This window comes from Pygocentrus nattereri, chromosome 11, assembly GCF_015220715.1.
Source record: "Pygocentrus nattereri isolate fPygNat1 chromosome 11, fPygNat1.pri, whole genome shotgun sequence".
NCBI classification, from domain to species: domain Eukaryota; kingdom Metazoa; phylum Chordata; class Actinopteri; order Characiformes; family Serrasalmidae; genus Pygocentrus; species Pygocentrus nattereri.
In genome coordinates this window covers 22,641,419-22,785,597 of record NC_051221.1, presented here as the reverse complement: position 1 = coordinate 22,785,597, position 144,179 = coordinate 22,641,419, and the positions used below count along the sequence as shown (strand labels likewise).

General features: G+C 38.5%; 1 protein-coding gene across 2 annotated transcripts; it reads left to right on the top strand.

Annotated features, from left to right (window-relative positions):
* Window positions 1-26,896: 26,896 nt before the first annotated feature.
* Window positions 26,897-112,391, top strand: lrrc4ca (leucine rich repeat containing 4C, genome duplicate a). Of its 2 annotated transcripts, XM_037543092.1 has the most exons (4): window positions 26,897-28,543; window positions 84,212-84,279; window positions 86,075-86,141; window positions 110,111-112,391. In XM_037543092.1, the coding sequence occupies exon 4, from the start codon at window positions 110,164-110,166 to the stop codon at window positions 112,105-112,107; it is 1,944 nt and encodes a 647-aa protein (XP_037398989.1). In that variant the 5' UTR covers window positions 26,897-28,543; window positions 84,212-84,279; window positions 86,075-86,141; window positions 110,111-110,163; the 3' UTR covers window positions 112,108-112,391. The 2 variants fall into 2 exon arrangements, with proteins under 2 accessions (XP_037398989.1, XP_017555583.1); XM_017700094.2 differs by lacking the exon at window positions 86,075-86,141 and having other exon boundaries at window positions 110,111-112,390.
* The last annotated feature ends 31,788 nt before the right edge of the window (window positions 112,392-144,179 follow it).

The window sequence follows — 144,179 nt, the reverse complement described above, 5'->3', positions numbered from 1 at the left end:
AAAATGTGTTGCATTTCAGAATCTAGGTAATATTGCAAATTTCCTGCTGTGAAGAATAGCTGTTTGTTTTGTCTTGGTGCCAAATGCCTTGGGTTCCTTTGGTGACAAGAAAATGTAACTTTGGAATGGAATTGAGTGGATAGCTCCCATCAACTCCAATCATATTTGACTCTTAATTCCCACCTAAAAGACCATCCATAGAGTCCTGCCCAACCCAGAGAGAGTGAGTTTCAATTACACTCTTGTGGACTCCTGGGCACAGATGGCTGTGGCTTCAGTAGGCACCACTCAGGGGCCTGAAGATAATCTTCTGTGACATCTTTAAGTAATAAAAGATTATATATATATATTTTTTTTTTTTAGCCAGTTGGATAATTAATCCTGGCACAACAAAAATCGTAAAAAAAAAATGAGGCCAAATACTTTTCAAAGCATAATATCTAAAGTAAATGGTATGGAGTTCTCCCTTTAAAAAATGAATAAATAACCTGGGGCATTTGAGAGAAATTTCTCAGTCCATCACAGATCAGCAACTTTTCTAAAGGGTGATGAAGCGTGTGGCATGGAAGATGATTTTAACTGGATGAGATGGTAGAGAGAGACTGTTCTTTTTAATCATTTTTGATATATATGAAAGTTTCTGTGGGACAGCCAGTCCCTACAAGACATCAGAACGTGTGGATGACCAAATTGAAGTCAGTGGCTTGGACATCAGATGCAGGTAATATTTTTTTTTTCATGTTTAATTTCATGCTTTTTTTATTCCTCCCATACCATCAACTTAAGGCTGAGCGAGGAAAAGTAGACATCAGAATATACTCACTGTGACATCCAGTCAAAACCTTGTTTTTTCAGCTTAAAATGGCAACTCTGCTGGTGGATTGCAGAGAGCACAGGGCTTGCAGGGCCTCAGGAATATTGCAAAGGCTTTACATAGCTTATAGTTTGCACTGCCAAGCAGATAACTTTGTTAAAGGAAAAAGAGTGATGCTGGGAGAGAAAGTCAGTCACTGCCAGCCAAGCCTCAAAAGAATGTGAAATTGTCTTTTAAGTTTACTGTCCTTGCAAACTAAGTTACTAGAAAAATAAATACATAAAATCCAAAATTGGTTTGAGTAGAACATGAAGGATTTGTATAAATTGTTCCGGTGCTCTTGACAAAAAGCATGCTTTGTGGTTGTTTTATATATACAGTGCTGTGTAAACATCAGAAACCATAGATTTTTTGACATTTTCAGTTAAAATAGTCATTAAATGCAAGTTATTCATTTTTTTCAAAGGACATTAGATATAATTCACTTGCATAAAGAAACGGAAAGTCAAAAGAAAATATGGATTTTCTAAGACTGAAGTTCAGGAAATGATTAAAAGATGGAGAGAAATGGCCCTCCTAACAACCATGCAAGACCCGGTAGACCACAACAACTGTCATCACAGTTCTGAAAGCTTTCATCTTTGAGCGAGGTATTTCTGTCTATCCTTGCAACGTAAGAAGACAAATCAACACTATGATTCTGAAAGCTGTCAGGAAGCTTTTACTGAGAAAACAAAAGAAGAATATTTGCAAATTAAACAAAGAAGCTGCTTATCTTCTCAGAATAGTGGATTGACCACCCCACAGTCCAGGCCTCAACATCACTGAACGTGTTTGGGGTTACTTGTATCATAAGAAGCAGAGTGCAAACCACCTTCTAAGACTGATCTTTGGAGGTTTTTACAAGAAGCATGAAAAACCAATAGATTGAAAAATCTATTTTGAGATCTCTCAAAAAATACAAACTAAATACTGACACTGTAAGGTGAATATCTTATACTTAATGGCTGTTTTGACTTGGATGTACAGTTCTATGAATGATCTTTGATTAGGATGAAACATTTACTTTATGTGAAAGTCCTTCACAATTGCACATGTTATCATCAACAACAACAAAAAAAGTTATTTAATGAAGCAAAAGTTCAAGTGTTTTTTCTCCAAATAAAACCACAACTGATAAAAACAAAAATGTGTTTATGCTACAAACAGATGGGCTTTAGATTTTTGAAGCCATAGTAATATAAAGCTGGATGTTCACTGTCCTGCTGAGTTCATATTGACTGGATAAATCTCATCTTAGCAGAAGCTGCTGATTCCCGCTGGGTGAGAGGATACTGCTGTGCATGTCACTGTAGGCTCTCAGGGAGGTGGGGTGGATTAGAGAAACCTAAGGGTTGGGGCTTAATCGCCAGGTGAGATGCTTTAGACCAGACTTAGCAGTAAAGCAGTGTAAATAAGGCTTATGAGGCTCTTTGTATTTTCAGGGAGTTCAGCTAACTGGTTTATGAAGTCTGTGTAAACAAAAGGCTGGTATACTAATCAAGGAAAACATTTCAGTCCTATATTACAACCTGTAATACTGCTCCCTTCTTTCTGAATGCAATAAGTGGCTGTTGTAGCACTGTATTGGATAACACTTTATTTTTTCATATGAAACAGCAGTGAAGTAGCAATAGCGAAGCATCCAAATACATTGAGTTTGCTATCTTAAACATGTACTGTTTATACATTACTTACCCTGCATATATGGTTGATATGTAACATGAAGTAGATTTTATATTGTACTTCCATCAAGCAAAACCTAACTCTAACCCTAACCTAAACCCAAAACTAATCCTAATCCTCACCTCAGCTCTTAATCTTAACTCTAACCTTAACCAAAACGTAATCCAGTTAAGATCCATTTAGAGAATGGTGTGAGCAGTGTGTCTATAACAGCTTGTTGAGGATGTTGAGGTGATCTGCATTATGCTTGTTAGTATGTTCAGTGACCTCTCAGGTTAACATCTACAGATATAATCTCGGATCCTCCAAATAAAGTGAAAAAACAACGGAATTAACTCCCAATTTTATTTACACAGTTAATTAAGAGCCTCCTGATAATCTGCTGAATATATTTACTGCTGCTATATCATTGATACATTGTTGATACAGTATGTTACTGAGAGTCTGTTGAGTACTTATTTAATCTAAAAAGGAACAAAATAAAGAGTCACCCTGTATTGGTTTTATGGCAATGGAATGTCTTGGAAATAACATGTAATCACATGCCAATCTTACTGGTCAGCGGTGTTTATATTTTCTGAAACACCTAGTGAACCAAAATCCTCAACTGAGAGGAGGTTTATATTCTGATAGCTCAATGAATGCCAGTGAGGTGGTGGCCACTTTCTGTGCTTGGTTCCATCTGGAGAAAAACAAAGGTGAATATAGTTAAAAGATTGCACGTTATAGTTTCTGACTTAAGGTAGCCAAAGAAAGGTCACTGGAGAAATAATCAGAGTAAACACACACTTGTTTAGTGGGTAAGTAAGACTTTGCAAATGTAAATTGACCATCCTTATACGAATAATAAGGTCTACTCTTTTTATGAGAATTTCTATGAACACAGGGCATATTGGAATATATCGGTCTCCTTCTTTCACTTCTTTTTCTTCTTCTTCTTATACTGTGCTTGGGTATCTCTGGTACACTGATACTAAACACCATTATCATTAACCTCATTAACATATGGATTCAACAAAAGGACTTATACTTGGCAATGCATGAGCATGGCTTACACAAATAAAAGGACTTGTACTTGACTAGGCATGAATATGGCTTACACAAATAAAAGGACTTGTACATGACAAAGCATGAATATGGCTTGCACAAATAAAAGGACTTGTACTTGACTAGGCATGAACATGGCTTACACAAATAAAAGGAATTATACATATACATGGTCATATTATACATGGTCAAAGCTTAAGAATACTTGGGTTTTTTTTTTGTTTTTTTTTACTTAATTCACACTGTTTCTGCCTGATAATGGTTGGCAGTTTTCTTGATGTATATATTCTGTTAATGTGTTTCATGAAAACCATACTTATCATTTAAATTAAGTTCCAATATTTTTTCTCTCTCTCTCATAAACTGCTTCAGTCTACTGCTGCTGCCACAACCTCCTGATCAGAAGTCCAATACAACACCAAAGCTAACACTAAGATTTATAACTACCTCATCACACTGATTTATCTGTCCACTCAGGCTTTAGCCATTATTCAAGGTCCTCTTTAGAATTTGGCTAACTAGCCTGTTTGGTACATGGCATGCACTGATTCAAAATAAAGTTAATAAACAAGCATTTGTTTCTTGTGAAGACTGCTTTATTTGTTGGTAAGTATTCTAAAAGTATTCTCCTAGAGTACTCTCCTATTGCCATTACAAAATGTACTTGGACTGAACACAGATACATGATTTCTGTATTCTGAATACATATTGCAAACACATGTATTCCATTAAATCCCAGTCCTGCCTGTATGTTATCATTGTAAGCATCATGCTGTATGTTTTTCTATTTTAAATTTCTGAAGCACTGCAGGGCCTTTACAGGGCACTGAAAGTTTTAAGAGACTATAGGGCTTCTGGGGCAGAACTGATTTTAAATCACGTTGGCCTCCAAGTGCACTAAATGGCTTGACGGCCTTGGGGAATTTTCCCCTGTACTTTTGTTCTTCTCCCACTCACTCTTCACACTCGTGCTCAATACGCTCTGACATAGTGTTTTGTTTATCTGACCTGGTCTTTCCCTGCACCAAAAAATGGGGGGTTTACTATCACATTTTATTTATACAGAGCAAAGCAGAGATCAAATGTCTTTTGCTAGCAGGTCCCTTCCCCCTTTCTTCCTCCAATGCTATTTATTTTTTCATAGTGAAATAGAAGAACCTCTTCAGCCGACTCAGATAGAGAATATGCCTTTAAGCTATTTTTTTTTTTTTTTCTTTCTGTATTTCCAGACCGGTTCTTATGATGAAAACATAAACATTGTTCCCATCCAGCCTCAGTGTTATAGCTGTATTCTGTATTCCACACTAGAAGCTATGTTCATTTGAATAAAGTTGCACTGCATTAATGAAGTGACATAAACTGATGTTTGGCAGCTTGATTAGGTTTGATGTTTTAACTTCAACTGGGCAATATCATGATAACAATTTCTTCTTCCCTTTGTAGCTGTTCCACAGAAGAATTTTAGGTGTAAAACGCCTTTGGCTATAAAGTTTATGACCCTGACTGTGGGACCAAATCAATACAAATCCTGCTCACGTTTTAACTGCAAGAGGACTTAGAAACAGTTGGAGTCCTTGACTTTGAGGGGAGACTAGAGGTTTCCATGGCATTTAAATGAGGACTATGAGATATGTATGGATTATATAAAAACAATCATAAAATATCTATTACATCTATTTTTGATAGTTTCTAGAAACTACATATAGTCAGGTCCATAAATAATTGAATGTCAACAAACCAATATAGAGTTAAATAATGTATATGAGCTCAACATGTAGACTTTTAGCTGCAATTTGAAGGTATTTCCATCCAAATCGGGTGAATAGTGTAGGAAATTATGAATAACCATTTGCATTATTAGGCCTCCCATTTTTAGGGGCTCAAAAGTAATTTGACAGACTAACAAAATCATAAATGAAACTGTTTTAATACTTACAAGTCCTTTGCAGTCAATGACTTCCTGAAGTCTAGATCCCATGGACTGAGTTTTGTCCCTGGTAATGCTCTGCCAGGCCTTTACTGCAGCAGCCATCAGTCCCTGCTTCTTCTTGGGGCATTTTATCTTTAATTTTGTCTTCAATAAATGAAACACACACTCGATTAGGTTTACATCAGATAAGTGACTTGGCCATTACATTCTTACAAAGACTAGAAATCTTATGGACAGATTACAATGCTATATACTACTCAGAAAAGTTTAATGACCTTTATTTTACAATAGAAATAAAACAGCTCTCAAAACAAGTTGTTTCAGTTTTTTGCAGATCTACAGTGCCACTCAGAAGGAACTGGTTGGAAAAAAATGGTACGCTGGTTGAAGAATCTTTAAATATTCTCTTTGTTGCTGAAGGGTGCGTTGAGCATAAACAAGTGAACTGAAGAAGTATTAGAGTTATGTTTGGAGGTTTACTGACAATGCCTTGCAATTTATGCTAAGTTTGATAATCTATATTTCCACATCAAACTTTGTATTGAGATACAATTGAGATGCAGCAACATGAAAATTTCATACTTGAAATCAACTAGATCTTCTATGTGCTCATTTGTAAGTAGAATAACGAAGGAATAACACACACCTGGCCATGCAACAGATGAACTTTCCAATGACTTTTGAACCACTAAAAATGTTCTCAAATTAGAGCTGAATGTCTGCACTTTGAGTTCACATTCATGTTTTTACTTCAACTTCAATATGTTGTGGCAGCCAAAAGAACAATAACTTTGTCCAAATATTTTGAACCTAAAATTGTAGCTGTAGTTCCTGCTACTTTACCCACTGTTATAAGGCTCTACAGCGAGTCTCCTTACTGCAGAGATGGTACTGACCTCCTGCTGTGCTGAATCACACCACTATATCACCTCTCTTGTTAACACACTGTGCAATATATCTTAACTGCTACTGTAATGACACTCTCAATGTGCACTTTTGAATGCTGATAATCCTAGTTATGTTTATACTCCCTGTGTTGTAACTAGCCCATTCCATTACCTGCTTGCATGTAAATACAACAAAGCTGCCTTATATGCTATGTAAATATGCAAATGAACATATTTTATTGCTACTCTCTCATACTTTCCTCCAACTTAGCAAAGCAAAAGGACATTTTAGGCATTGCATTTTACATCGACATGCTCTTGGGTAAGTGAAAGATTGAGAGTTACAAGAGGCCGCCTCTGATGGGCTATTATCCACTGCCCTAGAGATAACAGAATTATCTGTAATTTTCTTATTTTTTCAGTTTGGCTCTCATTAACACACATTATTAAATTGTTTTACCAGCAAAACAACTCCTAAAATACATACTTTTTCCTTTTTGATCAAATACATCACTGTTGCCTGTTCAGTTCTCTGCTCTACGAAAAATATCTAGTTATCCTTGCCACATTATTATTACTTATGTAACATTATTACTTGTGTGTCAGGGGCAGCTCACCTCTGCAACATAAGTACACTGTAAATATATATATATAATAAAGACACTGAAAAAAAATGTTCAAATGTTTGACAGCACAGGGCACCAGACACTGACCATAAATTAACAGACAAAACAGAATATCAGACAAAGTTCTGAAAAACAAAAGTCTGTTAGCAAATTTACCAGTAGAAGCTATTTCTGTAAATATAATTACAGTTAATTCTTCTCTTTTACTCTTTTTAACTCACTGATACTTGCCCTTTCAGGAACTTTATTTTTTTATGTTATTAATTATTGGTATAACAGGATTTGACAGATAATTTTTTGGAACTTTGTTTACAGTCATTAATTGAATATCCAAATTCACAAGGACATGTAGAATTTTTGTCATTTCTGCTAAACATTCTTGGAGTCATTTTAAAGTAAATCACCATATGTTAAACATATGCTTAATGTCCTTTCATTCTAACATTCTTTTGACTGTTTTTTTTTTCATGTTTCTTTTGAATCATATTTGTTTCCAAGTCAAAACGAGAATCTAGAATTTTCTCATCAGTCAAGAAATTTTGGGGATCGATTCTATAGATTCTGTATTCAAATGAGAGGATTGTTATTGGCCAGCCAGAACATGTTTTGGAGGTTGTCATTGTGCTGCTGTGTATAGTAAAATGGCTGCACTGAGACATCGTTGTGAGACTGTATAGGGACATGTAGCAGAGCCCTGTTACAGAAAAGGTTCAGGTTCATTTTTATGCTCTACTTGTTTCAATTTAATGTAAGAAAATTTTCAACATCATTTATCATGCTTAGAATCAGTTTACTACTTTTTCACAGCTCACTGTTCTCCAGCTCAAAGATACGAGGTGAAAAAAGGCTAGACTGGTAACATTAGCTGAGGTAACAGACCATTAGCATTTTTCTGTTTATCTTAAAGCCTGACTGCCTTTCTCCGAATACATTTCAAGCTGTATGTGATCTACTGTGACTTTCGGTGGTCTTGATATGGCTTTGATTTTATGTAGTAATGACTAAATGCTAAGTGGGGCACTGAGAAACTGAAAAGTGCTCAGAGGCCATTGCAGTGGTGCTGGTGCACAAGTTTTTGGATGCTGCACGATGCTGTATGGTGTGTGTTGGCCTTATTTGTTCAAACAGGAATCATGGAACATGAAGAGATGCCAAAAACTGACCAGGGTACAGCAGGATGTTTCAGAATGGTGAGGGTTTATAATCACGCATAGCCCCGTTTTGTTTTCTTGTTTTTGATGGTCGATGAGCTCTTATTGACTTAGCAAACACAAAGGAGTTACCATCTGAGACACATGAGCAAAGTCACATCAATAAACATCAGTTTAAACATCAGTAAACATCAGTCACATCAGTAAACATCAGTAAACATCAGTTTATCAGTTTTGTATGACTAGTCTCGTTGAAGTCAGGAAACTCAGTGCCCCAAAATGAAACTTCACCCATGTAGCCTACAAGTTGTATTATTTTAAGAGCTTAGTCAAGAACTGACATCTACAATCACAGAAAGGATGCTAACATTGGTCTGGAGAGCACATCAAGTTACCATGTTAAACTGAAATACCGAAACTAAGGTGTTTGCTTGCCTTTACAATCTAGGGCTTGGAAATGCTAAGAAACCTGGCATCCAACATTGGCACACTTATTCTTGTTCATGTCTGAAATGGTGTTGGCTGTGAAATCATGTTGGATGCGGCAGAGGCAGTGGTGAAGGCAAGGTTGGAGTTTGTGGTTATTGTAGCGGGGGATGAGACTCTAATTTACTATGCGAAAGAAATGAGAAGAAAATTGAAACAGCTCCGATATGGTATGTAAACACTAGTTTCATAATGCACCGTCCACTCCACAGTCCACGCAGTCCATACATGGAAAATCAATTTTTAATTAACTATTTTTGTGGTGTCACGAAAGCCAACACATTTACATAGATCCACCTACTCAGCAATTTAGCCTCACCCATTTGTGAGTTAGGAGCCCAGGATGCCTTTTGAATAGAGCTCATTTACAAACACAAGTATATATTTACTGAGCTCAATTAAATATCAGTCTTAAAGGCACAGCAACAATGCAGTTTTTTTTTATTCTAAAGAGAGAGAGGTTAAAACATTGGCATGCTAAAATACTGTACAACTGTTTTTGGCATATGCAACCATACAAATGCTAGAAGTAGACCTCATGGATGAAAAGTTCAATAAAATAAAAATGTTGGATTGAAATGTTTTAAGATACATACCTCTGTGATAATGGACTTTAGCATGTTAGCACAACTGCTAAAGATGCTGTAGATGCCATGCCCTCTCATGCTCTTTGCCAATGTTTTGTCCCTGCCTTAGCGATTAACACCCAAACATGATCCTTCACTTGTATGTGTGTGGTGGGGGAAGAGGAAAGGTCATGTTGTGTGAGATGTTTTCCCAGTAAAACATATGTGAGATGAAAAGTAAAAAACAGACATTCCATAACAAAATAAGTTCTAATTACGCCAGACATAACAAGTCATAACAAGATGAAAAATAAGAGATGTCTTGTGTACTTTATGAGGTTTTGCTTTCTCAGTTTTGCCCTTATGATGCAACCAGTGTGCTTGCATAGAGGACCACAGTCAGGTAATGGTGATTGCATGATTTACTATGCTTATTGTGCCTTAACTCAAGCAGCCCAGTATAATACAAATCTAATTAGAAATAATGAAAGCATTATCTGCCCTGTATTACTTACTTCCCATCACTTTTAACAGTTACTATAAATGTAATCCACATTTAACAACAGTACAATTACAGTCTCTGAAACACCCTTCATCAAATCATTGACCATAATGATTTTATGAACTTTTCCCCATTAACATATAATTGCCATGGCCCTGTTTAGGTGTTGAATTACTGCTCTGTTATGGGCAGTAATTATGGCTCTGTTTAGGTATGTTTGACACCTAAATGTGGTTAATAATAACGTCACCTCACATTTGGCAGCCACCCCATTTGTCATCTCCGTGCTAATATAGAAAAAAATATGATCCCAACAATGAACGTGGATGCCTTAGAGAATGTTATAATTTGCCAATTACTAGTCATTCACAAAATGCACTGATTTTCCCCCCTTTAAATTTGAGCTGCAAATCTATCCATCACTGAAAATTGCGTTTTAATTACATCAGTCTCTCAGCTTCAGTGCTCTGGGGCTAGTGTATGCCATGTAGATTGGATGTGCAGAAGTTAAACTCCAAGAAGTTTAAGTCCAAAATGTTTAAGTGTGGTAGCCCTTAAATATATAGGTTGTATAGAGGATGTAAAAAATACACACACATATATATATAATGTATAGAGGATGTGTTAACCCTTTTTCACTTAAACAAAACATGACAATTGACTAGGGGTGCCAAAACTTTTGCATTTGACTATATATCATATTAACAGCACAGCAACAAAAACAGCCTGATTAATTCTAAGGGAGGTAAGAAAATTGTCATGTAAAAATGAGTTGTTATTATTACAAAACCCACACAAATGTATAATAAATAAGTGGACCCAAGAGAAAAAATATTAGAAGAATGTAGAGCAGTTATTTTCTAATTATTTTGCTGAATGTAGGATTTCGTATTTATACAGAGTAAACATCTTACTTGATTCTGTGCAGCATTTACTGAGGTCTAAATCTTTTTCTCAGTTATCTAATGCTGGCTAAAATATTCCACTTTGGAAAGGGAAGCACGCTGAGTTCCTTTTGTCTGTGGGCAGCATTCACACAGATACATTCATACATCTTAAATTTAGGTTTATGAAAACAAAACCTGATGCTGAGTATTACCATGACCTTATGATCAGTTGCTTGTCCCCAATCTCAGCTTTCACCTGGCTCTCGCCTGATGTCTCCTCTCCAGTATAGGCTGGTCTACAGTGTCCAAAAGACGAATAACTCCATCTGCTTTATCCTCTGATAATCACCGCTCATTCTTTTTAAAATGATCTTTGATGGACAGTTTCGAACAGTGCCTGTAATTTGACATACATTTTTGCATACTTCTAAAAATATTCTGCATGCATTTCTCTCTATAGTGAGGGATTTCTCCTTAAATGTATTATTCAGTACATTGCAGGGGTAGGGCCAGTAGGACTGAAGAGCTCTCCAGAGCCATGCAGTGGGGCTGAACAGAGGGTTATGGGGTTGGGGGGGGTAGGGAGTGGAGCGTCTGCCATATCCAGATGCCAAAAATCTGTGCTCTCTCTCTCTCTCTCTCTCTCTCTCTCTCTCTCTCTCTCTCTCTCTCTCTCTCTCTCTCTCTCTCTCTCTTTCTTTCTTTCTTTCTTTCTTTCTTTCTTTCTTTCTTTCTCTCTCTCTCTTTCTCTCACTCTATTTCTCTCTCTCTTTCACTCTGTTTCTGCTTCACACAGATATATGTATCAGTATTCTGTTGTCTGCAGGCTGTAGCTGTCTCTTTAATAAGGAAACAAACACAAGCAGAACTCTCAACTTTCACTGTGATTTCCCCCTCCATTTCTCAATATCCAAGTGGATTGAGTCATTTAACGAATCAACTGCAATCCAGGCTGGTTTCACATATGAAATATGGCTCCCTAGTGTGATGAAGTGTTTGTGAAGATTCCACAGAATATATTTGTGGTTTACAACACTTAAAATGATGCATTACAGGCAAGGTTGGAGCTCATTTAAAATGATGCTAACATCAAGCTTTCACTTCGCAAGGCCAGGTACTCTGATACAGGAGCCTGTTTGATTTTATTTTGAAGATTACTTTTATACACAGTCATGGATTCTCCTTCTTCTTCTTTCAACATTGACTTGGTTTACACAGTACAATCCATAATCATGTGCGTCACCTTGAGTTAAACAAACAAACAAACAAAAAAAACAACCATTCGAATTTACGCTACATCTCAACAAAGGTGACATGAACACCCTGGCAGTGACTATAGTGCCGAAGATGGTTGCTTTTATGTGTTATTGTTCTTTGTGTTTTCCTGTGAAAGTCATTGATTTGATATTGACGTTGATTGTATCTATATTGTCAACTAGTACCATTATGAACAGTAATGGAATAATACAAATATAAAACCCAATTTAAATTAATCATTCTTACACTTCTCATGACATATTCCAATATGCATTTATTTATTTATTTTTATTATTCTGTATGTGGTACAAATAAGTATTTGAAATTGAAATGTGTTTGAAATGTAACCCTTTTAAGTGTTAACTCCATACACGTGTTATGCAGAATGGTAGTGGTGAGTAGAGAATATATTTGTTATGAAGAATGAGTTTTAGGCATGGCCCTTCTCCCCAACATTAGCGGTTACATAACATCATTTGTACTATTACAAAAGCTAACCTTAGTGTGAAGTGTGCCAACACTGTTCATTAAATTACACGATTAGCCAATTTAAACTGATTAGTTCACCTTAAAAAGGTTTTCTCATATTTGTGTGCTTCCCAGCTCATGCCCTCTCAATATTCCCTACTCACCGTTACCATTCAGAAGTTTTGGCACTCACTGCTGTTGCATCTGCATCACCTGCATTAATTACTATTGCCTGTCTATTGCATTTGTCAAATGGCTGCCATTGTCCTCCATATGAATCCTTCCATGGTAACCAGCACAGATTGGCAACAATCCCTTCCTCTATAGTAAGTACTGTCTCCTCTAGATATGTTTATACACCCCAGACTAGGTCCTGTCCTTGCTGGAGGACTTCAGCTTCTTCAGCCTTATGCCTTGGACTCCACTGAACTGAAATCTGGCTTGAAAAGCACCATGCCTCCAGTGACACCAGGTCCACTGCACTACATTCTCCCCCAAGTCCACTCTTCTCTGCATCTTCGACTACATTATGGCATATTTTCAGAACTGTTCCCTGTTAAGCAGCAGGAGTACCTTGCCTCAGTCCCCTGTCATAAACAGACAAGTGTTTTCCATGAAGGCACAATCCAGTGACATCACCACATCAGAATGTGATGCACTGTTGTCATCATAGCAGTAGAGATGCCCCCAATCAAACAAAGTCTCCGCTTGAAGCCCTGTTTCCAGACTTGCTCAGCTCAAGCTTGCCATGTTGGTTTGTGCCATGTTGGTTGTCTGTTTGAATTCCTTTCCTTGCTTCATCATTTTCTGTTTCTGCTCCCAATTTATCCCTTTACTCTGTAGGAGAATATCAGTTTTGCTGTCTGTCCCATGTCTTCTCTTTTTGTCTTCTGCTATTTGCCTCAGTGGTCACTGTGCCTAACCTGAGACCAGCAATGCTTCATAGATCTTTTAGTTTATCCGTGTCTCTCTCTTCACCTCCAGCTTTAACCTTCAGCCAAACATCTTTGCTCTTCACCTCAACCCCAACATCTCCATCGTCCTACTCATCCTCATCCTTGTCTTAACTCATCACTTTAACCTAATAGTCATTGTTTCATTTGGAACAATAGTCAACAGCCCTGCTCCAGGTGACCTACTTTCCTGAAGAGTACACTTCTAACCTAGATTGAGCACAACTGGTTCAGATCATCAGTCTCCTTAAGTAGTTGGATTAGGTGTGTTAGATTTGGGCTGGAGCTGAATTCTACAAGAAGGTACATCTCCAGGAGCAGGGATAGTGTCCACTGATTTATAATGTAATGTGCATGAGTTCACTGTTCAACGCAAGCCACTAAACCCAATATAATTTCTACCGCTGGCCAAATCATATTAACCACATAAATACTCATTTGGCCAGGAATGGCTTCAGTAGTGATCTCTGTGTTCCTCACGGCCCTACTTAATTCTGCCTTCTCTCTCATCAAACTGTAAAGTCATGTCCCTGGTTAGCAATGGGCAGCATATTTTGCCTTTACAAGTTTCTTTTTCATCTTGATCTGTTGCATCCATTTTGTCATTCACTCCACCTTCAGCTGCAAAAGTAGGCCAAGATTCAGTCTTCCCTAAATGCCCTCTCCTGGATCCTTCTAAACGAATATGAACTATCATTTTTTCTCCACCTCCTAAATAATTTCTGTTCCATCAGCTATCCATCTAGTCCATTTGCCCTTGTCTTCTCTCTCTCCTTGAACTTTCATCACTTTCCCATTTTCCCTTTCTTTGGAGATACTCAGGGCTCGTTCAACTATTCAGATTTCTGCAGCAACACCATGACCTTATCTACTTTTTTGGACTTTCACTTTTAAGTCCCAATTCTCTCCTTGTCCATCTCTATGCCATTTACATTATACAGCATCGGTGCCCCTCCATTGCTCATCTTCTCGACTTGACTTTCTCTGCATGACACCATCTCTCTGGATAACCTTGGTGACAGGACTTTACTTTGGCTCCTGCTTCTTCAGACTGTAATAGAATGGAATGGAATTTTACACTGTTCACCCCAAGGATTACAGCTTTTTGCAGATGCTGCCCCATTTATTGGTTTCTGTAGAGGTTCATTTCTTCGTGGTCTAGTCTCATGCTTTTTTGAGTCCACCAACATCTGTCCCATGACTTATTGCTGTTGCCACAATTTATTCAGGGCATGATCTGGCACATAACTCAATTATACCACTCAGCCATTGTCCACATCAAGAGACATCCTCCACAAGTATTTTGAGATCCTGCTCCCTGTGTTATCACAAGCCATGATTTTCACCTTTTTCAGCAGACAATTGATCAACATTTGTGGAACTTTTAGAAAAGCATTACAGGTGGGTGACTCATGAAGCTGGTTGAGATGATGCTAAGGGTTGGCTAGGCTTCATCAAGGCAAGTAGTGAGGGGACTATATACCAAGGAGACACTTCATTAAGTACACTGCCTTGTACCTCGCCACCCAAATAATACCTGCTCTGTGGTGATCATGTGGGGGTCCTGACCCTTATGGCCTACTGTATATACACACACACACACACACACACACACACACACACACACACACACACACACACACACACACACACACACACACAACTGACTACTGTGCCCTCGGCCTCGTTATCTGTATTCAAGCTGTTTGACTCACTGCTTCCAGTGCCTGCTTTGTAGAATGAATCCAGTGGGTGCTGATTCAATGCACCATGGACTAGCCTGGGGCAATTAACAAAAAGCACTAACTTCCTTCTCAAAATTCTGCCCAGTGCTGGTAAAATAAGCTCAAATTTTATCAAACTGCCCAAGGCAAATCCCACATCTTCATTAAAAAAATGCCAATTGGGTGGCAAACCATTTTATCTAGCAAAACTGGCCTGTATCCACTGCACCACTGCACTGGCATCAAATGTTCCCTTTTTGAATAGGATGAATTTTCATTTTCCAAATGGCATAGCTCAAAATGATTAAACATGTCATCTCTAATTTTCAATTTGTCAAGATTCAGGCAATTTTTGCTGAAAGCTCTGCTTACCTGATGAAAACCAGGGGCATGATTGTAGTACCATCAATTATTGATTAGTAATGTAATTTAGCATGTACCTGGTGTTTTCTGTCATTTTGTGACCAATACGGCCCTAAAAAGAAAGAATACCAGGGTAAGACGTTTGTTTTTGTTTTCTCTGGTTGCTTCAGAAGGATGAATAAAACAAGCAGCATTCGAGAGACAGCAAGAGTGCACACTTCAACACAGTTAACACTGGAGTGCAAGGTGCACAGACACTTCCTAACCTTTGAGAGAGTGGGGTGGATTTCTGCTGAAGTCAGTAGAGAATGCACTCACAGCCATTAGGAGGCTCACTTCCAATCTATCGTGCCTGAATGACAGCTCTTTGATGACAGTAGCAGAAAAGAGTGTCAGAAAGGAGAAAAATTACACCTTCTGCTGCTGGAAAAAAGCATGAAATGGGGCCAAAGAATGTTTTGTCACAGATGCATGCCTAGAACGATTTTGCATGGGTGAATAGTCTTGCAACTAAAGCAAGCATCATCTGCAAGATTTTAACATCTTGAACTCCAGACTTATTATTCATTTATTAACCCCTTAAGCCATCTGGGCCTATGTGGGATGACATTTCAGTTCCTCTCTATTATAACTATGCAGTTAAAGCATTAGTTTCATTGTTGGTACCCAATAATTTATAATAGTTACTGAATAATATGTTAGTGACTGTATAATAAACATTAAGGAGTTAATCATGCAACATATTATTCAGTAATGACTGTAAATTATTTGAAAACTACTATGATACTAATATATCATTGCTATCTTATCAAAACTTTGTAACTGACATTCTATCACAAAAAACGTACAGCCCCATTTCCAAAAAAGTAGGGACGCAGTACAAAGTGTAAATGAAAGCAAAATGCAATGATGTGCAAATGTTTTAAGGCCTATATTTATTTGAAAATACTACAAATACAACATATCAAATGCCAAAATTGAGAAATGTTATAGTTTTTTCAATAATATTGAATTATGAATTTGATGGCAGCAACACATTCCAAATAAGTTGGAACAGGGGCATTTTTACCACTGTGCAGCATCACCTGTCTTTTAACAACGCTCTGTCAGCATTTGGGAACTAAGCAGACCAATTGCTGTAGTTTTGAAAGTGAAAGGTTTTCCTGTTCTTACTTGATAAAGAATGTCAACTGTTCAACAGTTCAGGGTCTCTTGTCGTATTTACTGTCCCAAATGTTTTCAGTGGGCGACAGGTCTGGACCACAGGAAGGCCAATTTAGCACCTGGACTATTAATATAAAGCCATACTCCTGCAATATGTGCAGAATGTGGTCTGCCATTGTCTGGCTGAAATAGCAGGGACTTCCCTGAAAAAGATGTCTGAATGACAACATATGTTGCTAAAACCTGTTTATATCATTCAGCATTAATGGTGCCTTCAGAGATGTGCTAGTCAACCATGCCATGTGCACTAATGCACCCTTATTATACCATCATGAATACTGGCTTTTAAACTGTGTGTTGATAAGAAGCCTGGTGGTTTTCAACCCAGAGGACACGGTGTCCATGATTTCCAAATTGAATTTTAAATTATGATTCGGCAGTCCACACAACACTTCACCTCAGTCCATCTTAACTTAGCTCAGGCCCAGAGAATGTGGCGGCATTTCTGGGTCCTGTTTATATATGATCTCTTATTTGCATAGTACAGTTCTAACTTGCACAGACAGTGGTTTTCAGAAGTGTTCCTGAGCCCATACAGTTATTCTGTTCATACTGCAGTGCTGCCTGAGGGCAGAAAGGTCTTGGCTAGCCAATTCTGTTTTTTTTTTTGCCTTGTGTCTTGCATACAGAGATTCCTCCACATTCTCTGAAACTTTAAATGATGTTATGTACTGTACATGATGAAATCCCCAAGTTCTTTGCTATTTTATGTTCAGAAATGTTATTGTTGAATTATTCATTCTTGAAATGTTTATTTGCCCATGCAGTCTTCCAGAGAATGGTGAACACCTCCCTCTCTTTACTTCTGATAGGCTCAGCCTCTCTGGGATGCTCTTTTTCTACCCAGTGATGTTACTGATCTGTTGTCAATTAATCTTCAGGTGTTTTTTTATTTTTAGCATTACAGAACTTTACCATCCTTTTGTTGCCCCTGTCCCAGGTTTGCTGCCATCAAATTTAAACTGGGCATATAAAAAAAATCTCAGTTTGAACATATATTGAATATAATATATATAAATATAATATATTCTCTTTGTGCTATTTTCAAATAAATATAGGGTTTGAATTATTTGCACATCATTGCATTTTGTTTTTATTTACATTCTGCACAGCATCCCAACTTTTTTGGTAAAGGGTTGTACTATATATATATATATATATATATACAATATCAGGTGTTTATTTTGTCTTTATTTATTTAACCATCCTACTGCAATACGCATTGTGGTCCAGCCATTAGGCAAATGAAGAGATGCCCTGAAGCCTTTCAGTGTCTTCAAGGTTCTTTGTCAAGGCAAGATTCAACATGGCATGTTGTGTTGACTTTTCAGTTAGCTGCTGGGATTACTACTGTGCAGAGCCATATTGCTAATTAAAATGCAACTTATAATGTCACTGGCCCAGCAGGAGGGAATCTTCAGTGCTATTCTAGATGCTTACCTCACAGCATTTGTGCTTAAGTACACACTTTTGCCTTCCTGCTGTCCACGACACAGTGAGTATTCATTTTAGCAGCAGTTGTGTGCAGTTAAGGACTGTCTTCGGGACAAAACGATCAAAACTACATATCTTTTTTCTTTTTTTTTTTTTTTTAGGAAAGTATCAATATCATAATTATGATGATGATGATGATGATGATGGTCATTATGATTATGATGATGGTGAGAAAGACAATTAATTACTGATGTGTACAACCAAAATGATGATTCTGTACCACCAGTTAGCTGTTGTTTCTGAAGGTCTACAGCAGAGATGTGTTCAATCATATCCACAAAGGGCTGGTTTTCATTTCAGCAAGGCAAGAGGTCACCTGATCAGCAGTTTGAAGACTGAGACCAGCTGATTAAACAAGGGGAATCAGATGTGCTCCAGCTGGGAAAACCTGCAGCCACACTGGCCCTCTGTTGATAAGATTGGACACCCCTGGTCTACAGTATCAGGCCTCAGACATGACTATATTCTCAAAAATAAAGGTTCCTAAATGTCGTTGACATCTGTGTATTGTTTTGTGGAAAAATAAATTAATACAAATAAATAGATCCTACATTTATTACATTTCTAGGCAAAATGGCCATTAAGTTATTTATTTTACAGTGAAAAAAAGCACAACATATTAAAAATTTAATTTACACAGAAAATTACACAGAAGCTTCAATAATTTAATAAAATATAATTTTTTCAGTATTTAGTGTGTTTACCTTTTGCTTTTATTACAGCTCCATTCTTTTTATTTCTGCCCTGCGATGGACTGGCGACCTGTCCAGGGTGTATCCTGCCTTCAGCCCGAAGACTGCTGGGATAGGTTCCAGCACCCCTCCGTGACCCTGATGGAGAAGCGGCTTAGAAAATGGTTGGATGGATGGATGGATCTTCTTATTTATTAAAGCAATCCCAAACACATTCAGAGATACTGTGGTTTGGACGCTGGGGTTGTCAGTCCATTGTTCTGAGAACACCAGCAGCTTCTTCATTGCTTCATTTTTTTCTAATATTTCTTTTTCTGTCTTCTTCTCTCAGTCACAGTTTCTTGACAGCTACGTATCCTGTCAGACTCATAGCAGTGAACTGTCTTCTCACAGTGGAACCTGTGGATTTTTTCAGATTTGAAGAAAGAGTGGATCTTCATTTTCTCCTCTTCCTTAAAGATTAAAGCTTTAAGCATTGTTTATTGGATGGTGACAGTTGTGGTGTCTTGTTCTTGGACTGTTTTTGGGCATCCTATTTTGTTGTTGTAGACCATAAAAATATTTTTTATATTATTTTATGTCTCAAGCTCAAAATATTTTAGGAAAAATAAATTTAATTATATATATATATATATATATATATATATATATATATATATATATACACTGCTCAAAAAAATAAAGGGAACACTCAAATAACACATCCTAGATCTGAATGAATGAAATATTCTCATTGAATACTTTGTTCTGTACAAAGTTGAATGTGCTGACAACAAAATCACACAAAAATCATCAATGGAAATCAAATTTATTAACCAATGGAGACCTGGATTTGGAGTCACACACAGAATTAAAGTGGAAAAACACACGACAGGCTGATCCAACTTTGATGTGATGTCCTTAAAACAAGTCAAAATGAGGCTCAGTATTGTGTGTGGCCTCCACGTGCCTGTATGACCTACAACGCCTGGGCATGCTCCTGATGAGGTGGTGGATGGTCTCCTGAGGGATCTCCTCCCAGACCTGGAATAAAGCATCCACCAACTCCTGGACAGTCTGTGTTGCAACGTGACGTTGGTGGATGGAGCGAGACATGATGTCCCAGATGTGCTCAATTGGATTCAGGTCTGGGGAACGGGTGGGCCAGTCCATAGCTTCAATGCCTTCATCTTGCAGGAACTTAAAGAAAAGAAATGCCACCCCACACCATTACTGACCCACTGCCAAACCAGTCATGCTGAAGGATGTTGCAGGCAGCAGCTCGCTCTCCACGGCGTCTCCAGACTCTGTCACGTCTGTCACTTGCTCAGTGTGAACCTGCTTTCATCTGTGAAGAGCACAGGGCGCCAGTGGCGAATTTGCCAATCCTGGTGTTTTCTGGCAAATGCCAAGCGTCCTGCATGGTGTTGGGCTGCGAGCACAACCCCCATCTGTGGATGTCGGGCCCTCATACCATCCTCATGGAGTCTAATCGTTTCATGGTTTCTAATCGTTTGTGCAGACACATGCACATTTGTGGCCTGCTGGAGGTCATTTGGCAGTGCTCCTCCTGTTCTTCTCTAGTGGTCCTGCTGCTGGGTTTTTGCCCTCCTATGGCCTCCTCCACATCTTCTGGTGTACTGGCCTGTCTCCTGGTAGTGCCTCCAGCCTCTGGACACTACGCTGACAGACACAGCAAACCTTCTTGCCACAGCTCGCATTGATGTGCCATCCTGGATGAGCTGCACTACCTCGGCCACTTGTGTGGGTTGTAGAGTCCGTCTCATGCTACCACGAGTGTGAAAGCACCACCAACATTCAAAAGTGACCAAAACATCAGCCAGAAAGCAGAAAGGTACTGAGAAGTGGTCTGTGGTCCCCACCTGCAGAACCACTCCTTTATTGAGTGTGTCTTGCTAATTGCCAGTAATTTCCACCTGTTGTCTATTCCCTTTGCACAACAGCTGTGAAATTGATTGTCAATCAGTTTTGCTTCCTAAGTGGACAGTTTGATTTCACAGAAGTTTGATTTACTTGGAGTTATATTGTGTTGTTTAAGTGTTCCCTTTATTTTTTTGAGCAGTGTATATATATATCATGTGCTCCAAGCAATACCAGTGAATAAGAGTCTTCCAGGTCACAATGTGGACCACATCACTTCCTTTTGATGTATTAATAAAACATATTGGAAGTAAGTTCATTATAGATCATTACAAATACTTTGCTTTAAAAGTACCAAGTCATCACACAGTCAGAAAAAAAAGAGAACCTGTATAGAAAAAAGAAGCATGGAGATGCATCAATAATCGATTTATAATCGCATTGCAGCCCTCTGAATCGTAATTGAGTCACGAGGTGCCAAGATATACCTACCTCTAATATACATACACACTCACACACACACACACACACATATATATATATATATATATATATATATATATAGCACACCTTTTCAAGTGTACATAGCATTCAATTAATTTAGTCATGCTCTAAATTCATATTTACTCAGATGTAATAAAGAAGTCCAGACAACATATTGACTCTGCACTGAAAACGTGGATAGTACTCTTCGGTTGTAGAGCCTCTGGTCATTTGAATCAGTGAAAGATTAGACTGGATCAAAGAGGACATTAAACTCTACAGCAAACATGATGATGTATCTAATTAATAGGTTAGGTAAATTTGCTGAATTTAGCAAATATAGATGTTGAGGAGTCTTACATTCTCTCTCAGAATTGTTTCATCTTAACAAGCATTCATTTTTGTTTGAGGTCTGTCCAAGTCAATATGGGAAACAGAGCAGTGAGCTGATGGGGATCTGGCCCAGTATTTGTTCAGAGGCCTCCTAATGGCTGCCTAATTATCAGTAGCAAGTCTGTGTGAGTAACACATTTCTGGGAAGTAGTAACTGTCACTTGCACACGGTTTTACAGTTAAGGGTGAAATAATTTAACAGTATCACAGCATTCGTCTATTTTCCTTCACAGTGATATGATCTGAATTTCTAATTGTTCACATTATTATGGATGACAACAATCTGCACTCATTAGCTGCAAATAAGCTAGATTCTGCCAAATCGTCTTGTATTAGCTAGTAAAAGTGCAGTGTCTTACTGAAAGAGTCGTAGTAATAGAGCTTGTTGTATTCAAAATTTGAAAGAACAGTCATTCAAAAGGCAGGTATACTATCATCTAATCTGAGGTTAAAGCAATAGATAGATAGTTTCATTTAACCTTGTTTTCTATTTTAACCACATAATATTGCATTCAGGGAAGCTAATTTCCACCATCATATTCTTAACACAGTATGTTGTCAAAAATCTTCTCTTTTGTTTGATTTAGCTGTCAGAAAAATGTTCACATTTTTAAAATTTTAATTCAATAATAAATCCGGAGAATCCAGTTAGTTGAAATAGATTTAACTAATGGTAAAGCCATAAACTTCATAACAGACACAATGACCTGTTTTGTTTGGGTGTTTTGATGTGAGATTGTAGACAAACCAACTCAGATTTCTTCACAATGCTGGTGATGGGTGGTGTTAGCCACAACTGGTGAACCTACACATCTTAAGAGTATATAACTATATAACTATATATATATATATATATATATATATATATATATATATATATATATATATATATATATATATATATATAGTTGATCATGATAAAATAGTGGTAAATCTAACAAAAAACAACAAAAAAACAAATCTTCTTTGTTTACTCAAAAATCTCAAACAACAGTGTATCCTGTATTAGGCAGTGCATTCATAACAATTTCATATAATAACTTGTGAAGCAGCTTTTAGAGGCATTAGACTCTTCAAACTTTTCTTATCTCCACCACTGTAAACAAATCTGACTCTAGAATAGATAATTTCACATCAAACCACTGTGAATGACTTTGTTTACTTTGTAAAGTTTAGTAGAAATTTAAAAGATTAATGGAAATCCCCTTTAAACCAAAGCAAATTCATCCATGCAAACTGTTGCCTTTCAATTTTAAGGATGCTGAACCCTTCATTTTTGTGAAGTGTGGCACTTCATGCATATTATCCTCATTTTGGCATAATATTGCACCCAAAAATAATCGCAGTAGGTCTCCCTTTTCAAACATGCTATGGAACTTTGCTTCTCTACTCATAACACTGCCCAAATGCACTGGCAAAGACACTGAAGTCTGAGTCTGATGGTCAGATAATGACATTGTTAACTTTCCAGCAGAGCCTTTGATGTGGACTCCATACCGTGGCTTGACTGTGCTGAAGCTATTGTTTAGTGCGATGTTTGACCCTGTAAGCAGGTCCCAATACAGACTAAGGACAAAAGAACTGGAGGACAGAGAAGATTTATGTTCCCCCACGCAGAGTCTGCAGGACCCTGCTCAAGGACACAGGAACATTTTCCAGCACAGATGGAAGGTCATTTGTAAGCATCATTATTTAAGGTATGAGTGTGCTTTTTCGATATGTATCCAAGGGTTTAATGTTTTACCATCTTTACCTGCTTTACCTGAGGCCCTTTCCCAGTGGTGCTCCAGCTCCTATTGGGTTCTCATAATGTTTGCCTAAAGCCATTGTGCATTTGTAGCCTGAAGTCTCCTAAGAATTTCAATGCTCCAAGGTCTGCACTGTAGGTTTCCAAATAATGTTTGAAATACTGCAATGAAAGAAGGTACCACTGAGGAACAGGGCAATTTGAGTAATACAAAGAAAGCGCTTGATAAGGTTACATTAAAAGGGCATAATAGCAACTAAATTACACAGAGATGTTGTGGTAAAGGCATACTGCAGCATTCTATGCATCACTAGATGGTTCCCTTCCCTTAGGATTGAATTTGTTTATGTGAAAAAAAGTGTAATGCTTTGCGTCAATCACCAAAATCCCCTGTCTCCCCGCAGACAAATAAATGGCTGCATTAAGATAGATGTTATGGTCATTCAGAAGACTCCCAGAGAGCAAATCACAGCCTAAGTAAAATGGAGTGGTCACGGGAGAATCATTGGATGGTGATAAAATGAAAGCCTTCAATCCAGACAGCTGGGTAGGCTGTCAATAATAAACAGGCTGCTAGCTATCATAATGCAGTGGATACATAATTCATACTCAAGCTACATTGGCTGATGGTTTCACATGGATATGGCTGTGAAAAACACTGTAAAAAGCCGTGGCTTAAATAATGAAGCAGTCAATCTTTCTACATTTCAATTCTATCCCCAGGTTTCATGACACAAAGGCCAAGCATGCAGTACAATTAATATAAAAAAATTGGATTTAAGACTTTCAGTCATGTACTTTTTATATACCATAACTACACTGCTCCTCTGTGCAAACCATTCAGTAATGTATACTGAATGTCATATACTGTAAAAGACAGTCTAAACTGTGAAGCTATGTCCGGATTAGCAAGTAAAAAACATCCATATTTAACACAGCTGATAATGTATGTGCCTTAATGTACACATATATGTCTACATATGATTGGAATTTGCTTGGATTACTTTACAAACTGGGGAAATATTACACAAATGTGTTTTCTCACTTACCCTGTAAAAAAAGGGCCCTAAATAGCTCATGGCTTGAACATACAGTCCAGGGAAAAAAAAAACCTATATAACTTGTAGGGGCGAGCAAGAAAACGACTAAGAGAGATATTTTATGTAGATTCAAGTCTGTCACTGCTGTCAGAACAAAACCTTGAATCTCCATTTTTGTCGTTTTTCAGTTTTGGACATAATTTGAAAAAGTGCTTAGTGTCCTTTACATTGTGGGTGAAGTTCATGCTGAGTGGACCAACAGCAATCACCCAGAATGACTTGGAAAAACATCTGGTTCCACTGACTAACTTTAAAAATAAAGTATATTTGTCCTTTTCCTGTAAAATACACTGAAAACTGCTTTTTATGCCATTGAAGTAACTTTTCTCATCATAAGCGTTTTTCATTGCCTGAGCTTTATGCAAGTCACAAAATTCACACCTGCTGTATATTTAGTTAATCACACTTGATGTTTGTAATACAGCATACACGTCTTCTGATGCATATAAACAGCTCATAATGAGAGCTGTGAGTACAGCCTCTACATGGCGGGGTTAGTTTTAACTCAATCTTACAACTAGCCTCGCAAAGTAAGCACAGTTGTATTAAAAACATACTGTAGATGTAAATAAAATATATCTCCATTTTATCATGCTGGCATGATCTTGATCATGTTTTTCTTTGTGATCAGAATGAACTCAATACAGCCTTTTTTCACTAATTGCGTTTGCTTTGATGACCATATTTAAGCTGTTTATGTGTTTATTCAAACAATAAAGAACTGCTTTGAATTAACGGTGTTGTTTTTTTATTGTACCAGTCTATTAGCTACTCTTAAATGACATTCACTGGAACCTTTGCACTCACTTTGCTTTCTGCTGAATTGTGCATGAACAGTAGGTGCTGGAGACAAAGTCCATGTTTTTGTTGGTAGCAGTGATGTGTGGGTTGCTTGTGCAAAAATATTAATCTTCTTCAAATACTTTCAGCAAAACAAAGCAAGCAAAATGTATATAACGCATGTTACAACAGGTGTCGTCACAAAGCAGCTTTGCAGAAAAATCCAGGTCCAAGCCCCCATGAGCAAGCAAGTGGCGACGGTGGCAAGTAAAAGCTCCCTAAGAGCAAGAGGAAGGAGGAACCTTGACTCAGAAGGGGAACTCCTCCTCCTCTGGTTGACACCGGAGAGCAAACAGTGTTACTATAAAGAAAATTATTCATTTTATTATTTTAAAATTGTTTAGCAATAAATAAACTCATTAGGTTGTGCTTTGCTCTCAGCTGCATTCTGTGACTGTTCTTTAAACTTAATTCTTTGAAAGGTATTTCAATGTCACGCAACTCATCTACAGAAACATCCATTAAAACGTTCGGTAAGGGAGCTCTGTTTCTTCGATGTCGTCATGCTAAAGAACCCTTTTTTGCCAGCTTCATTTTTAAGAGTGCTGCCACATATCTTAAAACTAAAAGTCATGCGTTCAACAAGAGAAGGTGTGAGGAACATTTCTGCTGCTTTTGGCTTACATGATTCAGTTCACCAGCTGCCGAGCTTTTAAACACATAGACCTGCCCTTTAACGTCAAGCAATCAGAACGACCCAATCAGACAGCAGTAGAGGAGGAGCTGCATGTCCTCCATACTAAGCTGAGGCAGCCTATGCATGATAGGCAGCTGGACAGCTGCTCAGGCACATAAATGATGAGATGCCAGCAGCATGCGTGGAAATGAAGGAATGCTGACAAGCACGTTGTGCTTAAGGAATGAGAATGCACCCTACAAACGCTCGAGCACAAACAGCACCTCAGCGTGTGTAAGATCTCACTGCAGCACGTTCGCCTCTGGTCCTACTACGTTTGCACAACTGATAAACTAGTGTGTCAGAGACAGTAGCTTAATGACCATTTAATGACCATGTCCACTTTCTGGACCTGAAATCATTTTCATTATGCAAATCCACTCATTTACTTATTGACATTCCAGGTTATATTTCATCATTCCCAGGTGTCTTTTGCTGAGAAAGACGCTCATGTCTTTGGAGCAATGCCATAAAAGAACCACTTTTGGTTTCCCTAATGGACCTTCCAGTTCAAAGAACCAGTTGTGTAAATAAAAGCCAGTGGGAACAGCCCTGATATAATGGTGAATACTGGCTGGAAACACAACAATCTTCATTTCCAAACAAAGGTGCCATGAAAAGTTCTTTATAACGACTTACCACTCCCGGTTCCCTGAAGAAAATCAGTGGAAGAGCCGTTATGAGTAAATACTAGCACTGCACACCCAAGCCAAGAACCTTTTAGGAATCTTTATTTTTTATTTATTATTATTATTATTTTAGCAGAGTCATGAAATGAGCACAGAGGCTTGAATTGAAGCCTCTGGTATTGAAGAAATGTTTTCGTGTTAGAGTCCGTGGCCTTCTTTGACAGCCTGAGCGTGTCTGAGCCGTTCAGGTGGTCGTTGATTGAAGATGTCAAGATGGGCTCAAGGGAGTCAGTAGATGGCAGTCGTGTCCCTTTCGCAATAGACAAGAAAGCTGCGGACAGTCTCTCTCTCTCTCTCTCTCTCTCTCTCTCTCACTTCCACACACACTCTCACAAGAGCGCACATATACACACTCTACCAGGCACCGGCACCGCAAAACACGCGTTCACATTTCCACATGACTGCCCCTGGTCAGAAACGCTCCTGGCGTTCAGGGGTTATCGTCGCTGACCAATCAGTAGCAGGCTGATAGGAGGTCATTGGATAATTATATTTCACCTAACCGAGGCTCCAGCGAGAGAACTGTTATATAAGAAGAAGCCCAACAACTCAGGACTAAGCGCAGATCACTGCCTGCGAGTTCGTGAGCAGGAAAAACAGGGGGTGAAGTCGACGGCGGAGGGAGTCACGCTGCGCAGAGCAGATCCTCGTCCTCATACGTCGGAGAGGCAGGAGCAAGTGGACAAGTCCAGGGCGCGAGGAGGCTGGAACCAGGTCCGCAATCGTCTCGAGCAGGACGACTTCGGCGAGCGCTTGGCTTGATTTCGACCCCCCCCACTCTTGTCTTTCCCGCCCAGGGAAATTTCACCATAACCTGTAGCGTTGCTCTTCTTTCTCGGGCATCCAGCTTGATCCCGCACATGGAGCGACGCGTAGGGGCATCATGAACGTGTGGATGGTCGTGGCAGAGTCAGCTGTGGGCCAGCGGCGGATGGGCTGCGCCAGAGCGCCCTGGACGGAGCTGATCCTCTGAGGAGAAATGATGAGAGTCTGACAGGAGCGCCGGAGCGGTCCCTGATGGATGTACATCTCACCTCCGCAGCCTGCAAGTTCGCATCCATCTCTAGCGGAACTATACAGCATGACTTTTTTCCCTCCCGCGGTGGATGAGAAGCGCTTGAGCCGTTATTCCGAGGATGGGGAGTGTGTGTGCTTTTATCTGAGGGGGGAAGACGCTGCTTGGTCTCCATCACCCAGAGATCGCTCGGAATTCCTCGGGAGGCTTTGAGCTTTGAAGTGATTTGAAAATGAAAACGCACGTTTTTCTTTTCGCCGTCGTGCCGAAACGCGCCTAAAGCCCGGCCAGGCATTCCTGAGGACATCATGACATTTAGAGGAAATCTAAGCGTGTTGAGATCCGCACTGAGCTGTGAGTAGAAACCTAATCAGATCCTGCGCGTTTAGGGGCGAAGAGAGAGAAGAGAAGTGAAAAGAAAAAACAAAGTTGCACCCTGAACCTTGAGGATAGAAAAGAGAACAAGCCTAATTTGCCTTTTTTCCCTAAGAAACAGTGGAGAGCCTAGGATGCGGATGAGGATGGGGGCTTTGGCTTGTGAAGAAGGGGGGACAAATCAGATCTAATCGAGTTAAAGAATGGGACGCCACAGCAGAGGGGGAACTGCGTTCATCTGAGTCGGATGACCACAGACACGTCCGGTTGACACGGCAGGGACTCGCAGCAACAACAACATTTGTTGGCGTTTGGTCTTAATGGAGAACTGAACAGAATGTGGATATGCGCGATTCATCTTAAACGCACGAGCCGGTGAGGGATCTATAGCCACTGCCGGACATCGAATAGACTCGAGACGGGGGGCAGTGTGGAGGAACTGTGCGCAGAATTGCGTGAGGCTCGCGGATGGAGTTCCGCTGCGGCTGGCGCGGAGGAGCGCGCGCTCTGCTTTTCGCTCCGATTTGAACTGCGAAAAGATCCCAGCTTCCAGAGAGAGAGAGACAAAAGTAAGTACACCTTCTTTTCCCTTTGCGTCAATGGGCCACTTATACGGGCGTCGCGTGCGTCACGTTGCGATGGGGTAGAAACGGTAAGAAAATATCCTAGAAGGGAATTTTGCGTTGTTGCTTCACGTCCTGCTGCCTCGCTCAGCAACGACGGATGCTGGAGCTGAGATGCTGCTGCATGTGTGCACCAGAGGAGTCCAGTCCTTCATAGGCATGGGGTGAGTGCATTGCACTGTGCTGTGACCACCTGTACACTGTGGCCATTAGGCTAAGTCATATTTAATTTAAAGTCTGCTCTCTCTCTCTCTCTCTCTCGCTCTCTCTCTCTCTCTCTCTCTCTCTCTCTCTCTCTCTCTCTCTCTCTCTCTCTCTCTCTCTCTCTCTCCCTCTCTCTCTCTCTCTCTCTCTCCCCCCCCTCTCTGTATGTCTACCATTGCGGGTTCATGCGTGACATGAAGTTCAATCGATGTCTTCATTACAAAATTCATGTCCAGATTATCTGAATACGCTACACTGTCTTTCCTTTGCCATCATTCCCTTTCCTTCCTCCTGGCCACTTCAGTATAATGGTACTCTGCACTTAATGACTGTTAATCACACGGCATGGCGTCGAGCGACTCTGCCAGGATGGCTTAAAGAGGTGCAGAGGTGCTTTATGCTTGTTTGAGTGAGACTGTAGACGGTGTAAGGCACTTGTGTAAAATATGAAGGTGTTCATTCAGTCACTTTTGGCTGAATCCGCAGTTTGGTGACATTGCCATGCCTAGACCAAGAATCAGTGACATACTGCTTGTTGAATTAGTTCAGTCTTATCTTAAACTGCTATCCTTACGCGAAGAGTTCTGCAAGCCTTCGATTTCTGCACGCTTTAGTGCGCTAGAGTGGTCGTTTTTTCAGCGACGAAGGCTTGAAGAGCAGGGCCCCACTCCGGGCTCCGGGAGCTGTCCAAAAGCCCGTGGTGCTGAAATTCCTGCCAAGCTCGAATCGATAGAGCGCGCTTTCCCCCAGTGACAAAACGAACCAAAAATGGATTGCTTATAATTTTATTCTAATTAATTTCACTACGCACCATGGAAACATGCAGGTGAATGGTGATTTTATTTGGTGGCCGTATTTATTTTGTTGTTATTTCCATTCATGAGCACACTCAATATCAAACTGCCACTGCATGAATCACATTATGTAGGCGTATGCTAATGAGGTCAACACTGAGGTAATACACCTCACTTATACATCACACCTCATGCCACAATGCCATTTTACTTAATCACGTTGACCTTGTCGCTAATAAAGAATAGAAGTTAGACAAAAAAGGGTCTGTAGTTTTTGCATACCAATGATCATAGATACTGGAATGTGTTTGGAGTGAGATATTGCAGCATGGATCAGTTGTCTTATGGTGGCTGCAGCCTTCCATGGCCAGACTTGAAGGACTCCATACTAAGTACATTTGTATTAACTAATTGAGTTTCCTCATCCTTGACCTACTGAATTAAAAAAAAAAAACATCTTTCAGAAAGGTCTCCTATTAGTTGGGTGCTTCTCCATGATGTTTTAGTGGAAAGGCAGCTCCCTGACAAATCTAATTCACAGAAGTTCTATTGCGTTCCTCCTTTTGAGGTCATGTAGTAAATTAGAAATGGTAATTTTAGGTTCCATGAAGGCTGAGGCAAGTTAATTACAGGCAGTGTTATGTGCAGTGAGTGAACTACTTCCATCAGTCCGGTGGAAATACTCCATTTTGTCTTCTCCAGGCAGCCAAAGCACACCCACCCACACACTGTCATCCCTTTGTGAGAGCTTCCTGTTGGCGTAATGCCCAATCTGAGGCTTAGAAGGCTGTGTCAGTTCAAGCACTCATTCCTTTAGAGTTTTTTCAGGTACACGGGTCATGCGTGTAGAGTAGATTTGTATCCATTCATTACTCTAATCATAAAAAAAGGACGTATAATCTCTATTACTGTAAAGAGCACATTCAGGGCTCACTCGTTAAGCTGTGAATAGATAATATACGCAGGTAGTCTAAGATTTATAAGAGTAATAAGATGAGGCATTATGTAACTGACTAGAACCTGATACTGAGTATTTTTACCTTCACTATCTTACATAACTGCAATTATTTAAACACCTCACCACTTCACAGCCACTATAGTGAGGTGGTGAGATAGTGAGAACAGCAAACACAAATAAGCAGCTCTGCCACTCTTCCTGTTAAATTAAGAAAACAAACAGTGCATTCATTACTATAGTGTCTCTCTTGTACCTGAAAACACATGGCTCCTATTCCCTAAGGTGAACTGAGTTCTTCCTCGTCTTCTTTCCCCACACAATGTGAAAAAGAGCACCAGTTTGATGGAGTAGTGTTGCCTTGGGGAGATGAATTAGACTGCTCATTTTATGTTCTTCCCCTGTCAGGAGCTCCAGCATGATGAATCTGCAGGGCTGATCAGAAAGATGACATTTGTTTGTTGGTGAATGATGCAGAGTGATTCATGTCTTCACACAGGCACTCCATTATTTACCCTTTGCATCTTCCCAAACTTTTTCCTGAGCCTCACTTTGCTTTGGGCTTCACCTACATGAGACTCGCAAAGGTGTTCTGAACATCTGGATTTGGATGTGGTAAGATAGCATTCCCCAGAATGGGCGGACTATGACCATATAAAAATGGATTTGTTACATGCTTTGGTGGATTCTTGGAAGTTTTTCAGTCAACTTCTGTGTTTGTTTATTTCATTATTCAGGTATGACAATAGTGGAGTCCCCAGAGCCTTTTGGGTTGTTTGCACACAGCAGACTGCAGTAGAGCAGGTGCAGCCTGGGCACCAACTGGGATTTCAGTGAGAATAAAGCCCACCGGCCTTGTAGTGTGAGGTCCTTTTGTCTAAAGGGCTATTCTGTATGTCTTTCCACTCTTTCCACAAAACAAGCATGGTTGCATATTTTCACTGACAAATCAAAGCCTTACAATGTCTTTGCTTTAAAATACACACAAGTATTTTAAGTATTTTTGCTTCACTTTAAAGTTACTGTTTTCAGATATGAAGCTTTGTTACTTCCATATTACATACTCTCTCTCTCTCGCGCTCTCTCTCTCTATCTCTCTCTCTCTCTCTCCTCCCTCTGTGTGTGTTTTCCATCCTTGGCCATATCATTTTGTGTGAAAAATTAATGAACTCCTCAAACAGAAAGAGAACTCATATAACACAAGGCTATCAGTCACTCAGAAAGATAGAGAGCGGTCTGTGCTCATACCCTCTGCACCCTGGCATTTCCTCAGATAGTCTGAGGGTTCAAAGAAAGACCATGACTTTCTTCTTTTGTAATAGAGTAAATGCCCCCCTTTAAAAAAGGCAGATTAGCCTATGTAAAACCCAGCTTAGGCGAGAACGACTATTCATCCCTTAAACTGCCGCAGACTTCTATCAATAATGGAACCCACCCATCAATTTTTCATCTCCTCAGGGTATACATTTTCCCAGGGGATTTGATTCAGCATGAAGTGGAAATTAAACAGTGAGGGAGATCCATGTTATCTACTTTTCTCTCTACTATTATCTACACCTTATATGGTAAAACACGAAGGATTTCTTTCTTCAGACTAGAGCTACAGCAGCATGGAGGGGAGATTATGCACAAAGTAGACATTTTGGTGAATAGCAGATGAAAATACAAAACACTTAACTCTTTACTGCATGGATTGTGTAATAATGGAGAGATTTATTATCTGAAAATTACAGACAATGGTTAAACTGCCATAGGACGTAGTAGGACAGACATGCCATAGGCCATAAGACACAATAGACTGCCATAGGACACAGTTATATTCATCATCCATGTATAAACACACGTGTAACAGCCAAATATAAATGATTTATTTATGAATATATAAAGGAATAAAGCTACACTGATAAAATGCTCAACTTAAAATGTAAATTAATTAACTGAAAATTGCAGTGTCCGGTGTATCCACTGGAAGTGTATTCATTTACTCCCTTTAAACACACTGCAGATTGCAGGTCTGTTGTTTCAGGCTATTCCCATAAAAACAAAAGAGGTTTGCTCCTCGGTGTGTAACAACATATTCTAAAGAAGATCTCAATAAACAGCTTTTTTACAAACGCAGATGTTCCTGTTCCTGCTAAAGCCCAAGTAGACTGATAAAACAATGTGCTGAGTCAGGTGATAATCTTAGTGTTTTTTTATCTCTTCTATGGGAAGACTGAACCTAGCAGTCTCCTCAGTAATACACATGTTCATGAGTGGTATGCTTAATCATAGTTTTGTACTGAATTTATACATGTGTTTTGTGGCTATAGGTTACATATATAGTTACATATATGTTATTGACAAAAAAATCACACAGTTGCCCACTTTACAATCCAACTAGCAAGCAATGTGTTACTGGGATATGGCAAACTGTTGGTTTGGTTATGAAAAGGCAGTGGGATTACGGCAGCAGCAGTGAATTGAAGCAGGCCATGAGAGCCAAAATGATGTTAAGATTTTTGTAATCACTTCATTTGAATAACTTAATTTTTTCATAAACCTATTAAGAGAAGAATTACATGAAGAAAATTGCCAAACCAGTAACAATGAGGAACAGTGAGAATTCAATAATAATTACAGCAGTGCCCCCCCCCCATGAATTCTAAATATTCTAAATGTATTCTGAATATGTTTCTTTTTCAAATATTGTACTGGAATACATGACTGAATATATTTATGACAGTGTATTAAGTGTTCAGCCATCACCACTTTTTCAAAGTGTTTTGCCCAACCCTGTGTGCATGAATACTGCATTATACAGACCCATGGAGAGAGCTTCAGATAACAGTTACATGTGATGTAAAAAAAGATAAAAGTGAAAGCACAAACTTCATCAGGCAGGAATGGGATCAGATAAAAATATACTATATTATGCAAAAATCTTAAAAAAAAAAAAAAAATTGTTTTTTTTTCATTAGGCAACAGCATGCATTACATTAATTAAAGGGTTAAAAAGAGTTAAAAAGTCCCATATAACCATCTCCATATACAAATACAAATACGTAGCGGCCACCATGCTACTCACACCACACCCACACACACACACACACACACACACACACACACACACACACACACAATCAGATATTCCTCCTACACATATTCACACACAATCACACTCACTAGCCCTCTCTGTCTTTTTCTCTCTCACTCACAGTGACCTCTCATTAATCTCTCTTGCTGACCCAAATGTCTGAATGTTGGAGTGTTTCTCTGGAGAGCTCTCCCATTGGCAGCTCTTTCTGCAAGATGAGCGCAGCACATTCCCCCAGTCAATGCTCTAATCAATCAGCACTCTGCCTCGCACCATCAATCTCTCTGAATACTCTGCCTCGACATCATAAATCGCCCATTCGGATTACCCTGATGGACGTTTCTCTGAATTTGACCTCTTTACCACTTTTGAACTGGATCACCTGCTATAGCTATGCCATCACTTCCTCTTAAACTCCTACTGTTATGATCTGTATTTAGGCGGCGGCCCATCAATCTCTGCATGGACGTCGCATCTCTTCTTGACATTGTATGCCTGCCTTACCCTACATGTCCTTCCTTATCTGCCATGTTCTCATATCGAACACTCTGATATTTAACACAATTGCTAGTCCACCACATTTAATTCTAGACTTTTTCTTATACTTGATGTATCTCACACATCTCTCCTCAGTTTGATCCGAATGGCTCTGTATAATCTCATTTCTTTAATCATACATCTCAAGTTTATTGGTTGCAGTTTTTTATCAAGTGGGAATCCAATCCAGTGAGTTTGTCTTTTTCAAGGTTTCTTTCTTGTGCTTATTCTAGAACATTCTAGAAGATTGTGAAAGAGGAGAACCCTGTAGAACAATGTGGAATAGTGTGCCTGGGGGAGAAAATATTTTTAAAAAATGGGGAGGGCATTCTAGCACAGTGTGACTGGGGAGAACATTCCAGGTTAGTGTTAATAGAAGAGAAGATTCTAGAACAATGCTGGTGGAGGAAGACATTCCAGAACAATGTACATGGGGTGGATGGTCTAGAAATGTGTGAAAAGGAGCAAACATTCTACATCAGTCGGAATGGAGAAGAACATTCTAAATGGGAGCGAACATTAAATACAGTGTAAATAGAAAAGAATGTTATAGAAGAGTGTGAATGGAGAGAGCATCTTAGAACAGTGTGAATGGATATTTTTTAAAACAATGTCATTAGGAAGAACCTTCAAATGACCTCTATGGTACATCAGCCAGTGTTTGGGTTTGTTGGTTGAGTGGGTGTGCTTTGGGCTTTGGGGTGTTTTTTGGCTTATGATCACCCTTGGCTTGCTCATTATGGGCTTGCTGCTGGATTTCTGTAAAGCTGCATTGTGACAATGTCTGTAGTAAAAAGTGTCACAAATGAATTTGAATTTAATTGAACAACTATTGAGAACTAGAAAAACTGTTTGGCTATTTTTTTCAGTAATTTACTGTTTATTTATAGTATGCATACTGTATATTACAATTAAATTACTTTTCCTAGCACTCCTATATGTCTAATACACAGCTTGTATGTGCTCTAATGTACAATCACAGCTGTTGTTTGCTATATTATGTAATATAGCAAATATAGTCAATAATATAGTCAAACATGATAACAGCTTCCAACATCAAATGCTGTAATGGTCATGCATATTATTACAGAATTAACAGAAAAATAATGCTGTCTTCAACTGCTTCATTACTGTTCATTGTCATAATGTTTGAAGTCATGACAGCCATGACTTGTGATTAGCTTGTGATTAGCTTTTCACATATGCTGACATGTACTGGTAATGGTGATACAACTCATGACAGCTTATGATATGTGCCATGACATGTTTATAGCATGGTTATGTCAATGTTATGTAACATGTTTTAAGAAACATGTTAAAATAAATTAATGTCATAACAACAATGTAACTGGCTATTTTCTATTCAATCAAATAATCTAATTAAATAATGGCTTGACATTCTTTTATTGTGTCTATAACTGTGTAGTTGCACATAACAGTACCAGTAATATATACACATATGTTTTAAATTTAGTTTTTACTCATGCAATTACACCTCTTGTTACAATCAGAAAAGTGTGGAAAAACACCAGTTGACCCATTACACCAAAAATATGTTATTATAACTATGAAGATACATGTAATCACACGATGTGTATCTATATATTATACTACTTTAATCTACCTGTAACAGTGAAAACATCACCAGTAATTGCAATGTTTTGTGTGTTTGTATGTGTTGTGTTGCATGCATTGGCAATGTGTAACACCACAGTTATTAGTATAGGTGAAGGAAAACATTTTATCAGTTCAAAGCTCAAAACACATCAACCTCTTTAAAAGGAGTTGTTTCTCTCAGACTACCCCATTTGTTTCACAGCAATCTTCTATATTTAGGGAATGCAGTGGATTACTGCAGTGTTTCCTCTGTAAACAGTGCTTTAGAGTGAACAAATATTAATTTCAGCATACCTAAATGCATGCGCTGAGCAGACCTGATCTCATCTTGGTGATGTAGAGCATGCTTCACCCACTCAAATCTTAAACCTCAACCACTATTAAACGAGCAACAACCAGTAGAATGTGGCTGTACAGCAAGGGGCAGCTTCTGTCAACATTCGTGCACAATGCGGAGGTGTGTGCAGCCGTCTCCTCAGCAGCAGCAGCAGCAGCAGTAGCAGGAGCAGGAGCAGCAGCAGCAGGGCCATGATACCAATAAAGCCCAAATTAGGCCTGATTTAATGACTCAGGAATGTGGGTGCCCTCTGCTTTCTCAAACTCCGCTAAAAGCAAATGACCTGAATTCAGCGTGGAGCATGAGTCACTCCCAGAATGCTGTCAGCCACCTCAACAGCTCTTGTTTAGGACCTAAACCCTTCATCCTCTCTTATTTCTGTCCTCTGTCCATCATTACAGACCTCTTAGCAGTTAGGGCTCGGCCGCTGTTGAATAGCCTAGTGCACGAGTACGTCTCTGCTGTGGAGGAGATGATGCTTTTGTGTATGTGTGCGAGCTGCAGAGAGAGCAGTAGAGTAAGCTGTGACTCCCCGTCTCAGCTGCACCTGGGAGGCATCTGTTTTATGTGATATGGCGCTGGGTCGCTATATTAATTCTACCTGCTAATTTGAAAGGTTAAAATAGGCTGCAGAAAAGGTGACACGCTGCTGCTCACCTGCTCCTCACGTACTAAAGCACCTGTTTAATGGAGGTGAGGTTCAGAGAGAGACAGGGAGACAGAGAGAGAAGAGAGAAGAGGGAGAGAGAATGTTAATGATGGGCCTAGGAAGAATCTGCAGTTAATAGGTTATTTGAAAAAGCGGAGAAAGGAAAAGTGCAGCTGGAGCTGATTGTTCTTATCTGAGTTCATTAATGTAATTTCCTCTCACAAAGGGCCTGTACAGAAAGCTCTCAGGCTCAAATAATGACTGGATCAGTCCGACGCAGCCAGCTTGCGTAGCTCCACAATGCCTTCAAAAATGAAGAACTGTCACTGCCGCTTATACAAACATACATACCCACACACGCGTGCACCTCTCCATTACATATCTGAAGGGAAACAGCTGTATGTACAGCTGAGCTCCTTCAAACGCAACATTTGCTTGTTCATTTTATTTACATGTTTAGTATTTTTTGTTATTTTATTATTATTGCGGATTGACAGATGTGACACTGAAGCAGAATGTCATTAAAAGTGGCTTCTGGAGTGAACAGCATGTAAGGCTGCAATCAGCCAACAAAGTGGATAAGCTGCTGATGACATCAATTATAGAAATTGATGCATCGAAGTATTCACTGTAAACAGGGGAAAAGGGTAGAAATTGATTTGAAGTATTTTAGTTAATCCCCCCAGCAGGCCAGCTTATGACAGTCAATGTCTCTTACTGAGTCACTGACTGACTGACCGATGTGCATTCTTGAAATATGCATATGCAATTATCACCTAAGACAAGCAGCAGGTGGCATTATACACCATTAAATGTCACATCTTACATCCACTCAATACGAGGTTAAAAATAATAGAAGTCATAGAAGAAACAGTGAGGCTATTCTATTCCATGATGAGGGCCTAACCTGTGACTTAGGCTCCCACAGAGTGATATGATCTCTCTTTTTTTATTTTTGTTAGGATACATGCTGATGCACTTTGTACGAGTTGTAAGGAATGTATTGTTTTCTCAAGAAGTCCAGTAAGAAGAGCATTACAGTAATCACCTCAAAACAAGTACTCAGTCTGAAATAGAAGAAGCCGAACATTAGCAATATTTCTTAAATGACAGAAAGCTACTTTTGTGACTGTGTTTACATGTGTGATAAAACAGAGCTCAGACTTTAAGCTCAAACCCAGATTTCCTACATCAGGTTTCTCCTAAAGCAGCTCTGAGTTTTTTTTGATAAGCAGCCTCATTTTTCTATTTTTACCTGTTCAAGGTGAGAATAGCTTCCTTAAGCACTTGTACATGACCAGTGAGTGCAAGAGAATGTAAATGATATGTAAAGTTACTTTTATCCACCAGTGTAATGTTAGCTGGATCAGAAGCTGTCATGCTATAATGCTCTGGTAGCAATTCTGTGATTGCAAGTTGGTCAGGCCTTGAGGCACAGAGCAGCCCCAAAACATAACATTTCCACTACCGTGCTTTACAGTTGGTATGAGGTTCTTCTGATCAAATGCCCTCCTTGGTTTTTGCCAAACATGGCTTCTGGTGCCGTGGTCAAACAACTCTGAAACAATCTTTGACTCATCTGTCCATAGCACATTTTTCCAGAATATTGACTAGCAAACTTTGTGCCCCAATGTCTTTCTTCTGCCACACCTCCCATGCAGGACCAATTCGTGTTCCTTTTTCTAATGGTACATTCAGATCCTGTGATGAAATTGTGGGATTTTGGGATCCTACAGTGTATTGTCAGGTAAAATTTGCTCATCAGATTATCTTTTGGCAGTCGTTTTCAATCTTCTATAATTGTAGATGATCTTCTGGACAGTGGAATGTTTGATTTCCAATATTTTGGATATCTGCATAATCCCCTTCTCAGACCTTTAATTTCACTGTCCGAAGAGAAACATGAATCTCTCTTTTTTTTCTTTTTTTACTGACTTGCCTCATTTGAGCATGGCAGATGTCCTTTACATTGTATGAGTTATTGTTTTGGAGACAGTTGTTTTCTTTGGACAGCGATGACAAGCATTTACAACTCCTTGAGAGAGCTCCTCGATCTAGGCATGATGATCCCACACAATTCAATAACAAACAACAAAAGGAACTAAAAAATTAGTATGAGTTCGTGAACAGAATATCATTAAAAAGTATTTCTGGAGCGAACAGGAAGTAAGGCAGTATTTAGTGAATAAAATTGATCAGCTGCTGACGACATCAATTATAGACTTTAATGCATTAAAATATACATTGTAAACAGTGGAAAAGGTCAGAATTGATCTGAAGGATTTTTACTAATCTCCCCTTCCAGCAGGGAAGCTTATGAGGGTCGATGTCTCATAATGAGTCACTGAGTCAGCTTTATTTATATATTTTTAATTGTTCAACCAGGTGAGGATACATTCACTAAGCTAAATTTGCTTGGGTGGCCTGGACAAGTTGTCAATTGTTTAAAATTTTCTCAGTGGAATGATTGATTTCCAATTTTTTGGATATCTTCTTAAACAAAGATATTTATAACTTTCTTCCTGAGTGCCTCAGAGAGCTCTTTGAGCTAGACTTGAAGATACCACACAATCCAATAACAAAGAGCAAACCAGACCAGATATCTGAGGTTTAAAGACCATCTCTTATCTAATGGTGGTCTAATCAGTAGCACATGATCATGTGCACCAGATATCAATTTGAACAATTTGAAGTAGTTATATATGTTGGGGTGTATTTACTTTTTTCCATATAAAATTACAGTACTGTTTATTCCAATTATTTAAAGCATAACAAACATGTTAATTGTCATTTGTTAAACTAAATCACTCATCTATCAACACTGTTTAAATGTGTGCTCATGGGGTTCTTCACATGACTTTCTTTATAAATGTACCATTTAAGTAAATTAGTGTGATTTACTTGAACAGTTGCTGATCATATTATTCTAAAAATAGTGATTGACATCAAAACGTATCCTATCCTGCATCATGGACGCTTGAGTGACAAATGCCATGGGCCTGCAAAACTAAGCCTGCCTGTCTTCTTGAGGTTTGAATTGGTGTAAAATTTCAACAAAAAAATTATATTGTTTATGTTTTCTGAAAAACAAATAAAAACAGTTTGATTTCTTATTACTGCATGAATTCTTTTGGTTGAACTTTGAACGATATAGTGTTGTCTGCTTAAAAAATATTCTATAATGTTCATAAAAGGAAGTCAATTAGGCCTTAAAATGTCAACAAAAAGAAAAGGTCAATTTGACAATGCAAAAAAACACTTTACAAAAAAAACGCTTCATGAAGTTCTTTAGTGTTCACATGATAGACAGTCATTCTGGCACTGCAATACCTTACAGGAAATGTAAAGTAATATTCCCTCTGCTTTTGCTTTATTGCACCGTATAAGTAGAAACCACTTTTAGTCTCAAACAGGCCTTTGAGCAATGGAAGATATGTAACAGGAGGAAAAAGAGGGGAGACAGCTGAAGGCCTAGAGGTTTGACCGTTGGATTATTTGAAAAATAAATGATATATAGGAAAGATGATCAGTCACAGCCCTAACAGCAGGTGACCTGAACTGTGCGCTATTTTAGATTCTTTTGTGGATTATCAGTGTGTTTACAGCTCTCTTGGAGCTTCCTCTGAGCTATGACACCAACACACAGGCTCTTTACAGTCTGCTCACATCACTTTTTGAGATTTTGTTGAGAAGCTTGAAGGAATGATTGAAACATTTGAAAAAAAAAAACATTTGAGCAGTTGAAAAAATAAAGAACAACTGAGGATGAGTGTATTGATGACTGCGTTTTTCTAGACTTACATGTCCTACATGACCTACACAATTCTGACTTCTGCATATATATATATAGGCAGCTGTAACATGGTATATGACAGAAAACAAACCTCCATTTATTGTTAAGGTTCTACATCAATAGATGTTTCCTAGAACCATATATTCTACTCTTATTCAGTCTTATGGCTGACTCTTTTGTTGTTTTTCTGGAACTGAAAAGCAGTACCTCCAGGTCAGAGCTCCAAGCAGCTGTAACGTGGCATATGGCAGCATGACCTCAGTCCCCAAAGGTCAAACCTTTCAGCAGTTTTTGCTACAGGGAGATAGCTACTGAAAGTGAACTCAGTATATAGAAATGATTAAATAGCATGCATTTTCAGCACACTGTTGCAGTTTATGTTTTGTTAAAAAATAAAACAGTTATGCGAAGGCATAAATATTTATAAGTGCATTGTGAATGTGTGCCTGAAGCCGTCATATTCCAATAAGCATGAATAAAAGGGATTTAAACATTTTAGACATCTTGTTACATCTCGTAGAATTTCTCAATGTCAGCAGTACAGAAGCACTAACATTGTCATGCTTCAAATCACTAAATGTAAATAGATAATGTGAAAAAAGTTTGAGATTTATGTACAGTACTGCTGCAACATCACCATTATGTGTGCTTTTTGGTAATTTCCTTTACAGTATATAAATGTAGTATACACTATATGCTATACTCGCCTTTTTATGAATAACATTTTGGATCCATATTGAAGTTGCCAAAGGCAGTTATCATTTGAAAAACAACCAAAAAAAGGTAATATGTGGGCATAGACTACTGATAGTGGTGCTGTACCAAATGTTCCACTTTTAAGTGGATAACAGAAACATGGTGATAACAGAAGCATGGTGTCATGCTACTTTCCATCAAAATGCATTTGGGATTGTAAGTAGAAGAGGAAATATTTTATTATTAATTTTATTAAAATTTTAGCAGTAGTAGTAGTAGTAGTAGTAGTATTACTACATCTATCCACATTTCCCCCATTAGCTTTTGCCAGCAATTCCAAGACAGTTTTTAAATATGGAAGGCTTAAAAGGCACCCTTGTTGTGTTCCAACTTCCAAAGACAACATATAAAGGCTGCTGAGGCTCTGTTCCAAACACAGGCTGAAGTAAAATCCAGCCAACCAACCAACCAATAGGTAAATAAATGAATAAATAAAAACATAAATAAATACAACAGCAAAAAAATACAAAGCCACAAATAACTTCGCAGCATCTAGTACAAAATCTATGAATGATGTCCATAGCAAGCCAGCATATACTCAGTTTCACCCGGTACTGTGCAGCCCATATACTGATAAACCTGGATTAATCTGAATTTAGTTTGTTTATTAAATTATTTTCATGTATACCAATTAATATAAAAAACAAAGCAAAATAAATGAAGTAGTAGCAAGCCCAGTCAATGCATTTGGTTTTGTAACACTACTAGGCATATACTCACTCAATAGAACTGATTATACTGTATAAAGCAGAGTGTAGGACACTCAGAGGTTCTTTAAAATACTATATACTTAAATTGGGTTTTCATCATAGAGAAGGAAAAATTGACAACGCAAAGAAGTATTTAAGCAGTCATTTGGTTCGTTGAGTTATCATGGTTCTATATATGACTGTGGCCTTTACTAAGAACTACTAAAGAAATTGCTGTTTAAGGTTATATAACGCAGAACACACATGGACTCATTATCACATTATGCTTTATAGTTATATAGCCAAGCAATCACAGAAACAGATGCATCTACCTCCAAACTGCACTGAATCACAGTCGCTGGGTAGTGTTCAGATGACTTCAATTGATACAAACACAGTCCACCTACATACTGCTATCAACATTAGCTTTTGTGACATGTCTGACATGCTGTTGTACTGTAAAAGTTGTTTGCAAATCTATTCTCATTGCAGGACACTGTGGTCAATTCAGATTCCTAGTGCAAATTTGATTTTGTCATTTGATTGTTCACATTATATTTTTTATGTGTTCTAATCTGATACTGACACTAGTTTGAACAGATCATGCTCCTGAACTGACCTTCGTGTGCAAACCAACAAACCAACAAACTCCACCCAGAATGTCCATCTAGAGGTAAACAAAACGAAAGCAACAAGAGCAAATGCTAATGTGAAGTGAATATAGATGTCAATGTGTGGCTAAATCATTGCTTCAAATGCTTAGAAGTTTTCACATCTCACTGTTTGTGTTTTTGATATTGATGTACTTTCCTGTAGCGTGTAGCTTTGATCTGACCACTACCAGGTGATTGTGATTCTCTGTTGATTAAGAGTAGATGCCTTTTTTCTGAGATTGGTTAACTGGAAATCTTCCTCAAAGCTATCATCCATTTTTCCTTAAGATTCAAAGCTGCCAGGGTGGAATGTTGAGTAAGGGTATTGATACTCCTGTATCTGTGAATTTCTTTTTGAAAATCAATCCTCATATTAAGAAACTGCCGCTAAATAAAGAGTCATTTTAATACATTGTATTAACTACTCTGTGTTCAAGAAATGTTTCCTTTGTAGTTTTAGGTGGGTGAACACACACCTGTATTCACTGGGTGAACTTCGCTAAGGAGTTTAACTGTAGAGGACGAGGCTAGGAGCCACCCCACGAGCTGTTAGAGAAAATAAAACTCTGTTCATGTATGGCGTAGCTGTGGGCAACACCAGCTGAAAAATAAAGTACCACAACTCACGTGAAAGCTGTGTTTAATAGCATTGAACACTACATTCTTTGTTTTACAATTGCACAGGCATTACGCAAGGATCTATAGTGATAGGCCAAATATTAGTTTATGTTAACCATTCAGCTCTTAGAATTTCCTGAGGAGCACAATTTTACAATAATAGTTTGATGAAATACAATCTTAGCTTAAAGGAAAGTTCAATTAAGGTGGTTCAAAAGACTTTGAAAAAGATGTCTGTATCCACTGATGAAAGAAGTCTGCATCTGCATTGGATTAAAAAGAAAATCAGTAGCATTTACCATCCCAAATTCTTGGAATGATATAAAAGTTGCATGAATTCCTGTCTGACTGTTCAGATTAAGGTTACATTGCCATGTATCAGGTGTTGAATTTCAGTATTACATAGCAAAAAGACCCAAAGTGGTTTTAAAAATGCCAGATACTGTGTTTTTTTTTTTTTTTTTGCTGTTTACACTGTCATTAATTAAATCTGTGTCACAAGTGGATTTGGCACTTTTACCTGCAGTAAAGCTCATCAAACAAGATTTTACCCTATAGCATAACTAAATCTTTTGAGTACATTTCAAATCAGATTTTTTTAGATTTTTGGGGCTGTAGTTATTTATCAGATAAACGACTAAATCACAAGAGTATCATTATTGACTAAAACAGCACATCAGTTGAGCTCCAGCACACATGAGACTGGTGCTCTTGGGGATGTCTTCTGATGAGTAAGTTACATGACCTATCCTGAGAGAAGCGTACTGCCATGACCTGTCGGTGTTATGGATGTGTGTATAATACTCAGGAGTCTAGTTGCTCTGATAGCCGTGGGTGATCGAGTGGAGTGTCACGGTGTGTAGGTGAAGACTGCACTGGGATTCTGATGTATGTGTGTGTGTGTGTGTGTGTGTGTGTGTGTGTGTGTGTGTGTGTGTGTGTGTGTGTGTGTGTGTGTGTGTGCTCTAGGGCATGGAGGTGTGTGTTTTTAAGCAGTTTAGATACAGACGGCTGAGCCAAATTCTGAAGCCTTTACCTCATAGGCTTAATCACCCAGCAATCAAATCAAGCTTTGTGTTGTGCATAACTAGGTTAGGTCTCTCTCTCTCCCTCTCTCTCTCTGTCATTCCTGACACACACACTTCTTCTCACTGGCATATGTGATGCCCCCAGGCCTGGGCATTTACTTGTGGATGCTGTTGAGACGTGGCAGGAGCCGTGATGTGCTACAATTGTGGACACACTCCACCGTGTTCAATCCTGTCTCTCATGCATGCCCTGACATACTCTCTGTCGGCATCTCTCTCCCTCTCTCTCTCTTTCTCTCTCTCTCTTATCTCTCTTGTTTTCTCTCACCTCTTTTGCTCCACTGTAGATTGTCTTGCTCTCTCGCCTGGTTTGGCTTGTCATTCTATATCAGACTCTTTCTTTTTCTGCATCAACCCGCCCTCTCTTTATCTTTCACCCTCTCATATTTCTTTATCTTTCTTACTCTCTTTACATTCACTATACTCTCTCTCTTTATTTCACACTCTCGTCTTTCTCATTCTTACTCTTTTTATCTTTTTTATCTATCAATACCCATTTACTCACACAATTCTGCCATTCCCCCCCCCCCTCTCTGTCTGTCTTTCCATAGACACAAACTCTCTCTCTCTCTCTCTCTCTCTCTCTCTCTCTCTACCTCTCTCTCGCTGATTTTGATTGTCCTTATGTTACCTTTTCTAATATATCATTTCATAACTATAGCAGAGCGCCACACCATCCTTATTCAATCCTTCATCTTTCCTACCTGTTTTTCCACCATCCTTCTTTCATTTCTTTCCTTCATTACCCGAACCCTGCTAATACACACCCGAGGAATGTCTGTTTTGAGTCTGTCCCCTGCAGGATGAGGACTATGGTGGGCTAAACTGAGGGATATTAGTGATAGAGGACAGGCAAATTATGCTGGAGTGTCAGTGGATGTTGGCACGTGTCCTGCACAGCCTGCCAGCCCACTCACTGCAGGGTACCTTGCGGCATTTGGCCCACAACTGCCTGCTGTCTGCTCTTTGTGGCAACCAGGCTTCCTCACATCTAAAGGTTACTCTCATACGTGTTAATCTCAAAGAAGCTGACTGCTATGATTGAATTTGGCATCATAACTGTAATTGATCTGTCTATGCTCCGCCCACAAATGCATAATTTTATAGCAAATGTTGGTTTACAGAATGTTGGCAAACATCCCATGAAGCATGCATGAAAAAGGACTGACTATTAGTTTGGATATAATTTTGTTAGCATTGTAAATGCATCATTGGCATTTTTAGCTTTGATTAGTCTTAGTCTAACTCAGTAGCGTAGCATTTAGAATAGAATAGAATTCAACTTTATTGTCATTGCGTATGTTGCAGGTACAAAGCAACGAAATGCAGTTTGCATCCATCCAGAAGTGCTTAGCAGTAATATAAATATGTATGTTACAATGTACAGTAAGTATAGTATGTACAGGTTAAAAATATGAGGGGGTATAGACATGAAGGGGGTTATACAGGTTATAAACAAGAATGTACAGGTTATAAATACGAAGGGGTATAAAGTACTATGAACTATGAATAAATATGAAGGGGTATAAAGTACTATGAACTATGAATAAATATGAAGGGGTATAAAGTACTATGAACTATGAATAAATATGAAGGGGTATAAAGTACTATGAACAGGTTATAAATATGAAGGGGTATAAAGTACTATGAACTATGAATAAATATGAAGGGGTATAAAGTACTATGAACTATGAATACATATGAAGGGGTATAAAGTACTATGAACTATGAATAAATATGAAGGGGTATAAAGTACTATGAACAGGTTATAAATATGAAGGGGTATAAAGTACTATGAACTATGAATAAATATGAAGGGGTATAAAGTACTATGAACAGGTTATAAATATGAAGGGGTATAAAGTACTATGAACAGGTTATAAATATGAAGGGGTATAAAGTACTATGAACAGGTTATAAATATGAAGGGGTATAAAGTACTATGAACTATGAATAAATATGAAGGGGTATAAAGTACTATGAACTATGAATAAATATGAAGGGGTATAAAGTACTATGAACAGGTTATAAATATGAAGGGGTATAAAGTACTATGAACTATGAATAAATATGAAGGGGTATAAAGTACTATGAACTATGAATACATATGAAGGGGTATAAAGTACTATGAACTATGAATAAATATGAAGGGGTATAAAGTACTATGAACAGGTTATAAATATGAAGGGGTATAAAGTACTATGAACTATGAATAAATATGAAGGGGTATAAAGTACTATGAACTATGAATAAATATGGAGGGGTATAAAGTACTATGAACAGGTTATAAATATGAAGGGGGGTAAGTATGTACTTATGAACAGGTAGAATATTTACACAGTATATACAATAATGGGCAGTATATACAACAGATGTGAGTGCCGGTAATTGGTGTTAAGCTGAAGACTCACTTGACTCTAATCAAACACACACATAGTGATAAAGGTTGTCACAGTTTCTTATCAGGTTAAATGGGATTTTTGACAGGACTGTGTAAAATTAAACCAACCTGGCAGCTGGTTATTAAAGATTCCATGCATGGATGAGCGAGATCAGGGTAGGTAGTATAGTTCAGCCTATAATAGCAATGTTTCCTTTAAGAGTGGAGGAGGTAGAGAGAGAAGGATGATCGGATGAGCAGATGGAGAGATGGGCAAGCAGAAACAGATAGACAGAAAAGCTCATCTGCAAGACACTTGTGTCAGTTTCAAAAATAGTTATTCCTAGAATCCTGCTCTACATATGCACATGACCCCAATTTCACTCAGTAACGTGCTTCAGTGGGAAGACCACTGTTACAATCTGAGGTGGTCCTCAATAAATGCCTGAAACTGGGCCATATTTATAAACCATAATGAGATATGGGTGGCAATTAATTTGAAATGAAATATTGATAAGAATAGATATCTAATTATGGCTGCATATGACTAAATAGGCCTAGTCTCTTCTCCAACCATCCTCACGTTTCACAATGATGAGAGGAAACAGCTCTAGCTTTGAAAGTGAATTGAGTCAAATCTGATTGGTTGGGGGAACTCCCATGACAGAAAAATGATGGAGCGACTATGCTCCAGTGTCCTTCTGTCAGTTTTTGGTGCAGTTTTTGCAGTGATGTGATTTGTTAGAATAAAACGTCTGTCTTGTATTTGAAGTGTCCTCCTGTCTTTCCCGACGTGGAGGTCAGAGGCTGCTCTGCTGCCATAGTGGGTCTAAATGCCTTCTTCATGGTGTTTAATTCCATTTGTTAGATGATTGCTGATGTAACTTATCTCTGCTAGCTGGCTACACAGCAACAAGAGCAAAACATAGTGCACTGCATTACGGTTTTCATTGCAAATCTGAAGCTTGTGCAGGTATTCACGTTGTTTATGTACATTATACTTAAACTTTAACAATCTACATTACTTAGCTAACTAATTAGCTCACTGAGGCTAGCCAAGACGTAGAATTTTGAACATTTTTAGCAAATTATGAATTAACAAACAGGCAGAATGTCTACACATGCAAAGAAATATCCTTTAATCCTATAAAACAAAACAGTGATGTGGGCTACTTTCCATTTAAATAAACGGAAAATTTCACCACTTCATTTAACAGCTTAAACTTGGAGTGCACTTTTTTATACAGCTCTGATTCCCATAGCCCAATTTCAGTTGCAGAAGCAGAAGATAAACAAATCCTAATAAAACTTATTTGTCAAAAACTAAGTCTGGCTGTTGCCATGCCAACACCAGAAGCATCCATGATTGGTTTATTGGTTTATTTATTTATTAGTGCAGATCACAGTGCACAATACCCCTTAACATTCTAAATGTATTACATACAAAGCCTTTTTGTTTAGAAACTACAGGGACCTCAATGCAGACCAATAGAGCTATTCTTAAGCTCTATTCTTAACCAAATTAACCGAATGCATTTTTTGATGTCTGACAAAATTGCACAAGTTCATCACATTCAATATGTAAATGCTTTTCCATCCCATCCATCCATCCATTTTCTAAGCCGCTTCTCCGTCAGGGGGGGGTGGGGGTGGGGGGGGTGCTGGAGCCCATCCCAGCAGTCTTCGGGCAGAAGGCAGGATACACCCTGAACAGGTCATGTAAATGCTTTTACTTGTATGATATGTTTACTGTCATTACAAAACATTCACTAAAATGAGAACTTTATAGGAGAAGGAAAAAAACAATGCTCATCTTTAATGTACATGAAGCAATTATGGGCATTTCTACAGGTTGACTCGTCATGAAATGTTCAGTCAGTATTTTTAAATGGTATAAAGAAGGAAAAAAAACAGAATTTTAATGTGACAGCAATGATGTACCGATAGAAAACACTGAACGTGGAGAAACGATTTCAAGCTATTGCTCTATTCATGAGCACTGTTTATTTCATTCTCTCCCAGAGCAGGCTTGGTGACTAATTGCTCGCATTCCCAGCAGTCGCTGACACAAATGCCTAATAAAGAGCATAATGACTGATTGCTTTGTCTTACTTAACCAGGATCAGAATAAAACCACCCTCATTTCCTCACATAGTGTACAATACCACTCACTGCCTACTCTTCTGCAGTTCTTGTGTGGTCACTTATAGATTCCATTTCTCCTGATCCTTCTGCTAACCTAAACTTTGTAATCTTGTAGAGAGGTCAATGATGCGTTAACAGAAAAAAAGGTGTTCACATTGCCGACTGGCAAAGACAAATGAAGGCTTAATGAAGATAGAGAGCAGCATTGTTGCAGCTGAAGGCAACTCGTAAGATCTAGTGCGTGACTTTGGCCTCGTTGATGAGGCATTCATTACTTCCAGTTAGGAATGGCAGCTATCAATCTGCAAATGAACCATATAAGTCATATAAATTATTCTCAAAGTATGAATTGTGCACCCATAAGTGTCAAAAATGCAAATGGACTGAAATGGATGGCTGGGCTGGCTCAGAAGAGGATTTTCTCCTCCAAAGCTGGGCTTTTTCCCCCTAGCCAATAAAAGGATCTCTAGAGGGTCTTTTTGCCATTTAGGCAGAGCAAGCGCCAGCTCAGCATTCCCTACAGTTCCCCCTGTTCAGCACTGAAACCTGAGCACAGCCTCTGTGGTTCTAAAGGCTTCTGCTGTACTGTACTACATCAAAAACTGCCCATGATTTGAATGAACAGGTATGTATATAGTACAGGGCTCTTTCAAATGAAATTGAACTCTCAGACTCATGTTAAAGTGTTAACTCTTAAGTTATTACTGCAGTTTTGCTACATTATTTAACCCCTCAAATGGCCAGGGCCCACCAGTGGACCCAGTTTTATCACATACTTCTATAACCTAAAAAAAGCTCTGTAGTTGCTGAATAATAAGCCTTAGTATGTAATAAGCCTGGAAGTTTATACCCTTAATTAATTTAATTAACTAAACTTAATTGTAATTGCATAATTACATAATCAACTAGATTTATATTTCAACACGTTTGAGGCAGCATCTCTGACGTTGACTTAAGCAGTAGCAAAAACACATAAGGACAACTTTTCTATCCACAAAATATGTCAATATACACAATAAAAACTCTTATAAAAAATAAATAATCTAATAAAATAATAACAATGTTTAATCCAAATGTGATTACTTGTTTCAATAAGTTAGAAATAATATTAAATATGCTTTTATTGCATATTTAAGTAGATTCTGTTTTTGTATTTAATTCCATATATTATGTTGTGCACTGCATAGCAAGCATGACTGATGGTAATGAATGTAAAACTAAATAAAACATGAGGTTAGAGAGCTGCAGTATTTATTTGGGTAGAGCATTAGGCCAAAGCCAGTTAAATTCCCTGATCCAACCATTCAAGGCTGAGTTGTCAAAGCCAAAGACCCCCCCCCATTTTTTTCTCTCCATGTTTCCCTTTTTTACGCACAGACATGCAGGGTACAGGTCGAATCCTCCTGCTTCATTTATATATTAGAGCTCTGCATATATATTCCATATCAAACATCTTTGCAGGATATGGGAAGTGGGGCTGTAGGATTGCTGACTGCTAAAATCATTTAACAAATAGTAATATGTGCATAGTAAATACTTCTGCTTGTTTTACAGTGGAGTTTCTAAATTGAAATTTTATTTACTGTATGTTTTCAAAACCTCTCATATGCTCTTTAAAATCATGCTTAGTTTTCATTTCAGTGAGCCGAATCGTTTCCATCATCAACAGCTTGTCACTTTGTCATGTTGTGATCCTTATTTGTGATGTTTATTGTCGTCTCCCATCATATTATGACATATTATGACATGCTTTATTTTACACACGTTAGTTAAAAAATGCTTTTTAATAAATTAAATATACAAGAATTGTACAAGAGTCTGTTACTGTTTTGCATGACATCTATATGTATGCCACTTACAATACTGTGCAGAAGTCAGAGACCACCCTCATACTCTGCTTAAAACTAATTCTCGCTTCTCTGAGTCTCTGAGGGTGTTCCTGCATTTTTGCATTCAGGTAGAGGATCTCCCTAAGGTCGCGTATTACTGTGTTTTTGTTTGTTTGTTTGTTTGTTTTTGGGCTGTTCCACTAAGCACAGTCCAGGAAAAAAGCACATTCGGTTCCGCTCATGTATGCAGAGTAATGCGCTCCAGCCGTGTAGTCTGCTTTCATTTGCAGCCGGGGAGCTTGCATAATTGGCATGTGTTTGTGCTTTCCTCTTGGACCCTGGCAGGCTTCCGTAGCTCCATTATCAAAGACCCCCATTGCTCAGGAGAGAACTGCAGGCCATCTATTCTGAGCCCTCCTTGTGGAAGGGCAGAGTGTGTGGATTGAAGCGTCGGAGGGCGCACAGGGTAACACACTCCTCAGGGTCTCTCTCTCCTGGACTCAAACACAAACAAGCTTCCATGCTGAGGCCTCTCAGCCTGGGCCAGCCATCTCCTCCCCTGCATTCTCCTCCTCCTCCTCCTCCTCCTCCTCCTCCTTCTCCTCTCTTCTCCTCTTTTCCACTCCACTTCTCTTTCTGCCATGTCCTCCAGATACGAGCCTCATGTCACATGCGTTTCAGAACTGTTCTCGCACATCCTCTCATATGTCTCTCTCTCTCTCTCTTTCTACCTCTCTATCACTCTCTTTTCTATTGTTGTCTCTCCCACCCTCTGTGTTTCTCTCTTTTCCTTCTCTGTCTCTGTCCCAGTTTCTCGCTCCCTTTTGCTCCTTCTCTGCTTTCTCTTTATCTTTTTCTTTCTTTCTTTCTTTCTTTCTTTCTTTCTTTCTTTCTTTCTTTCTTTCTTTCTTTCTTTCTTTCTTTCTCACACTTCCTCTTTCTGTTTTTCTCTCAGTTCAGTTCAGTTTAGTTCAGTATAGCTTTATTAGCATGACCTTATAAAGTACAGTGATGTGAAAGCGTTATAATAGTAGTAATAACAACAATATAATAACAAAAACAAATAATAACAACTTTAATGATCATAATTATAATAATAGTATTATTATCATTATAATTGTACTTATTAACAAGCTAATGATATATTTGGAATTTTTTGCTTAAATATGTAGTTTTGGGGGTCAGCAGGGTGGGGAGATATTTTTTCCTCTAGCTCTTCTTTCTCTTCCTTTTTCTTTCTCCCTTCCTCTTTTACTTTTATCTACTCTTTCCATCTTTTTCTCCCTCGCTTTACTCCCTGATTCTCTCTCTGTGTCTTTCTCCCCCTTTTTCCTTTCTCTGTCTCTCCCTCCCTTTCTCTCTTTATGCACCTTCTTTTTTCTAGCTCTTTTTCTGTCTGTAGCTCTTTTATTCTCTAAATCTCATTTTTTCTCCTTCTCTGCTTTCTCACCCTCTTCTTCTGTTCTTTTTCTCCTTCTTTGCTTTCTTGCTTCCTTACTTTTTCCCTTCTTTTATCTCTTTTTTGTCCTCTGCTTTCTGATTCGCTCTCCTCATCATTCTCTCCCTTTCCTGCTCTGTTTTTCTCTCTCTACTTATCTATTTTTTTCTTTGTTCCTGTCTTTCCCCCTCTCTTTCTCTTTTCGCCTCTCTTTTTTTCTCTCTCCCTCCCACATTCTCTGCTTTTCTCTCTCTGTCCAATTGTTTTACACTCTTCCTCCTTAATTTTCCTTCTCTCTCTCTCTCTCTCTCTCTCTCTCTCTCTCTCTTTTCTCCCATCTTTATTTACCCTCCTTCAGCGTGGCATTCCTGTGTCGAGCTAATCTGAATGTGTTGTGCTGTGCGCTGCTGTAATTGGTTTAGAGGGCTGTTTATTTTTTGTCTCGGTGTGTCTCTGCCCCCTGTGAGCCAGCCAATCCCCTCTCATTCAGTCAGCCACACGCTCCATGCAGCAACACTGCCACAGCACATTCCCTCAGCACCTTCCCATAGGTAATGGGAGCAGCAAGGAAGAAGGATGTTATCTGACAAACACACACACAAACATGCGCACACACACACCGATCCAAACGTACGTGCATACATGCGCTCCAAAAAGCCGGTACACAGATTCTATTCTTAGCTCAGGCAGAACATTAAGGAAGTTGATAGTGCAGGCTTGTGCCAGGATTGTTTGCAAAGGCAAGCAATAAACTCACAAATTTTTAATAGCTAACAGCTACAACTGTGCTCATTTAGATCTGCTCATTCACACCACATGGACTGAAATATGTTTCCTGTAATGTGTGTTTTAGAATTCATAATAAATGACAATACAACACCAACTGAGTATCAATATATCCCACTATCACAATATCAGATGATATTTCAGAGTAATAAAGTTAATGACCCTATGTTTCTTGTGTAATAGTAGTCCAGTCTTATGAACCTGACATATCTTGTTTTGATTGGACTGTTTTGTTCTGTTTCTTTCAACATTAAAACAAAGAGAACCTTTTTAGACACCTGCTCATCCATTTCTTGGGAAATCATGGGTATAAATATAGGGAGTCCTTCCCTGCATTAGCTGCAATAACAGCTTTGTCTCTTATGGGAAGACTTTACATTAGACATTGAAATGTTGCTGTGAGGATTTGATTGCATTCAGCCATAAGTATTCGTGAGTTCAGCTGCTGATATTGAATGATTAGGATTAGTTCTGGGTCAGAAATGGCACTCTAGTCATCCCAAAGGTATTAGATGGTGCTCTATCACTCTAGTCAATACAGTTCCACTGCTCCACAGTCCAACACTGGGGGACTTTATACTTCTGACACTTGGCACTAGGCATGGTGACCTTAGTCTCATGTGCATCTGCTCCACAGTGTCCCCTTCAATTTGTAGTGGTATTCTATAGATTATTATGATTACCTTGCATTCACACCAGCAGCAATGTTTTGTCCTTGACAATGGTTTCACTGGTGCCAATCAGACGGTTCCTGCTAAAAATAAATATCCTGAAGCAAAATGGCTATAAATGAAGTCCCTGCATAGTGCATCACTGTCTGTGTAGTCAGTGCGTAAAGAAAACATTGGTTGGTCTTTCCTATCACTGTCTATTTGTGGCATAAGCACCGCTGTTCCTCCTCCATCTGTAATAGGAACAAATATCTAGGAACCAAAAAAGGCACATACTGTTTCACAGTTGTAGAGATGGAACATGTACCACCCTGCTCAGTTCCCATTGGTTATCGCCACATTGCTTTGCTCCTCATTCGCAAACAGTTAAAATTCACTCAACTTTGTCGTCTCATTGACTCTGCCCATTTTCTGTTGCCAACATTTGTGCTGCTTCTTGTTGCCAGAAATCCCCAGCTCTCAGTGAAAATGAATGAGTTTTGGCTGCTTTGTAGCACCACAGAATTAAATTCACTAATTATAAGGGGTCTTTGTGTAGTTTTAGAAAACTTAATGTATTTTATCAGGCCTTATACCTGGAATATATACCAGTATCAATGATTAATGGCCCAGCATTAAGCATGTCTAGAAGTTTCACTCTTTCATGTGGGAACACGGACTGTAACTGGATTTGGTTCCTTACCAGGATTGAGTTTCACTGCAGATTAAGACAATTCTGTTATGCAATCACCTCCATCCGTCTCAAACCTGGCGTAAATGGGTCAGAATGTGGCATTACATATCATAGACCATATTTCCATACATTTCAGTGGATTAGCTGGTATCCCTCAGGTATGCTGTGGATTAGATCAACTGTTCAGTTCAGTACCCAAGAATGGCAGCTTGAAGTATGAATGCAGTCTTTTTTTGAGGGACTGGAGACGAGAGCGGAGCGGACAGGGATATGAAGAACCTGCGTGGAGAATCTATCACACACACTCACACATCCGGCAGCCATGACTGATTAGAACACATGATTAATTATGAGACAGATTGCTAAACACTCGTGTGCTCCTTCCTCACAATGAGGTAAAGAGTCTCCAAGGACTTAAAAAAAAAAGATTCCCTCTCTCTGTCTCCCTATCTATCTATCTATCTATCTATCTATCTATCTATCTATCTATCTATCTATCTATCTATCTATCTATCTATCTGTTCATGCTCCTCTTCTCCTTCGCAGTCTCTTTTACTTCCCCTCTACTTTTCTCCTCCTCTCTCTCCCTTTCTCTAACTCTCATTTTCTATCTGACTCTCTCTCTCCCTCTCTCTATGCCTATATAAAGCTCTTCTGGGTTAATCAGTCCTCTAGGATTGCAGCCCAACAATGCAGCATTGACACACAGCTGTGCGCTGTCAGAGCCCAACAACCCTCCATCTCTCTGAGCACCCTTTTCAGACAACCAACATAAGCCAGACACAAGCCTCAGCCCACAGCAGCTATCTCCTCATCCGCTGCTCTATGTATCCCTCTCCAGTAGAAGATATGTAATAATAATAATAATAATAATAATAATAATAATTGGTAGTAGGGCTAATTCTGACATTTAAGGCCAGTATTGTGTTTTAAATTTATTTTCTATGAATTTAGATCCAGAACTTTTTGTGTTTAAGAATGTGTCAAGCATTTTTCCTGATCTGAGACTTAAACGCTTTAACATAGTGTGCCAGACTGCCAGTTAGTTGTTTATTATTTAAACAGCACACCGGGGTTTGGTTGCTTCTGATTTGTCTAAATCATCCACAGGTAGTCCTCAAGCTCTTGGTTATTGTGTTGCTAAGGCAATGTTGTCAATAATGTGGGTAATCGTTACACATGGTTCTTTAGGCAACCAAAAGAGGTTCTTCTGTGGTAGCACTTTTTACCTGGCTCCTTTCCTCCAGTTTTCATCGTTTCTTGAATTTTATGTGTTCCTGATGTCCTCTCATGACATTTGTGTGGATTTATGTTGCAAAAACAGACACAATTAATCACTATATGGTAAAATTTATAAGCTCTATTGATCCCCTAGAAGTAAACAGGCTGTTTTATTTTGGATGTATATGAAAGAAATCTGACTGGCTGTCCGGTATTGAAAAAGCAATCCAGGCTCAACTATATCTTACTGTATAATTTCAATTGGGTGAAATCAAACTGCGGTAGGCTGAATAGCTGTATATATGTAAATGTATATAGTGCTCACATGCCATACCAAACTGAGGGATATTTGGTTTTCAAGATATAGGCACAGTGAGGTTACATTCCACGTGCCAAGAGCCAGTTTCTGCTGCAAGGGCCTAGGCCACCAAGGTCCACCCTGCAATCTCCCACTGCCTGTGCAGCACTGCACCAATCCCCAATGCTGGACCTTGGGGTGGTGGGCCCACATGGTCCCCCTACGTTGCCTCTTCGGGCTGAGCCCGGCCAGGTTACATGGGCTTCCCGGCCACCAAGCGCTCGCCAGGGGATACTACCCCCAGGCCTGGCTCCAAGGGTAGGTCCCGGTGACCCTGTCCCTGGCAGGGTACACAGTATTTTGTGCCCGTTTTTTTTTTTTTTTTGGATCGTGTTAGTCTGGGTCTTCGCTCCAGACCTGTTCACCCTGGGAGACATATTGCTCCCGATGACTTAGCTCTGAAGATCCCTAGACCACACAAGTCCTTCCGTCACGACAAGGCCCCGATCCAATAAGGGAGGAAAGGACTTGCCCCAGGTAGAGGAGTTTAAGTATCTTGGGCTCTTGTTGTTGATGGGAAGAGCGACCATGAGATTGGCCGCAGGCTGGGACAGGCAGCAGCAGTAATGCGGTCACTGTACCGGACTGTAGTGGTGAAGAGGGAGCTGAGCCATAAGGCAAAGCTCTCTGTTTACCGGTTGGTCTACATCCCGACCCTCACCTATGGTCATGAGCTGTGGGTAATGACCAAAAGAATGAGATCATGAATACAAGCAGTGGAAATGAGTTTTTTTTGCAGGGTGGTGGGCTACACTCTATTTGATAGGGTTCGAAGCTCGGCCATCCGGGAGGAGCTCGGAGTAGAGCCGCTATTCCTCCACATTGAGAGGAGCCAGCTGAGGTGGTTCTGATTCGGATGCCCTCTGGATGCCTACTGGTACCCGGAGTACCAGGCACGGCATTGCGGGATAAGGCCCCGGGGTCGTCCTAGGACCTGCTGGAGGGATTACATCTCAAAGTTGGCCTGACAATGGCTTGGGGTCCCCAGGAATGAGTCTGGAGGATGTTGCCGGGGGACAGGGTCATCTGGCATTCTCTGCTCTCCCAACTGCTACTGCGACCCTTTTTGGATTAAGCGGTTAACGACAACGATGATGATGAAGATATAGGCCCTTTAAGGGTGTAGTCATGTTGATATGTTGTAATAGCAAACTGTTTTCTAGACAGTTGAGAATACTGATTTTGTATTTGGATTCATATCACACAGCCCTGCCCTCTTCACATGTTATCTAGTTGTTAGTAAAACCCCTTGCAAGATTCTATAATTTCTATTGAGATAAATTCTCTCTCTCTCTCTCTCTCTCTGAAGCCATATACTTAACAAGAAGCAGAATGTTTATTGTAATTCATACCTGTGCACATGGGACAAATAGATCTGCACTTGATGGATGTGTTGGTTGCTGGCACTGCCTCTGCCTCTGCGTCCCATGTGCAGAAGAACGAGCAGAGGGTGTCCCAGAGGAGTGTCCAAAGAAAACGCATGGAGTAAATATGTAACACAATACTTACCTGCTGCAGCCATAATGAGGAAGCTGATGAGTGAGTCTCAAGATGGCAGGTACTCCAGTTTTATCCTCCTGCAGATACCAAATGCTCATCAGTCTGATCATTCAGGTCAAGAACAGTGAGAAACATGCACAGCACTATGAAGTTATCGAAACAAAAACAAAATGGTAATGTGAGTTTATGTAACAAATTTGGACTGTTTTTGTTGGTTCATCGTGATCACATAATGTAAAGGCAGCTCACATTTTCAAATGGTTTTAAGTGTTAACTTTAACCATAGTATTAATCAGACAGCTACCCTAGAAAGCCACAGCTTGGGTGAAGCATTGCTCGAGTAGCAAGACCAGGAAGCCTCATAGCTGTGGTGTAGCATTGCTCAAGCAGCCAGCCCTGGAAGTCACACAACTTTGGTTTAGCATTGCTCAAGCAGATAGCCTGGGGAGCCATGTGGCTGCAATGTAATGTCGGTCAGACAGCTGGCCCAGGCAGTCATGAAGCTGTAGTTTAGCGTATCTCAAATGGCTGGCCCAGGCAGTCACATAGCTCCAGTGTAGTATCGCTCAAGCTGACCGGCTGGAAAGCCACTTTGCTGCAAAATAGTTTTGCTCAAGTTGCTGGCCTGGGAAACAATGATGTTGTAGTGTAGCTTGAGTGGCAGGCCCAGGAAGTCATATAACTGTGGTGGAGGGTTGCTCAGATGGCTGGTCCTGGAAGCGTCTGAGCCAAGTCACTCTCAGCTGCTATCACAGTCAATACAGTCGTAAACTCCTCGGCCACTTAGAATAATACATACAAAAAATGCAAAATAGTACAAAAATAAAACTGAGACCATAAAGAAATGTTGTTTGATTCCAATAGCAATAAAGAGAAGTTGATTTTGAAAACAATAAAGAAGTAAGAGTAATAACAGGGTAATACTACCTACACATTATATGTGTCTGTATTTATACCTTGCAAATTAGGTCAGAAGGCCTCATTAAGTATTTATCAAATATTCACTGTAGAGCAATATGCCTCACAATATGTTTTTATTGCTGGATGAGTCACTAGGGAATGTAAATAAGGTCTATAATATAAACAGTTTATAAATGTTTCATATATTTACACTCCTTGCCATATGATAAAGATCGACAAAGGGCAGAGCTACCAACACTAGTTCAGCCACTTCTGTCACCAACAGCACTAAAAAAGGATCTGCTGGAAAATGTCTAAACCATGGTGGGAGTATCAATTTATTTTTATCAAAATGTGCATGCCCAGGCTGAATATGTTCCAAGAGTCATTTATGCACTGATGCACTGACCCACTTCACAGCACTAATTCCTGGTCCCTGGCTGATGTAAATACTGATTTTGCTAATCGAAAAAAATGTAGGATCATATGAACCTATTACAAATAAGGTATGTCAAAATCAGCATCAGCTTCAGATGAGTGTTTCAACTCACAGATTAGCATGATGCTAATCTCATAGATTCAGACTCAGGAAAGAGGAAAACCTTTTAAAAGAAAATTAGTAGGTTCAGCATGTCCTCTCTCTCTCTCTCTCTCTCTCTCTCTCTCTCTCTCTCTCTCTCTCTCTCTCTCTCTCTCTCTCTCTCTCTCCCTCGCCCTCACTCTCTCTCTCTCTCTCTCTCTCTCTCTCTCTCTCTCTCTCTCTCTCTCCCTCGCCCTCACTCTCTCTCTCTCTCTCTCTCTCTCTCTCTCTCTCTCTCTCTCTCTCTCTCTCTCTCTCACTCTCTCTCTCTCTCTCCCTCGCCCTCTCTCTCTCTCTCTCTCTCTCTCTCTCTCTCTCTCTCTCTCTCGCTCTCACTTGTGAATGGCAGCAGTGCGGAGAGGAAATGTGTGCCTGTGACTCATTTTATTTTTCATCTCTCTATCTGCCTTTCCGTTCCTCGCTTCTCGCCCCTTTTCTAAAAATACTTTCACTAACCTGCTTATTATTGTCTTTATATTACAAGCAGGAGCATTAAAGAATGGTGGGTGGATGGCAGGTGAAACTGCAGTGCTTCTTCTATTATTAAACTCTAGTTACATAAACACTATACCTGGTTTCAGTCATTAGAAGTGGCAGATTTGCCCCAGTGCTCATTGAGTAGGGTAGAGACCATCTCTGCACTCATAAAAAATACGCTACAAAGGCTTCTTTAAGCAATGCCATAGCAGGACCATTTTTCTTCCATAAATTATCATATTTGTGGGAAGATGTGTGAATGTATGCAAAGGTTATTTACCAATGTAAAAGCTTTTCCAAGAAACTTTAATTGACATTTTATTAATCCAGCAATTGGAAAATTACTACCACAATTCGAAAATTGCTCAAGTGGACACACACACTAGGGGGCAGTGAGCACACTTGACCGGAGCAGTGGGCAGCCCTACCCATGGTGCCCAGGGAGCAGTTGGGGATAAGGTGCCTTGCTCAAGAACACATCAGTCACATAGTGTTGGCTCAGGGGATCAAACCGGTGATCTTCTTGTTACAAGGCTCGTTCCCTAACCTTGAGTCCATGACTTTACATTATGTGGAGGTTCCTTAAACTTTAAAAAGGGTCTTTGTACTTATGACTCTCATTTACAAACTTCCACTGACAGGTTAATTAGGGAACCAAAAGATTATTTTCTGGGCCTTTCTTACATTGTTAAAGGTTCTTCATTTAATTCTTACTCCTGACATCATTGATTAAGTCACAGTTATATGGTATACTTATTCAATTAACCAAGGAAATGCCAACCCTGGAAGCAGCCCTGCTTTGCCAGCAGAACAGCACCACATGGGTGTGCAAGTGCCTTGCCCAAAGGCATAACCAGGTATGCCTGGTCAGTCCTGGGATTTGAACCCAGAACCCTCTGATTGCTGTTACTTATTGCAGTTATTCAAAAATGTCTTCTACTTTAGTTTTATTTATTTTTTTAAGTACCACATGCCCCCATGATCTGAAGTATGAACAATTCATTTTTTGAGTATATACAACACCAGGGTGTGTCTCTCAAAGGTAACTTAGTTCAATCTAACCCTGTATTTTCTTTTGATGGTTGATCAATTTATAACATCTCTATCATCATGTCAGCGTATGCTGTATGCCTAATCTGCAGGGCAACTCTTTTGCCAACCATGGCAAGTTTCTGACCAGTCAAATTATACATGGCTAGCAATAGTATAATGCAGTTATTACACCAGTAAGCATTCAAACATCCTGACAGCTCTCATCCAGGTTTCGTCTAAAAGATAGGAGGAAATCACACAAAATGTAAAGCATTTTTCCTCAGGCAGTACTGATAGGAAGCCTTTGATAGCTGCTTTTACAAAATGAATTAGATTGCAAGTAAATGTAAGGCATTTGACTACTGAAAAAACAAACAAGTGTTTGTTGCCATCTCCTGTTAGCTTGGTTATCAACTAGGAAAGATTTTGTCAAAGTATGCTAAACTACTAATAATAAAGAATCAAAGAAATGCTGTCTAATTATTCGTGATGAAATGCAGTCCAGATAAACATCCTTCTCATCTCCATATAGAGCTTTCTCACAGAAAAAGTTCCAATGACTACTCTTGAATTCCATCATAGTAGACATATGATGTTTACCTGGTAGCTTTGAATTCTGAGCTCATTTGATTTGACTGATCGGATAGAGCTTGTAGTCCAGTGACAAGAAATGATGACAAAACAGAAGGAAAGAAGATGTTTTGTGAAATGAAGGGGAAAAGAATATTTAGAGGAGCTACTTTTGCCAAAGCTCTTTTAGGAAAATATAGTACTATCAAGGTAGTGTCCACTCCAAATGTTCTACTGCCAAAAAGTGGAGTCATTGTTGTGAAAATGGTTCCACTACAGTAGTGAGTATGTATAATTCATTACTTTATGCCCCTGCAACTCGTGCAAAGTACTACACATTTATTCCACATTAAAAATGTTAATTATTATGTTTATTTAACAAGTCTTTCTCCAGAAGTGTTCCTCAGCATTGCTTCTGATGTAAATCACTTGCTGGAACCTCAGGCTTAATGTGCCTGTTTTTATTTATTTGTTTTTTTTGTTGTTTTATTTTATTTATTTAATGACCAGCATCATTTCGCTTTAGGCTAACGTCCTACCAAATAGGTTTTGATTAGTGTTTGATTGAGAGATTTAACCTTGAACCCCTTTTCACAGCCTGCCATAACTTCATCACTGGCTGAAAGAATGCTGTGGTTTCAGTAGTGTGTTACACACAGTCTGTATTACAACCCCAATTCCAATGACGTTGGGACGTTGTGTAAAACATAAATAAAAACAGAATACGATGATTTGTAAATCCATTTCAACCTATATTCAATCGAATACACTACAAAGACGAGATATTTAATGTTCAAAAGCTAAAGATAAGATAAGAAAAGATAAACTTTATTGTTTTTTTTTTTTTTCTCATTTTGAATTTGATGGGTTGTATGCACAACAGCAGAAAACTAAAACATTTTATGATGAAAACCACTTAGACTGATTTTTCAAATCTGTGCCATTTTATTACATTTACTTGCATTGCTCTCAGAATTGCTTTTCAGCTCCATCTATCCTTATCCTCCTGTTTGTCTCTGCACAGGTGTTATTAGCTTCATACGTTTTCCTCACACCACGCGCCGTCCTGTGAATAATTACTGAGGGGGGTTCACAGTTTGCTGTAGTGTTGTGAATCCATTAGGCTTGGGAAGTGTCTTAGCTCTCTGTGCTAGACTCTCTGCTGCTGAGTGGGAGGAGTAATTGAGAATATACCTGTAGTTCAAGCAGTGTAATGGAGAACATTGGAAGATGAATGGATGTAGGGATTTTATATCACTAGCTGCATGTAGGATGCTTCAGTTCGAGCGTCTAGTAAGACACACTAAGTGTCTCATTGAATCAAAACTGAGTAGTATAATTTGCATATGCTTTCATGATTGACCTATTTTTAAAAACTTATTTCTGCTCACTTGTGCAATATTCTCATTATTATCACCACCGTCACTGCTACTACTATTACTACTGCTACTACTAATAATTGTAATGCCTCGTTTTATTATTATTATTATTATTATTATTATTATTATTATTATTAATATTAATATTATGTACTTACATACTACGTTATTAGATATACAATACTGTAGAAAAAGCGGTGATGTTTAATGTTGTTTATGCCATTGTCCATTAGTCTAAATTGTGAGTATAAGTTATTTTTGTTGGACTGTGGATTATTTAGTGCCGGTCTTATGTTTAGTGTAGAGTGAAGAGCCATGGCTAGTAATATGTTTGCTGCTATTCTCAGCTGTGTTTATGTACTTTTTCTTCTGGTGTAAATGTCTTGTAGCAGAAATCATGGCCTCCGCTGTGTTTCCTACTTTGCTAACATTCTACATATCTATATATAAATCTACACATCTATATATATGACAATGTATGAAATATCCTTTTTTAGGATTTACATGTCCCTTTTTGCGTTTATTACAGCTTCCATTCGTTTCAGGAGACTTGCCTTCAGTTTTTCCATGAAATCTGCAGGGATATTTTTCCACAATAGAGTTCAGTTGTATTTTCTGCTTCTCAGAATCCAAGTAATCCAAAACACACTGAGTGATGTTGAGGTCTGGACTCTGGGGTGGCCAGTCCATTGTTCTGAGAACACCAGCAGCTTCTTTGTTTCTTTTACTCAGTGTTGCTTCTTGACAGCTACACATCGTTTCAGACAGTGTTGAGTTGTCTTCTCACAGTGGAAGGATGGACAGAAACACCTGTGGATTTTTTTCACATCTGAAGAAAGAGTGGAGCTTGATTGTCTCTCCAAGGTGAAAGCTTTAGAACAGTTAATCTGATGGTGACAGGTTCAGTGGTCCAAGTCTTACATAATACTCCGGTTCTGAACAGTCCTGCTTTTCCATTTATTTACCTTTGACTTTCTTGTCCCTTAAGCAAGTAGATTTTCGCATACCTAATATTCCTCAAAAATATAATTTGAAAATGAACAACAGTTTAGAATTCTGACAGAAAGTAAATGCAGGTTGGTTTATCCTATTCTTTACGGATAGTGAAGCCATTTATGAGATTTAGTCGTACGTGCTAGATGTGCCTTCAAACTTCTAACTGCAGCATACTGTCAAGTGTTGTGCGATATCTGTAAGATAATATAGGTTGAACGATCAGACACTAAACCTTCATATGCTAATAACCATGCTGCTAACAAGCATTGTGTTCTGATTATGTACCAGGATCCATTGTTAATAGCGTGAATAAACAGGGAGAGACAGTGTTGACATATGGTCTTGGAATATAGACAAACAAATTTTATTATAAAGGTCATCCAATGTTTTAATTCTTATAGCAAACTACTCTACAATGGTTGACCCCCCAGCAGCGATGCAAGATTACACCATATGTTAGATGAACGAAAGGAATGCACAGTGAGTTTAATATAATACACAGTGATATAAGACAGTGATTCCCAGTGTTGAAAGGAAGAGGGTTGTTGGATAGAAGTGTGTGGAGTTTTTGAGAATGAATGTGGAAAAATTTCATTTGATATTTTCCAGTGTTATGCACCAACATCGGATGCTGATGAAACTGGAGCGAATGGCTATTCGCATAGTTGAGTGTGTATATTTATCCTGGCAGAGTGTAACTAACCCGCGAACATAGTGTACATTTTTCAGGAGACCCAGAACAGTAAAGGCAACCCAGAGCAGTGACCCACGTTAGGGGGAGGTTTAAATTTAGAGTTCATCTGTTCTCCACTGGACCTATTTTCCCTCCATTCATTTCATTATCTAATTTGGCAGTGGGGGCTAAAATATAGTGCACTCTGAGACCTAAATGCAGCGCATTTCCTCTGAGTCTGCCTCTTCAGCACTCCCCTCTCCCTCTCTCTCTCCTCAATGAAGTTAACCTGCACTAAGAGAAACAAGGGATGGATGGAGAAAAAGAAGGATTAAAAAAAGATGAAAAGATGGAGAGAAATAATACGAGGCAGGGGAGTGGCAAGAAAATTAGATTTTGTCTGGGTCCATTGATATTCTCCTTGCCTTTTCAGATACGCTGAATGCCTGAGTTCCACTCCCCGGCTGATGCTGCTCAGAGATTACTGTTAAACACATTTCTTTCTATTTGATGAAAATCAAGACCACCTAGATACAACGCCATTCTGTTGAAATAGAACCACAGAGCTTCAAGGTCTTCAAAACACAGCCACAGAAAACAAGTCCATGTGAAATATCTGTTCCCCTTCCTAGTGTTATAGTTTTAGGCAGGCTGTGTGCAGGAAGGCTGGTGTCAGGGTATGGTCATCCAGTCAATGTGGTGTAATGGTGTGGAAAGTGGAGACATGGTGAACTCTAAGGGCCTAGCGTCATCTCCACATGAGACTTTTTTGCACAAGAGTCGCGACAATACAACACTGCAACATTGGTGTCACTTTAATTATGTTTCACTGTGGAAAAAAGAGCCGAAGCTGGTACCCTGGCTTGATTACTACAGGGAAAGGTCCTCCACGCTGAGCAGGGAATGCACTTTTCACTCACTTATTTTCAATAGGCCTTATTTTTAGCATCCAGACGCTTTTTTTTTTTCTTGCTTCTCTGCGGAACCTCCCAGATGAGAGTCTTCTTAGAATGAATTTGACACCTTTGCTCATTAAAAGCAGCACAGAGTTAAGATGCAGAGCTGGTTGAGCCCCCTGGTGCTGCTCACTGGCCCGATGCAGGGAAGGCCTTCATGCCCATTTACTCCACTGATTCAGGTTTATTTCACACTCTAACTATATTTCATCCCACCCCTGGTGGAGTACATCTGTCACAGGAGTTATCTCAGTTGGTACAAGCAAAGGGAGAGCGCTAGCTGGGGTTTCTTGAGACTGGTTCACTGGAGGCCCAATGATATTTGGGTTTTTTAATGTCATAGCCTACATACCACAATGCGGCTAAGAAGAGGAAGACTGGTAAGAGATGGAACATTTGCTGCTGAATAGTTTCAATATCAGATGGCTTGAGTTCCGGAAGGACATCTGGTGAAGGGAAATTTTAACTTCGGAATAGAGTGGATCTATAGCATAATGGGTAACTCCACTTCCCTCAACTTGGCAAACTGGGGTCAAGTCCCTACCTGGACAAACACACCATGCAATATCAATAAAAATCTTTGGGCAAGACTTGGAATACTACATTTGACTTACTTAAATCAATCCATGCTAAATACATCTCCAACTGCACATATAATTGATTCCAAAGAACATGTTAATGAACATTTATCCACAAGGGGGCATCTGTATTATTTAAAACAAGACAATATAGAAAACAGAGGTTGACATCACTTTACCCACTTCTCAGAAATCAAGTCATTTAGGCAAAATCTGAAAGGTCAGTAAGAAATGAACACACACACCTTGTTACTTGTTATTCTACTGTTTTCATTACAAAAGAATTATCATCATCGCCATCATGATCTTATAAATATCCATGAACCTTATTAAAACTTGTGTGACCGCATGGCGGAGAAGCACATTAAAAGTAATTAATCTACATCTGTAGAGTGTTTTCTGCAGCTTATTGGCTGTTAATTGCAAGTTCTTCCCAGTCTCTTCAGCTATGTACATGACAATTTTGTCTATAATTGGTTAAAAAACATGTTTCATCATATCAGTTTTCATTTAATATTGATCTGCTTTTTAATTTAATTCAAAGGCATTCAAAATGATCTCTGACCTATGATGTCAGAGTTACCTTGCCTTAACCCAAATAAATGGACAAATATACAAGATTGTGATTGACCACACAGTCAAGATCTATATAATTTTGCTGTAAAATGATTTTCTTTTATTTTGTTCCTTCTGTTTACACACACACACACACACACACACACACACACACACACACACACACACATATATATATATATATATATATATATATATATATATATATATATAATGTTGCTTCATATATATATATATATATTATGTTGCTACTATGTAGCTTGTGTTCTGAGGCTCTTCTCATTTATTTTGTCCTGGCCTGTTTTTCTCTGTGAGTGCATAAATTTATATATATATATTTCTTTGTATTTTTAATACGAAAGCACATGAACATTTTTACAGCTAATTTTTTCTTATTTTTAATTGTTGCAAAAGTAATAATTTCAGTCAAAGCTACTAGTGTGTTTTTCTTAGTGTTCCTAAAGAGTTACTTCAAACGGGCATCCCAGAATAGTGGGAATTAACCCCAGCATGTTTTTTCTACACATATTTGTAGAATGTAGAATGCTTGTTAACAGGTTAAAGATAACTTACAGAGATTTGGTGGCTTAATTCAGCTTATTAATTCAAACCATTTATTCGAACAAATGTCATGAATCCAGTTGAAATTCCCATTTAGTATTTTGTTCGCAGCCTTTGTGGCTGTGATGTATTAAAAAGAATGACAGACATCCCTCCAGAAGCAAGGCTTTCTCCACAGCAGTGGCTTTATGAATCCAGCCAATATTATAATGCGTGGATTTTGAAGCCAGCCGCGGAGTAGTTGGCTGTATGCTTAAACTGAGAAGCGCAGCATCCATAGAAGGAGTGTCTTTAGAAAGAGCAGCTATTTCAGAGTGACAGCTAGCAACAGTTCTGCACTAGAAATGGAGGAAAAAGAGAGAGAGGATCCCGTGAGAATATTTCTGCAGTCTGCACAGAGGGCTGGGTAATTCCACTGGGGCTCTACTGCTCACTCTTCAGCCTCCGTCTCCAGATGAAAAATAAATAACCTCTTCAGACAGGCTCCCTCACCCACAAAAAGCCATTGAGAAAGACCTGCTGTCCTGCTTCTCTTCCCCTCTGTATCTGTTCCTCCCTGCCTCCCTCTATCACTCTCTCTCCTTTATACACCCACAGGCTCTCTCTCTCTCTCTCTCTTACTCCCTCTGCCCTCCCATCACACATTCACACTGAATGCAAATGAAAACAGTGAAAAACGCTTTTTAGAGGTGTAGTACAATACATGGAAAGTTCTTCTTTCTATCAGTGCTTGCTGGATGTGCCGCATGCCTTTGCTATTGCTTTTGCTTGTTTCTTCCCCTCACAAATCCTGGGTGTCCTGGTAGTTAATGCGCACCTGCATTACTCCTCATTATGGCCATCCATTACAGAAAGTACAGAGTAAGCACAGGACGTTTGACTGAGCAATGTGCCTCAGGCTGGGGCTCTTACGCAAATAGATATGGCCTATAGCCATATATCAGGCACACTCCATGGCGCACACAGACACATTCTGTGTGTCCCTGCAAAGCAGCTCAGTGTTCCTTTCTCCCTTGCTTTACTTCTCTAGCTCCTTTATCATGAGACTCACATGGTTCTAGAAAAGAACTCTCTTAACAGGTATAGAATCTTTATATTATATATTATGTGGATTATATATTACATATCTTCAACAAAAGGCCCTTTACATTCACACATGAACAGGGTTGGAGTGGATCTTTTCCATGATTTTCATGACGCAGACCAGCCCACCTTGAACTCTAACTGTATTTCACCTGCTATATACACACAACATTTTTCCAAAATCTGTGCTTTTTCATCTTCTTTTCTTAATCTTATCTCTTATTTATTATTTATATGCTATACTGAGATCAATGTAGTAGACTAGATAGTCATGAAATGAAAAGCGAAGGGTTTTGTCTTAAATGTGAGGTAATCGTGACAGTCAATATGTTACAAACATTACTGATGTTAACTAAGTAACTTAACATTTCTCACTGCCAGCCTGCTCAGATATCTCCTCATCCTCCTTAATTAGCTTTTTCATACCTGCAGCTCTTGCCGCTGCTTTCCATCTTAACATAAATCATGTATGAAAATTGTGAAAACAGTAATAAACTCAGTGGAGCACTGTCTGTTGTGTTAGCCAGCACACATAGTTGCACTTAATTTGATAATCTCTCAAGGCTGTAATTTGCATCCTACTGAAATGTCTGTTCCACTTTAAACAGTGCAGCAGGGCTGCTGGTTTTAACCTTCAAATTACTACATATACACACTTGGATGTCTATCCAAGTTTGTGTGAGCATCCTTGTGCTTTTAAGCATGAGTTCATTTATTAGCTCACAGCAACCTGGCTCATAATGGGACCTGTCCACTGGGAATTCTCTCAACTCTCATTCTGGCATTGCACATAAAGAACCATCCATTGGAAAGATCTGATAACACTTTACTTGGACCCGGCTCTGTAACCCTGACATAAATGTAACACAAACATAAGAGCGCAATAACAACGTTTAATGTTACCTTTACTGGTTTTTGTTGTGTCATGACGGCTTATGACACATGCTAATTTGTAAAGTGTACGCTAAAGTGTATACTGGGTAGCTATCATGAATTCAAACATTGTAACATTTGTCGTGACAAATAACGGCAACTGACGGCAATGGTAACATGACACTTTTGTATTACTGAACAAAATCGGTCATGACAACTCATAACAGTGTATGATGTCTGCCATCATGTGTTTATGGTGTAGTTATGTCAATGTAATGTTGCAGGGTTTAAGTTCTTTACGGAACCAAAAGCGTGATTCCACAACTGATGTGTCTTCTGTGTTCCACCGATGTTACATTTGCCGATTAAAAGTAAATGAGACATTAAAACCGGTTTATTTGAGTTTAGTCAAGTTTACCTGATTTTTGCAACCATTTTTTAAATGTGTCAGCTTAGTTAAATTGGTAGCTACATAGTCCCTGGGCAGGTACAAAAGGACCAAAAACTAAAATAAAATAAAATTAAAATAAAATAAAATTACTTGAAATAATAATAATACATACATACATACATACAACAGTACAAGATAATGTGTGAAATAAAATAAAGCATAATGGCAGCTGTTAAAATTGTTTACTTACTATAATTACATTCTTGACTGTTTTGTTTAGACATTATTTTACATCAGCTGAAAAAGAGCCAAATGTAGTGTTCCAGATAAATAACAAAACAACAGTTTAACCTACTGAGAAAAGAGTGGCTCTATGCTTAAAATATCTTTTGTGTCCATTATGAAATATAATATTAGATCAATCTCACATCATTCATTCAACCCTTTTACCTGAATATGTTCATTTGGAATATTCCATAAGTCAAATGTTCAACAGAAACCTGAATCATCCATAATTTCCTAAAGATTATGGGAAGCAAAACCTACACAGTGGTTAGTTTAGTGTAGTGGGTAACACCTCTGACTTTTACGCTGTAGACTAGAGTTCAATCCCCCACCTGGGCAAGCACCCTACACTATACCAATAAGAGTCCTTGGGCAAGACTCCTAACACCACCTTTGCCTACCTGATATTGACTGACAAAGTCAGTTAAGGTTGTAAGTTAAATAAATATGAGATTAGCTTGGAGTTTGACTAGTTAAATGTGATTTCTTGGATTCTATTTTGAAAACAAAAAGGTTTCATTTTTAAGAGTTACAAGGGCACTTGTAAAGTGGTTCCTCTGTGATATCATGCCATGGCATCTTTATTTTAAAGAGTGTAGAGAAATGTGTAATAATGTATGCTGCTCACTATGCCTGATCAGCTTAGGCTTCAGTACAAGCGTGTTTTCAGGTAGACAGATGGGTGCCTGTGTTGTCATGCTGCTTGGCTGAGTTTCTGATGAGACGGTAGAGCATCTACAGTTACTGTATGCTGGCAGTGGGTGGTGGGACACTGTCAGGCTAGGGTTACTGCCCTGTTTCCAAAAGCCACCAGAACACTGTTCAGTCACATAGGGAACGCTTCCACGGCTGCTGAAGTGTGACATGTTCACCCTATCATAATCAAGCTGTCATTCTTCATACAAGATCATAAGAGTGAGAAGTGAGTGGGCTAATGGCTTAACATGTGTCATACTCCACCTTTGGTGAGATTTTTAATCAGTGAGTACCTTATTTCAGCCTTTTTTCTATAATCCTCTCAGAAGCCATAAGTGCTGTCTTGTACGTTTAGTGTCTGTCTCTGTGCGTACGTAGAGTGTAAATGCCTTTATGCATCGAGCGCGATTTAATCAGATATCAATAAATTCATGTATAATTGAGGTGATTTGTCAGAGGGGGAAAAATGACATTCATTTAGTCGCCCCTTGTTCATTTTTTTTGCAAACTTTCACAGGCGAAACTCACTCAACCAGTCACTGTTGTCTTTGCTGTTGGGGTAGTGACAGCCAAGATGATGGACCAGCAGTGTCCCGGCAACTCTGTTAAATGCCAAAAAGGATTAGGTTGTCTTCTGCTTTATCACATGTGGTGCCAACATCTCCAAAATAAGATCAAACTAGGCTACACGAGTCAGAGTTATATGCAAAAGCACTCATACATTTTCAGCTTGTGAATAAAGGTTGAATTTCCATGCTTATTTCATTTTTCCAAAATTCTTGATCTTGCTATTTGACCACTTTTTGCGGAGTAAAGGATGGTATTGGCAAAATCACCTTAAATGATGTTTCAAGCCAAGAGTGTATAGTTCTGATGTGAAAAAATCACATCTGAGGATGTTGCATTGTCGTGTCATGTATTCATGTCTTGCTGGGTGGGTAATAGCCTTAACCTTATCAAACTGAGCATTGTGTAAAGGCCCATTTAACTTTTAAAATCTGCTCCCAGATGAGTCATGTATATACACATTAGTCAGACTGGAATCAGCATGTAGAATTGAGGCTTCCTTTATTGTTGGATGTACTGTGATTTTTTCAGACCAGATTGGCAAGCATTTATTACAGTTTTGTTTAATCAGAGAAAAAAAAAACTAAATGCATTCAAACATTTTTGTTTGTTGAAAAAGCCAGTTTGTGAGACAAGCTTCATAAAATGTTTTGAGAAATCATGATTAATGGAGGCGATTAAACAGCAGAAATAGCCGTGTTGGTCTGTTGAACCATAAAGAATTGAATCTGAAATAGATGACTTTACAATGGTTGGTTGAATTTAATACTGACATTTAGGAAATGTTCTCAAATTTCCCTGTGATTCAGTTTGATTCTATTGCTTCAGTGTGAATCAGAATGATGAAAATACTCTTAATACACTAATACGCTTTTTCAAATATTATGAAAATCATTTCTCAAATTCCAAAAACAATGCAATTGAATCAGAACCTGATGATTGTGGATGTGGCATTTCTACTTCTAGAATTATTTAGTTGATAGATGAATTACACATAGTTACACTTTTTCATTTCTTTTAATTCCACTTTTAATAATGTCTTTTAATTATTAAAAGCCAAACAAAGTGAAATTCATCGTCCATCTTAGTGAACCTGCCATATATCCCGATCTCTCTCTTCTGTTCCTCATGACAAAATGTTCACTCTTACCCACCTCCCCATCTCCTCCTCGTCCTCCTGAATGCTGCAGCTTTCTCTTTGAGCAAAGTGGGGGTCTGGTCTTCTGGTATAAAGCAGAAGGCAGCTTGTTAGCCAGCAAAACTAGAACAAATCTGTTCGTAAAGGCGTAGCTAACAATGTTACATGATCTTTTAGGTGGCTTGCTTGCATTTGTGAATCTAGACTGCAGGCTACTTTGCCTTTGTGTCTGAGCTCTATAAACCTCCATCCCACTCACATACACATTTAAAGCATCTCTTCATTATTGCATCATTGTGTTTAAAGCATAAAGCACAAATCAGGTTTATTCATTAGTACATTGTGGTTACTGGACACAAAACATGAGCATGATGAAAAGGTTTTTGGTTTACTAACAGAAAATTTACACACAATAGATAAATAACAGGATCATAGGTCATGGCCAAGTAGATATCACCATATAATGTCATGCTAACCCATGCCTCCATTTTGCATTGCAATGTATTTTAAAGTTTTAGTGGTTCCTGTGGTGTAGTATGTTACCCATTTGGACTCAGACCAGGGGCTGTACTGCAGAAACATTACAGCTGTGAAGTTTTAGCTCATTTGTTCAAAATGACAACATCAGTAAGGACTGAATTTAGGACAGTAGCTACAGAATAACTTCTCTGGACTTCATTATTATGAGAAATGAGTATTACAGAAGCATCCTAACTAGAAAATGTCCTAAATATTGCCCTAACTTTAGGACAACTCCAGGGTTGAGTGTTAAGTGTTCCATTAATACAGTTAGTTTCTCTTTTGAAAATAGGCAACTATGACAGGCAGTTCACTATAAGTAGCATAACAGCATTACTTTTTTTTTTCATAGAATAACCTGTTATAATGTTGGTGGTGCCTGGACTCCTTCCCTGAGTGGATGAATCTGAGGACTGTGAGTGCTTTGAAAGAGACTTCAAAGAGAACTCAGTGAAGGACGTGAGGATGATTTATTATTAGGTGATTTATCTACTATTGTCATCGTATCTTCACCAGCATGATGTTGATTTTACATTTAAGACCCAAACATTGACCTTCTTTTTTGAGACCTTCTTTTTTGAGGCTGTGCGTAATGTTAAGAGAAAAAAGATGTATGACGTGGTGCAAATAACTCCCAGGAAATCCGACCTGATGCCTCTGACTTTTAAATGACTATTTCAGGCTTTACAGGGTGACTCACAGCAGCACGCAAACATCAACTGACTCAATAATGATACTTCTACTTACGTAGTTTTAAGTAGTTTACGCAGTTTGCGCACAGCTTTGATGTAGATGAAAACTTGCCAGATAAAATACTGAAGTAATGGTAGCGAATAATAAGGAGGCTGTGTGACTGTTTATGAGGAGAAATATCACAGCGTGCAGGCCAGTGGAGGCCACGGTAAACGGAAATAAAATGGGGGAGCAGTGACACCCGGTTAAACAGCAGGGAACGCAGCCACAATGTTCCTAACTTAACTTCAAGGTAATCATACTAACTAACTTTCTTTTTCACTGTCTTTTGATTGCATGATTGTGTTCCAGCTGCATGCTTATCATAGATTGCTTAGGACAAAGTTCTTGTAAAACAGCCTCAGTTTATGATGTTTATAAAAATGACCGATGGGGTAGAACTCATCCTGGAACAGCATAAGAGGCCAGTGAACGTTCCAGAAAGCTGTTTATCCTCTCAGCAAGAGCAGCTATGGCTGCTGGAGCATGCCGTGGGTACTCCATCATCGCCTGGCTTCTTCCTCCTCCTTTGTTCAGGGAGAAACATGCAAAAAAGAATGAGGAAGGAATGACTGATGGAGTCCTGTGTAACACAATGTAATTTACAGAGGCATTACTTTTTAATATATCTATTTATTTTTGGAGGGCAATTTCACATTTTCATCACCATAATCATTGTCATTTGTGTCAACTTTACCATGACAGATGATGATTTTGCTCATCTGTTACAAATAAGCTGAATGGTGATAATAATTTGTATCAATCATGGTTAGTTTAATTTACGCAGCCATAAATCATGGGAAGTGTTTAAGCTGTATTTGTCATGCCGCCTCCTGCTCCTCCTACACCTCGCTTCTTTATTTGGCCTAATGTTGGGTAAACACACCTTTCCACCACGTTTTTCTGCCAGAAAAGTGGTGCTTGTGGAGTTAATGTGCTAGGCTAACACTAACACTACCTCAGCTTATCTAAATCATAGTATACCATTTTAAGGGAAATAGCAGACTGGCATTTAGTAAGGATGGAAGGCTAATGTCTAATACCCCCCTAACTGGAATCCATCAGCAGTAGCAGTACAAACCATGGTGTAGGCTGCATTTATCTGACACCTAACATCCTTGATACAAGACTGCTAATCTGCCTCGCTCATGCAATATTATACTGTGCACTTTCTGCTTCTGTGCACCACATCAGCACACTGAGACTTAACTCTTCCATCACATTTTGAGATACCTGTAATGAATGTGCTGCTTTTAGCCGATATGCGAAATCCTCTTACAAAACACCAATGACAGCATTTATTTGTGCTTATACAGGAAATCCTGTTCAGTGCCTTTTTTGTTCCTCTACTGTCTGACCGAGCACACTTGCCAATTTTCCAGCAGAACGTGAAACATGTTGATGGGGATTTGGAGCGGAGAAGCGTCCTCTCCAGTGTAAGCATGCAAGAACACAGGCTTACAACCTGGAGGAGGCTTTAGTCGCTCATGCTGAGACATTCCTCCACTCCTACGGACACGGGAAAGCCACAAGCTTGGGGGTTTGGAGTGGCAGTTGGGTAAACACCTTTCAACCACGCTTTTGACAAATATCTGTGCTTCAGAAAGTACAGCTTTTGGCATTGCTGTTTGACATAGGGATTACACCTCAATTGTGGCATCTTGCATTAGGACTGCTGGTGTGGAGGCGGTGGAAGAGGGGCTGGTGCACAGGGTCTGCTCCTTTATTTTGCTATAGTTCTGCTAGATCTCAGGGCAGAAATAAGCATAAATCCTGACAAATATTACTAGGATCAGCCCACTTAAGGTTTTGCCCTATAGGCTTAAACTATAGAGGCAGAAAAATAGTTGTTCACTGTAATTTGCATTGTACCATATCAAGACAGAGAACCCTGCAGAATTTGGCTAAGTCTTTTAAAACAACTATCTTGGCTAAACATGCAATCTTCGATAATCATTCCACATTTTTGCCTCTGGTCTTTACTGTAGGCCCAATAACTCCTAAATTCTGCTTTTTTATTCAAAAACAAGCTATAATTTCATGTAAATGAGGTCTGTAAACTACAGGTTCCAAAAACTGTGAGGATATCTAGAAATTAGCTTTGGTAAATGTGTAAGACAGCATTAAGTGATTATATTTGCTTTATAATCATTTATAATAGCCTTCCTTGTTGGACAGAAGCACAAAAGGTGGTACACTTGGTATCAAAGCACTAATTCGACAGTATGAAACTGCTTAAACACCAAGGAAAAGTTAAGTTCATTTTTATTATTCTGTCTTGCTAATGAACCTTCATTTTTGATGGTGGTTATTTTTCCTTTGTTTGAATTTTTTAGCATTACACATTCTACAGAGAGTCCTGTAACAAAAGGACAAAAAGCTATTACATTGTCCTTTATGAAAATAAATGATAACAGTTGTCCCCTTTTTTACACTTGAAAAATACCAAATGTTAGCTGAGCAGGCCTCCATTTTACAGTCAGATGGCTTTGAATAGCCTATTCTAATCTGAAATTGATTAATTCAAGTGTGAAAGGCCAAGTTGAAGGGCCTGGGAGATTATCGCACAGGTAAAAGCTGTATTAGAGAGATGTAGAAAATATAGCATTTCCCCATTGGACTGCATTTAAGGTAATGAAATGGTTAAATGTTCTGATGCAATTTCCTTGTCCACATTAATTAGCACATCACAGCATGGAAATGAAGTTGCTGAGATGTAGCAAACCTTTACGTAGCCACGTAACAGCTCCAGTCTGATCACTTTACAGATAGCATGCTCTGTCTCAGAGATCAATAGTCCAATTTTCTTTGGTTTTAGCAGGTCTGTGATTGCAATGCTGTGGTTAAGAGGTTCAGAGTGATATTGATAGGAACAGTTCACACACCATCTGTCAGGTCTATTAGCATGACCACACTGCGCTGCCCTTGTAGATACGAGAAGACATTTAGTGGTGGTGGTTGATGAGAATGATAACTGTACCTGGTGCTAGAGTCGAGATTAGATGTCGATTAAATAAGTGATATTGACCGAATAAATACATTTACTAAAGGAAGCTTGTTGTATTGTTGCATATTGTAAGTGATTGTTGTTATAAGAAAACCTCAAAACTCTGAAACAGAACTCAGACACAGTAACAATAGACAATAGTGTAAAGAACAGCTGGCGATGAAGAGAGCAGCTGGTGTTTCCAAATATGCAAAAGTCAGAGACCACACTCATCTATCTAATTCTCATTTTATTCTACAAAAGAGAATGATCTATACTTAAGAGTCATTTTGACTTTAAGTTAAATCAATTGAATAAATACAAGGTGGTCTTTCACAAAGTACTAACAAAAAAAAAGCGGACAAGGTTTGGATACGTCAGTGAAGATGTGCGAATTATTGCATAAATACATAAATAAATGCATACAGTCTGTGTTCTCTCTCTCTCTCTCTCTCTCTCTCTCTCTCTCTCTCTCTCTCTATCTCTGTTATACAGACACACACACACACGCACCACATTCACATCACACAGCATTACAAATTACAGTTAAACCCCCAATAAGCATCCCATTTGTACACAAAGACCATATAGCTTGATAATCTATTAAATATAAATCATGCTGCTAATGAAATTATGGTGAATTTAAATGAATTAGAATAACATGTCCTTATGCTGCGTGTGATTTCACTAAATTACAACCTTTAGGTGTGAAAAATGAGCTGTCTTTTAATTTCCTTTGCAGATTATGTTTGATATGAGCGCCATGGGAAGACTGACAGTTGAATGTGGAATAAAGCACATTTGATCAGATTCATGAATGTATTTAGTATTTTCAAGCTTGAACATGTTGAGTTAAATGTGCAAGTGGAAACATTTCAGGTTTGCTAATGTGACACAGGCCTGCTCTGCTCTCTGAGAAGGTGAACCAAGTAGGTGCATGTTACTTCCATTCAGCAGTGTGTTGTGTGGGTCTGTATACTTGATCGGTTCTTATCTTGCACTTTAGTTATGCTCCTGATGTAGTTTTTCTCTGTATATCTCAGTGTCTCTCTCTCTTTCGTTCCATATGATACCTCATTACATGCCCTGTCAGGTCACTGTTAGCTGCCCCCCTCCGTGTGCGACCCTGTGCAGACACAGATGGCTCTACCATTAGATGATGACAAATGGACTGGTCGTCCTCACTGATTTCAGTGCTGTCCTGCTTCAGTAGCAAGCCAGGGAGGTCCAGAGAGGTCAGAGAGAGAGTACCCTGGTCCTTCACTCCTTTCATTTAGAGAGGAACTGCAGGCGATTGATTCAGTAGCAATGTGCATTTTGGCTTATTTGATTTGGCCTGACCCCACGGGTTCAGATCATGATGGGCTCAGCCTCAGAACTAGTGGGACTGAATCAGTATAACCACTCTGAGAGAGGGAGAGAGGGAGAGGGGGAGAGCGAGATCGAGGGAGAGAGACAGAGAGAGCAAACTGTACACAGATAGAATGTGAGAAAGGCAGCAAGAAACAGTGAGAGAGAGTAGAGGTGGCCAATGCTGTGATATATATTATGATTACTGTAATAAATTACATGACAGTACACATGTCTAGGTAGAACTTGGTTATTGTCAGTATGTCTAGCGGCGTAGGTCATGCACTACATATATTTGTGACATAGATATCATTGCGGCTGTTTCTTGCTAGAAGTATAAACAGTCATTTAGGGCCAATGACCCACATTTTTTTTTTTTCAATATAATATCTCATGATTTTTAAATTTGTTTTATTTCACTTTCCCATTGATCTCACTCTGGGCTGTTGATGACTGATTCCTACACAAAGTCTGAGTAAAACTATTTGGGCCTAGTCGTTGTACACCTACCTCCTTACCTCATACATTTTAACACATTTAAATAGAAAAATTAAATGAATTGAGAGGAACTGTATAATTATTTACTTTAATGGTAAGTAAAATGGCTATATTTGTGTTGCAGACATTGCGGTTCCTGGTTCCTGTCACCACCACAGTTGGTAGGTTTGATGTGAAGTGCATCATTGTAGAGAAACTTACCAACTACCAACACAAATATAGTGATTCTATTTACCATTAAAAATGGCCAGTGAAGCTATGCATTGTCTGAGTTTCTATATATAATGTTGATAATAGTGAAACTGGTAAATCTGGAAAAAATGCATTTACTTTTGGTGCTATTTTCCGTTAAACTACCTGCATGTACCTCTCTACTATGAATGGATTGAAAAATAGGTTTTAGACCAAAAGCTCATGAAACAATTTCTCAGGGATCACATGACATATTTTTGTCCACTTTGCAATTATATTTAGTAGCTTTTAGAGACAAACACTTTGAACATCTGGTTCCTATCACTACCAGTGTGAAAAATTCTGACTCTGTAACCTCCTCTATAGCAACACATTTTATATCAAACTACTCGGAATGGTTTGGTTTACATCTTCAGAATTATTTATGCTAAAAGTTGGAAATTGCCCTTTGAGAAAGAGAGACTAGAAGAGACACTAGAAGTTGAACAGAAGCGTTGACACCGTCTGATCAAACGGAGAAACTATTTCCATGCACAGCAAATGATGCACATTTGCCATTACATTTACACCCCAACTCTTTCAGTGATTGCAGTACTTTAAAGATGAAAAGCTTCAGCATTGTGGTATGTCACAGCTAGCTTTAGTAGCTCTGGAAGTGTGTGGAATGTGTATTTTCAGACCACCAGATCAGGTTTAACGCCTGCGTAATGACTGCAGTATGTCTTTCAGTCATTAGCCAGTAGTCCCTTTTCAAATAGTACAAGAGTAAAACAACACTCCTTCATCATCCCCCTTTGTGTACAAGTAGGTGTCTGGCTCCACTGGTAATGACTCACAGCTTGAAACACATGGTAGGGCCTGGCATGTGTTATTTCTATCCCTATGATGTGTATTAATCTGTATTTTTATGATTAATTCAATATGGGCTTGCTTCTGTATCAGAAACCCACAGAGCAATCAGTAGCATGTGAAGGCCTTTTGCTTTGGACCAAATAGCTGGCTTTGAGGTTTGCAGCATGACTTCACAAGATTTATTTAGCTTACCGTGCATTGTTCATTCAGCTTTTCAGGGCCACAGAACAATGTTTTAATCAGTAGGCCCACTAGTCACCACAACTGAAAAGCAGTTGGTTCCCCCCAATACCAAACAGTCGTTTAAAGCCAATGTGAATCGACAAGCATTGTGCATTTTTCTTCTGTATTATGACATATTTGTGTGTGAAAGACCATATCAGGGAGAGTCCTTAAGCTAGCTAAGGAATTTTTAAGGGATCGATGATAAGTGGGGTGGTGGGAGAGGAAGGAGAAACATGATAGTATTGCTTAATTTGTCTTGGATTTTCAAACTGAAGATATATGTTTGCAAATAGGAAAAAAAACAGCGTCTATAAATCTGCATCATGTGTGTGAATTCTGAGGGGAGTCAGAATTTGGCCCAAGACTTATTGTCTAAAATAACTGCCATTCAGTTCCACGGTGAGGTTTGGTGCTTTCTCATACAGTAAATCATACTGTGTGTTAAACCACACTTATAAGTGCGCTCAACTTTAATGAAGAGCTGAATGCGGTTTGAGAGACGTTTTGAGGATGTATTAATCGGAAAGATTTGGGTGACTATTGACTCCTAGTGTTTGTTAACGTTTGCCTAGTAGCTTTAGTGCTAAACTAAAGAAGCAAAATTCTGGCAACAAACTGTTCAATGAATGGAATAAGTAAAAATTGTGTACATTTGATTTTTCATATTACATATCAAGCAATTGATTAGGGTTTGTTTGTATATGTTTGTCTTACAATAAATAACAATAACAATAAATGGGCTTGACTGTCCATCTAATAAGGCTTTATGTTAAAAAAAAGCTTTATTGTAAGCTCAGCCTATCTCAGTTCTTCATCCAGGAACTTTGATAAAGGCCAAAAGGAGATAGACACTTTGAATTAAAATGACATGTTGAATTCAATGACGTGAGATGTGACATTGATCTGAAGATAGTTGGAAGTTTGAAGGTAAGACATAAATAATAAGATAGTTCAAACCGTGTTTTACACAACAATATAATAATGTTATTAACCAGTCAGAGAGATTTTAAATTCAACTTTTCATGGAACAACTGAATATGACCACCTTTTTGGTTTCATTAATAGCAAAGGATAGTTTGTTTCTAGGTTTCATTTGCGTTCTCTGAAGCGCATCGGCTCTGCTCATGAAGAATCTGAGTGTGAACCCCATGAGCTCGAACTTCTGCCACATGATCAACAGCGCAGCCAGTCAGTATCCATCAGTTGGTCTGGAGGTTGATATGAAAACAGTTAGTGATGGTGCAAATTATACTGTAGATGAGGTCATATGTTACCACATCGTTTGCTAGTGGCTTTAACAGGTCTGCTTAACCCAGGCAGCCTCCCTCTGTTCACCGCAGGCTAATGTATGCACGCTTGAATATGTATGTCTCTCAGTACTAATTATAGCTGGCATATATTTCCTCAGCCTGAGAGAAATGTAGCTACCTCGTTGTGCAGGCAGAAAATGATGATATGGAGTTTTGTCAGTAGGAGGTATGAGAGGGATATTGTTATGGTGATTGTGAGATGGAGATGATGATGATGAAGATGATGATGAAAATTAGAATGAAGATGATTAACGTGATTGCTGTTTTAGCATTAGAGGCTGCCTGTCAAGTATGTGCCAGGTTTGCAAATGGAACTGAAAGGGAAATGAAGTGCGGTCAGATCTTTCACAGATACACACATGCACAGGGATCCGAACACAGTCTGGGGGCTGTGTTTACACAAGCTCTTGCAGTTATTAACTAGCAAGCACATTGAGATAATGCTACAGTAATGCTGGAGAGCTGTAGCAGCAGAGGAGTTATCTGTGTTTGACCCTCTTTTCATCAACTCCCTTTAAACCATTTGGCTAGGAGGCTGCAAGCTCCAGCACTTTTTCATTTGGGGAGACAAAAAGCTGTTTACACCTTGATATTAATAGATGCTTTCATGATTTATTTAATATGAGCTTGTTTCTGTTCCTCTCCTTCTGTCTGTTAAGTGACTCGCACTGTGTCCCCGGGGAACAAGCAGAGGAACAGTCATCCCCCTATCTGGGGAATGGAGTGTGGAGTCCTGCTTTAGGTCATTCTCTCCCGCTCTTTTTTCCTCCCTAATTCCCTCCCTCCCTCCATTTTATGGTCTAAAAGCCTCCCTCCTTTTTGGAACAGATAAAAGAAAATGGCATCATTGTTGGAGATGTTGGTGGAGAACATTGTCGAGGTTTTTCTGTGTAGCTTTAGTGAGTGATTAATGAAATGTTGGAATAAATGAGCTGATGTGATGATCTCTTAATGCTGGATGTTGTATTGATGGATAAGTTGTACAGTCAGTGAGAGTCTGAGTGCAGTGGTCTTCTGTGTGACTGCAAGTCATATTGATCAGTGACTGTGCTGCCGTCATGTCTTACTTAAATGGATCAATGTGCTTCAGCTGAAGTGTGTTCACTGAGAATTTTGAAAATGGAACCATTTTTTTTGTTTGTTTGTCATCTTTATTTATTTCTTTAAAAGGAAAACTCATATTTCAACTTTGAAACGGATTGTAAACATATAATTTTCATGAATAAAATGTCTTTCTTTAAAGAGAACATTTCAGTTTTGTAAATATATTGTAATTTTCATTCTTAAACTTCAGTCCTTTCTTCTTTCTGTCTGTCTTTCTTTTTCTTTCTGTCTTTCTGTCTGTCTTTCTTTCTTTATTTATTTCAAGGCAAAATACTCCTGACAGAAATTACACCATTTACTTAAATTATGCATGCTATCTGAGCTCTCATTGGCTAATGCACTTCTGATGTTCATTCTTAAAATCATTTTTCTCAAAATCATCTTGTCTCTGCATTCAGAACCAAGAATCTCAGCTCATAGAATACTTGAATTTCACGTGAACATTTACTTGTTTTTTTGCTAACTTTACTCTAAAATATATTACAAATGAATTTCCTAATATGTTGTTTATAGCTGGATTTATGCTATATTATACAGCCCCATTTCCAAAAAAACTAGGGACACTTAGCAAAATATAAACAAAAACAAAAGGTTATGATGTGCAAATCACTTAAACCCTATATTTAATGGAAAATAGTATGAAGACAACACATTAAATTTTGAAACTGAGATATTTTTTTAATTTGATGCCAACAACACATTCCAAAAAAGATGGGACAGGACAACAAAAGGCTGATAAAATTGTATAATGCTGAAAAACACCTGGTGGTTAATTTGGTAACAGGTCAGTAACATGATTGGGTATAAAAAAGCATCCCAGAGAGGCTGAGCCTTTCAGAAGTAAAGATGAGGAGGGGCTCACCGCACTGTGAAAGACTGCGCAAGCAAACACTTCAAGAATAATGTTTATCAACATAAAATAGCAAAGAACTTTTGCTTATCATCATCTGCAGTACATAATGACATTAAAAGATTCAGAGAATCTGGAGAAATCTCTGTATGCAAGGGACTTGGCCAAAAAACAGTATTTGCTGGCTGTAGTCTTTGGGCCCTCAGGCAGCGCTGCATTAAAAACAGACATGATTCTATAGCGGAAATCACTGCCTGAGCTTATTTTAAATGGACTGAGACAGGAAAGTGGAAAAGAGTACGCATGGCATGTTTGTTAAAAGAAGAGGTAATGAAACACAGTGGTGAACATGTCCCCATGCCAACTTTTTTGGATTGTGGTGGCTTCAAATTCATAAAGGGCTTATATTTTTCAAAAAAGAATAACATTTCTAAGTTTCAACATTGATATGTTTTCTTTGTATTATTTTCCTTTAAATATGGTTTAAATTATTTGCATATCATTGCATTCTATTTTTATTTACATTCTGCACAGCATTCCTGCTTTTTTGGAAATTGGGTTGTATATAACAAAATGACCTGAAAAAACAGTAGTTCATGGTGTCTTCTTGATTAAACAATAAAACATTGATTTGATCAACAGTTGATCTACAGTTTTGTAAAATCTTTTCTCTGGAAGGAGTCTTCTAAGTGAAATAAGCATTTTAATTCTAACATCATCCGAAGGCTATACATACATATGCAAATGTATGCATATTTAAGATAACATCTGCATACTTATTTGCATAAAAAAAGATACAGCTAAGAATATCAGTAAGTAACTGGTGTAGATTCATTGCACCTATTGTTTTGAAAAATTACCTTTTTCACCTGTAGTGTCTCGTTGCTAAAAACATCTATTTCAGCTTTGAAATACATGGTAAACATTGTCCCATTCTCCTGTTCCCTCCATTTCTAAAGACTGTTTTCTCCTCACATCAGGAAAACACATTTTATTTTCACCAAAGCTCTTAGACACATGAAATTTGAGGCTTGTGCTGAAACTTGCGCTTCTTTTGCAGAAGTGATGTCTGAGTCATCTCCTGTGGTTAGAAAGCAGTGTGTATAATTCTACACTCTCTGCTTGTCAGTCAGTTTAAGATGTTATCTTGGTAACATCTTAATTGAGCTGAGTTGTTTGGATTCTGCATATGTGCTAAAACCCACATGTCCTGAGCTTTTCTTGATGACTCAACTCTCAACAATTGTTTTTGACAAATGTTTCATAGTCTGACTCCCTGCAACTTGGATGCTCTCTCTGATTCATCATCATCTGAGATTGAAGCAATGCCCTATAAACTATTAGAAAGGCTATTTTTATGCATTGTTTGTTCCAGATGTACCTAGACACGCCTTCTAAATAGGAAATCCAGATACCTTAAGCCCCTTGAGTGCAAAAAGATAAAGAAGTGTGCAATATAATTTTAGGCACACCAGTGGGCCCTGGCCATTTAAGGGGTTCAGATTCACCCATTGCTGATACAGGAGTCAAACAGATTTTATGGCCAACGCTAAGGGCTTACAGCATTCCGCAGTGGAGCAGTGGAACTGCGTTCTCTGGAGTGATTGGGCACCATTCGATACCTTTGGGGGTTGTTGGGTCAGCATTTATGAACCAACGAACCCCAAGTGATTCCATGATTCCAAAAAAAATCATCCTACATCAGTATACTCACAGTAATGTTGTAGCATCTAAATTTCTTCTAGATGAGTAGGGACTGTTACTGAAGCAAAGGGGCGGGGGGTGGAGTGGGGGGAGGCTCCATATTAATAAACTCAATTTCAGAAGAAAGAATTGATGAGCAGGTGTCTGTAAACTTTTGGACATGCAGCACATTTGCCTCAAATGTATCTTCTTTCTCTTCCTCTGGTTTGTGCAGGGAAGCCACGTAGTGAAACTGAGAGTGAAGATGTCCAGGACCTGCTGGCACTGTGGATGACTTGGCAGGTGAGTGAGAACAGAAGACACGTTGACAAGCACGTTTAACTGATCTGATGACAAATACTATCTTCAGTCTATTAGGTGAGATGTAATACAGAGTGTACACTGACTGACCTGAGATCAGGAATATATTTATAACGTCTAATGAGAAACAGGTCAATATTAGCACAAGTGTTTGTCCTCATTTTTCATCTACCTATTTCGTTTATTGATTGACTTGCCTGGTTTAAGTGATTCCGTGCATAATTGATACCTTACATGAGTTTCCATAACAGCGAACTCATAACAATGATAAACCATGTATTAACGATTCCATCTTTTTGGATTATCAGGATTAGGGTCTTATTTTGTTTTCTGTTTTATTTTATAGCGTCTTCACATTAAAAGCCAAACTATGCTTCATTTACATTTTGAGTGACCCCTATATTTTAGAGCACCAAACAATGCCATGTCATTCTTATGATTTTTACAAAAAATGTCACATATACTATTGTTGCAAGGGCTCAATGAATGACAGAATTCTTATATAGTTATTATTTTCATATATATTGGCATCAAAAGAAGCCTGGGAATATATTTAAGCACATCAAAGACTCTTTGATTCATAATTAAAGATTGTCTGGCATTGTTTTGACCAAAAATATTTACATTTGTTGGGTGCCTGGATTCATCAAAACACCCATCTAAACTAATTCAAAACATCCATGACTGGTCAGTTTGTAGTGTACAATAAAATCCCTGCAGCTTCCACCGACTATTGTGAGAGAATGCTGAAATGCAATAGGGGAACTCTTAATGATAAGTTGGTAAATTGATAAATAATTAAAAACAAATTCAAAATAGTTTGGACATGAGACAACACTGCCATTAAGTAAATATTTTTTATAATATATTTCTGCAGATAATACATATGACATAATACACTTGTATAAGAAAGAGCAAAGTCAAAGAAAAATAAATGGAAAAAACCCAGAAATGTCCAAAACTGGAGTTCAAAAACTATTTAGAGAACATGGGATTCCACGAAAAACTGGGTAGACCACCAAAACCACACAATAAGATAAGCAGTACTTAATGCTTTCATCTTTGTGAGAAAAGCGATGGAAGTAGACTAAAAACAGAAGATGTCCAGGCCTCAACATCCCTGAATGCATTTGGGATTATTTGGATTGTGAGAAGGAGAAAATGCAACCAACTTCTAAGACTGAACTTTGGACTTGTAGAAAAATATCCTTGCTGATTTCTTTGAAAATCTGAAAACAAATCTCCAAAAAAAGCTGTAATAAAGGCAATAAAGACTGTATACACAATAATTTCTGAAAAATGTCTGTAAAATATATGTTTGCAGCTTTTTTGTGGTGCTTGTACTTAATATCTATTTTGACTTTTGCACAGGATTGTATGTATAAACATTTTTATATTATATACTTTTAGGTTATAATGTCTGCAGTGCTACAATTCCAATTAAGCTGTTTGTTTGTTTAATTACCTCAGATTAATCATTGTAGTGACTTGTAGCAACGTGCATTTTTACATTTTTTCTAGACCAGATAAGCTACGTTGTGTTGTCAGTTTATCTTTAGCTGACTGAAACCGATGCTTGAGGAATTTTAAGTCCTTGGCTTCTCTTTTCCTTCATCCTCCTTTTAGCTTTGTGGGGAAAAATAATGGTAGTGTTCTAAATTTGCCCTGGCTGTACATTCCCCAGAGAGGCCAGTCAGGGTCAGCTGATTATAAAGATAATATGATGGTTTTTTTTTTGTTTTATATATTTTCCTCTCCAATATGTGGCTTTTTCTAGCATTCCCCAGGAGGCAACAATCATATAAATAACAGATGGTGACACTGGAGGGCAACTACTCCCTCCTGTAAGTGCTTATTTCATCTGCTTTGTTGATTTAAGCAGTACAGTGAATATTAGATGCATGCAACAGTAATCTGTTTCTGCAGAATAGTGCTCGAGTGTCATGCATATTGACATTTGATCAACATAAATTGAATTAACTGGAACACTCTCAAGGTTTATTCCTGATTTCATGACAGAGACCTTGGGATAATTCAACGATGAATATGAATGGAGATGCCTCATTACGGTTTAAGAGTGGTCACAAAGGAGAACATCCATTGCAAGGCCAGTCACAGGGTCAGCCTGCTATAAATCGATAGGATATTTGTGCATAAATGTGTAAGAGAAAGGATGTAATGTGGCAACTTGCTCTGTGATAACCTGTGGACAAGTTAGAGGAGGATCAACATTGCCACTGTACATTCATATGTTCTTCAACCTTCACATAGTTACATCCAGTACTAAAGACAGAAAGGTCTTTTTACCTGAACTCAACTGGAAAAGAACCAGGTAGTCTCCAACAATACATTGTTTTTATTTAAATGATTGCAGAGAGAGATGTGTAGAGTAGCCTAATTCCATACTCCTACATTGTTTCAGAAAACAGCGTTAACAGAGTCAAAAAGTACTTAAGTACTGAGTATTAACACAAATGTGGTGGACCATCTTAGTACATCCAGTACATCTGTCAGTATAGGAATTAAAGTTTGTTAGCAGATATTCCTCTCTTTCTGTGGTACTCTTGGCCTAAAATGAAATTCTAACACTCATAACACTCTAAAACAGATGCTAGTACTAAAATAACAATGAATTTAAACAAAAGGAATGTAGTAAGTGTAGTAACTATGTGTTAATGACAAAGGTGACTAAGAGGTAAATTCCCTTTCTCACTTCATGAGTAGAAGTAAAAGTATTATCATTTGGAAATTTTCACTGAAGTACAAAGAAAAAAAAACTTTAGAATAGGTCAGTATATTCTAAAATGGATGTATTTTTGTGTGTTCATCTGGGTACAAAGTTATCTGCAATCATTTAAATAATTTTCCAGTGTCAGAAAAATGCAGGAAACATATACTTGAAAGACAATATATATAATAAATACAATATCAACACTGAGTAACATCAAAACTATCAGTATTTAATTTGTCCACTCTTTCCTTTCAACACTACTACCACTTTAAGTCTTCCATCCTTCCAATCTTAAAACCAACTAGTTACAGCTGTGTCCTCCCAACAAAAGCTGCTCTCAAAGCTAACAGACACTAACATTTACACACTTACAACATTTACACACAACATTTAACTACACAAACTCACCTCGGCTGCCTTACACATTTCTTTCTCATGGACATCTAAAATGTCTTAAGAGGCTTTTTTTGAGGAGATACAATAAAAGTCAATAGACAATGGGAATGAAAGTGGACTAAGACAATAGTCCATTTTCATAAAAAAGGGGAATGACAAAGAAAAATAAGTGAAAAAGCAGAAGTTTCCAAAACTGGAGTTAAAAAAATTACAGAAAAAAATGTGACTCTTGACAATCATGTAAGACCTGGTAGACAATCTTCAGATAAACAGTATTTAACGCTTTCATCTTTGCGAAACAGAAAAAAAACCCTGAAACAATCCACAGGTGTTTCTGTCCATCCTTCCACTGTGAGAAGACAACTCAACAGTATGAGTCTGAAAGCATGTATAGCTGTCAAGAAGATTTTACTGAGTAAAGGAAAAGGACAAAAGTTGGAGACAATTTTCACAAAAACAAACTCTAGAGAAAACTAGACAGCTGAGATGTAGAGAAATGTTTTTACGAACTGCTGAGTCTAAATTTGTAATTAAAATGTCTTGAATTGTGAGAGACAGAAAATGCAACCAACTTCTAAGACTGAACTCTTGACATGTCAAAAAATATTGATAAATTAATTAAAATAATTGAGTATGATATGATAATGATAATAAAATTGATAAATTAATATGAACCTACATGTTAGTGAACCCACTTGAACCCACTTGTTAGTGTCAGTAGGCCAACACTTATGTAAGAAAGAAAACACCTTAAATCTCTAGCAAGTACATGTGTCTGTTTTTTAAGTATACTTTATGCTAAGACCCAAAGTGTCACTGAATGGCACCGGAGCATCAGTGAATGCTCCTAGTTATCAATTCATCTTAGTACATGGTGACAAATCCCATGGTTGACAAGTATGACAGTAAATTAATAGGATGGATTAGAACACAGCAGGTATTTCAGTGGAAATGCACATTGATGAGTAGATATCACTGAAATGAATCAAGACGATCACTACTCCTTGCTGTCAGTTTCTGTGTGCAGCTATTTCCCAGTTCTTGGACTCTAATTGCCATTTTAAGGTTGTGGACATTACCTGTTTCTGCTTCACAGATGCAAAGTAACAGCAGCTCATGTGTTCATAAAGTGCTACCATTTTCAGCTGCTTGCTTTCAGAGGAACAATTAGATTTCCAAAATGACTATTAAGCCACGATCGCCAATACTACCCCGTTAATAGAATCTCATTTATCTATAGCTAATTGGAGGCTAATAGCTGTCACTTCTTTTTAGTCATGTTAACATGCAAATTTGACTTTAGCTTTGCTGTTATAAAGCAGTGAGGGTGTTAGTGCTCAGGACAAAATGTGACCTTTCACTGTGCTGGAAAATGTTCATAATGAACAAGACAAAGATGACGGTGATTCTGTGACCAATCCACCATCAGGAACCTGAAAAAGGTTAGGCCTGCAACTTGAATGCCCTAAAAAAACAGATTCCCACGTCTCCCACAACAGCGTCATAAGACACACTGAAAGACTGACTTCAGACCACAAAAGCATGAAAGGGCGTCTTCTGCCACTACCACCCCAGCATTAAGTGGGCATTTGAGAGACGCAAGCCTGCCAGTACATTATAACACCTACGTGCTGGGCGTGGTGAGGAAGCCAGAGAGTGTGATTGCACGTGCAGATAAATGATCTGTTATTAATTCAACAAATGTAGTGCAGCAGGTGAATGGCTCGTCTCCACCAGGCTCAACAGGAACAGGTTCCACCACATTTCAGTCAGCTACTTTAAGCCTAGTGATAATTTAAAAGTAAGCATGTGGTATGTTATGGATAGATAGTGTCTTTTAGGAAATATTATATTGTCTTTTTCTCTTTATAGTCTTAGCCTGTAATGTTCTCTGGGGAGGCTCCAGCCCTTTTGTCACCAGAGTTATCAAAGTCAGATAGAGGATATTACAACAGAGAGTCTGTTACTATCATTCTCTACGCTTCACAGATCACTTCTATTGTATTTAATGTTAGCGACCCACTGTGCCCTTATAACACAGCTGTTCCCTGCTCTGATTGTGTGTGTGTGTGTGTGTGTGTGTGTGTGTGTGTGTGTGTGTGTGGCAAGGGTGAGAAACTTGTATATGGTGTACGCAGCCCACCCTCATCGCCTGGAAGAATGTGATGACTGTGCACCCTTTTTTTATGGAAGCTTTGCATAAGGCCACACTAAATGTATTAATCCTAGCCAGTCCAGAAGGAGGAGTGTCCATGAAAGTAATTTCGGTGCACTGGGGTTCAATTGATCTGTCCACACTCTTCCCACAGATGCATTCTTTTATAGCAACTGTTGAAAGGTTGGACAAGCTTTAGAGAAAGATTGCAAAAACCCCATTCAACCCAGTTGTGGATGAAATACCTAAATTAAGTTAAAGTAACAACATCCCTGGCAAACTATTAGTCAAACTATTAGTCAAACTATTAGTCAATTAGTGAATTGCTCTATTTACATTTTTACAACATACCAAAGGACATGGTTTTAAACCCATTTAAGAAACAAAAGTAAAAGTATGTGAGATATTCTACCGATCTAACATTTCTCCTCTTATGTCTTCAGTTTATGTAAAATGCCATTCATCCAAATCAAAAATACCTCACACAATACCATCATTATCAAAATCATTCTGAAAGTCTGCCTTTGCCTGTTTACACTCAATAAGCTATTTATCATTTAGGAATTTAGTGAAAGGTGCAGAATGATTGCTTTGACGTATTTCTGACCAAGTGCATCATATTCTGCCATACATAATGAAAAATGTAACGTTTACTTCACAGTTTCATTTAGAAAGCAAAGGAATAAAAAGCACATTTTACTATAGAATGTAATAGACTGACAGTAAAAGGCTCACATGGAAATACTTTATTAAAGTACTTGGAAAACTGCACTTTATCATTGTCCATCACTGATTCACTCTAATGAGAATTTTTTACAATCTGTCTTTAGATTAGTTTCATATCATTGAGTTTTCAGGTCAAAATACTTTGTTACCAATCTAGAATATGTTGTTGTAGCAAACTGAAATCAGATAGACTAGTAATGATGACAAATGGCAATAATAACACACTCTAAATGTAGGTGTTTTTGACAAAACTAAATCGTACACTACAATTAGTCATTAGGTTGAATGGGATTGTTTCCAACATTCTGTAAAGCTTGTCCATCAGCACAAATGCTATAAAATACACACTTGTGAGCAGTATAAAAATAATTAATATGACAAGGGATTTTGAACCAAACATTTGAACTGTAGGCTAATGTACCATAGTAATGACAGACATATCAGGGTTGTATCCAAATAGATTACATACCTACCCAGTCAAATGGGGGAACAAATATTTATGAAGCTGTAATTTTAAGATAACTTCAGAAGTTCTGTTGTCAGTGAGTGCTGCCAGTAAAAATAATTAAGGGTTAAAATCTAGTCCAGCAAACACCAAGCTCCATCTTATTTTTTCAGGCATCAAGTCATGCCTTAACAGCCATTGCTATCTGCCATTACTTCATACCTTCGGGTGTAAATGCAGCATTCTAGTTGATGTGTACACAGGCTTGCTATTGTTTTGTATCACCATAGGAAGCAGACTAGGAAGCGCAATGACTGTACTGATGTTGTGTGCTGATGTGTACTGATGTGCCTGATGTTGTGTTATTGCGAGACATAGCACATTTAAAAAATTTAAGTCACTAGTTGGCCTACCCACTTTTTCACTGCTCTATCCCAGCATTTATTTCTGCCTATGCCACCTCATCATACACCTAAATGCTTTTGGGGATTGCAAAGATTTTCAAACTATTTTGCTGTAGAAGGTTTAGCAAATTGCACTTTAACAATTTTATGAGAAATGTCTTTAAAATGTACATTAGACACATCTAACTTGTATTAAACGATTTAATAATGTTAGTATTGTTGCCTATAGTGATCCAGTATATGCAATCAGTGCATCATTAGGTTCAATAAAGCTATGCTTTCATGACCTTCCAGTCTGAACTGGTTTTCTGGTGATCTTAAGAAAGGTGCCATATCAATTCAACAATACATCTAACCCTCCTTTCACTCCCCACACTTCTCCAGAAAACAAATAGCTCAATCTCATTGATGCGCACTGAGATTAGATTATCTACATGTGTACACATGTAAAGTGTACTATATATATATATATATATATATATAGCTACAGTTATCATAAACAAAGAGTTGTGTGCAGACACAATATGTTTCCATATAACTGACCCTAACCCTAACACACAGGAAGACAGTGTATGATAGAGCTCTTGGAGCACTGGTCGTAAAACTAAATGTGTAAGGAGATTGATCTGGAGCGATACCTATCTCCTCAGCAATGCCCTCACACCCACTTATCCCCTCTCGAGGCAGGTCTGATCGATAATGCGTCTGTGTGTCAGACATGCTCCTGCTTAATTACACAAATAAATCAAAGCAGGTAGCAGCAGTGCCGCCCCTTCACCCACAACACCGTACATGTGCAGTGCACCTATCTTACAGATGACCAGAGTGAGAGGAACAGAGGGCAGGAGAGAGAGAGAGCTATTATGAAGTGGTGACTGAATCTGTGTGAGTTCATGTGGTTATTGAGTCTGTGTGTGTGTGTGTGTGTGTGTGTGTGTGCGCGTGTGTTTATGTGGTCTTCAGGGCCAGTAGTCCAAAATGATATCTAGATGAGACGGCTGAGTCTGAAGAGGCCAATCGGAATTAGTATGCCTCATTTATCTGGAGAATGTGTAGCCTCCAGGCAGCCTGCTGACCGCCCTCTCCCTGTCTCTCTCTCTCTCTCTTTCTCTCTCTCTCTCTCTCTCTCTCTCTCTCTCTCATTACTATCTCCCTTTCTCACCATCTCTTGCACGCTCGTCTATTTTTTTCTTATTATACTTTCTTTCTTGTATTTTTTCTCTCTTTCACTTTCTCATAGTCCCTTTCTTTGCCTGTCATTTTCCCTCTATCTCTCTCTTTCTCTGTTCTTTTCTTTCTTTCTTTCTTTCTTTCTTTCTTTCTTTCTTTCTTTCTTTCTTTCTTTCTTTCTTTCTTTCTTTCTTTCTTTCCCTCATACGTCTTTTTCTTTCTCATTTTCTTGTTTTCTGTCTTTTTCTCTTCTTTAGTTTTCTCTCTTTTCCATCGTTATTTCTCTCTCTTTCACTCACTGTTCGATTAAGACACTCTTCTTTCTTTTTTTCTTTCTTTCCTTTCTCTTCACTTTTTCTCATATTTCTCTCATTTTCCATTTTTCTTTCTGTCTCTCTTTTCTGTTTTCTTTCTTTATTCTTTTAATTCTTGTTTTTCTTTATTCTTTCTTTCTTGTTTTTAATTTTTTTTTATTATTTTCTTCTCATTTCAAATTTCTTTCTTTTTTGTGTTTCTCTCGTTTTGGTGTTTCTCTCTTATTTCCATCTTTCTTTTTTCTTCTCTTTCTTTTCTTTTTCTTCTTCTCTTTCGTCTTCCTTTTATATCTGTCTTCCTCTTATGTCTGCCTCCTGCCTCCCTCTCCCTCTTTCATTTCCTTCCCTCACTACTGAGGTTGCCCAGCGAAGTGATCTGAGCTGATTTGGTAGTGAATGCAGTGCCCTGCAGACTCATGCTGGTCAGTTCCTCTCATGCTTTGCTAGACACGTCAGCTTTTCCATTATTATATAAAGGGTTTTCAGCCTAGACTGAAACCACAGAGAAGCACAGAAATCCCTCACCACCATATCCAACATTAAACCCACTACACGTCTAAAATAAAAGTTACTATTTGGATAATAAGGACTAAAACTCAAAGCTCAAATAGTAATTCAGCTGGATTAACATTGTCTACATGTTCATCTAGAATAACCAAATCAAAGCTTCTGCCAGTCTCTTCTTTCATATCCATTCAGTTTGAAATGTGAGGTCATTTCTATGGCAACTTGATGGACCATTTCAGAATCTACTTATCCCTGGCTGTATGTACATCCTGAGATCTACTTGTGATGTTGTGTGGATTTATATACCTAAAACAGCAATAATTCATTTTTATGTGAGCGTTTTCCAGTTATAGTAGCTTGACTGATGTATGTAAATTACCTCTGGCTGGCCTCAATGAAAAAGAATGACAACGCCTCATAATTTTCACATAAATGAGAGGGGCTAAACTGCTGTCAGCTGAATAGGTGAAAAGCCTGTGTGTCCGACTGCTTTGGTTTTCATAACATCACAAAAAACGATTGGATCATTTACAATGTTGAGGTCTCAGCCAATGTAAAAACTTAGTTTTCTCTGATGAAGAGCTTTTAAATCAGCATTAATTCAACTCTTGGCAGGCCAGTGATCATGTTAAAAAATCATCTGCCGTAATCCTTTAATTGATTGTAATATGCAGAGCAGTTTCTCTTGTACTGTATTCCAGTAAGTACACATATCAAACAACGCTGCACTGCAGCTTCATTTGAGCAGATTAAACATGACCAGCAGTCACAAAATAATTAGCTGTTTAATGTCTTCAGACAACTGCTTAACTGGTGCTACAAACCAAATCACCCCTATGTCTTAGATTAAAGAAACTGAAGAAAATTGCCTCTCCTCCTATCTGCACTCTGTAGCTTTACTATAATTCCCCAAAATTATTCATCTTCCTGCCTGAATGAAGTGCAGTGAGCCACATTTGGCCAAAAAACAATGTGAGATTCACAGGGCTAAAGACCTCAGTATGATATTGATTAGACTTTAAAACTGAACTACACCTCTCTCTCTCTCTCTCTCTCTCTCTCTCTCTCTCTCTCTCTCTTTCTCTCTCTCTCTATGTGCTGATCTCCAGTCCTCCTCCAGTTGTTGTGTTTTACCATCTTACCACCTCAATTGACCGTGATTAAAATTGCATTTTCATTTTTGTGTCACAATATTCAATGAAGCCTCCAATATGTAATGTTTCATATTTATTGGTCTAAGTAAACCTCCTGTTTAAGTGGATGTTGCAATACAAGTCATGTTTATTTATTTCTTTTTTTACCCTTTTCTTCCCCTTTCTATTCCTGTTTGTCCTTTTGCTGAGAGAATGCTCATATTGCTCATTCATGTGCAACAGGGGCACTGCAACTTGTCCCTCCTGCTTTGTTTTCTTTTTTTTTTATTTTGCATATAACATGGACTCACACTAAACAAAACCCCCTCCTGGGCTTTAATTGTTGCTAATCGCTTAATGTCTTGGTGGCTTAGACAATATCTCTCAACATTTCTCTCTCTCTCTCTCTCTCTCTCTCTCTCTCTCTCTCTCTCTCTCTCTCTCTGTCTCCTTCTTTTTCTATGTTCTCAAATATTCCCTAAAATATCCTTGGGCCATTTCTATTTGACATAATTTTGATATATTTATCATGAAACGAACCTTAAGATTTAAGACTTCATAGCATTCCTTTCTGTAAGATCCAACTGCATTCTTCTTCCGTGTAAAAGTCAGAAACCACCCATTTATTTCCAGTCAAAACAGACATTAAGCATGAGTGAAGTTTTAGAAGAGATTAGATATAAGATCATTAGCTTGCAGCAGGAAAGGGAAAGTCAAAGAAAATTACAAAAAAACATAACTTCTCAAAGTTAAAAAAATGATTAAAAGTTCTTAAAGTGTTCATCTTTGAGAGAAAATCAAGCTCCATTTTCGCTTCATATCTGAAAAAAATCCACAGGCGTTTCTTTCCATCCTTCCACTGTGAGAAGACAATTAAACACAATGAGTCTAAGGCACAGAGTGGACACACTAAATGCTGAAAAATGTATTAAATATTTAGTTGTTAAGGCTTCTGTGTGATCTTCTTTATATATATATATATATATATATATATATATATATATATATATATATATATATATATATACATATATATATATATATATATATATATATATATATATATATATATATATATATATATATATATATATATATGGGTTGGGGCTCTGCTCATATCCTGAATTCATTAATAATTAATAGAGAGAAATGGTGGGCTCTGACTTTTTCACAGTGCTGTATGTAAGTATCAACATGTTTTTACATACATATAAAATTATTATTATTATACAATCACATTATATGACAAATAATACACCCATTTAATATTGAACAAAATGAGTAATCATCATTTTTATAGCATGCTTTTCAAGGAATCTGGAAGAAATATAAACCTGACAATACTGCATATTTTCTTTTACATTTTGTGCCTTTTTTCTTTTGAAAGTTGTACATGAGAGGAAGTTGCAGGAGAAGCTTGTGGGGGCTGAGGCAGTCAAGACCATTTTGCTGCAATTTATCTCAATCATGCATGCCTAGCGCTGGTGTCTGCTCACAGGGGGTTGGCATGGCGACCAAGGACAGGAAGTAAAGCAATGCCAGCTGAAGAGTGGTCGCCAAGGAGACACAGAGCAGAAACTTTGTGTGGTCCTCTGCTGAAGATCGGGTGGGGACAGCTGGGCCCTGGAGGGCTAGGCTTGAGAAATATTTTGTAGTTCCGCATGTACAGATACACATATTTGGATATTTTACTGGAAATGGAGGTTATACATAAATTATTGACACATAGAATTGTAATGCACCAGATGGCTGCTCACCACAGTGGCAATGGCCATTGTGCTGCAGATTGCCAGTCGTTTGAGTCAGTACAACAAATGGATGCGGTTTTATGATAAAACAGTCAAAATACAGATTTAATGCTCTACGAGGCACAAAAAGGTTTTGTGTTCTCTAATGACTACATATGTAGCACCGCTGGCAGGTTTGCAGAGGCGTTTTGCATATGCATTGTAATGTTAGCAGCTCTTCTCTATATAATGCAGCACTTCCACTGTCTCTGAGCCACACTTCACATTCAGTATACATCACTTTGAGACAATAGCATCAAAAATAAACTAAGAATCTTTTTTCCCTACACTTTTCCCCTACAAGAGTAGACTGGGGATGATTGTAACACTTTGTTTTTGTATCAGCCTTTATTACACGGTGGTTGTTTGTGCTATGTTTTTAAAACTTTTACATAACACACTCGCCTTTGTCTATTACAAATAACAATAGTGTAAACATTTACCGTTTACTCACAAACTGAGCAACTGAAAAGAGTTAGATTGTTACAACTTGCTCCATGACAAGTGTAGGATGAAGAAGTAGCAGAAAAGATTATTTTTGGCCATGCATTTGTTAAGGAAACAGTTTTTTCTTTAAATTTAGAGCAAGAAACAAACAAAAAAAATACTCAGTAATATTAAACCTACAACCCCTTCATCCTACTCAGTTATGACAATGCTAGACTTTTTCTCCTGAATGCATGAACCTACAGTATAATACATATCAAACTAACATTCGACCAACATTAATATTAGTGCTACAATCTGGATGTGAAATTTTACTTTCTTAAAATCAGATTTTATTGCATGAACGTACCACTTGTTTCACACATAAGTCTTCAAACCTTTCCTGCCCACTCAGAGGGGCTTTTTTGCTTTGTTTTGCAAAACACAACTGGCTACAAATGAGACAAAACAAGAGAGACAGAAATTAAGCTGAGAATCTTTAAAAATAAAAAGGAATCATTGGCCATCATGAGAAAGTCTAGAAGAAGCGCGTCTTTGTGAAACGAGTTCTCAGATGACTATAGACTCACCTACATTTGCCACAATGCCAAAGAACAGAATACACCTGGGTAAGATCTTCAGTAATCCATTCAGCTGCAGTTTGCATCTTCTAGCTAGAAACTGTTTAGGGAGATATTAAGAGAGAGAGAGAGAGAGAGAGAGAGAGAGAGAGAGGCAGTGCCTGTAGGCTGATAAAGCTGCACACGTGGTAAAACCTTTCTTAATGGCATCTCCGCCATTTTATTTCACCCTGTTCTCCCTTTAATTTCAGCGCTGTAAAAAGCCAGTCTTCGCTAGCAGCTGACCTGATTCTCTTTTGCATCTCATTAGAGAGCTCCTTCACAAACCTGCTCACACAGCTCTAAAGGGTCATATCTGCAGGTCTCTCTCTCTCTCTCTCTCTCTGTGTTTCAGCTTGCACAGAATATCCTCTACTGTAAAGTTCAACAAGTCTTGCACAATCTGAATATGTAACAAAGCACTCAAGATCAAGATCCAGTTGCATTCTTTGAGTTATCATTTTATTTTCAGTTCCGTTTATTTTAGTTTGTTATAATTAATTATATTTATAGTATAGTTACAAAACAGTGATATTCAGTCTTCCTAAATTTACCCATGTCGCTCTGTTGCTGGGTTTCCTTCATTGGGTCCCTGCAGTTTCCTGCATCAGATTTAAAGCCTTGTTGCTTGCTTACAAACGGAGCTGCTCCTGCCCGCCTTATGTCTGTGGTCAGAACCTGATCTGTAAGTAAGGCTTAAGTATGGCCCAGCTTGACCACATCCCCCACATTTCCAAATCCCTCACATTTCCATTCAATCAAGTATAGTAATGTCAGTATACAGTGGTGCTGTTACCTCAACATTCAGTTTAGTTGGTGATGGGACTACTATTGACACTTTTCAGTGTGATTAATTAGAGTTTAATTGGAACAGATTCTCTCTGGATCAGAATAAACAGTTTTCATTCACTGAAATGTACAGCCATTTTTTTTTTTCAGTTTGTGTAAACAACACAATTTATTTAATTAATATCAATATATTTTCAGTTTGGAAGTGCAACAGCCCTGTTGGTTTATTTTTGATGCATTAAATGAACAGTAATCCTGCGCTTGTTATACTGTTTTTGGACTGTGAATTCTGAGTGTTTCTGAGTGAATCTGTGAGTTTGTTTTTAGCATCTAAATTCCAGAGATGGTGGTACAGTTTGGGGTACTGTTGAGTTTCCCTGCTCATTCAACACCTGACCCAAGTTTATTAGCAAGCCCTTCTTGAGTTTAGCTGCGTGGTTTAGAGCAGGAAAACAAACACACAAGAAAATGTACAGGGCAGGGGAAGGAAACCTCTGGGTCAGAGGACAGGAAGAGTGCAGGAAGAGGAAGAAACATCTGGACATGGGCCCCTAGATCATCTCCGGTGCTATCTTTCTCTCTCTCTCTCTCTCTCTCCCTCTGCTACTCTGTCTTCCAGGTTATTTTTAATTGAATCTCATCATATTATGTTGATTGCGTACTGTTAATACACCATCTGCCTTACCTAGTTTAGCCTCCTGAACAGTCTTACTTAATATACTTAATTAAAAGTATTACTTTAACAATTTCCTGTCCTCCACAACTACAGTGAAATCATAACTGGAAGACCACCCACATCTTATTATTCTTGTAACTTCACTTATGAACTGTCTTCATGACTTATTTTTGCATTTAGTTATCAGCTTGTTTGTATTCTGTTTGTAGCAGTATCTTACTTTTTAGCTCAAGGTTATCTTTAGCCTATATTCATATATCTAAGATGATTTCCAGGTGGATAATGAAACACTTTTGTAAGTCATTCTGGATGAGAATGCCTGCTAAATGCTATATATGTAAAAGCAAATCCAGTTAGTAAGTAAAAAGTAAAAATCCTCTCCAGGACCCAGAGGTTTGCCCAGTTAGTTACCTCTGTTGACAAGTAGAACTTCTTTCTCTTCTGCTTCTACTCTACTTCTGCTCCCCCTCCCCTTTCTCTTTCTCTCTCTCTCTCTCTCTCTCTCTCTCTCTCAAAGACTTGGGATGGATGAAGCATTTGTGGGTCAGAGGAATAGAAGAAAGCCTTTGCATGTCCCTTTTCACTCAGAGAATCAGACAGGCTTTCTTCCTTTGAAAGACTGGATGGAGGTTAGACAGAGACAGATCTATCATGCTGGATTTCTGACAGTGTTTTCCTAATCTCAATCAGTGGGACTGGCTTTTGTCCTCACCCTGCTGGGGTCCTCCACCTGCTACCACTACAGGGAGATTGGCCTGCATGCTCCTAAAACATAGCTGTGCTTTGTTTCTATGCCTGCCAAAATCCATTACCTCACTGCAACTCTAGGTGGGCTTGACTGACAGAATCCTCGCTTTGTTCCTTATCATGTCCAAATAAAAGTGGGTTCCAGTTATTTATTTATTTATTTGTTTATTCATTCATTCATTCATTCATTCATTCATTCATTCATTCATTCATTCATTCATTCATTCATATATTTAAAGGCTTTTTTGTGTCCCACAAAAGAGAAGCTACTACATCTACAAATGTAGCATGACTAATGCATTTGTTTTACCTTTTTTTGAGACAATCTGTAGAACCTCCTCTTAGTGAGCATTGTGTATATGGGCTCAGGGCAAAGGACCATCTGAACGTATTGGTGTAAGACCTTATAAGAATTCACTTGTTGAAATATAAATTTGGTGTAAGGACTGTTTAAACTAATGACCTGGGGAATTGTGCCATCCCTGAAATACACAAGACTGTACAGTGTAATAGTTCACAAATCGCCATTCACCAACCCATTTAATCCCACGTGGCTTTGTGATAAAAAAAAAATATATATATATTTTTATATATATATATATATATATATATATATATATATATATATATATATATATATATATATATATATATATATATACATACTATTGGTTCAGGTTTACACATTACGAAATTCAACCGGGTTGCACATAACAAAATAGTCATTATGTTAAGCTTATTAACTACTAAATATATACACCTCCACAGTGTGCAAAGTACCCTTTGGTATTTGGGGGGTTGGCTTGCTACTCCAATGTTGGCTGGCTGCTGACTCCCTCACTATAGTGATACTGCTAGGTTCAATGGCAGAAAAATGTTTGAGCTCACAGTTCTTCTTTTGGAACAGCTCTTTTCTAGTTTGGTAATGCACTCATCCAAACATTAACCAAAATCTCACACCTCTCTTTTGTCTTTGAGTTGAGAAATGAGTAACAATTTACTTTTTACCACCAAACTCTTGGGAAATTGGGCAAGTGTTCAGATTTACAAATATGCCTCAGCAGTGCTACAGAGGTGCATCTCTAGTGAGTTAAGAATACTAAAAACAGTGACTAGCTGCCTAAACAATGAACTTCCCCTCAAATTTATACTTGAGTGTATATTTTCCCCTAATGAGCAGCACAACTACACGGCTCAAAAAAATGAAGGGAACACTCAAATAACACATCCTAGATCTGAATGAATGAAATATTCTCATTGAATACTTTGTTCTGTACAAAGCTGAATGTGCTGACAACAAAATCACACAAAAATCATCAATGGAAATCAAATTTATTAACCAATGGAGGCCTGGATTTGGAGTCACACACAAAATTAAAGTGGAAAAACACACGACAGGCTGATCCAACTTTGATGCAATGTCCTTAAAACAAGTCAAAATGAGGCTCAGTATTGTGTGTGGCCTCCACGTGCCTGTATGACCTCCCTACAACGCCTGGGCATGCTCCTGATGAGGTGGCGGATGGTCTCCTGAGGGATCTCCTCCCAGACCTGGACTCAAGCATCCGCCAACTCCTGGACTCTGTCATGTCTGTCACATGTGCTCAGTGTGAACCTGCTTTCATCTGTGAAGAGCACAGGGCGCCAGTGGCGAATTTGCCAATCCTGGTGTTTTCTGGCAAATGCCAAGCGTCCTGCATGGTGTTGGGCTGTGAGCACAACCCCCATTTGTGGACGTCGGGCCTTCATACCATCCTCATGGAGTCAGTTTCTAACCGTTTGTACAGACACATGCACATTTGTGGCCTGCTGGAGGTCATTATGCAGGGCTCTGGCAGTGCTCCTCCTGTTCCTCCTTGCACAAAGGTGGAGGTAGCGGTCCTGCTGCTGGGTTGTTGCCCTCCTACGGCCTCCTCCATGTCTCCTGGTGTACTGGCCTGTCTCCTGGTAGCGCCTCCAGCCTCTGGACACTATGCTGACAGACACAGCAAACCTTCTTGCCACAGTTCACATTGATGTGCCATCCTGGATGAGCTGCACTACCTGAGCCACTTGTGTGGGTTGTAGAGTCCGTCTCATGCTACCACGAGTGTGAAATCACCACCAACATTCAAAAGTGACCAAAACATCAGCCAGAAAGCAGAAAGGTATTGAGAAGTGGTCTGTGGCCCCCACCTGCAGAACCACTCCTTTATTGAGTGTGTCTTACTAATTGCCAATAATCTACACCTGTTGTCTATTCCATTTGCACAACAGCTGTGAAATTGATTGTCAATCAGTGTTGCTTCCTAAGTGGACAGTTTGATTTCACAGAAGTTTGATTTACTTGGAGTTATATTGTGTTGTTTAAGTGTTCCCTTTATTTTTTTGAGCAGTGTACATAATAACTGTATTTTCTGACACCCCCCAAATTCAGATTTTGAGACATTCACAGGACCCAAGAGGTTAATTATGTCATCCTGGACCCCCAGAACCCTCTGAATATTGCATCTCCCCATAAGCATTAAGGAAGTGTTAGGGAAACCAATGGAAAGTACATAGATAGCACAAAGAAAACCAAAGCCTTACTTGACTTTTTTGGCAAACATTGGGAGAATGCAAGTTCTATCCATAGAGATGCCACAGCCATCCATGGCCAGAAATCTGTACAATTGTACTCTAACTGCCATTTCTGCCAGCTAACAGACACCCATACTGGCTAGAGTCATGCTGAGTGATAGACGGAGAGGGAAGGCCATCCTACCACACAGGGAGCTCTTTGGTAAAGAGTACGATTTGATTTAGAACCATGAGTCCTGTATTCAGTTTCATTCATAGAAACTGTAATCACATAAATATTGCTCTGTTTTATGCAGGAGATCTTTTTCCATGAAATGCAAAACGTCAGCATAAACTGCTATCGTATTTCAATGGCAAGTTTATAGGTTGGTGCTGAATATGTTTTCACATTAAACTGATGTATGCATTAGCTAGTTGTTAGTAGTTAAGACATGATTTAAGGAATGGTAGTGCATTGTTCTGAATTTAGTAAAAATCTATTTAAAACTAAACTACTAAAGGTTTGCAGAAACTTCACACATATGCAACTTGGTGCAACTCTCTTTCACCATCACTCAAGCCTCCTCTTTATCTGACATGAAAACCTTACTCTTTAACTTACAATAGCTAAACTTTAAAGCTAAGCTTTGTCTTCCTGACATATGAACATCTGCTAATTTTGCAAAGGCAGTTTATTTTGACTAGTGAAATGTTTGACTAATAAAATGGAATTCTCTGTGTTCAGGCCTGCTAACACACATACCACCACCTGAAAACTGTACATTCCTGTTAGGAAATAATAAGATTTTGTATGATATATGCTGTAGTCTTGTTGGCCAATGAATTAAACTGCATGAATTAAATTACATGACGAGCTTGATATCAGCTCCCTTGCTTAATCTGAAAATAGATCAAAAGCTTGTGCCCGGAGTGCAATTATTTCCCCTGCTGCAAAGAGCCTTCCTGTTTCAGCTGTTTGTACTTTCCTGGAGGACTCTTTTCTTCTATCTCTCTCTCCATGCTTTGGCTGCAGGCACATGTGCTGTTTGACACACCTGACTGGTAGCACATCTGCAGGCTTATGCTGCTGCAGCAGGTGGCCTAGTGCACCTAGAGGTCTTCTCCTGTGTGTTCTGCCCTGTGATTTCTGCCTGTGTTAGCTTTTTATGTGGACCAAGCTATTCCCAATCCATAAAGTCAAGGGCTGGGCAGTTATGATTTATAGATGCTGTCCAGTAAACTCATGAATTTTACACTATTAGCCTATGGTGTGAGCTGAAGTTGAAGTCTGCAGGGCAAGGCGTAACCTGAAGCCTTTTTCTCTGGGTCGGCTATAAGGACTACAGCTCCTGCTGCACCATAGCAGGAGGCCTGGATCTCACATTGGCTTCAGGAACTAAATGTTGTACCCTGCAAAGAGGGCTGACTGCACCAGCAGCCATTTCTCCCAGCTGGGGCTCGCCATTTCTGCCATTTTTTTCTGGATCATCAAGGTAATTGGCATCTGTGGCCCTGCTGACATCTGCCTGTGCGCAGCCAAATCACTGTCTCTACACCCTTTAACTCCCACAGTGGATGTATCAGGACTGCAGCATGGGACTAGATTGAAGATTTTTTTTCTGTTTTTTGTCATTCCTTTACACATACTTGACATTTACATCACAGATGGTATTGTGTGCCTCCACTGGATATATATCTTCTGTGATTTTGCCATTCTGTCCATTCTGTTATTTTTGTGAAGGAAGAACATATTAATTTTTGGCTTGGTGATTGACAGGCTAGAGAGAAGCCTTCACCTATAGGCTAAAATAAAGCTCTGAAATAATATTCAGTATACAGACACTTATCTCCAACAAACAAGCAAACAAACAAAGAGCACTCAAATTACACTGTTTTAACTTAAGGGTGTCCCTTGACCTGACCGCCTTTAGATTTACATTTTATTGAAATAATCAGTTGCCAGAATGTAAGACACCGATTATTGTTCTTAATAGTTCATGTTTACTTAACTCTCTTTTTAAAGGGAGCAAAAAAGCCAACAAATGACAGCATTCAATGAAAAACTGATGAGCTGTGGTACATATTGGACAGTAACTTAATAATAAACATCCTAAAGAATGTATTGGGAAATGCTTAACACACTAACACATTGACACACATAAAATCATGGTATAAGGTTTAATTGTTTATAGTAAGGATTATACTACCCAAGAAACAAGAAAACATTTATATATATATATATATATATATATATATATGGCATGGTGGGTAGCACTGTTGCCTCACAGGAAGGAGGGCCTGGGTTCGATTCCCCTGCCGGGTGACCAGGGTCCTCTCTGTGTGGAGTTTGCATGTTCTCCCCGTGTCTGCGTGGGTTTCCTCCGGGTTCTCCGGTTTCCTCCCACAGTCCAAAGACATGCAGTCAGGCCAATTGGGTGTCCTAAATTGTCCCTAGGTGTGAGTGTGTGAGTGACTGTCTGTGTCTGTGTGTCTGCCCTGCGATGGACTGGCGACCTGTCCAGGGTGTATCCTGCCTTCCGCCCGAAGACTGCTGGGATAGGCTCCAGCTCCCCCCCGCGACCCTGACGGAGAAGCGGCTTAGAAAATGGATGGATGGATGGATGGATATATATATATATATATATATATATATGGCATGGTGGGTAGCACTGTTGCCTCACAGGAAGGAGGGCCTGGGTTCGATTCCCCTGCCGGGTGACCAGGGTCCTCTCTGTGTGGAGTTTGCATGTTCTCCCCGTGTCTGCGTGGGTTTCCTCCGGGTTCTCCGGTTTCCTCCCACAGTCCAAAGACATGCAGTCAGGCCAATTGGACATGCTAAATTGCCCCTAGGTGTGTGAGTGACTGTCTGTGTCTGTGTGTCTGCCCTGCGATGGACTGGCGACCTGTCCAGGGTGTATCCTGCCTTCCGCCCGAAGACTGCTGGGATAGGCTCCAGCACCCCCCCCGTGACTGCACTCACTGATGTAAATCATCATTAATAAGCAACAGAATAGGTTGAATAAGGAAGTGTTTTTAAATATATTTTTAGACAATTTTAAAACAGCCAGCTTATTTACTTTTTAAGTTAAGTATATCTTCATTTCTGCTGAGAATGGAATGAGTAGCAGTGGCAGTTAGATTTCATAGTCATGGAGAAAATGAGCACTGTTCCGGTATATGGACTCAAAGTCAACTCTTGGAGTTGACTTTGGAAAAAATGTACTATATAAACCTGTTGATAAAGAAATAACAAGCAGAAAATACCTCACTTAATGGCCTGGAATGGTTTAGCTACCTTACATTGTCAAGGAACAGGTCGTTTTTGGCAAAATATTAATAATAAGTACTATATTTTTACTGTCCAGTCCTACTGTGAGCTAACATGCAAGATGGCCCACATATGCCTGCAATGCTGTCAGCCACAATAGGATCCACCTTTGCATTATTTACCCTGTTGGACCCTGTTGGTTCTTTAGGGGATTCATTGCTTTCTTCTTTCCTTCAGCTAGACAAGCTTCTGCCAGCACACCATCTTTTATGGGGATGAAAGTTTTAAATTTATTCATTTCATAATCACATTTTTTTGTTTTTTGTTTATCATTTTTTTCATCTAATTCTCTCTTCTCTGCTAAATCCAATTTTGCCAGACTCACTGTTTGAGAAGCAGAGGGATTTCTGCAGAAAGCCAATTTTTTTTCCTCCCTTCTGTTGAATCTGATTGTGCACTTTAGAGTCTGTGGTTCACTTCTGTAAGTGTAAAATAAGATGTATTGCATTGGTTCTTCTTTATTATTTTTATTATCGTTGTGCTTGTGTTGTTGCTGATGTTTACTTCAGAATCAAAGATGTCAAAAATTATTGATAGAAGAATCACTTTTGGTGGGCTAAAGTACCTTTCAGTGGATAATTCTTCATAGTATATATTATCCCAGTTTCTGTAAAGGAGATATGAGAGTGTGTAGAACCATTTTTAGCTTTTACAGAACCTCCATTTAATGTAAAGTTTCTAGGAAGAAACCTTAAAATGTTAAGGAACCTTTATATTATTTGAAGGTACTGAAAATCTTTTAATGGCTCTTCATGCTAACACATCTCTTTTACAGACAAGCATCTTCAAGAAACTAAAAGAGGTTAAGAGGTTCTTCTGTGGCACCTTTTTATAAGAATGTGTTCATTGCTGTTATTACTAAAATAATAATGATGGTGATGCAAAAGAGAATGTCTGAGAAGTAATAATGTGTGATACTTTTTTTCCTTCAGTCACTGGTATGTCTGTTACATCCATGTCACATTTAGTTCTACAATCTGAAACTCAATTATGTCTAATTATGTTTTCTGCAAGACCTAATTTTAAACAATTAACAACAATGTAACACAATGTGATTTTCTTCTGTGTGATCTCTTGTGTGTGATCTGTCAGCCACACCATTGTCTCTTGCACACATCTTCTATCCCTCAGGCCCTCTGAATTTTTAAGGGAATCCATTTCGCAATTACAGAATTAATAGTCATGGTAATCATGCAATTACTCTGTGGTTACATTAACAGAGTGGCCCTCCTCTGGCAAAAAAAAGAGTGAGCTGTTCTCTTTTAGAACTACCCTTTGGCTGAACATGATGGCTTAGCATTGACTGTTGAAAACGAATGTATTGATATTCAGCTTCTACACCAGAGGTCCCAAATGAAGCATAAGCTGTGAAACACAAACCTATGCATAATTGGTCATGGGAAATAATAGATATCATTTGCAAGTATAGACAAAGATGCTATATAACACAAATTCACGTAATAAAAAGCCAAGTAGAGAGAAAATGTAGCCTTACAGTGTCACACATACATACTTCTGTACAAAGCACTGGAAAGTACTGGCAACTATATTATATATGAGGAAAACATTGCGGGTCTAGAATTTATTTTTAACAGAACCATCATGCTTATTGTATTTAAACTCTGCAAATATTATAATGGTAATACTTATTTTACTGTATTATTTATAAGTTTTAGTTGGAAACAAAAAGGTAAAATTATTCAAACAGCACTGAACAATGATCCAATCAGGATTTCCCCTTGTTATCTAGGTAGATACAGCCAAATAATTTATCCTATTGGTTAGGACTTTAGGAGCTAAACTGAGTTTAAAGTGTCAGATTAACCACCAAGATAATTAACTGATAACATTAATAATTAACTGAGTTATCAGATTATTCAAATGGTCATGTAAACAGCATACTCTGATTTCTCAGATCAGAGTGAGGTCTAGAAATCCAAGCAAGAAATCCAATGAAAAGAGAGCTGGATTTTAGCTCAGTAATAAGATTTCTCAGTGTATGTAAACTCTTACTCAGATTTCTTTCAGACTATCTCAGTTTGCACATGTACAAAAACAGATGGTGGTACCAGAAATAAGCAAGCAGTGTTATCCACAAGTTCCATAAATGGTACTGATGCTATGAGTCTGGTATGCTCATAGGAAAGAAGGTTCCATATGTGGTATTTCACTTCATGTATGTATAAGGAATGTTTAAATAAGTGGGGCCCCTCTCCCTTTTTGCTCTCTGTCTTAGTTCCAGAACATATGAGATCATTATAAACATTTCCATATGTGTCTTAGACGTACGTTGACGAAGATAACCAGGGTATAAAAGCCTGGACTCAGAGCCCTGTGTTAGAGAAAGTATTGGCGTTTTTTTCTCTCTCAAGCTGATCCGCGAGGCTTTATTCTGACTCTGATCTCTAAATGCAAATAAACTTCTCTTTTATGCAAGAGACGGCGTCACCGGAGAATTTCTTCCTTCACCTTCACAGCGCTGCTATTGAAATAAACCACAGTCTATATTTTCAGATAAAGTGGCACAATGTTTTTAAAAAAATAAGTCACGGCATGAATTTGAAGTTTACATTACATCTTCTTCTGTGAGTTTCCGTGAAAAAGAAAAAAAAAAAACTATGCATAGTAACTCTACAGGAAAAGGCAAAAAGTTCTTAACTTTTAATGGGAGTTAATGCAAAGATTTTATTCCATGTCATTTTAGAGTATTTGTTGGAAGAACAGGATAGGCCCTTCTGCAAGCTGTTGCCACAAAGTTAGAAGTATATAAGTGTAAAATATCTAAAATATCTAAAATATATTTGCATGCTGTAGCCATAATATTACCCTTCACTGGAACTCAGAGGTCGAGCCTAAACCCTGAAATATAGCTCCAGGGCATTATTCCTCCTCCACCAAATCTTAATGTTAGTACTATGAATTCTGGTAGGTAGCATTCTCCTGGCACCCGCCAAACCCAGATTGTGTTCATCAGCCTGCCAGACAGTAAAGTGTGATTCATCACACCAGAGAACACATTTCCTCTGCTCCAGAGTCTAGTGGCAGCGTGCTTTACACCACTCAAGTCACACTAGACATTGTGCATAGTGATCTTAGACTTGTGTGCAGCTGCTTCATGATGGAAATTCATTTCATGAAGCTCTCGATGCACAATTTGTGTACCGATGGTGCCACAGATGATTTTTACCCACTACGTGCTTCAGCACCCAACTGACAGTCACACACACACACTTCCATACAGTGCACTGGACAGTACATTAAATGTAACAGTCCTTCTCAATCAACAGTTACACAAACACACATACAGTCAGGGGAGTCAGAGAAACACATCACCTGGCCTGACCACACACTCTGCCCAACATGCATCCACACTGCTGTGCTCTATTCCCAGTCCAGTCACATCCGTGCCTCTGAGCATCTCTCAGAGTTGTAATCAGAACTCTCCAGACATGTTGGCTTGATTGAAGGACTGCTAGGTGGCAAGTCCCACAGTTATTTATGACCCCCTGGTCTGCAAAAATAAATCAAGAACCACCAGCTGACATGCTTGCCTGTATCTCTCTGTCAGGGGACAGGACAAAACAGGAAAGCAGAGCCTACTATTGAGCTTCTGCTTTATGTGGATGAAATAGAAAGTGTTGTGGGAAAATGCTCAGGGCACACAAAATGGTAATGGATATAAACACCATAGCTAGGGTCATCTATGGTACAGGTCCATAAAGAATCCTGCATGTTTTGTTTCGAGCTTCACTAGGTTCGTGTTCCCAGGGACTGATAAACTGCATTACAATGAAAAATGTAATAAGGTCTTTGTGTAGTATCATTTTATTTTAAGCATCATGTACTGATTTATTTATTTACTTATTGTTTATTTTTCTTTGTTCAGTAAAGCCCAACTTAGCCACTACTCAGTGGTTTATTCACTATTCATAATGCTTTGGTGGTCTGTTATTTGACAGTCACTAATAATAGGAATATTATTTGTAATAATGCACAATAAAGACTGTTACAACCTTCTGATGCAAATTATTGAGCATGAATTATCAAATAAATTCACATCTTATTAGTGTATAATTATTTCTAAAAGTTTTAGGGAGTGTTAGTTACTTGTGGAGTTAAGTATTTTAGACCTAATGAGAGTTAAATAAGTCCCAAATACTTCAAATACAATTTTATTTATCACTAATCAGATGCTAAAACCTCAATTTGCATCACAAATTCTAAACCTATGCATGTTCTTCAATTGCCAACCGAGATTGAGCACTTCATAACATATCAGTATGTGTTCCAAACAAGAGATCGATGACTAAACATCAGAATAGGGAACACACCTTGACATCTTAGTGACTTATTACACTTTCATTAGTTCTAAATTAAGAAAATGCAATCAAGTAATTACATTTACACCATCTAGGACCTTTAGGAATGAACTGCTGCTAATTATGCACTAACAAGACATGAATGTAGATGAAAATTCATATTCAGTCATTAGTATAACAAGGTCTAAAAGTATTTATGGTCTATGTGATGTACAGGAAATAAACCATTTATTTAAGTGTCTAATTTGAACTTTGCTGAACAAAGAGCAAGATTAATTTGTGCTCCTTAAAATTAAGTTCACTTCATGTTCTCACTTTAAAATGAGATATTTTATTATCAAAAATGTATATAAATAAATTTACTCTTGATGTCTGTACAGTAGCTTCTAAAATTGCCTTTCTCAAAAACAACACAAGGTGTAAATAAAAGTTCCCTTTTAGAATATCTGCTTTTTGATATTTGTGTTTTGCACTTGTACTTTTGTCAAACAGTGGCATGTGCCTCAGGGTATACTCTATATAGTGACTTATACCTTAAAATGTGTTGCATGCAGTTTTATCAAGTATGAATAACTAACCAAGTTCCTTCTCATTTTCCCCAGCTTGCCCATTACAACGCACCCCAAAGAGTGGACAGCTAACCTATGAATTATGAATGTTGAACAAGATGACCTTCTCCCAGCAGCAGCAGATGATGAGAGGTCCTAGGTGGAACCGGGCCTTGTCCGACCCGTTGTTCGTGCTGTTGCTGGCATTGCAGCTCCTAGTGGTGGCTGGTTTGGTGAGAGCTCAGACCTGCCCATCTGTCTGCTCATGCAGCAATCAGTTCAGTAAGGTCATTTGCACACGTCGTGGACTGCGCGATGTGCCAGACGGCATCTCCACGAACACCCGGTACCTAAACCTGCAAGAGAATTTCATCCAGGTGATCAAGGTAGACAGCTTCAAGCACCTACGGCACCTGGAAATCCTGCAACTGAGTAAGAACCACATCCGTAGCATTGAGATTGGAGCCTTTAATGGACTGGCCAGTCTAAATACACTGGAACTCTTTGATAACAGGTTAACTACCATCCCAAATGGAGCATTTGAATATCTGTCCAAGTTAAAGGAGCTATGGCTTAGGAACAATCCCATTGAGAGCATACCATCTTATGCCTTCAACCGAGTACCCTCGCTACGAAGGCTGGATTTGGGTGAGCTGAAAAGGCTCTCATATATTTCTGAAGGTGCTTTTGAAGGTCTGAGCAACCTGCGTTACCTGAACCTTGGTATGTGTAACCTGAAAGAGATCCCTAACCTCATCCCTCTGGTACGCTTGGATGAATTAGAGATGTCAGGAAATCAACTTTCAGTTATCCGACCGGGGTCTTTCAAAGGGCTTGTCCACTTGCAGAAACTGTGGATGATGCATGCTCAAATCCAGACAATTGAGAGAAATGCCTTTGATGATCTTCAGTCACTGGTGGAGCTGAATTTGGCTCACAATAATCTTACGCTGCTCCCTCACGATCTCTTCACACCACTACACCATTTGGAGAGGGTGCACTTGCATCACAACCCTTGGAATTGCAACTGCGACATCCTTTGGCTCAGCTGGTGGTTAAAGGAAATGGTACCAGCCAACACCAGCTGCTGTGCTCGCTGCAGTACCCCTCTCAGCCACAAAGGACGCTACATTGGCGAGCTGGATCAGAATTATTTCCACTGTTATGCGCCTGTTATTGTGGAGCCACCTGCTGATCTGAATGTGACAGAGGGCATGGCAGCGGAACTGAAATGTCGGGCAAGTTCACTGACCTCAGTCAGTTGGATTACACCCAACGGGTCTATCATGACACATGGAGCGTACAAGGTGCGTATTTCCGTGCTCAATGATGGGACATTAAATTTTACAAATGTCACCATGCAGGACACAGGGACATACACATGTATGGTTAGTAACTCTGCTGGCAACACCACAGCCTCTGCTACACTAAATGTGTCCTCAACAGAGAACAGTAGCTTCAGCTACTTTACCACAGTGACCGTGGAGACCATAGAGCCATCCCATGATGAAGGGCACACCACAGTACAGCAGAAAGTCAGTCCCACCCCTTCTTCTGGGGTGTGGGAGACACCTTCTGCCCCTTCATCTACCACGACTACGACGGCTCAGACGCCACTGTCAACTAAGGCCACAGATAAAACCTACACCATCCCCGTCACGGCACTGGGTGATGGCTCCCTCAATACCCTGGATGAGGTGATGAAGACCACTAAGATCATCATTGGCTGCTTCGTGGCCATCACACTAATGGCTGCAGTTATGTTGATTATCTTCTACAAAATGCGCAAACAGCATCACCAGCAGAACCACCATGCACCAACACGAACCATCGAGATCATTAACGTGGATGAGGACTGTGTCACTGGTGGGCCAACAATGGAGGGTCATCTGACTCTGCCACCTCTTGAGCATGAGCATCTTAACCACTACAACACCTACAAGACAGCATACAATCACGCCTCCACCATCAACTCCATACACAGCTCCGCACATGAACCTTTGCTTATTCGGGCCAGCTCAAAAGACAATGTACAAGAGACCCAGATCTGATCACTTTTTCATAATGGGAATTAAAAGAAAGAAAAAAAACTTTAAAACAAACTGTAACGGTACATTATATGACATTTTGAATCTAAAGAAGATGGCTCAAAGAAGCGGAGATATGTCAGGCTTATGTGCAACAAATAAGCAAACGACTGAGGCTGTTGAATGACATTGGGAATTAGGGTATGTTAACGGTTTCAAAGTGTCTTTACCTAACAGAAGTTATTTATTTAAGAAAAAACTCTATTGTGGATAATTCAAGAAAAAAATGTATTCAGCAATTATTTTTTTCAGCAATTATTTCTCCATGTTTGTTTATATATATATATATATATATATATATATATATATATATATATATATATATATATATATATATATATATATATATATACATATATATATATAATTTTAAGATTGGTAAGGCAGGTTGGTTTACTAATATGCTTTGAAACTCTGTGTAAATCCTCAGAATCTTTCATTCCACATGTACCAGTAGCATCTAAAGTTGAATACTTGTTGGTTCCCTTTACATTTCCATCAACAGTCATCATCAAACCCTTTAAATTCCTAATACATCATTTTAGAGGCTGCTCTCCAACATTCCGTGTCTTTACTCTCACCAACTCAAAATGATTTAATGCTTCCTTAGAGCCGATCTTCTTGGAGGCTTGAACTCTGGTCTGTCTGGTCTGAAGAAATCCGATAATAACATGATACCTAATGTTGCTCTGTCTGCCAATCAAATGCTTTAGACAGAGATGTACAATTGACTTGTCATCCAAATTTGTCCTAATTTAAAAACAGGCAAAATGTCAAGAACTCATATGTGCCAATCTATGTGGTGCAATTTAACACTTTAGTGGGAGAAGATGCAGATTTAGGCAACATATTACCATTAAGAGTCCACTACACGTAATTAATTATAACTTGTAGCATTTGACTGTGATTATGTTGTCCATAGTAATTTTGTATTAGTGAAGACATAATAAGCCTAACTATGGACTACACTTTTATTTGTTAAGGGAACTGTTAATATTAAAGAAAATGGGTTTCTTTGTTCAATTCCAGATCTTGTAATTCCATTGAAGTCAGTGCCCATAAAAATTGCATCTCTTTCTTGCCAAATCTCCTCAATTGGGTTCCACACACTCTCAAAGCACTTCTAGGCTCATCACAGCCCCCATCTGCTGCAACCCATACACTTTAACAAATTTGATATCAGCATGTGGCCTATCTGCTCTTCATTTACCACATTTAGCCCATAGTATGCCAGTTGTGGGCACAGCCCAGAGGAAACAGGGCTGGAGCTTATGAGACAGGCGCTTCAGGCGGATGGGGGGCTATGTGGCAGCAGCCTCAGCAGATGTTGGGGTTGCACCTGTGTCCCATCCATGGCACCATTTCCATTTTAATCAATGTGTCATGGGGTCCGCCATGGACACAGCTTCACACAGCCCCATCCTGGGAGCCCTTCAAAGCCTGAAACATGAAAAAAGGAGCCGTAAATATGAGGGCAGTACTAGTGCCCTTCAGATCCAAGGCTTCCAAAGATGCCCCAGGTGTCTCTTTATAGATTATGGGGAAGTGCTGCTTTTTTTTTCCTAGTCCTCCAATTTCCCCTTTAACTCATATCAGAAACCTTATCAGGTTAGACCATTCCTATTAAAACATATGTATGGATAAAATAAGCATTTGAAACAAAATAATTGTAATGGATGATTACATATTGATTACATACATGCAGTTTTCAAGAAGCATCTAGTCAGGAAAGCATTCTCAATCATGTGTGGGGAAAATAAATAAATAATAGTAATGAATTGAGAATAGACTTATACAGTCACCATGGTAACCAATGACCTTGACAGGGAAAGCAAGAGCTGACAGGGCACACTACTCCACGAGCATCCACTGGCCTGACACTGTAAATGTATTCAGAGTCAAATAGCACTGAGAGGTCCGCATTCATGCCAAAAGGAGACTCATTTGAAGTTGACCCTGTAGTCCATGAAGTAGTTCTGAAAGCCATATAGCACTTGCATTCAGTACGTTAACATGCCAGATTTCTTCACAGCATCTTAATTGCATGAACATAATACAGTTGTTTGGTGCTTTGAGCTCAAGATTGGAACATGAATTGTAGCATTTCTGGAATTACAGTGCATCTCATTGAAAATCCCAGCTGGACATCTTGGCTCAAAACTATATTTCACAGCAAAGATCTACAGGCTTTGATCATAGCTTTGATCAGTCCTCAGAGAAAGACAAGTGTTTGTAACCCAAGCATTTCTACTTGCACGCACACAGGCGGAATCCACTGGAAAGGCATCGGCTTTGGTGCATCAAGTCAATATAAACAATCCCAGATAATGTCACAGTTCTGGCTTACCGCCCTCATAAGACTAAGGCACATTCAAAAGGGAATTGTAGAAAGACGCTTGATAAAAAGACTGTTCCTCAATCTAAGTGCTGCTCCTCTAAGCCTCATTTCATATCCAATGATTCCAGCCATGTAAAAACTGATTTAATATAACAAGATCCTGATCATTTATTGAGTTCAGGCACAGGGGTAAACCACGCTATTGTTTGTGTGTTTCATTGACTTTCGTTTTGTTTGTGGACTGGGAGACTGGGAGATCATTGTCTTAGAATCCCATTCATCAGAACAGTCTTTGTCCCACAACTGTGCTTTGATTCTTTTTTGTTTTTTTTTTAGGTCTTTTTAAAGAGCTGTATGGTGATTTTGCGTGTGATGGCTTTTTGATTTCTTCTGTCTCATTATATACTCATCTCTTTGCTTTGGGTCAAAGAAAGAGCAAGATATTTTTTCTCTGTTCCACACAATTCTTTTCTTCTTCTCTGAGAAGGAATGCTGTTCTAGTGGTAGATTTATATAAAAGACATTTTGAAAATAAAGCAAAAAAAAAAAAAAAAAAGGGTTTTAATTTTACATGTGCCAACCTGTTCTAAAAGAAGAAAAAAAAAAGATATGTGGTAAAAGACTTCAGAATTGATTTTCATGTAAGCATACTTTAATGACCTTTAAAAAAATGATGAAGATCAATTATAGAAACCTGAGTTTGTAGTTCATACACAAAATAAGGTTACAAATAAACTATTGTTGTTTTTTTTCTGTATGGTCTGCTCTTTATTGCACTAGCAGGAAGAAAACGCAAACAATGTCAAAGCAAATGTTTTTTGTCATGATCTGTTTTATGTTTTGAATCAAATGTCTTTATGGTTCTGAATTACAAGCAACTAATTGTAACACTGCAAAAGTAAAGAAGCTATTCAAAATGGAAAAGCAATTATGAATCTGTAAATCTGATATTTAGTTCAATAATGTGTCCAAATTCATGCAATTCTTATTTTCTAAGACTTTTATGTGTCAGGATTCATGAAAGGTAACAAATTGCAGAACATCATCCACCGATGCGTGCATAGCAAATGACATTGTAGCATTTTAATTCACAGCTACAGGATAGCAGACTGGGTAAAAAGGAATAGCTATATAGTAATTTTCTGGCTTAACTGAGGCAGGTGGCCATTGTTCATCCTGCAGCATGGATGAGTTTCATTCCCTTCCTGTGTTCAGGCACATTGCATAAATCATTGAGCACAGTACACTTTACAGTGCATTAGCTGGGAACACCTGTGAGAGAGAGAGAGAGAGAGAGAGAGAGAGAGAGAGAGCGAGAGAGAGAGAGAGAGAGAGAGAGAGAATGAGTGCAACTCACCAAGCTGCTGTTAAGAAGCTTCAATAAGTAAACCTTTCTATTTTCCAGACATGTAGCGTGTTTAAGAGTCAGCAGCAACCATCTGTTGTGAATGGAAGAAGAATGCATCTGAATATGCCAAGAGTTTATAATACTGGCATTGTTTTATCATCACAAGTTACAAATAACATTTTTCTTTTTTGCCAAATATATCTGGGGTAGTTGTGGGCTGGAGGTTAGGGAACTGGCCCTGTGACCAGAAGGTTGCTGGTTCGATCCCCAGTGCCAACAGTCCATGACTGAGGTGTCCTTGAGCAAGACACCTAACCCCCAATTGCTCCCTGGGTGCTGTGGATAGGGCTGCCCACTGCTCTGGGCAAGTGTGCTCATTGCCACCTAGTGTGTGCATGTATTCACTAGTGTGTATGTGGTGTTTCACTTCACGGTGGGATTAAAAAAGTGTCACTTCTCTACATATACAAGGATTTTTTTTGTTGTTTTTCTCAAATTACAGAACAAATTAGTGTTTACAGATGTTACAATATATACACTTTAGAAATAAAGGCCTCTAAATGGGTCTTGACTTAGCTGTATAGTTGTAAGAAAACCTGGTATAGGTTCCTTGGTATGGCAATGTTCTATAAATCTTTATAAAAAATACTTACATTTAGCCAGGCAAATTATAGAGACTTGCCCAAGGGCTGTTACTGGATGAGAATCATATGATATACTCATGTATTTAACAGTTGCTTTTATCCAGAGCAACTTACAATTTATTCATGCTACAGAGGCAGGCGAATGCAAAGTCTTGCCCAAGGTGCATGGTGTGCCGTGTCTTTTAGTCCCCTGCAAATATGTCGAGGCCACGCCACAGCTCCACAGCACAATTATGGAGAACTCTGAATGCTACATTAGAGAGCATCACTTTGTTGCCATGGCAAACAACACAGTTCCTGGAGAACACAGTGAACAAATTTTGTCCCTCTTCTGTCTCTCTTTTGTTTCTCACCCTTTATCCTGCTTGGTGTGTGGTATGTTTTTTTTCAGGTGAGGGAATCAAACCCCAGTCTGACATGTGGAAAGCAGCAGTATTACCTACGATACCAACCACACACAGCTATAGCATTTTCAAGTCGAAAGGACACCTGCCCTGTACAGTTACAAGTCATCCCTGCTCTACAACACCTAATCAAATTTATGAAGGTGTGATAATTAGCTGAAGAGGATCAGGTGTGCTCAAGCAGGGAAGGACACCCTGAAACATCTTCAGGGCATTCCAAGACTGGAATTAAAAATCATGTTCTGTGGCATCGCTCCAAAGAAGCCTTTTTGGCACCTTTATTTTTAAGAGAGTATGGACAACTGAGCACATAACACATTAGCTTTATAACCATAAATTGCCATACCAGCGGACAAAGTAACTGCAGTCAGTTCTGTGCATATCAAAAGAGCTTGGCTTCAACAGAGAAATAGTTTGTGAAAAGGAGCATTGCAGATGCCTCCCAAAAACACTTCATAATTAAAATAAAGCTAAAGCTAAAAAATTTCCTCAAGTAATCTTGTATTAATCTAAGCAGCCCACGCTTGCCTCAGAACTGCTGTTGACCAGATATCATTTGAATGATGGACTATTCTGAACAAAGCAGTGACAATGATGTTTAGTGGCATGGCAATGGGTGTTGCTCTACGATGAGTATATCCAGCACAGCAGTGCAACTGATGTTGCTGTACATGTCGGTACAAGTGTTAGGTTGAAAGCTGTTGACCATCGAAAAATATCCAGTTATGGGTGCTGTGATGACCAGAGGAGCAAAGTAGCTGTGAAGTTATGTAATTTGTTTACTCCTTACTCCTTCCAGGTGAAGCTACTTAGGAGTAGTGCAGGGACACTATAAATAAGGGATCTCCATCAAACAACAAAGAATCGGGGACTTACTGGAGAAACAGAGAATACTGGCTTCAGAATAAACAATCATTTCATTTATGCTCAGATTCATGTTAATTATATTTGATAAGACACTGAAACAATCAAACAAGAAAAGCTGGTTTGAACCAAAATTTGGCATTTCTCTTCTTGTCCCTAAGTTCCTAAGCTGGGTAGTACAAAAAAACTTCATTCCTCTTATTTTTCATATGCTGTACATTGATCAGGCATAACATTATGACAGAACTCCTTATTTCTAAGCTCATTGTCCATTTATTTGTAGTTCTACAGTTACAAACTGTAGTCAATCTGTTTCTCTGATACTTTGTTAGCCCTCTTTTACCCTGTTCTTCAGTGGTCAGGACCCCCATGGACCCTCAAAGAGCAGGTACTATTTGGGTGGTGGATCATTCTCAGCACAATCATAATGTTATGCCTGATCGATGTATGAAGGCCTAATATAATTACCTTGTATCTGTGGGAAGCTATTAGTCCCAGGAGCTTTATGTTAAAGGAATAGTTAGGCAATAAAATCTAATGTGTGCAGTTTTCCGGTTACCCCAGATGTACTTGATCAGCCAAAACATGTTTGGTGTCCACATTTTTGGTATCATTGCTAACACAAACTAACAAAGTCAATAGTCATACAAATGTTGTCCACATATATAAAAGCCCAGAACCTAAACCCACTCAGACTATATATGTGATGTGATTTACTAGACATGTTTTCAGTCTTTAATTTGTACAAGTCTGTGCAACCATAACAGAGAGCTGGATGCGGGCTGGGAGATGTTTTACAAAAAAGATTTGGATGAAAATTGGCTTTGAGTGTTTGTTAGTAATGCTAGCCTCACAGCTCCAGTGTTAAACTGAAGAAGCAAAAATTTCTAGACCAAAGATGGCTGATTGACTACATCTGGGGTAAGTGGACAACTGTGGAAATTTGATTTTCTACTGTGTAGTGACAGCAGTCAAATAAACTGGAGACATGATAACCTATCTATAGCTACCTTTTGCATCATCAATATCTACCTGTTAGAGGTTGTCTGGTTGGACTACTGTTTGCACACAGAGGAAGACACAGACGATGGCTAACGCAAATTGTTTATGGCAGAAAATGGGCTTCGCTCTCTAACTATGCACCAAAAAGGTGGAACATCAGTTTTTTACCACATTTTTCTTTATGTGAATACTTTCTGGTATTTTGCTGACTTATGAACTACAGGCCAAACTATTTTCTGAAATGAGCCACCTTTTGACGCTTCACAGTTAAATGTGGTATTCCTCTCATTACAGTATTTTCTTTCACATCTTCTCACTTTCGTTGTGGAGGTCAGGCATTGGATAGAGTCGGCATTCTTCTTGTATTGCAGAGAAGACTGACTACAGTTACTAAGTTGAAGGGCAGGTCAGTGAGGGCTGCAGTTACAGACTCAACTCATAATGTCACTGAACACTGGCTTGGCAGCTATGTACTCAAAATGTCCATTAGTAATATTTTTAAACTTAAGGATATCTTTGGTTTAGGGACAATATACCATTTCACAAATCTTCTGTAATTAGAATATCATACCATCTAAATATTTATATTCAAATATGATGGGTGATATTTTCATGACATTTTTAATATGAATGTTGTTAGGTAAGATATTTGACTGTCATAAGACATGGCTAACATTATGTCATCTCCATTTTAGATTATCAGGCTAATTAGAGCTTTTATTTCATAGACACTGGAGCAAAGGGTGATCTCAGTCATACTGAGGTAAACACCTCAAAAGCAGTCTCATGATCTCCAAGCGTCCATTTGAGACCACTCACCACCCTCACCACACTGGTGAAGAATGTGAGCACTACTAGGTGAGGGTCTACCACCCCTTGTGCTGGTTCCTCAATAGAGTACATCATTCTCATTACAGAGAGTTGCCACCAGTGGTGCAATTAATGCAGAATGCTACCTTCCTATTCCTACTTCCTCCCTAAAAAGGCCAACTTAATTAGAAGTCTTGCAGTGGCCTTGGTATTCATCCTGCAGGTATTTCCAGACAGTATACCACGGTTCCTCCCAGAGGTTTGGAGGACTTTGATCCTTTGCTGCATGGTGCACTGGACAGCATCATCGTCTTTCTCCCTTTTGTCTGCCTTATGTTTCACACCTTCTCTCCAGATGTTTCTCCTCTCTAACTGCCTGAAGCTACACTTCATACTGATCTCACAACTGTGCTCGATAGTGTCTTTTCCAAGCAATGATCGGTTTTACCATTGAGGGGAGAGGCGCTACAGTTGGCAAGTCCAGAGAATGGTGCTGTCTTCTTTTTTGGAGAATGCCAGCATTTCGCCACTTGCCTTGAAGGTGCTGTTTGGTGCCCTGGAGGGTGCCAGGAGGTTGTTGATTATATTAGCAGTGCTGCCACATAACCTGGATATCACATCCATGCCACAAACAGCCCCAAGCATGTTGCTTGGGATCCCAGAGGACATCATCAGGCCATCAATTGCAAGGACAGCACTGTCTGTTCTCCTAGAAGACCAGCATCAACATACCACAGCTAGCTAACATGCTGCTGTCTGGTGTCCTGGAAGATCTTTCAGCCTCTATTGACACTTCTGGGCAGCCTTATATCTAGACATTTTATTGCTCTAAGCAAGACACAGCTTTGACATCCCATGGTGCATAGACTTATATATGCAGAATGAATGATTAATAGTGCATACGCACACACACACACACACACACACACACACACACATAAGCAACCAAGTGTAATACCCTAACAACACTTGCCTGATAGCAGGACATAAAGTGATATACAGTAGCAATGTAAAAGTTGGAGATTTATGCTCCAACCAACAACCCCACCTCTGAAATGGTAAATCCAACCAAGCACCAGCCAAATGTCAGTTCTCATGACAAAATTAGCATTCCATCCAGGTACAAGCTCCATAGCATTCAATAACATCCCATATCCCAGCTTAGAAAGCTGGGGTCAGAGCATAGGGTCAGCCAAGATACAGCACCCCTGGAGAGGGTTAAATGACTTTCTCAGTGGCCCAACAGTGAGAACTTAGTAGACCTGGGGATTGAACCGACAACCCTGTGATTAATCACCCAGGGCTCTAGCCACTTAGTCACCACTGCCCACACTGAATGGGAGGCAAATCTTGCCAAAAAGGAAATGAAAATGAAAACAATAAATTGCAAATGAAAACCTCTTTTTGCCATTTCTTTTTCCAAACATCTGCGCAAATATCCTGCCAAAATTGAAAATGAAATGAAATGCCTTCATTTGCAATTTCATTTTTCACATGAACACGAGCCGTTTGTGAGAAAAATAAAAATAAATTGAAAACACTTATTTGTCATTTCATTTTAGTCATTATTCAGTTTTTTTTCACAGCCAAATCTAAAATGAAAACACTATCAGACAAAAGAAAACACAAACTTCACTTTGGCTTTGGCTTTTCTTCTTCTTTTTCTTCAAAATGCAAAGTTTACTTTTTTATTTCTTTTTCATAGCGATCGGCTGCAAATCTGACAAAATGAAAATGAAAATGCAAAATGGATGAATCAACAGCAAAGTGACAGATCATGATTCCGTTTTCGGCGCTGACACGCTTTAACTGTCAGAATGAAATGGCAAATGAAAACGAACTTCAGCGTCACCTGCTGGAGATTTACTTTTAATTTTCCAGTTTTCTATTTCTTTTCTAACTGACCAACATGGAAATATGTGTTAATTAGCACTAGGCAGGGCTACGGGGCACATTTTAGGACATCCTCAGCCATCTGCATGAGAATTGCCATCATTCCTCAAGATAAAAGTCTTTGGGTCTTCAGAAAAACCACCGTCATGACTCAGATCTGGTGAAACTGAACATCAGACCAAATGCTGTCAGACCAAACAGCCTCAAAGAAAAGGTATCAGAACAAACGGCCTCACAGAAAAGTTAACAGACTGAACACAAGCCTGGTCGAGCACATACTGGTGCGTATGACTTAGAAAACTATGGTGTATCTCGATATAAATGCCGGTGTAACATTTTCAGTTTTTTCTGAGGCTGTTTGGTCTACTACCTTGTCTCTGAGGCCATTTGGTCACCAGATCTGAGACATGACGTGTTTTTCCTCGGACGGCTGGGGCTGTCCTAAAATGTCCTCATAAAAAACCTCATAACCCCACCTAGTGCTAATTAACATATATTTCCATGTTGGTCAGTTAGAAAAAGAAGTAGAAAACTGGAAAATGAAAAGTGAATCTCCAGCAGGTGGCGATGAAGTTCGTTTTCATTTTCCTTTTCATTCTGACAGTTAAAGCACGTCAGCACCGAAAACGGAATCACGAACTGTCACTTTGCTGTTGATTTATCCATTTTGTATTTTCATTTTAATTTTGTCAGATTTGCAGCTGATCTTTATGAAAAAGAAATAAAAATGTAAACTTTGCTTTTAAACTAAAAAGTAAAAAGTAAACTTTGCTTTTGATTTTAGTTTTGACACGTATTCTGCATTTCATGAAGAAAAGCTAAAGCCAAAGTGAAGTTCTTTTGTCTGTTAGCATTTTCATTTTAGATTTGCTCATGAAAAAACTAAAATAACGACTAAATTGAAATGACAAATAGCATTTTCAATTTATTTTTATTTTTGTCACAAGGCATATCATTTCATTTACAATTTGGCAGGATATTTGCGCAGATGTTTGGAAAAAGAAATGGCAAAAAGAGGTTTGCATTTACATTTTATTGTTTTCATTTTCATTTCCTTTTTGGCAGGATTTGCCTCCCATACACACAGCAGCTAGCTGAGATTCAAACCCCAGACCCTCACATTGAAAGGAAGGTGATTTACCAGCAAGCCTCTGGATTTATAATAACATGAATTATAGAATGAACAGATTCATTTAAAGGAAAGATGTTATTTATGCAAATTACTATATAGATGTGTTTTATATGCAGATCATTTTGTTTTTTGACATTTTGATAAATTACCAAGGACACTAAAATTGCAAAATAGCTAGATTTAAGCCACAGTGTTAATTCTAAATGCTCAACCAAAATCTATGGCTGTTCAACTATCAGTCAATGAAAATACCAATTGGCTGCTTTAGCCGATGCCTCATTTGCTTACACGGTAAAGGAGATCCTGCTCCTCAGGCAGGTAAAGAAGCATTGTCCTGGGTTTGGCCACTTGCTGCTTTGCCACTCCTGTTATGATCAGGCTAACACCACACAGTCTTTAAACAAGGTGGGTGTGCTGTTAGGAGGGCTGGGGGAAGCAATGACTAGAGGAGCAAAGTAACTGTGAAGTTATGTCATTTGTTTATTTCTCCCCACTATGGTGCCAGGCGAAGCTACTTAGGAGTAGTGAAGAGACACTATAAATATGGGATCTCCATTGAACTACATAAAAGAGGGATCTGACTGGAGAGACTGTGGACACTGTGGTTCAGAATGAAGGAAGACAAAACTGGTTAGATGCTCATGGGTAAAATCAGGAAATGAGGATTTACTTGTTTGAACGTTATCAATACTTGTAGTCAGGAAACAGGAATTGGTCAAATCCAAGAAAGCCAAATACAAAAAGGGACAAACGCAAAAAAGAGATGGATCCAACAGGAAGCTAACAGGATCCAAAAATCGAAAGGGAGTACTCAGGTGATGATGAACACCAAATGGCTAATGGTGGTGGTGTGAATGTTATATGATCTTCCAGGGAGTTCTGGGATATTCAGTCCATGGAGGGAATGGAGTCATATAACTGTGTGGCAGTCATGAGATCTTCCAGGGAGTCCTGGGAGATCGAGTCTTTGGAAGCAGGCTCAGTGGAAGGCGTGACACATTGATGCTCAGCTATGTTAATTAAATTGCAGTATATTGCAGACGCAAAAAAAATGGTTTGTTGAACCAAGATTTTATATTTTTCTTCCCATTCTTAAACTGGGTGGAACAATTTTTAAAAAACTCTTAATTCCACTTATTTTACATATGCTATATGTAGACCTAAATCAATTAACTTTTATTTTTGGGTAGCTATTAGTCCCACCAGCTTTATGTTAAAGGAATAGTTGGGCTCTAAATTTTCCAGTTACCCCAGATGTACTCGATCAGCCAAGACATGTTTGTTGTCCATGTTTTTGCTATCATTATTAATACTGAAAGTCAATAGTCATCCAAATCTTTTCCATAGATATACGCCCAGAAACCTAAACCCACTCAGACTACATCAACATGGTTTAGGACACAGTGTGATTTACTAGAGAAGTTTTCAGCCTCCACTTTGATGAGACTAATGAACAGCTGGATGCAGGTTCTCAGACATCTTACGGAAAAGAAGCAAAGTAAAGAAGCAAATTTGTTTGTGCACCAAGCTTTGCCAATTTGGCTACATCAGGGGTAAGCAGACAATTGTGTACATTTTATTTTATACTCTGTAGAGATGGCAGTCAAATATCCATGGAGACACGATAAACTATCTATAGCTACCTCTTATATCATTAATAGTGAGCTCTCCCAAGATTCTGGCCAGCATGAGTAAAATGATACAATAAACTTAATTATGTGAAAAAGGATGTTGATCCAAAGATATTTAGAAGTTTGGAGATTTTTTTTAATTTTCTAGAGAAACACCACTTTGTTCTTTTTCTTTTTTTCCCCTTTTTTGCTCCTCATTCTACTTTGGAAACCTGATTTTTGACAAAACTCCTGAATAAACAACTTATTGTTCGTTCTTATTGTACTGTTCTTGAGCCCCTGCTCAGTTTTTCAGACTCACAGTCTCTCTCCAGGGATGTTGCCACAATCTATAACACTGTGAAGCAGAAAAGTACCATAAAGGGGACTTAAACATTCTCTTCTCCTCAAGCTTTGGCTCATATAGAAGGTTTGCCAGCAACAGAAAGGCTTTGAACGCTTCAGGCCTTTCATTCCGACCATAGATAACAGTTTTTGTTTCAATATGACAATAGACAAAGAGAATAGAGGTAGATTGACACAGATGCGTTCAATGAATTCCACCACAATTAGAATCTTCCTTCCATTTTGATTAAAATTCAGAGTGTACCCTTTGTAGCGATGTGTACTCTGTGTGTTGTTGTGTTTAGAACCCTTCCCCAGAGCTTCAGTGTTTCCCACTCAACTTCTGCCCTGTCTCTGAACCTCTGCAGGTTCTTTATGGGTCCTCCCCTCTTTCTCATGCTCTCTGAATGCAATCCTCCATACTGAATAGCTGTTTGCTAAAACAAAAGACTGCAATAGAATGCTCTTTTCACTATTGTTCACATCCCCACGTGTCCCCAGATATACCTCCATGGGAACCAACCATCTGTGCTGTTTGAGGAAGGTGGTTGGAAAAATGCCTGGGTGAAAATGGCTGTAAGTAGTTTGAGTAGTGTATGGAGGCCTTTGAGGTTCTGCAAGGACCTCAGCACTGCAGTACCTTGATGCCTGACTCAGAGTTATTGATTTTCTTTCCACATTTCTTACGTTGTGTGTATGAGTGGGGGTGTGCTTGAACACACAGAGAGAATATTTGAGAACATTTCTAAGCAAACCATATTCTATGAAATTTAATTGCACTCTGTGTAACAAGTTGCACAGATTTAAAGGTCTACATGCAAGAATCATCTGTTCTGATCTACATTACACACTTAAGTAGAGGTTAATAAATGGGTTTTAGTCTATACAGTAGTAGGATGAAGCTTCAACTGGTATAGAACATTTACATTTTGTGGAGATTCTTCATATTCCTGCCTCACAGTTATAAAAATGCTCTTTAAAAAGCCACTGAAAGTTTCTTTAAGGAATCAAAAATAATTCTCCAAAAGACCCCTTTTCTGGCAAATTTAATTTTTGAGGCAATCCACTGCACAAAGTACTGGAACCTTCGGCACCAGCTGAATACAGAAAAGTGCAGTTTTATGGTTTTTGATGCGTGCTCAAGATCAGTACCAAGAGGACCTAATGATATTTGAGCCTTTGGTATCACTTGCAGCAGAAACCAACAACAATATAAACAGTTCTTTACTCTTTCATGTGAGGTTGAAGTCTTTACAGTTGCTGCTGTACAGGGCCGTGTGCTTTCCGTGATCGTGTGAATTTTATCTTCACAGTGAAATGAAAAAAATATAACTTGTCACATAAAAATTTATTTACATAGCGCTTTTAACAACAGCCGTTGTCACAAAGCAGCTTTTCACATGGTACCCTGAGTTTCTAACACCACGTCTGAGCCCTGCTGACCAGCCCTGCTCTTTTCTAGTTTCTAGATGCACACCTCTAGCTGTATAATCTTCTCTGCCATGCAAGAAACTAACACACAAATGTGGCTAGTAACACTGCTGTCACTAGTGAAGGAGGGAGAGGCATAGCTAAACATGCTGCACTCAGAACAAATCAGCTCACGGTTTGCCATACTAATACTTATGCTGCTTCATCAGCTGACTTGAGTCCCAGTGTTTTGCAAATCCGCTGAAAGTAAAAAGTGACCCCCGTGTAATTTATTGTGAGTAATATGTAACAATTACTTGAAAATGTAAAAAAAGAAAAAACAGCAAGGGGCAGGCAAGATAGAGCAGAGCAAACAACAAACACTCCCACCAACTTCAAAAACAAGATCTACAGTTCCCCTTTGAAGTCTTTGTTCCTCTCAAAGTTTCTTCCTCTTGCTTTCAGGGATTTTTACCTTGCCACTGCCACCATTGGCGATGCTCATTGGGGCTCGGACCCAGATTCTTCTGTAAAGCTGTTTTATGACAACGCTTGTTGTAAAAAGCGCTAAATAAATAAACTGACTTGACACATAAAAAGTAAAAGAAAATATGAAACATTTATAAAATGTATTATCATGTGAAAATGAACCATAACTTCTGTTGGTTCCTTATTGGGTCAGTTCTTGTTTTTCACTATGCAGTTGGTAAACACCCATAGTAAATCAGCATGGAGCACATGAAGTGGACAGAGGTCTCCTGGATTTCAAAAAGTGGACAGTAAGAAGTAGCAGAGTGCCCCAGCCCTTTTCCTTTCACCATTAACCTGATCTAATCATGTTTTCATTTTTATGCTGGTGATTTGTATCATAATTACATCAGTGCCCCCTCCCCCCCTCCCCTGCATGCTTTACCACAATCATTAATCCCTTTCCTTGTTTAATTACACTCATTTATCAATCCAACAATTAACAACAATGTGCTGCTCTCTCCCTTAGGTAAAACAAATGTGTTGTTCATCGAGTTGATGTTGCTGTTCAGTACATGCATATTTTGTTTATTTGTAGGCCGTACAGTTTTCTGGATGCTCATTAAATGTTTGAGGGGGGCCAGTGAGAATGAGGGGTGCTAGATGGAGCACTACCAGGAATCTTTTCTCTCTTCATTAAGAGGAAGGTAATTAGTTTATTCCAGACTGAGTGTGAGAATAATTAGTTCCATCTAATCATGTGGAAAAGAGCTGGAAAGGATCCATCGCTTCAATCCGTCAGCAAACATTTGGAGGCAGACAAACAGTTTGATGAATGAGAATAAATAGGCGCTTAATTCCAGAGTCAGGCCATTGCCACATACACTATTCAATGAGATTAGCTACACATATGTCCTGCTGCTGGCAGAGGCAGGTTCATATTTGTGGGTCACTGTGCATGCATATTTGTTAGCGGCATGAGACAAGCCAACCTTGGCAGAAAACACTGATTAAGTGAGTCACTTCAACTTTTCCACTCATTTCTCCAGATATCAGGCATTACCAGATATCTTCCTGTGTAAAACATTCAGAGCTGTAAGAAATGCACTAAATATCAGTATGATTCAGGTTTACATGCATTGTCAGATTTAAATTCATTGTTTTTATGTTTCTAATGGTTTATACCACAAAATAACCAACAAACTAAAGAACAACCAAAAAAGTCCAGATATTTGAGTTAACTTAATTTCTGCAAAGCATTATTGGCAAATGCTTCATCATTGAAAACGTCTATTTGCCACTATCTCCTTTGCCAGTGCATAATAATAGAATTAACACAAACATTTAGAGCACATATCAGCAAATGATGGGGATTTTATAACCAGAGAAAGATAAAGATTTATTTATTTACATCATTTGAAAATGTATACTGCCACCTTTCCATTGCGTGACTTAGCATGGCTTTGACATAAGTATCCTGCAGTGAACCTTTTTTTGGTTTCACAGCAATAAATTCTGTATCTCCTGATTGAGTCAGCAGAGAAAAATTACACACACATGCGTTTTTCACAAAAACATTTGGTCAGAAGATGAGACTGCACTAAATTCCCAACCTGTCACTTGGTCTGTGCCGGCTGTGCAGTGAGTGAGCGGCGCTCGTTACTCTGATGTAGCAACAAGCTGTTTGTTAAGGAACTATAATTTGGTGGAAGGAATTGCTAATCTTAAAACATGAATTGGGCCAAGTTCACAGCCTAGTTTATTTGTTTCTCACTTTATTTATTTAACCATTGTATAAAAGCAATAGAACACTTGCATGTTATCACATTATTTTGCAATAACACACTGCCTCTTGTGTTCTATTGCTTAAATATACACTATATTGCCTTCACACATATATGAAATTGAGTGCGATCCCATTCTTAATCCATAGGGTTTAATATGATGTCAGCTCAACTTTTCTGGGAAGGCTTTCCACAAGATTTAGGAGTGTGTTTATGGGAATTTTTGACCACTCTTCCAGAAGCTCTTCCATTTGTGAGGTCAGACACTGGTGTTTGATAAGAAGGCCTGGCTTGCAGTCTCCACTCTAATTCATCCCAATGGTGTTTCATAGGGTTGAGCTCAGGACTCTGTGCAGGCCAGTCAAGTTCTTCCACACCAAACTCACTCGTCCATGTCTTTATGGACCTTGCTTTGTGCACTGGTGCGCAGTCATGTTGGAACAAGAAGGGGCCGTCCCCAAACTGTTCCCACAAAGTTGAAAGCATGATATTGTCCAAAATCTCTTGGTCTGCTGAAGCATTATGAGTTCCTTTCACTGGAACTGAGGGGCTGAGCCCAATTCCTGAAAAGCAACCCCTCACCAAAATCCCCCCTCCACCAAATTTTACCCTTGGCACAATGCAGTCAGACAAGTACCGTTCTCCTGGCAACCGGCAAACCCAGACTCCTCCATTGTATTGACAGATCGAAAAGTATGATTCGTCACTCCAAAGAACACATCTCCCTTGCTCTAGAGTCCAGTGGCAGCACTTTACACCACTGCATTCAATGCTTTGCATTGAACTTGGTGATGTAAGGCTTGGATGCAGCTGCCCGGCCATGGAAACTCATTCCATGAAGCTCTCTACACTGTTCTTGAGCTAATCTGAAGGCCACATGAAGTTTGGAGGTCTGTAGTGATTGACTCTGCAGAAAGTTCGTGACCTCTGCGCACTATGCACCTCAGCATCCACTGACCCTGCTCTGTCATTTTACCTGGCCGACCACTTTGTGGCGGAGTTGCTGTCATTCCCAATCGCTTCCACTTTGTTATAATACCTCTGGCAGTTGACTCGGGAATATGTAGTAGTGAGGAAATTTCATGACTGGACTTGTTGCAACGGGTGGCGTCCAATCACGGTACCATGCTGGAATTCTCTGAGCTCCTGAGAGCGACCCATTCTTTCACTAATGTCTGTAGAAGCAGTCTGCAGGCCTAGGGGCTTGGTTCTTTACACTTGTGGCCGTGGAAGTTATTGGAACACCTGAATTCGGATGGGTGAGTGAATACGTTTGGAAATATATGTACTGTATTTTTTTTTTCCTTCTCCTGTAAAGTTTTCTTCCGTCAATAGCGATATATGAAAAATGAAATATCGTATGTCAGAACAACTAGTTGAACAAGTGAAACTGCTGAATTATATAAGTTTACAGATTTTACAATGATTGAGAGAACATACTTTTCAGCTAATTATCAAGTTCTTTCTGGCCCACAAAGATGACTTTCTTTCCATTTGGACAATGACTATTTGTGAAACTATTTGTAATCTGCTGAACTGTAAACTGTCATTGTAAACGGTTGCTGCAAAATTCATGCTGAATGATTTTTTTTTTATATTTGGGCCTTGTGCTGATTTAAAAATATCGCTAATCATTATAGCTGAAATGGGCCACAAAGAGAGGCTCGTTAGGAGCTTCTCTGATCTCCGTGCCCGTGGGCTGGAAAACAGACAGACGTATTAATTAAGAGCACAGCAAACAAGCAGAGAGGAAGCAAACCATGTCCTCTGCAGAAAATATGCAGGTCACAAGGCTCAACTGCTGTTGATTTATAATAATCTTTGTTCAGGGAATACAAGGCAGGGATTGACTCCATGTAAGATACACAAGCACGTGTGTCATTTTCAATTACAAAACATGTTTATGCAATTGATAATGTTATGGCCGTCATGTTACCTCATTCATTTATTTTGCCATGTTAGTTAAGTGATGCATGCTCATTGAATCTACATTCAGCTGATATTGGTTTAATAAAACTGTAGAATATAATGAGAGTCACATTAGATAAGAAATTAAGTTACTGTACTTTGGAAATCATTTAAATGAGGTAGCTAATTCCAAATTACAGCTAACTAAAGAATACCACTGTCCTACACATTCTACATATAAAACTGAATTATCAAACCTGAATTGTCCTTAACAAGGTGAATTTCACAAATTGAAACAAATTAACTAAAATCTTACAAGTAGTTGGCAAAATCATTTGCCTTCCCACCCCGAAACTTGCTTGAAATTACATCCTTTGTGTTAGGATCATCTGAACTGATAGAGAGATTGCTCACTTTACAATTTATGAATAATTTTCTTGTTAAGATGCTTCTAGAAACCCAGGCGTAATGCTTGGCCAGAAATAAGAGATAATATCATTTTATTGTTCGCCTACTGTTATTAGCAGCAGCTCTTGCTGCAGGCAAGATATGAGCATCTGTCAAGAGTCATTAAAACAGGCAGACTACGTGAACAGTACAGTGCAGATGTGCTGCTAAAAGAAGAGAAAAGTTTCTTCTGATGCTGATTCCATTTAGTGTGGACTGCTGTAAGAAAAGCATTCTCGACAGCAGTGAACTCAACTAGGGTTCACTTAGAAGTGGAGCAAGGCCCACAGTTCAGTGATTTTGGTCAGATCTGAATTCAGGTGGAGTGCTCACATGTGTAAAAACGGACCAAACTAAAGAGAAAGTTTCACATGTCCACATCAAACAAGGTAAGGCACAAAAGAGTTCACTTTAGCAAAAGCTAAGAGTTTACTGTTCTACCTCATAAATAAATAAATCAGATAAATACACCTGATTCAATTCATCTGATCAGCTAAATAGAAAAGCCTTTTTCTGATGAATTCTGAGTCTTAGAAGAGGAAAACCCCAATCTCTGCAGAGCTGTGCCCTGAATGGAACTCAGATGGTCACACCCCTGCTCTGAAACCTCTTCCCCCACCTTGCAGTATTGTAGTATAAATAACACACTGCTATTGTCCTAAGATGTTTAGGTTGTGGATCTCATAAACTAATGTATTCCAGTAGTTTGGATGCATATTGTTGCATAGTTATGTATTCTGATTGTATATGTGTTAGATGATTTTGTATGGAGCACTTCTGTCTGGATGGTGGAAAGAATTTCCATGTAAGAGGATAATGAACTAATTATAGACCAAAGTGTAGCCACCATCATGTGTATTGTGTATATGCTGTATACTGAAACATTATCAAAAAAGGGATGCAAAAAGGAGGGAAAAAAATACATAACTAAAATAAACAAACAAATATTTTTTTACATTCATTACCCAGTTTCTTTGTACCCTGTGCAATGTCAATAAAGAATCTTGAAAATAAATAAATTGTGACTGTCGTGCTCCTAATGGGAGGCAAGAAGTCTCTGTTTTCCCACAGGCTCTCAGAATTAACATCCAATGAACTGTCACACTGAAAGAAAGAAAGAAAGAAAGAAAGAAAGAAAGAAAGAAAGAAAGAAAGAAAGAAAGAAAGAAAGAAAGAAAGAAAGAAAGAAAGAAAACAAAACAAAACAATTTTGTACAAACATCTACAATTTCAGACAAGGTATTCTAATTTTCTGATCTGGATCTCACCTAACATAATCAATATTTCATTAACTGAAGAACTAGAGAATAAAATCTGAAAGGGGCACACAAACGTATATCTGGAAAAGTTGGGACATTTTATAAAATGCAATAAAAATGAGAATCTAGGATTTGTTAATTCTCTCTAATCTTTATTTAACTGACAAAAATACAAAGAAATAACATTAAATGTTTGGACTACCCAACTTATAATATTTCGTATTATATATATATATATATATATATATATATATATATATATATATATATATATATATAATATGTAATAATATTAAATTTGATGCCTGCAACACACTTAAAAAAAAACAAAAACTTTTGGACAGGGCAAAATAAGAGTTGAAATTCTTATAGAACATTAATTCTTATTCTTATTAATTAACAAGTTATACCATTTTGAAACATTCCATAATAAGTGAGTGAATAAGTAACAAGTGTTGGTATCAAGATTAGGTATAAAAGGAGCATCCATGCATCATGTGTCATAACTTTGTTCCAATTGAGAATTGTCAAACAGTTAAAAAAAAAACAGTTCTGCAAAGAATTCAGGTGTATCACCATCTACTGTACATAAAATTGTGAAATTATTCAGGAAATATAGAGAAATCTCTATTCGGGTAGGACAAGGCCAGAAACCATGAATGTCTGTGATCTTCAAGCCCTCAGATGACACAGCATGAGAAACCATGATGTTACTATGTTAAATATAACCACATGGGCTTGGGAGTATTGGAAAACCATTGTTACGTAACACAGTCCATCACTGCATCAAGAAATGCAATTAAAACTCAGATGAAGAAAGACATATGTCAATTATATGTAGTTCTCTGGGCTTGAGCGTATCTTAGATTGTCTGAAAGACAGTGAAAATGTGACGTAATCAGATGAGCCCATGTTTCAGCTTGTTTTGGGGAAAAAAGGGCACTGAGTTGTCCATCCCAAAGATGAAAGGGACCATCTAGACTTTTATGAGGTGCAAAAGCCAACATCTGCCAAGGTATGGGGGTGCATCACAGCATGGGAGACCTGCTTAAGTGAGAAAGTACAATTGACAGGAAGGCATATATTGGGATTTTAGAGTCATATGCTGCCATTAAGATGACGTCATTTCTCAGGAAGTCTATAATTATTTTAGCAGCACAATGTCAGGCCTTATTTGTAGACACAGAGTGTTGCATCATGATAAGGAGAGTCAGAGAGCGTCGACCACCCACAGTTGAGCAGCTGAAGTCTTGCATTAAGCAACACTAGGCATGTTGCAAGCATCAAATTCAAGCTAAAACAATCTTTTGGAAATATTTTCTTTGTATGTTTATCAGTTAAGTTCATAAGCATTTATGCATCACAGATTATTTTCTGTATTACAAAATGTCTACAAAATGTCCCACATGGTGTTTGTACATTCATCAGCTGTTTCCTATCATTATGACATTTCAGTGTACATATATATTGCGTGCACTCTAATGGATGCAGACAAATCATACACCTTGTCTATCAAGTCAATAATATTATTATTGATTACTGACATCAAGACAGAAATAGTTTGCATGACATGATCTCACAAAATACCCCAGTGTAAAGAGTCATGCAGAGCCATGGGACATTTAGGGATGCAAGAGCACTTGCATAAACCATCTGTGCCCATCTGCGCTCTTACGAAATGTGACATGGCTACAGACATCAAGTTGAGTTCAAACGTCAGTTACTTTGGCCAGGGCTCATATGAAGTTAATAATTAACGGGCAACAAATCTTAGATCTGCAAATAGCCTTGAGGTATTTTCATGAAGTCTACATGACCTTTTGAGCATAAATAATCCCTCAGATGACACAAACAATAGAGCTGTGCAACTGTACCACTTTCATTCTTTTACAAATAGTTATGCTTCCCTGGGAGGGAGGTCATGATCAATTACAAAATAATGATTTACACATCTCAGTCAATCACAACTGTCTTTAAAAATACAAGCTCTAACAAAATATAGGATCCTTACATCTAGTTTAGATTCTGCCAAATGCTTAGACATGCAACACTTACTGGAGTCAGATATGGATTCACTGTGAGCCTTAATATAATGGAGGCAAAATATGTCGATGAATGGCTTTAAGATGAAATTTCTTATCTCCTGTGGAAGCTTAAGCATTGGCTCATTTGGAGGGGCAGTATCAGACTTAGTCTCCTCCTTAGTAGATGTGAAAACTTCCCACTTTAAAATATCTAGTAACAAAATTGTTTTCCCTGCTATGATTCGTGTGAACATAGTTTCCATAATCCTTTTTTGTGTTTTAAACTGAATTACAGTCATATTTTGTCAAATCTCAAACATGTTTCCACTGAACAACGTGTAAAGCCAGTATAATTTTGTTCAACTGAACTTTTGGTTTGTTTCCATAAGTGCTTAAGTGCTACAGATACTGATTCATGGTCTGAACTGTAAGTTTGATGGATGGAGAGAGCAACATTACGTAACTGAGTCTGTTCTTGTGTGACGTAATCAGATGAGCCCATGTTTCAGCTTGTTTTGGGGAAAAAAGGGCACTGAGTTGTCCATCCCAAAGATGAAAGGGACCATCTAGACTTTTATGAGGTGCAAAAGCCAACATCTGCCAAGGTATGGGGGTGCATCACAGCATGGGAGAACAATTTTCAACAACAATTTCAGGAACAATTTTTACATTTTGACAGGATGGGACATGGTTGAGGTGGTTTGGCTTAGAATGACCCATTCAGTCAAGCTTGATTGAAATTTCATAGATTAAAATTGACCTTCTTCATTTATTAACAACAATCAGTTGGTAGTTGTACTGAGAGACCAAAATACTCAAAACTGAAGGTAAAATTATCAAACATATTTGAATTATCTGGTAAAATATGACAAAAACATAGTGAATAATTTGCAGCAAATTGTGTTATTTGGGTTATTCTGGCTACTATGCTTTTGCAGACCTCCACAACGAAGCGGGCTTTCCCCTCTTGTGGCAAAGTATGAGTAACCCCATTCCGCTTTTGCATAACCTGCAAGCTGACTGGCCTCTTTTCTTAATGAGCGGGACTTTCTCCTCAAACAGACACTATGTTCAAAGTTCATTACCATTTTTCACCAGTGCCCTGTCTCCTTGTTTATAAAGTAACCCATTTAAATGCAATTTTTTGCCACATACTGTTATTTTATATATTGTAATTAAGTCTTTTTAAAGATTTTCTTATATATTTTCCAATAATGTAATTTAAAAAGCTATCCTTGATTTATTTATGCTTAAGTTGACTTTTATTTGTTGTTTATTATGTTATATATGTTGTTCGTCTTTATTAAAAGCTTTAATCACTCAACCGTAAAAAAAAAAACAAACAAAAAAAAACATGGCCAGTAAATTGCTCAGCAACCAATATAACAATAGTAGCAGCCCTACTTGTACCATAGAAGCAGTGGCACCCAAGACTCAGGAGGACTTCAGACAGAACACTTTATATAACGTTTTATATAATAATTATGGTGTCCGTATCAAGCTGACTTTTCTCTTCCTTGACTTTGGTCTCGGTCTGATCTGAAGGTGTATGTGTGACAGCTCACCCCAGTGTGTTTGTGGTGAGAAGTGAAGCTTGGTGTCTGGAGCCATGCTGAGAGGAACACAGAGGCATTTAGTCATCACAGACAGGCAGACAGCTGTGGCTGGGCACCAGGACCCTGCTGCTAGATTTATGCCACTCTAAGGGTGGAGCCACTGCCCTGCAGGCGCCACACAAAACACACCGCTGAGCATTATTGAGAGCACCTGCAGGAGAGGATGCTTTATGGGATTATCATTTCATCTAAGTACAGGGAATCTGCTCTTAGCTATGTAGGATATGGCAAAATCTACACTATTGAGCAGGGACCAGGGGATTTAGTGATTTTGGTTTTCAACATATATAGAATATACATAATAGTATATTTGCATTTTCATTGGGCCTTTGGCTCATGGTGCCCTAGGTTGCGGCCTACCTTCACCTAGTGTAAAGACCACCCCTAGTAGGGATGTAGGAAGGTTTTAAGTTAGGGGTGCGGAAATATTTAGTAGAATGTAGGTACTTCATACTACATGTTGTTTTTCAATTGTTTGGATAAGTTACATTTTACAAATCACATTGTGAGGAGAGATGACAATGCAGATTGTATTGCGTGATATGTATACATGATGGATACAGCAACTGCTGAAGCACATATCAGATTGCTGATATGAAGCACACAGCTTGTCCGTGTCATGCTACAAGAGTACATCTAGCAGGAGATTATTATACTGTTTAAAAACATAGATGGGAGTGAGAGATAATTATGTTGGCAACAAATTTGAGTTTAAAGATAGTATTAGGCCTCGTCAGGGTAGAGGAATAGGCAACAACTCCTGTTTGTGTTGCAGCATGCCCTGGAAGTAGCCAACAGTTGGCAAGGAAAGGGATTTACTTCCATCTAAAATAAAGCATTAACTTTACCAGTGCATGACTACAGCAGTAAACATATAAAAAATGTATAAAACAAAAATCTAGGGAAATCCAGACTAGTTAGGTCACTGGTTCCACATCAAGTTAATACAAATGCACAAGGTTGTTTAATCATCACAATGTGTGACTGCCTCTAAAAAAGCAGAACTCTTTTAATGGAGCACTCTGGTGTATGTCCACATCATGTCAAGAAGAAAAGACATCAGTCTATAACCTCAGAGAGGCAATTATTGCTGCCCATCACTCTGGGAACGGTTATCGAGTCATCTCCAAACAATCTGAAATCCACAGTTCTGCAGTGAGAAGGACTGTTTACAAATGGAGAGAATTCAGTCCAAGGTCAGACTCAGAGATAAACACAGAAAAACAAAAGACCTACATCATGTCTGTGAGCACAATAAATATTTATGTTCATATGAAGTATTCAGTATACATGTTAGAAGCAGACAAAACAAGTGCAGCTTTTGTGGGAGGTTGTCTCATCCCTTCTTTCCAAAAAGAATATGGCATCATGATTAAGGTTAAAAAAAACTGCTTCTGCACAAGCCACAAAAGTTATGGAACAAAGTCCTTTGGACAGATGAGATGAAGGTGGAGATGTTTGGTCATCATGCACAGTGCCATGTCTGATGAAAACCAAACACAGCATATCACCACAAACACCTCATATCAACTGTCAAGCATGGTGGTGGAGGGGTGATGATTTGGAATTGTTTTGCAGCCACAGGACCTGAAAAAACTGAGTCATTGTGACAACTATTTATTTTTTTCCAGCCTGATTTCACAATATGTTTACTTTTTGGAAAAAAAGGACTACATGTTGAAATCTGTTTTCACCTGAGGTTATTTTGAGTTACAGAAGTTGATAAATAAAACATTTGAAGGAGGCTATACTTTTTTCCCCATGATTGTATGTGTTTACATTTACAAAGTTGATATACAAAACATGCTGTAGATTCTGGAACTAAAGTGCAAAATATGGTAGCATGGTGTACACAGAAGAAGCACAGACAACTCAGAGTTAATGCCCATAACACAACTTTATTTCAAACTGACAGCCAGAGCACAAGAATGGAAAATTGCTCTTATTTCTGGAGGGCGAAAATATGTTCTGTAAACCTCTAGCACAGCCATAACCTGATATGGAATCCTGCCCAGCATTATGAATAAGAGCACAAACCTGAGAAATGGTATCCTACACTCCCAGAACCTAGAACCTAGAACCTGGAACATACCCAGTCTAACCAGAAGATTGTATAATCTGTAAACATGGATACTTTAAAAAATCCAACTGAAAATCTTTACTTGCTGTTTTTTGAACAGAGCCCAGTCCAGCTAAGCATGAGCAAAGCATCATGGGAATGACATCCTAATGCGTGGCCACATTTACATTTACGGCATTTGGCTGACGCTCTTATCCAGAGCGACTTACAATTTGATCATTTTTACACAGGTAGGTGAAGGTGGTGTTAGGAGTCTTGCCCAAGGACTCTTATTGGTATAGTGTAAGAAGCTTACCCAGGTGGGGATTGAACCCCAGTCTATAGTGTAGAAGGCAGAGGTGTTAACCACTACACTACACCAAGCACCCAGTTGTGATGTAATGATGTTATACAATATATTTTTGTCTGAATGTTTGGTTAGTTGACAACAAAATTTAACTACGCTAACTATGCAATAATTAGATAATTAGATTATAATCTTATTTATTTTTGGACCTATGCTATTGGACAACTAGTCATACAATGTAGAGGGAACCTGGTGCAAATGGTGTGCAAAAATAAAAACCAGGAAAGTTAGAAGATTTTGATATGAGAATGACACATTATTGCTTGGAGTGTAATGAATGAAACTTAAGTAAATATGTCCAAACACAGCTACACACACTTTTTTTATCATTGTAAATCTTATAGCTAAACATCAAATTTTAGCTTTTCTTAAGATTGACTGAGTCATTTATTCCCATAGCTCTGGTCTTCTTCCTCAAGATGAAGTAAAGATGTAGAATAGCATGTTGTGTCCATGTCATGTATGAATTATGCCCAAAACCGATTAAAATTCTGTGCTGAAAGCAGCGATTTAACACAGAAAGCTGTAGGGACATGCCACAACATCTGTATTTCACCAATATCAAGGTTCTCTCACTCTCTATCTCTGTTCTCCTTCTCTTTCTCTCCCTCTCTCTCTCTCTCTCTCTCTCTCTCTCTCTCTCTCTCTCTGTCTCTCACTCTATCTTTCTCTCTCTCTCTCTCTCTCTCTCTCTCTCTCACTCTCTCTGTCTCTCTCTCTCTCCCCCTCTCTCTCTCTGTCTCTCTCCCTATTTCTCTCTCTCTCTCTCTCTCTCTCTCTCTCTCTCTCTCTCTCTCTCTCTCTCTCTTTGCCTTACAGTGTTTGTAGAAGCCTCATGGGGGAAGCAGAGTAATTGTTCTCAGAAAGTGCAGCAATGGAGATAATATTGGAGAGATGCACAACGCTACCTCTTTCTGTTTTGATGTTACTTAGAAGAACAGATGACGTCATGTTCTATTCACGGTAGTCATATAATCTCTGTCTCGCCACTACATTTTCTAAGAAAAGTGATTTCTGTGGTGTGCATCCATTGTACAGTCTTTAAGGAAGAAAGGAAGGAAGAAAGATTGAAAGAAAGAAGAAATGATGCATATGGATCTGTAGCTGGGGGAGCCACAGTACTGGTGTGATGCAGTAGGCATAAAAGAGTGTGATTAATTACTGATGTGTCAGTGAGAGCTGAGTTTTGTTCAGTAGAAAGAAGTAGTATTTCTGCTGGAAACAGGAGCCTTACTATGCAAATAATAATACATTTTACAAGGCACATAAAAGTTACTCGTAACGGTCTGTTGGTTGCTTGCAAGTCTACAATAGTGAAGTTAAATTAGGCCCAGTATGTTATATGAACAATTTACTCTTTGGAAAGAAGATGTGTCTGGGTTTGAACAGACAAAAGAACAGAAACTTGGCTCTCAGCAGAAAAATGGGTCCGCACAAAAATAAAGCACACTCCAATTATTATTATTATTATTATTATTATTATTGTTATTATTATTATTATTATTATTATTATTATTATTATTATTATTATTATTATCTGCTTCCTCTTGGTTTTTAAGATTCTGAAGGTATACAGACAGTTGCCTTGCAGTGACTCAACCTTTCATTACTGATGCCGCTGCTCTTGCCAAGAACTCACTTCATTCCACTAGCTTACATTGGCCATATCTTTCCTGTCCTGCCAATCAATCTAAAATTCCTTTGTTAAGAAAACTGCATTTCCTCAAAGTCAATTTGACTCAATTTCATTAAATGTTTGGGACTAAAGGCAGGCGTTCACTTCTTTAAATCAATGTATAAAGGGAACAAATTAGAGCAACAAGGAAAAAAAGATAAAACCACTCAGAGAAAATGCACAATTAGTGGAGGAGCAAGTTTGATAGGACAGACTTTGATACACTGAAAGGCACTGGAACACTTATAGAGGTCAGGAGTCTTCAACAAGATTAAAAACATCTTTCATTGCACTATAGAGATCATCTAACAAATCAAATAAAACCTGCTAATAAAATACTTTAAAATACGTTTAAACGGACTGAATGGATAGCTCTTGTCCAAAGTCTGAAGGAGATCAGCTCTATAATGGGTTCTTGTCCAAGAGCTTAGGTTTTTAAGTGTTTACTAAAAGACACACGTGAGGAGGCATTTTCAAGTTACTCACAAGCAGAAGGGAGAGAGGACACTTAAATTTACAGTAGGGAATTGCAAAATTGTGTCAAAACTACTAGTGCCATAACCAGTAGTTATGTGTAAGCCACATTTATGCTCTTACCACCAATCAATAACACTAGAGCACACAGGAATGATCAGAACTTACAAGACAAGCCACAGTTTTACCCTAAATTATTGCTGAGTGTTCCTTCCACAACCAGCACTTCTGTTGTATTTTAGATGGTCCAGATGACTTTAACCACCTAGTGCTATATATCATGAAATCTGGAATTGAATGCACAGCAAAGGGTGCTGAGTGCACTCCTACACATGCATTCTGTCAGGTGGGTGGATTTTTTCTGCATGTTTCTGCAAGCACGATACTTTAACACTCCATACTGTGATATAGCTGCATAATACATACATAATTAAATACAAATTCATTTTATACAGTTCATATACATAAATACAAAGTATTATACATAATACATAAACTTATGTAATTACAAAATATTGTAATTATATTTTAAATTAAAAAAGTAAATAAAAATCTAAGTGTTTTGTTGATAAAAAGCATTTTTTACATTAAGCACATTTCATATTTAACACTGCATACAAGCTGCTCCCACACTATGTCTAGCATGTCCACCTGGTCTTCACCATTTTCAACAAACTGTGTGCATAATGTGGTGAATAATGGGAGTTACTGGTCTTAGCACAACAAACAAAGTAGTCTTTGCAAGACAAACTTAGTAGTGAACTGTTTCATTTACAGTGACATGCATTTGAAAAACAAAGTGTGGAAAAAGCAAGAGAAAAAAGAATGAAAAATAAAAAAGAGAAAATAGTCTTATGGCTTTTAAATATATAATGCTTTTTAGTGTAGGTGAGCATTCACTTTCAATTGTAATTTAGTAAAGTATGTATGACCTAATACTTTAATATAGTGTGAAAAGTGCAATCATTTAAGCATATTTCCTTATATAGAGGCAAAAGGCCACCTGGGAAAATAGAAATGATATGGGGAGTAAGTGTATATTTGTAAAATCCTTTGCCATAAATTAGAACTTTAGAATAAATATGTAAAAAATTGTTGTTTTTCAGTTTTATGTCTACTTAGAATAATATTTTCTCCAAACTTTTCCACAAATTTAAACATTTCTTCTCCATAAATAGAAACTAAAACTTTGGAATTGTTTAAATAGTTTGAAATAATGTATGTTGTGTTGTTCAGCAAAAAAAAGAAAAGATTATCCAGTATAAAGTTCAAAAGACTCTCTAACAGTATGGGGGTGTATTATTTTGGACCACCATATGCGGCTTCCAGACAACCTCTTTTTCAGGGACATCCATGCTTCATGGCGTTATCATTTCAACATGATAAAAAAACATTCTGCAAATGTTTCAATAACATAGCTGCAAAATCTGAGAGAGCAGGGCTAGACTGGTCTGCCCGCTGCCCAAAGCTGTCTCCCACTGAAAACGTGTGGTGCACTGTGAAAAGGGAAGAAATTGCATGATTCTGCAGTGGAGTGCTGTTCAAAAGTAAAAGTGATGTAAACATGCTCCTGTCCCAGCTTTTTAAAAAATACATTGGAATTGGTGTAAAGTTGGAAATGAATAAATAAACTTCATGAGATAATTTGATGCAGGTCAAACACAATTATTAATCACTGCTTTCTGTTTTTCTTAGTATTTCACGCATTGTCCCAGCTATTTAGATATATGCCCTTCAGTGAGTAGTTTTTAACGCCCAACATATGCTTAGTGTATGTAAAACTTCTTCAAGTCTTTTGGAGCTGTATCTCAAATCAGTACTCATGAAGCCATCACATAGAATATCAATAGCATGCCAAGCTGCATCAAAGCAAGGGCTGCTTACTTTGAAGAATCTAACATATAATGACTGAATAATTACATACTGTATGTATTATTTCACAGTTTTTGTCATTCTTTTGTTTAAAAATTCATATTAAATCACCAAAGCTTTCAGATGGAGCCACTAAATGCTCCACCACTATTCAGAATGATATCAGGCTAAGCTAAGACCATCAATTTAGTTAAGGCCACACAATCTCATCTACAGGCCAGACCTTCTGCTACTCTTCCCCTCCCCATTCTGGCTTGTAAAAGCCTTCTACTGGTATTAGATTAAGGAAACCAGCCAAAAGATCCATGAACAACCCTGACCACCTTTTGAAAGGATTACATCTATCGACACTGTGACATTTGTATGCACAAATTATATCTCAGCTTTGGACGGTGGCAGAGGCTTTGGCTGCTAAGACCCTGGATATAAGCAAGGGGCCTTAGCAAGCATGTTCTGTTTATAAGTACACAGAAAGCAGAAGAGTGGTGGTGGTTGAGTCTTATTACATGTAAAGCCCTTTGAATGTCTAGAAAAATGACTTAATGTGTAGTGTTTCCATAGTTCTTTTCACGGAGCAATGATCATCTACAGACAGCACAAAGCATTCATGCATAGTTGAGCAGTTAAGTAAGGTTATCAAGAAGAATTTGTTTTGGAGTTATGCTTGCATCTTCATATCTAAAGCTTCCTCAAAGCGGCACAGCCAAAATAAAAGTACCAAAGTTGGCTAGAAAACTACAGGCGACTGCATCTTTTTAATTTGAGAGTAATAAGGGAAATAAAGAGCGCAAGGTGACGTCTTTGTTTATTTATTTTTTTGTTATTGTTAAATCATTTCCCAAAATGCCTCTTTATCTGCTTGTTATGCTTCTCCTTCTTGCTGCAGACTTCTGCTTCCTTTTCACATGAGATGTCTTTTGCCTTTTTTCCTCTACATCTCAGGGGAAGGCAGTGTAAATAACGTTCTCTTGAGAGATATGATTAATTAATTAGATGTGTCAGAAGCAACACTGGAAACTTGTTTATGTTATTAAATTGTTTTTAATTGGATGTGTCCAAGTCATGACTTGAGATGACGTCTGATTAAGACAACAAGTTTCATCTTTATGGGTGTGCCATGATAATTCCTACATGCATAACAATTCACCATTATCTCAACACTTGAGTAACAATATGATATTGTAATATTTAAAGATTTGTGAAAAGCAATTATTTGCAATATTCAATAATGTGATTATGAAGACTTAAGCGTGTCTCAAAGAGTCCCCTGGTGTACTACTCTTCAGGGAATCATTAATAGATTACTAAATGGTCAAGTAATGTAATAATAATAACAATTTTTTTATTTAATAAGCACCTTTCAAGACACCCAAGGACACTGTACAATAAAAATAACAAAGATAAAACATAAAATAAAAAGTCGGGTCAGTGCCCAGGGGCCTCTGAGGACCACAAGGCCAGAGGTGGTTTAGATACTAGGGACAGTCCACTGCAGATTGAAAAAAAAATAGAAAAATAAATGACTATACATTGCCACTATGTTTAAAGTTATTAAAGACCCAATAAGACCAAAAATGTGCAGAAATATAATTGCAGAAAATAACAAGCTATTGCACATTATTTGATAATTAATTTTTTTGGTTATGATTTTTGCAAGCACTGTTTAAATTGCACACAAGCAAACATGAGTGACTGATTAAAGGACCCACATCCAACAATTTTCTTGTAATTAAAAATTTCATTTGAGGTCTACTCGATATTTGATATATTTCTGAATGGGACATTTGAAACTACATCAAGGTCTTTTATTACAAAAATATTTTTAAAAATGAGAAAATCCAAAGTTCCATGATATGGGCACATTTTTGAAGGTGCATTTTTTATTAGTCAGGTTATTGTCAGAGTGTGGGGTATAGGGGGACCTACAAAGACACTCGTGCCCTGGGGCTATATGACACAACGACCCATCTCTTCAGTGAATGAGACATATTTCAGGGTGTCCCATTTTCAAGTTCATTCCTTGCACTACACCGTGGGTACGCTTCCCAGTTGATCTGCATCTGTTTCACACAAAATTCAGTCATCAATGTTACAGTGTTTCTGCTTCCTGGGCCCCTATTCAATACCCAAGTTCATATTCACTAATTATTGATTCACTACATGTGAAACTAGTGAGCAAATCGAGACACAGCCTAAGCTTACTCTTTATTATTTAAAGCAAAACTTCCTACCTTCCTTAATTTACTGCTAGATTAGAGATACATCATTAGAAGGGGGTTTTCT

Excerpts from the sequence above, each read along its gene's own strand:
- lrrc4ca (XM_037543092.1), top strand. The coding sequence starts at position 110,164 with ATGTTGAACAAGATGACCTTCTCCCAGCAGCAGCAGATGATGAGAGGT.